This window comes from Oncorhynchus clarkii, chromosome 18, assembly GCF_045791955.1.
Source record: "Oncorhynchus clarkii lewisi isolate Uvic-CL-2024 chromosome 18, UVic_Ocla_1.0, whole genome shotgun sequence".
Classification (NCBI taxonomy): Eukaryota; Metazoa; Chordata; class Actinopteri; order Salmoniformes; family Salmonidae; genus Oncorhynchus; species Oncorhynchus clarkii.
Window position 1 is genome coordinate 46,344,768 of NC_092164.1, and position 144,179 is coordinate 46,488,946.

The 144,179-nt window shown below is 42.9% G+C and overlaps 3 protein-coding genes across 7 annotated transcripts in view; all 3 read right to left on the reverse strand.

The window, feature by feature from the left end:
• Positions 1-34,213: 34,213 nt before the first annotated feature.
• LOC139373574 (phosphatase and actin regulator 4A-like) lies at positions 34,214-88,110 on the reverse strand. 5 transcript variants are annotated; one of them, XM_071114240.1, is made up of 15 exons: positions 87,810-88,110; positions 75,091-75,133; positions 49,651-49,821; positions 49,335-49,415; positions 47,649-49,031; positions 46,813-47,205; positions 44,813-44,956; positions 43,458-44,067; positions 41,421-41,665; positions 40,188-40,341; positions 40,041-40,096; positions 39,196-39,257; positions 38,829-38,966; positions 36,164-36,240; positions 34,214-35,989 (listed from the first exon to the last, which is right to left on the reverse strand). In XM_071114240.1, the coding sequence occupies exons 2-15, from the start codon at positions 75,101-75,103 to the stop codon at positions 35,974-35,976; spliced, it is 3,543 nt and encodes a 1,180-aa protein (XP_070970341.1). In that variant the 5' UTR covers positions 75,104-75,133; positions 87,810-88,110; the 3' UTR covers positions 34,214-35,973. The 5 variants fall into 5 exon arrangements, with proteins under 5 accessions (XP_070970341.1, XP_070970339.1, XP_070970342.1 ...); XM_071114238.1 differs by lacking the exons at positions 75,091-75,133; positions 87,810-88,110 and adding exons at positions 68,330-68,476; positions 74,411-74,461 and having other exon boundaries at positions 34,217-35,989; XM_071114241.1 differs by lacking the exons at positions 75,091-75,133; positions 87,810-88,110 and adding an exon at positions 74,411-74,653 and having other exon boundaries at positions 34,217-35,989.
• A 36,634-nt stretch (positions 88,111-124,744) lies between these two features.
• Positions 124,745-128,555, reverse strand: LOC139372674 (endothelin-2-like). Its single transcript, XM_071112459.1, has 4 exons — positions 128,355-128,555; positions 127,081-127,357; positions 126,319-126,423; positions 124,745-126,182 (listed from the first exon to the last, which is right to left on the reverse strand). The coding sequence occupies exons 1-4, from the start codon at positions 128,410-128,412 to the stop codon at positions 126,089-126,091; spliced, it is 534 nt and encodes a 177-aa protein (XP_070968560.1). The 5' UTR covers positions 128,413-128,555; the 3' UTR covers positions 124,745-126,088.
• Positions 128,556-143,464: 14,909 nt separating this feature from the next.
• Positions 143,465-144,179, reverse strand: part of LOC139372675 (HIVEP zinc finger 3a) — a 15,803-nt gene continuing 15,088 nt past the window's right edge. The window contains exon 6 of the mRNA XM_071112460.1: positions 143,465-144,166. Within this exon, the coding sequence (XP_070968561.1) occupies positions 143,465-144,166 (702 nt within the window). The remainder of the gene's footprint in view (positions 144,167-144,179) is intronic.

Sequence of the window (144,179 nt, forward strand, 5' to 3'; positions counted from 1 at the left end):
TTTGTTTCTTGGGACCTAGAACTAGCATCTCCGGTTAGTCCGAGTTTAAAAGTAAAACATTTGCTGCCAACCACTTCCTTATGTCTGAAATACAGGCTTCCTGGGAGGGCAATTTTGGGGCTTCACCATGTTTCATTGAAATGTACATCTGTGTGTTGTCCGCATAGCAGTGAAAGTTAACATTATGTTTCCGAATGACTTCACCAAGAGGTAAAATAAATAGTGAAAACAATAGTGGTCCTAAAATGGAGCCTTGAGGAAAACCAAAATGACAATTGATTTGTCAGAGGACAAAGCATATACAGAAACACATTGATATCTTTCCGACAGATAAGATCTAAACGAGGGCTGAAATTGTCAGTGTAGACCAATTTGGGTTTCCAATCTCTCCAAAACAATGTGTTGATCGATGATATCAAAAGCAGTACTGAGGTCTAGGAGCACAAGGACAGATGCAGAGCCTCGGTCTGACGCCATTAAAAGGCCATTTACCACCTTCACAAGTGCAGTCTCAGTGCTATTATGGGGTCTAAAACCAGACTGAAGCGTTTCAAATGCACTATTTGTCTTCAGGAAGGCAGTGAGTAGCTGCGCAACAGCTATTTCTACAAATTTTGAGAGGAATGGGAAATTCGATATAGGCCGATAGCTTTTTATATTTTCTTGACTTTTTCAAGAGAGACTTTATTACTGCCACTTTTAGTGAGTTTGGTACACATACTCAAGCACAGGAAGCAGCTCATTCAGTAGTTTAGTTGGAATAGGGTCCAGTATGCAGTTTGAAGGTTTAGAGGCCATGATTATTTTCATCAATGTGTCGAGATAAAGTATTAAAAAACTTGCGTGTCTCCATTGATCCTAGGTCCTGGCAGTGTTGTGCAGACTCAGGACAACTGAGCTTTGGAGGAATATGCAGATTTAAAGAGCAGTCCGTAATTTGCTTTCTAATGTTCTTTTCGGCAAAGGAGTTCATGAATTTATCACTGCTGAAGTGAAAGCCATCCTCTCTTGGGGAATGCTACTTTTTAGTTAACTTTGTGACAGTATCAAAAATACATTTTGGAATGTTTTTATTTTCATCAATTAAGTTGGAAAAATAGGATGATCGAGCAGCAGTGAGGGCTCTTCGATACTGCAGGGTACTGTCTTTCCAAGCTAGTCGGAAGACTTCCAGTTTGGTGTGGCGCCATTTCCGTTCCAATTTTCTGGAAGCTTGTTTCAGAGTATTTTCTGTATACCAGGGAGCTAGTTTCTTATGACAAATGTTTTTTTTTAGGGGTGCGACTGCATCTAGTGTATTACACAAAGTTAAATTGAGTTTCTCAGTGATGTCGTTAACTGATTTTTGTACTCTGACGTCCTTGGGTAGGTGGAGGGAGTCTGGAAGGGCATCGAGGAATCTTTGGGTTGTCCGAGAATTTATAGTACGGATTTTGATGATCCTTGGTTGGGGTCTGAGCAGATTATTTGTTGCGATTGCAAACGTAATAAAATGGTGGTCCGATAGTCCAGGATTATGAGGAAAAACATAAAGATACACAATATTTATTCCATGGGACAAAACTAGGTCCAGAATGACTGTGGCAATGAGTAGGTCCGGAGACATGTTGGACAAAACCCACTGAGTTGATGATGGCTCCGAAAGCCTTTTGGAGTGGGTCTGTGAACTTTCCACCAAAAATTTGAATATTATCTGCCATGACTACAAGGTCTGATAGGAATTCAGGGAACTCAGTGAGGAACGCTGTATATGGCCCAGGAGGCCTGTAAACAGTAGCTATAAAAAGTGATTGAGTAGGCTGCATAGATTTCATGACTAGAAACTCAAAAGACGAAAACGCAGTAGTTTTTTTTTGTAAATGTAAATTTGCTATCGTGAATGTTAGCAACACCTCGCCTTTGCGGGATGTGAGGGGGATATGGTCACTAGTGTAACCAGGAGGTGAGGCCTCATTTAACACAGTAAATTAGTCCGGCTTAAGCCGTGTTTCAGTCAGGCCAATCACATCAAGTTTATGATCAGTTATTAGTTCATTGACTATAACTGCCTTGGAAGTGAGGGATCTAACATTAAGTTGCCTCTTTATGTGCGATATCACAATCTCTTCTAGTGAGATTGCTAAGGCGAAGACCACCATGTTTAGTTTTGCCCAACCTAGATCGCAGATCACGGTCTCAATGGGGATAGCTGAGCTGACTACACTGACTGTGCTAGTGGCAGACTCCACTAATCTGGCAGGCTGGCTAACAGCCTGCTGCCTGGCCTGCACCCTATCTCATTGTGGAGCTAGAGGAGTTAGAGCCCTGTCTGTGTTGGTACATAAGATGAGAGCACCCCTCCAGCTAGGATGGAGTCTTTCATTCCTCAGCAGGCCAGGCTTCGTCCTGTTTGTGGGTGAGTCCCAGAAAGAGGGCCAATTATCTACAAATTCTATCTTTTGGGAGGGACAGAAAACAGTTTTCAACCAGCGATTGAGTTGTGAAAGACTGCTGTAGAGCTCATCACTCCGCCTAACTGTGAGGGGGCCAGGACCAATTACTCGATTCCGACACATCTTTCTAGCTGATTTTCACGCTGAAGCTATGTGCGATGGTGAGCTCTGACTGTTTCTTCCTAACATTGTTGGTGCCAACGTGGATAACAATATCCCTATACTCTCTACATTCGGCAGTTTTAGCCTTAGCCAGCACCATCTTCAGATTAGCCTTAACGTTGGTAGCCCTGCCCCCTGGTAAACAGTGTGTGATCGCTGGATGATTCAATTTTAAGTCTAATACTGCAGGTAATGGAGTCGCCAATGACAAGGGTTTTCAATTTGTCAAAGCTAATGGTGGGAGGCTTCGGCATTTCAGACCCCATAACGGGAGGAGGAGAGACCAGAGAAGGCTCGGCCTCTGACCAGTTGCTGAATAGGGAGAATCGGTTGAACGTTTCTGTCGGCTGAATGAGTGACACCCGTTGAGCATTGCTACAGCATTTCCTTCCAGAAGCCATGAGAAAATTGTCCGGCTGCGGGGACTGTGCGACGGGATTTATACTACTATACTATCTGTACTCATTGGTGGCACAGACGGTGTACAAATATAAATTGATAATTAAAAAGTAATTACCATAAAGTTGGCAGGAAGCATAGTAAGGTTAGCAACAAACTGCACAGCAGCACGTAAACAAGTCTAAAAGTTCTGACCGGAAATGACGTCAGATCAGTCAGAGACTGATATGATGTAATGATTAAGTGACTGTTATCAATATATAAGAACTTATATATATCTTCTAGAGTTTAATTCTGGAGATGGTAACTCGTTATATAACTTCTTCCGTGGTGCCCTAAATTTCTAATGAGTTAATTGTTACATGCTTCATTTAATTAGGTAACAGTTAAACATATTTAGTGGATTAAATAAATAACAGTCATTAGATTAATAAAAGTCACGTCACGACAGTTGTTTATGTGTGGTTTAGGCCCGGACCATCACAGTAGGTGTGAGCAGAGCATGTTGAGTTTTCTGGAATGACATTGACCTCATCCCGTCAGTAGATGATGCCTGGCTATTCTTTAAAAGTGCCTTCCTCACCATCTTAAATAAGCATGCTCCTCTCAAAAAATGTAGATCTAGGAATAGATATAGTCCTTGGTTCACTCCAGACCTGTCTGCCCTTGACCAGCACAAAAACATCCTGTGGCGTTCTGCATTAGCATCAAATAGCCCCCCTGATATGCAACCTTTCAGGGAAGTTGGGAACAAATATACACAGGCAGTTAGAAACACTAAGGCTAGCTTTTTCAAACAGAAATTTGCATCCTGTAGTAATAACTCAAGAAAGTTCTGGGACACTGTAAAGTCCATGGAGATAAGAGCACCTCCTCCCAGCTTCCCACTGCTCTGAGGCTAGGAAACACTGTCACCACTGATAAATCCACTATTATTGAGAATTTCAATAAGCATTTCTCTACGGCTGGCCATGTTTCCCACCTGGATACCCCTACCCCGGTCAACTGCCCGGCACCCTCCACAGCAACCTGCCAAAGCCCCCACCATTTCTCCTTCACCCAAATCCAGATAGCTGAAGGTTCTGAAAGAGCTGCATAATCTGGACCCCTACAAATCAGCCGGGCTAGACAATCTGGACCCTCTCTTTCTAAAATGATCTGCCCAAATTGTTGCAACCCCCTGAGATTCCCAAAAATTGGAAAGCTGCCGCAGTCATCCCCCTCTTCAAAGGGGGTGACACTCTAGACCCAAACTGCTACAGACCTAAATCTATCCTACCCTGTCTTTCTAAGGTCTTCAAAAGCCAAGTTAACAAACAGATCACCGACCATTTCGAATCGCACCGTACCTTCTCCGCTATGCCATCTGGTTTCAGAGCTCGTCATGGGTGCACAACAGCCACGCTCAAGGTCCTAAACGACATCATAACTGCCATCGATAAAATAAATTACTGTGCAGCCGTATTCATCGACCTGGCCAAGGCTTTCAACTCTGACTATCACAACATTCTTATTGGCAGACTCGACTCCCTAGAAAGGCCAAAACCTAGGAAGAAACTTAGAGAGGAATCAGGCTATGTGGGGTGGCCAGTCCTCTTCTGGCTGTGCTGGGTGGAGATTATAACAGAACATGGCCAAGATGTTCAAATGTTCATAAATGACCAGCATGGTCGAATAATAATAAGGCAGAACAGTTGAAACTGGAGCAGCAGCACGGTCAGGTGGACTGGGGACAGCAAGGAGTCATCATGTCATGTAGTCCTGGGGCATGGTCCTAGGGCTCAGGTCAGTTGAAACTGGAGCAGCAGCACGGCCAGGTGGACTGGGGACAGCAAGGAGTCATTATGTCAGGTAGTCCTGGGGCATGGTCCTAGGGCTCAGGTCCTCCGAGAGAGAGAAAGAAAGAGAGAAGGAGAGAATTAGAGAACGCACACTTAGATTCACACAGGACACCGAATAGGACAGGAGAAGTACTCCAGATATAACAAACTGACCCTAGCCCCCCAACACATAAACTACTGCAGCATAAATACTGGAGGCTGAGACAGGAGGGGTTAGGAGACACTGTGGCCCCATCCGAGGACACCCCCGGACAGGGCCAAACAGGAAGGTTATAACCCCACCCACTTTGCCAAAGCACAGCCCCCACACCACTAGAGGGATATCTTCAACCACCAACTTACCATCCTGAGACAAGGCTGAGTATAGCCCACAAAGACCTACGCCACGGCACAACCCAAGGGGGGGGGGGGGGCGCCAAACCAGACAGGATGACGACATCAGTGAATCAACCCACTCAGGTGACGCACCCCCTCCAGGGACGGCATGAGAGAGCCCCCGTAAGCCAGTGACTCAGCCCCTGTAATAGGGTTAGAGGCAGAGAATCCCAGTGGAAAGAGGGGAACCGGCCAGGCAGAGACAGCAAGGGTGGTTCGTTGCTCCAGAGCCTTTCCGTTCACCTTCCCAATCCTGGGCCAGACTACACTCAATCATATGACCCACTGAAGAGATGAGTCTTCAGTAAAGACTTAACCTCTTGGAACTCCCCATACCGGATCCGGTATCAGGAATACAGACTCAAGCTCATTACCATAACGCAACGTTAACTATTCATGAAAATCGCAAATGAAATGAAATAAATATGCCATCTCTCAAGCTTAGCCTTTTGTAAACAACACTGTCATCTCAGATTTTCAAAATATGCTTCTCAACCATAGGAAAACAATAATTTGTGTAAAAGTAGCTAGCTAGCGTAACATTTAGCGTTAGCATTAGCGTTAGCATCCAGCACGCAACATTTCAACAAAAACATAAAAGCCTTCAAATAAAATCATTTACCTTTGAAGAACTTCGGATGTTTTCAATGAGGAGACTCTCAGTTAGATAGCAGATGCTCAGTTTTTCCCAAAAAGAGTCTTTGTGTATTAGAAATAGCTCCGTTTTGCACATCACATTTGGCTACCAAAAAAAAAACGAAAATTCAGTCCTCAAAACGCGAACTTTTTTCCAAATTAACTCCATAATATCGACTGAAAACATGGCAAACGTTGTTTAGAATCAATCCTCAAGGTGTTTTTCACATATCTCTTCATTGATATATCGTTCTTGGACATACGGTTTCTCCCCTGAATCAAATGGAAAAGTACAAGCAGCTGGCAATTGCGCACCGAATTCCACGCAGGACACCAGGCGGACACTTGGAAAATGTAGTCTCTTATGGTCAATCTTCCAATGATATGCCTACAAATACGTCACAATGCTGCTAAGACCTTGGGGGAACGGCAGAGAGTGTAGGCTCATTCCTTGCGCAATCACAGCCATATAAGGAGACAATGGAAAACAGAGCTTCAGAAATTCTTCTAGTTTCCTGGTTGACACATCATCTTGGTTTCGCCTGTAGAATGAGTTCTGGGGCACTTACAGACAATATCTTTGCAGATTCTGAAACTTCAGAGTGTTTTCTTTCAAAAACTGTCAAGAATATGCATAGTCGAGCATCTTTTCGTGAAACGGGAACGTTTTTTATCCAAAAATGAAATAGCGCCCCTAGAGATCCAAGAGGTTAAAGGTTGAGACCGAGTTTGCGTCTCTGACATGGGTAGGCAGACCGTTCCATAAAAATGGAGCTCTATAGGAGAAAGCCCAGCCTCCAGCTGTTTGCTTAGAAATTCTAGGGACAATTAGGAGGCCTGCGTCTTGTGACCGTAGCGTACGTGTAAGTATGTACGGCAAGACCAAATCAGAGAGATAGGTAGGTGCAAGCCCATGTAATGCTTTGTAGGTTAGCAGTAAAACCTTAAAATCAGCCCTTGCTTTGACAGGAAGCCAGTGTAGAGAGGCTAGCACTGGGTTCTAGTCAGGATTCTAGCAGCCGTATTTAGCACTAACTGAAGTTTATTTAGTGCTTTATCCGGGTAGCCGGAAAGTAGAGCATTGCAGTAGTCTAAACTAGAAGTGACAAAAGCATGGATTCATTTTTCTGCATCATTTTTGGACAGAAAGTTTCTGATTTTTGCAATGTTACGTAGATGGAAAAAAGCTGTCCTTGAAATGGTCTTGATATGTTCTTCAAAAGAGAGATCAGGGTCCAGAGTAACGCCGAGGTCCTTCACAGTTTTATTTGAGACGACTGTACAACCATTAAGATTAATTGTCAGATTCAACAGAAGATCTCTTTGTTTCTTGGGACCTAGAACAAGCATCTCTGTTTTGTCCGAGTTTAAAAGTAGAAAGTTTGCAGCCATCCACTTCCTTATGTCTGAAACACATGCTTCTAGCAAGGGCAATTTTGGGGCTTCACCATGTTTCATTGAAATGTACAGCTGTGTGTCATCCGCATAGCAGTGAAAGTTAACATTATGTTTTCGAATAACATCCCCAAGAGGTAAAATATATAGTGAAAACAATAGTGGTCCTAAAACGGAACCTTGAGGAACACCGAAATTTACAGTTGATTTGTCAGAGGACAAACCATTCACAGAGACAAACTGATATCTTTCTGACAGATAAGATCTAAACCAGGCCAGAACCTGTCCGTGTAGACCAATTTGGGTTTCCAATCTCTCCAAAAGAATGTGGTGATCGATGGTATCAAAAGCAGCACTAAGGTCTAGGAGCACAAGGACAGATGCAGAGCCTCGGTCCGATGCCATTAAAATGTCATTTGCCACCTTCACAAGTGCCGTCTCAGTGCTATGATGGGGTCTAAAACCAGACTGAATCATTTCGTATACATTGTTTGTCTTCAGGAAGGCAGTGAGTTGCTGCGCAACAGCCTTTTCTAAAATTTTTGAGAGGAATGGAATATTCGATATAGGCCGATAGTTTTTTATATTTTCTGGGTCAAGGTTTGGCTTTTTCAAGAGAGGCTTTATTACTGCCACTTTTAGTGAGTTTGGTACACATCCGGTGGATAGAGTGCCGTTTATTATGTTCAACATAGGAGGGCCAAGCACAGGAAGCAGCTCTTTCAGTAGTTTAGTTGGAATAGGGTCCAGTATGCAGCTTGAAGGTTTAGAGGCCATGATTATTTTCATCATTGAGTCAAGAGATATAGTACTAAAACACTTGAGCGTCTCTCTTGATCCTAGGTCCTGGCAGAGTTGTGCAGACTCAGGACAACTGAGCTTTGAAGGAATACGCAGATTTAAAGAGGAGTCCGTAATTTACTTTCTAATAATCATAATCTTTTCCTCAAAGAAGTTCATGAATTTATCACTGCTAAAGTGAAAGTCATCCTCTCTTGGGGAATGCTGCTTTTTAGTTAGCTTTGCGACAGTATCAAAAAGGAATTTCGGATTGTTCTTATTTTCCTCAATTAAGTTAGAAAAATAGGATGATCGAGCAGCAGTAAGGCTCAGCTCACAGATCACTGCACCTGTACGTAGCCCATCTGTTAACAGCCCATCTATCTACCTACCTCATCCCCATACTGACACCATTCTGTATACTTCTGGCCCCTCTTTGGACACTGTGTTAACTAACCCCCAGAAGAGCTTCAATGCCATACAACTCTCCTTCCGTGGCCTCCAACTACTCTTAAACGCAAGTAAAACTAAATGCATGCTATTCAATCTATCACTGCCCACACCTGCTCGCCCGTCCAGCATCGCTACTCTGGACGGCTCTGACTTAAAATACGTGGACAACTACAAATACCAGGGTGTCTGGTTAGATTGTAAACTCTCCTTCCAGACTCACATTAAGCATCTCCAATCCAAAATTAAATCTAGAATCGGCTTCCTATATCGCAACTAAGCATCCTTCACTCAAGCTGCCAAACATACCCTCGTAAAACTGACCATCCTACCGATCCTTGACTTCGGTGATGTCATTTACAAAATAGCCTCCAATACCCTACTCAACAAATTGGATGTAGTCTATTACAGTGCCATCCGTTTTGTCACCAAAGCCCCATACACTTCCCACCATTGCGACCTGTACGCTCTCGTTGCTTGGCCCTCGCTTCATACTCGTCGCCAAACCCACTGGCTACAGGTTATCTACAAGTCTCTGCTATGTAAAGCCCCGCCTTATCTCAGCTCACTGGTCACCATAGCAGCACCCACTCGTAGCACGCGCTCCAGCAGGTATATCTCACTGGTCACCACCAAAGCCAATTCCTCCTCTGGTCGTCTTTCCTTCCAGTTCTCTGCTGCCCATGACTAGAACGAACTGCAAAAATCTCTGAAGCTTGAGACTCACATCTCCCTCACTAGCTTTAATCACCAGCTGTCAGAGCAGCTCACAGATCACTGCACCTGTACGTAGCCCATCTGTTAACAACCCATCTATCTACCTACCTCATCCCCATACTGAATGTATTTATTTATCTTCCTCTTTTGCACCCCAGTATCTTTACTTGCACATTCATCTTCTGCCGAACTACCATTCCAGTGTTTAATTGCTATATTGTAATTACTTCGCCACCATGGCCTATTTATTTCCTTAACTTACCACATTTGCACTCACTGTATATAGACTTTTTGTTTTCTTTTGTTCTACTGTATTATTGACTGTATGTTTTGTTTATTCCATGTGTAACTCTGTGTTGTTGTATGTGTCAATAGCAATGCCTTATCTTGGCCAGGTCGCAGTTGCAAATGAGAACTTGTTCTCAACTAGCCTACCTGGTAAATAAAGGTGAAATAAAATAAAATAAAATAAATCTGTACATACCTCTTACGTTGCAGGATGGGGCTTGGCCGGGTGTAATAGTGGGGGTTGGGCCTGTTGCTCTGCTCACGGCCTGGCCATATGTCCTGCTGTCATGTTGACGTCCTTGCCGCAGGTGCAGGGGGCATGGAGTGGGCAGAAGGGGTGTAGGTCTGATATGGGGGGGCCTATATAGAGTGTGGCTAGGGATTGCTTTGGGTGGTCTTAGCTGGTTGGGGTGTGGCTGGTGATGCTGTAGTCTGGGTGTAGGTCCTCTTGGCATGGTTTCTCTCGGTGAAAGTCCTTCAGGAGGGGGTCATGCAGGTCTGGGAGGGTGTCTCGCTGCTCTGGGCGGGGTGTCCGTTGCTCTGTTGCTCCTGTGTGAGGTGCTGGGGCTACGGTTGAGGGTGATGTCCTTCAGGGTCCTGGCAAAAGTTGGGATTGCGGCCTAGGTTGTGAGTCACAATCTCGCGAAATGCTTCCATTCACCTGCTGTATGGTGGCAGGGTGAAAAGTATTTTTGTGGTAGCTGGGTGGAGATAACCACTTGTGTGTTGGGTAAAGTAGAATAAGCTTTTTCAATCACTCCGTTGAGTGCTGTGGCCACTTCTTCCTGCTGGGCTCTCAGGTAATTTGTGCCCGTGTGAATTATGATGTGGCTGGGGGACCCTAGTCTGTCCTTTGACAACAGGTCCAGGGCATGCCTAGTGTTTTGAAACCAAAACTTAGCCACTTTGTGTTTGGGGAAAAGGTGATTCTCTTGAATGTATTTGACATTTGAGTCAATGAGGAGCACAATCTCTGGCTTTTGTGTGTTGTCAAGAGAGCTATCAGGGGAGCTGACAAGGGGGCTGTTTAAGGGGGGTGGGGTCTGTTGGGTTGGTGGAGCCTGTGTTGTCTCCGTTGTGGTGTTGTGGTCTGGGTCTGAAGTGGGCTGTTCTGTTGGTTTCTCTGGGGGAGTGTCCTGCTCTCTGTCACACCTCAGCTTTTTCACCTCTTCATTCAGTGCCATGTGTGCCAATTTAAGTTCTTTCACCTCAGACTGTAGAGCAGCCCGCTCTCTCAGACAGCCGTCCATCTCCCCCTTCTGCCCTCCAGGCTTGTTGGGGGGTGGGGGGATGTTGTTGTGCTGGTCTATTTTGTGAATTTGTTCTGTCTGGATTGTGTGGACTAGCTCTCTGAGCTCCACCATGTCTCTCTCCAGCTCTGTGAATGCATCCCTCTCAATGATGGAGGAGCAGTTGTGGACCTGGGTGTGTTCAATGCTGGAGGGGGGACTATTCTCGTCTGCAGGACAGTTTGAAGAGGTGTGATCAGACTCACTCAGGATGAGGGAGTCATCACAGAGAGAGAGCTTTTCCCTCTATGCTCTCTTTGATCCCGTAAAAGTCCTGCTGGAACTGCTAGAGGAGGCCCTGCACCATTACTGCCCCAGACTTCTAGAGGTTGACAGATGTTGTTTCAATTTCCTCAATGTCTAGTATTCTGAGTTTCCACCCTGGGCCAATACCCTCCCTCTTGACATAGGGGTAGTGTGCTCTTGTAGCACTGTGCCATGCCAGGGGATGGTCCGTATTGAAAAAGGAAGTTACTTACGTTCCCCTCTTTCTAACAGTCAGCAAATAGTGTCTCTGGATTGTTCTTGAGGAGATTTCTGTACTTATTCCTTGCAGTGCTATTTTTTAATGTCTATGGGGTACTGTATTGTAATAACCTCTGCACAGGGATAAGCCATGGGGGCTTCAAAGGCCTCTACATCTGGGTGTGTGTGGGGGGGCTGTGGAACTCTCCTACCATTGTTAGGCTCAAGAGTTCACACCTCTCACTTCACACGTCAGTGCTAATTGATCAGGTCAGTTTCTTTCCTAGCAGCTTGGTAGTTTATTAGCCTTATTTATTAAGCTTTATATTTCCCTTTGATTATTGTCTCTTACTTTTTCTCCTTCAGAAGTAGGTTCAGACTGAACATTACTCACTCAGTTGTGTGTTGGATGGTATTTCCAGGTTCCGCTGTGTTTCCTTTACAGGTGTTGGTTTGTAAGAAGTTTTTTTCTTGATAGTCCTTGGTAGTAATAGTCCATGTAGGTCATTTTGTCCAATAACAAGGTTTTAGGTCTGGAATTGTGATTTGGATTGAAGGTTTTGATGTTGAGGTTAGTGTCCTGTACAAGTCCCTGTGAAAAAAATCAAATGTATCTATATTTATCCAACTATAATTCAATTTTTTTTACAGAAGAACTCAAACCCACGCTCTCTGTCTCTCCTCTCTGACTCCTCTCTTGTTCATTGCCGCAGTGCCAATTAGAAAGCCTTCATTAACATCCACCCCATTAGAGTACAACAGCTTCATCACGCAGCTAGTCTGGAGAGAAAAGGCTGCTTATACTAAATACAAAGTTTATACCAGAGTTTATACCAGAGTTTTTAGCCAGAGGAGGAATTTTTAATAGAGAGCGCAAACACCGTAAACTTTGAGTTTCACCAAGCTTTTAATCAAAAGCTGAGATAATAGATGGCTCTTTTCCCAAGAAATTTGGTGAACATCTAACACGTTTATGCATGTGTGTCATTTCAGCTCACCCAGGGTATGGCCAGAAAGAAAACTGTGTTCACACAGAATACAAAGAAAGTCTTTACTAGAATTTAATTGCTGGTGCAGGGAGATTCAATACTTTCAATCGGAACTCAGAACGTAGAGTGAGCACGGTTGGCTAAACTTTCAATCTAAAGTTAAGATAAACCACGTTTCCATCCAACCATTGCGGATGAATTACCTGACGCATGAAAAAAATCATGACAGGGCTGATGGATACAATTATATAAATGTCAACACACAATTTGTTTGTTTGTCATTGTTGGATCTTTTTGAGTCGGGAAAATGTATTATGCGAGAAATATTGGTGGAAATGCCTTAATGCGCAAATATTGATATAATAACCACCATATTGAAGTAAACTTGGAGTCACGCGATGATATGGTGTGTGGTCCTCCCACTCCTATCCATAATAATCTCATAATGCAGCATTTCCCAATATTGGTCCTCGGGACCACAAAGACTGCAAGTTTTCATCTCTACCTTACACTACACAGCTTATTCAAATGATCAAAGTTTGATGATTATTTTATTATTTGAATAAGCTGTGTAGTGTTAGGGCAAAAACTAAAAGGTGCACCCGAATGTGGGAAACTCTGTCATAATGTATGTAGCCTAACCCACACTGTATCTGCAAGCTGTTGGCAAGTGCGCATGTGCCAAGACCAGAGTGGGCACATCTACTATTTAACAAAACAGTTTTTGTGAGAAAACCATCAGTAGAGTTGAAAATGCGATGGAAACCCATTTAACTTGTATTTTTCATCCGGTACATGGGAATTTAATGGCAAAAGTTAGTACATGTACTATGGAATCCCGCACAGCCTTCTATCCGCAAAAAGTCCGTTTGCTGGAAAAATCTCTGGTGGGGAAAGTGCTCATATTATTTTATGCAGATTTTAGAATATCCTCATGAAAATCTGTCGCAAATTGGATGGAAACCTAGCTACTGATAGCACTTATTCTGAAAAGTTTGGTGAACGTGTATTTATCTCTTCAGAGAGCAGTGTTGTATCCTGACTTCCACTTAAGTTACATTTTCACTTTGGCATATACTGACGTCAATGGGAGACTAAGTGAAAATTTAACTAAATTGAAGTTAGGATTTGTCCCTGAGAGAGTAATTATTGTTCAAGCACTATAGAACTGCATTTGGTTTATGGGCTATTAAGTAATTTAGCATTCTGTTCCTGGAACTTGATATTCCAGTGGGGTGCAGTCTGTTTATATTTTTCCAGTTTAACCTTCTACCCTGATGCATATGTGACTGAATTGACACGGCTGCTTCAACTCATCCTCACTGTTAATGGCTGTTAAAGTGGCTGTCCAAACTGTTGCAACTAACGAACTGAAAACACCAGCCGTCCTGAGAGCGGGCTGGTGTGTGTGTGTGTGTGTGTGTGTGTGTGTGTGTGTGTGTGTGTGTGTGTGTGTGTGGTTAAGATCATACTGAAAGCACTTTGTCCTGGCTTTTGGTGATGCTGTGCCTTATCTTTAGGATCAATTGATGGCTGTTTTAAAGAGTATTATCAGAAACAGCACATGGAGTTTAGTCAATGCCAAAGCTTTAATGGATTGTCTAAAAGAGGTTGTATTGTGGAGGTAGGAGACAAGAAGACAGGGAGCAGTGTTGAACCCACATCAGGTTCAAGGAAAACGTTTTAAAAAATGGGGTAATGGGTTTAAAATGTTAGGCCGTGTTTTTGTGACATTCATGGAAGAATACAAGAGTGAATTCAGAAGAAACCAAGATGGAAAATAATTATTGACTTTCTGACCACACAGACAAAACTGTCCCCAAACCCATTAGGAAAATAGATGCCTGGAAACTGCCAACAGATTAGATGTGGAATAAACATCATGATCCATTAACTATAATGTTCCAATTACTTTATTACATTAAATAGCCCATTCATCAAAAATAGAAGCACAAGGAACATCCATAACGGTCAAAGCAAACCATGTTGCTATCATTGCTATAGCATGTAAACAGGTTCAAGGACTGAGTTATAGTGTGTCTCCAAAAAGTGACAGAATGTATTACAGAAGCCTGAATCTCAGACCTGTTTTGTGCTAACATTCTACTCCTTGTAGTCTGTGTCATATGCCAAACACATCACGTTTGACATGAAAAGAAGTGGAATGTTTGCACAAACGGAATGGTACCCAGGCTATAACAACAGTGGCACATACAGTACCTAACTACATATACAACCTTATTACAGAAATGTAAACTGATAACCACTTAACAGTTTAAGGACTGGGTGGAAGGAGTGTGGTATAAACATACAAATATAATCTAATTCTAGGTATGTGGAAATAACAGGCATTACAATACAGTATGGGACATTGCAGTACATTCGGGCGCTGCTTCTAGAGTGATTTGGTGCAGAAAATACTGTGGTTGCGTCTCAAAATGGCACCCTATTCCCTATATAAAGCACTACTTTGACCAGGGACTATGTTGAGGGATGCAAACTATGCCACGGTCACCTCAAAAGACAGCTTGTACAACAGCTTATCAACATTTTTCTCTCAACTCGTCGGGAGCACATCTTTCTTCTATTCCAGGAACACAGAGTATACAGCATTTGTCCTCTTTCAAATCCCAAAGTCTTCTCTGGCCTCAACAACTCTCTGCAAAGAGTTTTACACAATGACCAAGATGTACCACAACAGTGATCGATGGCTGCTATAATTTACTGAAGGACCGATTGCTTGTTGTTGTCCTATAACTTTGCCGTGACAGAATCTTTTCCATTAACAGATGGGTCAGGTAGGTAAATGAGGCTGTGTGCAAACACACAGATGGAGCTGAAGGTGATCAACTCATCTCATTGACATCCGCTTCCAGACTTTCAAACAGGACTTATAGGGTGCTTCTGAAATGGCACCCTATTCCCAATATAGTGCACTCCCACGGGTCAGGTAAAAAGTAGTGCACTAGGTAAAAGGGTGCCATTTCGGTGCAGCCAAAGACTCTTAAACACAATTTGTAGTCTGGACAAGGCTATGTTATGCAGTGTAGGACACATTTTACAGTCCATTAGATTCACTGACTCAACAATGGTGCCTTCATTTAGAAAGGCAAATATAATTGAGGTACACAGACACACGCACGCACAGTTGCGGCGACTGAGACCTTGATTGCTTCTAGCTAACAGTGTGGGTTCGGTAATTGACAGGTGTGTTGCTTGTGGCAACAGATGCATGTCATTTAATTTCTGCTGAACTCCTGTGAGAAATGTATTGTAGATGGAAGGCAGGAAGGCACAGGGAGGTCCTGCTTCAACCTGCCATCTTGAACACGCACGCATTCTCGCACGCAACTACGCACACACGCACGCACACAAGCACACACACCCTCCAGGGCGACATAAATCCTAATCCGTCTGCTGTTACACAGCCACGACAGTGTACTAGTATACATTATGTTACATACATGTCAGTATTTGTATACATACCTTTATTGAATGTATGTCATTTACATACACAGCCTACATATAATATCATGCTCCACATAAAGTATTTGCCAAATGGCAGTAAATGATGTGCTTGATTTACCTAAACTCCTGTACAGACACACACTGTCTGTTCATGTTGTAATCAAAATGTATGAGACGTTTTGAATAGCATATTTTCTAGGTCAAGCTTCGGCTTGTCAGCTGGTTGGGCTATGATGCACTTACAGCTGATGAGGAATTGAAGCACACAATCTTAAGACTATTGTATTTTAAAGCAATATAGTGCACACTGTAATCCTATTGGACTGAAAAGTAAACTGAGGAACACATTATACAAATACAAGGGGCGGCAGGTAGCCCAGCGGTTAAGAGTATTGGGCCAGTAACCAAAAGGTTGATGGATCGAATCCCCAAGCCGACTAGGTGGAAAATCTGTTGACGTGCCCCTTGAGCAAGACACTTAACCCTAATTACTCTTGTAAGTCGCTCTGGAAAAGAGCGTCTGCGAAAAGACTAAAATGTACAAATACTGTGTTGTCCACAAAGACAAGAGTAAAAGTCAATACTTTAGTGGCACTGCATCTCAGTGCTAGAGGTGTCACTACAGACACCCTGGTTCGAATCCAGGCTGTATCATAACCAGCCGTGATTGGGAGTCTCATAGCGCGGTGCACAATTGGCCCAGCATCCAGGTTTGGCCGGTGTAGGCCGTCATTGTAAATAAGAATTTGTTCTTAACTGACTTGCCTAGTTAAATAAAAACAAATTCTTGCGCTGCCATGACAACCCGGTAATACGAGGTCGGGAGGTCGCTTCCACACTAACGGGTAACGATGAAAAGCAACAAAAAATAGTTGCTAGTCTTGCTCTGTGTAGAGTTCATAATCACAATTATCTTGCTTGTTGTTTCAGCATTAGTTCTTATCTTCTATGATGTATGCTACTAAACCAAAGACTGGTTGTACTTCAAAGCATTCTGCCTGAAAGCCCTTGACATTACATTAGCATTATAACATGGAAGAGTTGTTGATTATTCTGTCCTCGGCATCCACCTCCACTTACCCAGCCTGAGAGCATTGTGTGTGTGTCACCCTGAGAGGAGTGAGTTAATGGGTTCGTTCAAAGAGACACAGAAATCATTTCAGGACACCAAACTGAACACAGACTCCAATAAGTTCTTATTGATGAAATTTGCATATGTAAATGAGGGTTTTTGTTCAGAAACCTCAGAACTGACGTTTTCTGTAATGACACCTTCTCAGTCAGTCAATAATCTTACAGGCCCAGTTCCTTCCTACGAATAAATATCCTAGCTAGGTGGATCATTACTAGTGCCTATCTGCTGGTGCAAATATCTTGCGCCACCTCTCCATCCACCATACAGCAGCGTAATAAAATGTTTTAAAGTATTTCCGAACACATCCTGTAACGCCATCTCATCGCCAGAGTGAAAAAGCGGTGCGAGTACAACAGCAGAGTGGATGGTGACAATCAGGTAAAAATATCTCACTAGGACGGCAAAGAAAATGGACTTGATGGAAGGACGAATGGAAAAGTGACCTGGTCTCCACCTAATCTCTCTCAGATTTACAAGAATCCAAATTGTCAACGTAACAACAATAACCAAGGGTCAAAAATAACCATACAATAACAACAAGCATAGAGGACATGTGCAGGTTGGTTGGTCTGTCAGACACGGTCCCTCATCTCTCTCTCTCTGCAGCAGCAGCTAACACATTGTCATTTAGCCAGAGGAGCTAAGGACAGAAAAATAAGCACGTCTTCCCCTTAGTCCTCATTGTACTGAACAGAGGTTATAGAGGGCTTCTGGGGTCTGGAGCATTGGGACTCACATGGCTGATGGATTCTTGTGAGCCATTTATACATTTGCGATATTCCAACAACAAAGAAGAAACATTTTTCTTTCCTTTTGACGTCGTTGCTGAGACTCTCCTCACCTCCGCTTTGTCCACAAAACAAAAACAATACAACATGTTGGTGAGGTGGACAATGGCGCTGTTTCCCCTAATACGGATTCCATCTTTAAGATTGAACATGTCAGATGCCTGGCGTTGACTGTCCAGCCCCGGAGATGTCTCCTGCCAAAGAGACCGTCGGATAGAAGTGCACAGATCGGGGATGGATTCACAGCCAAGCCAGGCGGGTGTTTGTGACAGCTGACAGGCTGAGTGGCATATTGTGTGGCCGAGCTGAGACATCGATTGATTCACAGCTGCTGTGATGGCCCAGTGTGTGCCAGCGCGCTGCTGTGACCGAGACAAACATGTGAACCATGCCTCTGTCTGTTTATGCCAGTCCGAACCGTCCCCTGCCTCCACAGAGTCTGCCAGGAATGTCATGCTGTGTCACAACAGCCGTTCACAACTCCCACATTGACTCACAGAGAAGTCTACACAACGGCAGATTTTACAAATACGTTCTTTGTAGAATAATATTTTTCAACGTGAGTTATTTAGAGCAAGATTAGCTCAGATGAGTCAACTTCTTTGACTCTCTCATCACTCAACATTCAGAGAGCAAGGCTACTGGAAAAAAAAGAACAAAACTGAAAACACCAAGCTCACACGCAAAAATCACACACATAATTCTTCATGGCCCCCAACCCAGACCCCAACAAACAAGGTCTAGTCATGAGTCACAACTCAAAGTGAACGGCTGCACCGTAAATACACTCTACCATTCAAAGAGCCGAAGGCCCTCTCTGCTTGATAAAGGAAGCAATACAATTTCAACCTCAACATGTCTTAGTAATAGTTTACTGTCTTAAAGGTCTCCATTTACATTTCTTGGGCACTGGGTTGTGTGTGTAAATAAAAAGCAAGTTTGCATCCGTCACGGGTTAGCAAGGCATAAAGCTTTGTCCTTCAAAGTACATTTTTAGAGTGGTAATTTGAAAATCTGCAGGCCTCTTTCTCTCACTGCTTTAGTGCTCCTAAGTGGGGATTTTTCTCCCTGCTACCCTTAAACATCAACCACTCACAGGCTACAATACTTTTTGGCTCACTGTATGTACCAACAGGCACCCTATATAACGCACTAATGTTGACCAGGCCCATTTGGGAAGTATACATTGTTCTCATTCTGGACTGGGGGCTGAAAGGTGAGGGGGAATACATAGAAAATAACATATGCTCAAAATGACACCAATTTGAAATGTTTTTATCATTGAATGTCCACTAGGCCCAAGTCTGCTGCAATTACTTCTGTTAAAGTACTCAGATAAAAAGGGAGCATCTTGAGATTTGGAGTTTTGTCTGCTCTGATAACAATCACTTCAAGGCCATGATTGAGCTAAATTCATGTTCACATGTTTGAATTATTTGTTAACATATTTCATAGACTCCAGACATAAACATAAACAAACCATCTTCAAAGTTTCTGGTTCTCAGAGGTCCTGGCAAAACAATCGGTGGCACTTTGTGCACGACACATACATTTCCTCTTAAAGAATTCACCTCCTATCCCCTTTGAAGAGACTCAGTGTGGTCCTTTCCTAATTTCGTTTTCAGCTCGAGGGGACAAAATAAAGATTGATTCATGTTTTGGGGACGAATAAGATATAGCTTTGCAGATGCACACCATAGATTTGTGTTGTTTCATTATTGATGAAAATGTGTTAATGGATTGATTATTGACGTTGGTCAAAGGTCAGGTATCAGTAGCGTACTGACGTCACCAAAGCAGGGTCATGATGGACAACATGAAGAGGTCATATGATCACCATAAAGCATGGAGCATGAAGTAAAACTATGATATGAGAAAACAAATCTTGCTACAGTATTTCCACAGAATGGGTCTAAATTGTTATTCTATTGTATTAATAATATGATGTTACCACCCACCTAGCCTACTCTCCAGAGTCACCAGCCGCCTCTCTGACAATGACAAAATAACAACTTTAACAAACTTCTTTGTTCCTTTGTGAGTTTTGTTGTTCATTGAGTTTCATGTATTAATTTGTTTCATTATAAACTCCTAGTGGAATGGATAAGGAAGTCAACAAAGCTCCACTAGTTAATTAGTTTTAGAATGCCAAGCATGGCAGCAGCATTTTCTTAATTACAGCTACAGTCACAGTGGAGGCTGCTGGAGCGAGGAGGGGGGGTAGCACTCCTCTGAAGATTCCCTTACGAGCCAGAAGGGGGAGCCGGTGGACCCAGGGACCAGTCCACAATGGGTGTGTCCCAAATGGCACCCTATTCCCTATATAGTGCACTGCTGTTGAACATGGCCCAGAGGGAATAGGGTTACATTTGAGACACACGGTGGCTAAGGGGTGCTAGTTAGCAGTTAAAGGCTAGCAGTTAGCAGGCACAGGGGGGTTCAGGGTTTTATAAGAGGAAAGAGGGGTAATCATAAAAAGCATTTTGCGTGAAGCTAGAGGAGGCTGATTTGAAGTGGAGGATTGAGGTTAATGGAAAACGGTTCATTAGCCCCCTGTAGTGTCTAACCCGGATTTTTGAACAACAGTGTTCACAGTAAAGTCACTAACAGGGAGAGTCTAGATAAATGCCGTGTTTTTCGAGATGGGATACAGCTTGAGGAAACGCGAGGGATTCTCTGTTGTCTGTGTTGAAATTCAAACAGCTAGTCTCTGAACAGAACAGTTGCCCTACTTACTGCATCAATCCACATGGACATTGAATATTTATGATGATGTTAGAACGTTTTCAACGTCCTCCACAGAGGCTAATCAATGTTCATGTAACAGCAGCCGGGGGACTCGAGTCTGAAAGGGTGTGAATACAGTTCCACGAGCCAGATAACTCACAACAAGTATCCAATCACACAACCCTATTGTCCTTATGTTAGTATACAGTAATAACTCTCCTAGCTGCTATTAATCCGATCCACGGAGAGACGAAGTTGTCTCTCCAGTGGTGAGGGATGGTCTGTCTCTCTGGGTTACCACAGAGTAGGAGTTTCAGGTCATTATCTGATTGCATCAAACACTTGTTGTGTCCCAGCAGCATCAAGGCCACTGGCTACTAACACTGCTGTTGATGCAGTTAATGAAGACACTGTAGAGGCATCATGCCTCCCAGAACACCATCCCAGGGGAAGGCTGGAGGACAGTGTTTAGGGGAGGAGAGATTCATTTGGAGGGAGAGGACAGGAGTACATTGTTGAATCATCCCGAGAGGAGTCTGAGACACTAACAGACCCTCCCTCAGGGGAAGCTCTGGGATTGGGACAATGATGCGAGACTGTAATTACAATGTGGACTGTAGGTCTTACAAAGCTTCCTCTCTGTCGCTCCTCCGCTCTCCCTCACACATACACTCCCTCCCTGTCTCTGGCATTACTGTCTAATGGTGATCGCTGCTCTTGGCCTGTGGTGACTATGTTTATACCAGCTACAGCTCAGGAGAATAGACCGTGGCAGGTGAGGTGGTGCCTCAGAGGGACGGAGAGAGAGAGATGATGGAGAAGCTGTGTGGAGGTTTGGCTCAGAGAGAGGAGGACAGATGGACATGGAGAGGCTGTGTGGAGGTATAGCTCAGAGAGAGGAGAACAGATGGACATGGAGAGGCTGTGTGGAGGTATAGCTCAGAGAGAGGAGGACAGATGGACACGGAGAGGCTGTGTGGAGGTATAGCTCAGAGAGAGGAGGACAGATGGACATGGAGAGGCTGTGTAGAGGTATAGCTCAGAGAGAGGAGGACAGATGGACACGGAGAGGCTGTGTGGAGGTATAGCTCAGAGAGAGGAGGACAGATGGACATGGAGAGGCTGTGTAGAGGTATAGCTCAGAGAGAGGAGGACAGATGGACACGGAGAGGCTGTGTGGAGGTATAGCTCAGAGAGAGGAGGACAGATGGACATGGAGAGGCTGTGCAGAGGTATAGCTCAGAGAGAGGAGGACAGATGGACATGGAGAGGCTGTGTAGAGGTATAGCTCAGAGAGAGGAGGACAGATGGACATGGAGAGGCTGTGTGGGGGTATAGCTCAGAGAGAGGAGGACAGATGGACATGGAGAGGCTGTGTGGAGGTATAGCTCAGAGAGAGGAGGACAGATGGACATGGAGAGGCTGTGTAGAGGTATAGCTCAGAGAGAGGAGGACAGATGGACATGGAGAGGCTGTGTGGAGGTATAGCTCAGAGAGAGGAGGACAGATGGACATAGAGAGGCTGTGTGGAGGTATAGCTCAGAGAGAGGAGAGATATACAGTACATATTATGTTTGGCCGGAAGGAAACTCCAGCAAAGTGATTGTCCTACTGTTGCCCCAAAGAGCATTGTAATGCTTCATGCAGGAGCCGAGTGAGGGGAGTATTAGAATGGCTCATCTCCTCCACTCTACACTTCCAGTCATTAAAATCAAATACCAACCCAAGCTTCATCCATGAATCTCTGGCTCAGCCTATAGGCCACTTCCGTTCCTCCTATACATTACTGTACAAAACATTATGAACACCTGCTCTTTCCATGACAGACTTGACCAGGTGAATCCAGGTGAAACCTATGGTGTCACTTGTTAAATCCACTTCAAGACAAACTTTGTCACATGCACCAATACAACAAGTGAAATGCTTCACCGTGAAATGCTTACTTACAAGCCCTTAACCAACAGTTCAGTTCAAGAAGAGTAAAGAAAATATTAGAATAAGTAGAATAAAATAAAAAGTAATGATAAAAAATAACAATAAGAATAACAATAGCGAGACTATATACAGGGGCCACTGGTATCGAGTCTGGGTGCGGGGGTACAAGTTAGTTGAGGTAATTTGTACATATAGGTGTGGGTGAAGTAACTATGCATAGATAATGAACAGCAAGTAGCAGCAGTGTACAAAAAGGGGGGGGGGGGGGGGGGGGTCAATGCAAATTGTTTGTCAGTCTTATGGCTTGGTAGAAGCTGTTGAGGAGCCTTTTGGTCCTAGACTTGGTGCTCCGGTACCGCTTGCCGTGCGGTAGCAGAGAAAACAGTCTATAACTCCTGAGGGCCCCCAGTGTTAGGAATCAACGTGACAGATGTGATATTGCCTACTCGTACCACATGGGGGCAGCCCGTCAGGAATTCCAGGATCCAGTTGCAGAGGGAGGTGTTTAGTCAATCAGTGTCAATGAAGGGGTGGGGACAGGCTAAGGAAGGATTTTTAAGCCTTGAGACAATTGAGATGAATTGTGTACAGTTGAAGTGGGAAGTTTACATACACCTTAGCCAAATACATTTAAACACAGTTTTTCACAATTCCTGACATTTAATACTAGTACAAATTGTCTGTCTTAGGTCAGTTAGGATCACCACTTTATTTCAAGAATGTGAAATGTCAGAATAATAGTAGAGAGAATTATATATTTCAGCTTTAATTTCTTTCATCACATTCCCAGTGGGTCAGAAGTTTACATACACTCAATTAGTATTTGGTAGCGTTGCCTTTAAATTGTTTAAGGTGGGTCAAAGTTTCGGGTAGCCTTTCACAAGCTTCCCACAATATGTTGGGGGACTTTTGGCCCATTCCTCCTGACAGAGCTGGTGTAACTGAGTCAGGTTTGTAGGACTCCTTGCTCGCACACGATTTTTTAGTTCTGGCCACAAATCCTTTATACGGTTGAGGTCAGGGCTTTGTGATGACCACTCCAATACCTTGACGTTGTTGTCCTTAAGCCAATTTGCCACAACTTTGGAAGTATGCTTGGGGTCATTGTCCATGTTTAAGACCCATTTGTGACCAAGCTTTAACTTCCTGACTGATGTCTTGAGATGTTGCTTCAATATATCCACATAATTTTCTTAGCTCATGACGACATCTTTTTGCGAAGTGCACCAGTCCCTCCTGCAGCAAAGCATCCGCACAACATGATGCAGCCACCCCCGTGCTTCACGGTTGGGATGGTGTTCTTCGGCTTGCAAGCTCCCCTTTTTTCCTCCAAACATAATGATGGTCATTATGGCCAAACAGTTCTATTTTTGTTTCATCAGACCAGAGCACATTTCTCCAAAAAGTACAATCTTTGTCCCCAGATGCAGTTGCAAACCTTAGTCTGGCTTTTTTTATGGCGGTTTTGGAGCAGTGGATTCTTCCTTGCTGAGCGGCCTTTCAGGTTTTGTCGATATAGGACTAGTTTAACTTCACAAGGTCCTTTGTTGTTGTTCTGGGATTGATTTACACTTTTCGCACCAAAGTACATTCATCTCTAGGAGACAGAACGCGTCTCCTTCCTGAGCGGTATGATGGCTGCGTGGTCCCAAGGTGTTTATACTTGCATACTATAGATTGTACAGATGAACGTGGTACCTTCAGGTGTTTGGAAATTGCTCCCAAGGATGAATCAGACTTGTGGAGGTCTACAATTTCTTTTCTGAGGTCTTGGCTGATTTATTTTGATTTTCCCATGATGTCAAGCAAAGAGGCACTGAGTTTGAAGGTAGGCCTTGAAATACATCCACATGTACACCACCAATTGATTCAAATTACGTCAATTAGCCTATCAGAAGCTTCTAAAGCCACGACACCATTTTCTGGAATTTTCCAAGCTGTTTAAAGGCACAGTCAACTTAGTGTACGTAAACTTCTGACCCACTGGAATTGTGATACAGTGAATTATAAGTTAAATAATCTGTCTGTAAACAATTAGAGAAATTACTTGTATCATGCACAATGTAGATGTCCTAACTGACCAGCCAAAACTATAGTTTGTTAAATAAGAAATTTGTGGCGTGGTTGAAAAACGAGTTGTAATGACTCCAACCTAAGTGTATGTAAACTTCCGACTTCAACTGTGTGTGTGCCATTCAGAGGGTGAATGGGCAAGACAAAAGATGTAAGTGCCCTTGAACGGGGTATATTAGGATGGTGTTAACTCAGTGTATCTTTTCCACACTGCTGTCAGAGCTCTCGTGGCTTTGTGTGTGTGTTTGAGGGCAAGGCTGACCTGGATACTTGGACGTCACAGTCTTACTCTATGATTGTATTTAATAATATTAAACATTTATTACATGAAGCTAGAATATTTGCCTCCTATATTCAGTGCATTCGGAAAGTATTCAGACTTTTTCCACATTTTGTTACGTTAGCGTTATTCTAAAATTGATTACATAATTTTTTCCCCTCATCAATCATCATACAGTACCCAATAATGGCAAAGCAATTTTTGAAAATGTAAAAAAACTGTAATACTCTATATACATAAGTATTCAGACCCTTTGCTGTGAGCCTTGAAATTGAGCTCAGGTGCATCCTGTTTCCATTGATCATCCTTGAGATGTTTCTAGAACTTGACTGGAGTCCACCTGGGGTAAATTAAATTGATTGGACATGATTTGGAAAGGCACACACCTGTCTATATAAGGTCCCACAGTGCGTCAGCGCAAAAACCAAGCCATGAGGTTGAAGGAATTGTCCGTAGAGCTCCGAGACAGGATTGTGTTGAGGCACAGATCTGGAGAAGGGTACCAAAGCTGCAGCATTGAAGGTCCCCAAGAACACAGTGGCCTCCATCATTCTTAAATAGAAGAATTCTGGAACAATCAAGACTCTTCCTAGAGCTGGCCTCCTGGCCAAGCTGAGCAATCTGGGGAGAAGGGCCTTGGTCATGGAGGTGACCAAGAACCCGATGGTCACTCTGACACAGCTCCAGAGATCCTCTGTGGAGATGGAATAACCTTCCAGAAGGACAACCATCTCTACTATACTCCATAAATCAGGCGCTCAGGACCTCAGACTGGGGCGAAGGTTCACCTTCCAAGAGGACATCGACCCTAAGCACACAGCCAAGAAAAACTAGGAGTGGATTCGGGACAAGTCTCCGAATGTCCTTGAGTAGCCCAGCCAGAGACCAGACATGAACCTGATCGAACATCTCTGGAGAGACATGAAAATAGCTGTGCAGCGATGCTCCCCATCCAATCTGACAGATCTTGAGAGAATCTGCTGAAAATAATGGGATTAACTCCCCAAATACAGGTGTGCCAAGGTTGTAGAGTCATACTCAAGAAGACTTGAGGCTGTAATCCCTGCTTTGTTATTATGGGGTATTGTGTATAGATTTGATGAGGGAAAAAAAACAATTTATTTGGAAAAAGTCAAGGGGTCTGAATACACTGTATTCTTCAGTCTTGGTAGTTGCCTGAGCATCTGCATGAAAATAAATATGATATCTAGAATTGAAACAATACATTTTGTTCAGACACCTATGAATCAACAGAGTCTTGTACACCTGTAACCCAGCTGCAAGAGATGAAGAGATGAAACTTCTCAACCACAAAAGTTTTTTGGGGGGTGCTTCTATAAGCAGACAAACTCAGCAAATAAAGAAACATCCCTTTTTCAGGATCCTGTCTTTCAAAGACAATTGGTAAAAATCCAAACAACTTCACAGATCTCCATTGTAAAGGGTTTAAACATGGTTGCCCATACTTGTTCAATGAACCATAAACAATTAATGAACATGCACCTGTGGAACGGTCGGTAAGACACTAACAGCTTACAGATGGTAGGCAATTAAGGTCAGAGTTATGAAAACTTAGGACACTAAAGAGGCCTTTCTACTGACTCTGAAAAACACGAAGAAAAATGCCCAGGATCCCTGCTCATCTGCATGAACGTGCCTTTAGCATGCTGCATGGAGGCATGAAGACTGCAGATGTGGCCAGGGCAATAAATTGCAATGTCCGTACTGTGAGACGCCTTAGACAGCGCTACCAAGGGAATTCTCTTTGATTATAATCACAGCCGTATATATTCCCCCCCAAGCAGACACATCGTTGGCCCTGAACAAACTTTATTTGACTCTATGCAAACTGGAAACCACATATCCTGAGGCTGCATTCATTGTAGCTGGGGATTTTAACAAGGCTAATCTGAAAACAAGACTCCCTAAATTGTATCAGCATCTTGATTGCGCAACCAGGGCAAGTAAAACCCTGGATCATTGCTATTCTCACTTCCGCGACGCATATAAGGCCCTCCCCCGCCCTCCTTTCGGAAAAGCTGACCAGGACTCCATTTTGTTGCTTCCAGCCGACAGACAGAAACTAAAACAAGAAACTCCCGTGCTCAGGTCTGTTCAACACTGGTCTGACCAATCTGATTCCACGCTTCAAGACTGCTTCGATCACATGGATTGGGATATGTTCCGCATTGCGTCAAACAACAACATTGATGAATACGCTGATTCGGTGAGCGAGTTCATTAGAAAGTGCATTGATGATGTCGTACCCATAGCAACGATTAAAACATTCCCAAACCAGAAACCGTGGATTGATGGCAGCATTCGCGTGAAACTGAAAGCATGAACCAGTGCTTTTAACCAGGGCAAGGTGACCGGAAACATGACCGAATACAAACAGTGTAGCTATTCCCTCCGCAAGGCAATCAAACAAGCTAAGCGTCAGTATAGAGACAAAGTAGAGTCGCATTTCAACGGCTAAGACACTAGAGGTATGTGGCAGGGTCGACAGTCAATCGCAGATTACAAAAAGAATACCAGCACTGTCGCGGACCAGGATGTCTTGCTCTCAGACAGACTAAATAACTTTTTTGCCCGCTTTGAGGACAATACAGTGCCACTGACACGGCCCGCAACCAAAACCTGCGGACTCTCCTTCACTGCAGTCGACGTGTGTAAAACATTTAAACATGTTAACCCTCGCAAGGCTGCAGGCCCAGACGGCATCCCCAGAAAGCGCAGCAGGGCCTCTTCAACCTCAGGAGGCTGAAGAAGTTCAGCTTGTCACCAAAAGCCCTCACAAACTTCTACAGACGCACAATCGAGAGCATCCTGTCGGGCTGTATCACCGCCTGGTATGGCAACTGCTCCGCCCACAACCGTAAGGCTCTCCATAGGGTAGTGAGGTCTGCACAACGCATCAACGGGGGCAAACTACCCACCCTCCAGGACCCCTACACCACCCGATGTCACAGGAAGGCCATAAAGATCATCAAGGACTACAACCACCCGAGCTACTGCCTGTTCACCCCGCTATCATCCAGAAGGCGAGGTCAGTACAGGTGCATCAAAGCAGGGACCGAGAGACTGAAAAACAGCTTCTATCTCAAGGCCATCAGACGTTAAACAGCCACCACTAACATTGAGTGGCTGCTGCCAACATACTGACTCAACTCCAGCCACTTTAATAATGGAAATTGATGGAAATTGATGCAAAATATATCACTAGCCACTTTAAACAATGCTACTTAATATAATGTTTACATACCCTACATTACTCATCTCATATGTATATACTGTACTCGATACCATCTACTGTATCTTGCCTATGCCGCTCTGTACCATCACTCATTCATATATCTTTATGTACATATTCTTTATCCCTTTACACTTGTGGGTATAAGGTAGTAGTTTTGGAATTGTTAGGTTAGATTACTCGTTGGTTATTACTGCATTGTCGGAACTAGTAGCACAAGCATTTCGCTACACTCGAATTAACATCTGCTAACCATGTGTATGTGACAAATACAATTTGATTTGATTTGATTTAGAGGGTGAAAGGATGGACAGCTGAGCATCCTTGCAGTGGCAGACCACGTGTAACAACACCTGCACAGGATTGATACATCCGAACGTCACACCTGCGGGACAGGTACAGGATGGCAACAACAACTGCCCGAGGTACACCACAAACGCACAATCCCTACATCAGTGCTCAGACTGACCGCAATAGGCTGAGAGAGGCTGGACTGAGGGCTCACCAGACATCCTCACCAGACATCACCGGCAACAACGTTGCCTATGGGCACAAACCCACCGTCGCTGGACCAGACAGGACTGGCAAAAAAGTGCTCTTCACTGATGAGTAGCGGTTTTGTCTCAATAGGTGTGACGGTCGGATTCGCATTTATCGTCGAAGGAATGAGCGTTACACCGAGGCCTATACTCTGGAGCGGGATTGATTTGGAGGTGGAGGGTCTGTCATGGTCTGGGGCGATGTGTCACAGCATCATCGGACTAAACTTGTTATTGCAGGCAATCTTAACGCTGTGCGTTACAGGGAAGACATCCTCCTCCTTCATGTGGTACCCTTCCTGCAGGCTCGTTCTGACATGACCCTCCAGCATGACAATGCCACCAGCCATACTTCTCGTTCTGTGAGTTATTTCCTGCAAGACAGGAATGTCAGTGTTCTGCCATGGCCAGCGAAGAGCCTGGATCTCAATCCTATTGAGCACGTCTGGGACCTGTTGAATCGGAGGGTGAGGGCTAGGGCCATTCCCCCCAGAAATGTCCGGGAACTTACAGGTGCCTTGGTGGAAGAGTGGAGTAACATCTCACAGCAAGAGCGGGCAAATCTGGTGCAGCCCATGAGGAGAAGATGCACAGCAGTGCTTAATGCAGCTGGTAGCCACACCAGATACTGACTGTTACTTTTGATTTTGACCCCCCCTTTGTTCAGAAATATATTATTCAATTTCTGTTAGTCACATGTCTGTGGAACTTGTTCAGTTCATGTCTCAGTTGTTGAATCTTATGTTAATACAAATATTTACATGTTAAGTTTGCTGAAAATAAACGTAGTTGACAGTGAGAGGACATTTCTTTCTTTGCTGAGTTCATGAGAGGTGTTTTGAAAAACTATAGCCCTGCTTCAAGGGAAGGAAGCCTGTAGGCATCTCCCATCTCAGAGTCCCACAAGCCCAGATCCATCGCACATGTTAGGCATTCTGCTCCCTGTCTCCATGGTGAGAGAGAGGTCCATTCACCACAGCTTTCATGTGGCTTCTGAAATCTCCCTGGGTACAACCCCTGCAAAGTAAAGTGCATCAGGCAGACACTATCCTCTATCTATACACTTACACGTAAGAGCCATGAGATGGAGAAAATACTACTATACAGGAATGAGAACTGCGCAGGGAGAGGGAGAGAATGAGAAGAGTGATGGGGAAGGAGAGAGATATGGGCAGAAGGAGAAAGAGAGGGGTAGAGAGGGATGAAGGGACAGAGGAGAAGGAGAAACACTGTCACTACAGAGCTGCTATAATACAGTGGGAACATATTGAAGGCCACAATACTATATTCCCTTAAAGGCTTGTTATTGCTTTTCTTAATCAAAACATGGTGGATCTCTAAAGACCTTTCATCAGACACTAAATGAGGGGAGGGAGATTGTGTGGTTTTAATATGATAGGAAAGCAACACGTTCCCATGGCATAATTCCTGGTCGTGTCCAATGATGTACAGTACTAGTCAAAAGTTTGGACAAACCTACTCTTTAAAGGGTTTTTCTTTATTTCATCTATTTTCTACATTGTAGAATAATAGTGAAGACATCGAAAACCTCCCGCCTTTTCCTGGCACCACATTACCAACAATGATGAGAGGTCAGAGACCTTGCAATCAGGCCTACCACTGTTGTGTCGTCAGCAAACTTAATGATGGTGTTGGAGTCGTGTTTGGCCATGCAGTCGTGGGTGAACAGGGAGTACAGGAGGGGACTAAGCGCGCACCCATGAGGGGTCCCTCAGTTGAGGACGTGTTGTTGCCTACCCTTACAACCTGGCCCGTCAGGAAGACCAGGATTTAGCTGCAAAGGGTGGTGTTTAGTCCCAGGGTCCTTAGCTTAGTGATTAGCGTTGTGGGCACTACGGTGTTGAACGCTGAGTTGTATTCAATGAACAGCATTCTCACATGGGTGTTCCTTTTGTCCAGGTGGGAAAGGGCAATGTGGAGTGCGATTGAGATTGCGTCATCTGTGAATCTGGTATGCAAAATTGGAGTGGTTCTAGGGTATCCGGGATGATGCTGTTGATGTGAGTCATGACCAGTCTTTCAAGGAACATGGCTACAGACGTGTGTGCTACGGGGCAGTAATAATTTAGGTAGGTTACCTTCACTTCCTTGGGCACAGGGACTATGGTGGTCTGCTTGAAACATGTATTACAGACTCGGTCAGGGAGAAAAGACACCTACCACGCATGTTTTGAGTACACGTCCTGGTAATCTGTCTGGCCCTGTGGCTTTGTGAATGTTGACCTGTTTAAAGGTATTCCTCAAATCCGATACCGAGAGCGATATCACACAGTTGTCTGGGAACAGCTGGTGCTCTCATGCAAGCTTCAGTGTTGCTTGCCTCGAAGTGAGCATAAAAGGCATTTAGCTCGTCTGGTAGCGTCACTGAGCAGCTCACGGTTGGGTTTCCCTTTGTAGTCCGTAATAGTTTTCAAGCCTTGCCACATCTGACGAGTGTCAGAACCGGTGTAGTATGATTCAATCTTATTCCTGTATTGATGTTTTGATGGTGATGGTTCGGCGTGGTGGGATTTCTTATAAGCGTCCTGATTAGTGTCCCACTCCTTGAAAGTGGCAGCTCTAGCCTTTAGCTCGTTTCGGATGTTGCCTGTAATCCATGGCTTATGGTCGGGATATGTACGTACGGTCACTGTGAAGCTGATGACTGAAGTGGTATACTCCAATGCCATTGGATGAATCCCGGAACATATTCCAGTCTGTGCTAGCAAAACATTCCTGTAGCGTAGCATCCATGTCATCTGACCACTTCCGTATTGAGTGAGTCACTAGTACTTTCAGATTTAATCTTTGCTTGTAAGCAGGAATCAGGAGGATAGAATTATGGTCAGACTTGCCTAATGGAGGGCAAGGGAGAGCTTTGTAAGCGTCTCTGTGTGTGGAGTAAAGGTGGTCTAGAGTTTTTTTCCCCTCTGGTTGCACATGTGACATGCTGGTAGAAATGAGGTGAAACGGATTTCAGGTTTGCCTGCATTAAAGTCCCCGGCCACTAGGAGCACCACTTCTGGATAAGCATTATCTTGTTTTCTTATGGCCTCATACAGCTGGTTGAGTGCGTTATTAGTGCCAGCATCAGTTTGAATATAACCTCTCCTGGTAGATAGTGTGGTCTACAGCTTATCATAATGTACTCTACCTGAGGTGAGCAATACTTAAAGACCTCTTTAATATCAGACATTGTGCACCAGCTGTTGCTGACAAATAGACACACACCCCCACCACTCCCCACTCTTATCAGACGTAGCTCCTCTGTCCTGCCGATGCATAGAAAATCCTGCCAGCTCTATATTTTCCGTGTCGTCGTTCAGCCTAGACTCGGTGAAACATAAGATAGTTTTTAATGTCCCGTTGGAAGGATAGCCTTGATCGTCTATCATCCATTTTATTTCCCAATGATTGCACGTAGGCCAATAGAACGGATGGTAGTGGAGGTTTACTCACTCCCCTAAGAATTCTTAGAAGGCAGCCAGACCTCCGCCCACTTTTCTCTGTCTTTTCTTCACGTAAATGACGAGGATTTGGGCCCGTTCCCCAGAAAGCAGTGTATCCTTCGTAATTGACTAGGCCATAGGATAGATAAGAAAAAAGTACAGATTAGGAGCAGTATATGATGAATGTGAACGTGTGTTGGCAGTATGCGCGCATGTGTGTGTGTGTGTGTGTGTGTGTGTGTGTGGGGGGGGGGGGGGGGGGTTATGAGTGTCGGTGTAGTGTGTGTGTATACAGTGGCTTCAGATACAATTCATACCCTTGGCTTTTTTCCCACATTTTGTTGTTACAGCCTGAATTCAAAATATATAAAGTATATATTTTTTTACATCTACACACAATACCCCATAATGACAAAGTGAAACATTTTTTTAGTTAAAAAAAACAAACATTTTTGCACATTCATTTACTGAAAATGAACTACAGGAATACTTTGAAGCACCACCTTTGCCGGCAATTACAGCTTTGAGTCTTCTTGGGTGTCTTCATCAGCTTTGCACATGTGGATTTGGGGATTTTCTCCCATTCCCCCCTGCAGAGTTTATTACGCTCTGTTAAGTTAGATGGGGAGCAACAGTGAACATTAATCTTCAAGTCTTTCCACAGATTTGAAATGGGATTCCAAGTCTGGGCCACACAAGGACTTTCACATTCTTGTTCTGAAGCCATTCCAGTGTTGCTTTGGCTGTATGCTTGAGGTCATTGTCCTGTCGGAACGTAAATCTTCGCATCAGTCTAAGATTGTTTGCACTCTGAAGCAGGTAGGTTCAAGGATTTCCCTGTATTTGGCTGTATTAATTTGGCTCCATTCAAGGCATCCACATAGCACGATGTTGCCACAACCATGCTTGACAGTAGGGATGGTGTTCGATGGGTGTTGAGCTGTGCCTGGCTCTCCAGACAGGGCTTTTCATTCAGGTCAAAGTAGTAAACTTTTATTGGTTGCAACAAATCCGATTAATGCACAACTATGGGTTTGGCTTAGATTGTTGACATGTAAAATATATTTACTTTCCAAATGTTTATTGAAAACAATTACATTTGCACAATGAGCACTTGTCTCATACTGTACATAGTTACAGCTGTTGGTTAGCTAGTAAATGTTTGTCATATTAGCATAGACATGACAAGAGTCAAGATATGGTACGAGCCAACTACGATTCCCCACATGGCAGCTTCTTACCAATGTTGCCAACTATCTGACCAATCCGAATCACAACACCACAGGCATCAGATGCGCACGCATCATTTGTGACATTGTCAGCCAACCCGTTTAAAGTGGGCATTGAGTCCGTGCAAGACCGTTCACTAAATGTATACCCAGAGTATTTATCAGTCTTATGGCTTGGGGGTAGAACCGATCCAAGAGCAGATGGTCCAGTACTGTTTGCCCGGATGGTAGCAGAGTGAACAGTCTACGGCTTGAGTGGCTGAAGTCTTCGTTCATTTTCAGGGCCCTCCTCTGACACCGGCTGATATAGAGGTTCTGGATGGCAGGGAGCTCGGACCCAGTGTTGTACTGTGCCACCCACACCACCCTCTGTAGCACCATGCGATCGAGGGTGGTGTATTTGCCTTAGCAAGCAGTGATGCAGCCAGTGAAGATGCTCTCGATGGTGCAGCTGTTCTGAATGACGTTGGTATCGGTAAGGAGAGGACCCACTGATGGCTATTGTGGGTGGAACACATTGTCCACAATTGATAGTCCAAGGACTCAATGAAAGAAAAAAAATTAACAATAAAAAACAGAATACATCAGCAAAGATGAAAGGCAATAAAGAAAGAAAGAGTGGAAGAGTATTAGATATTCACTTTGCTAAAAAACTTGCATAACAATATTCTACAGCTAATTGGCTTAGAAGAACTAACATGAGGTCGAGTGGGCACAATGAACACGTCTCTATTACATGGCTTGATAATTAGCATTTCAAAGGCTGTAAAGAGGAGCAAATTTAAGGACCCGATTTAACTTGGGGTTTGATGTGCAGTATGATATAACATGTCTGATCAAGGAAGGCTGTTTATCCCCTGTATCAACAGTTGAAGAAGAATACAAGAACACTATTACCAGAGTTAGGCTACACGTTTCATCTGCATGTATGACGATAGTGAAGGTTCATAATAGTTTGATGGCTATTGTTGACCCAAAACACACAACGTTTCCCTGAGATTTCCACCCAGAAGAGTTTGAAGATGCAGCCAAACAATAGTTTGTGTACTGTATAATACTGCCCTCGCCTGGAGAATATTTCAAAAGGCAAGTGGTTGGGATAATGACAAGTTGACAACATTCTTTAGGATGATAAACCATTTATTTTAATTTGAGTGAGAGCTGACCATTCATTTATACAGTAGGTTTGCAATTCATTTTAAAGATCTCTTTATAAAAAACAAAACATCTGTAAAATAAGGGAACCCTGTTTCGGTACCAATTTCTGTAACATCATTAGAAAATAGCACTGTTGTAACGCTTTAATTACATTTAAAAACAAATTTGTTTTAACATTAGGAAGACATAATATAAAGTCAATTAAATCAATCTACAGGATAAGTCTATACAGCTGAGGCCAACCAATGACCGACATACACAAAGTAACAATGTGAAGTAAAAATATATCCATGTTCCTGCCGCAGTCTTTCAAAACCAACCGTTAAATAATTATAGTGGACTAGTAAGCTTTAGGTTGTGTCTTAAATGATATTACTTCTAACGTTTCAAATTGTACAACTTCCTTATTTTTGATTTTTTTAACTTTAAATGTCCATTTTAACAATATGGTTCCTTATTACTGCGCTGAACAAACGATTAGTCAGCTTATATTATGGGCTGTCACAAAATCACTTAGATAATCAACAGAACACAGTTAAAATGCACATTATTGTGTATGGGGACAATGGAGCGATGCTGAATAAGGTCTATGTAACACAGCTAGATAGCTGACTAGTAGACACGACATTTGAGTTTCAATTGAACTAATGTCTTGTGGTTGGACAACTAAACCCATCACCGACATGTAGGCTAGCTATAGCCATTTCACATTTACTCCGCACAGTTTCCGTACCACTCCATGTATTGTCCCATTAGAGATAAGGGCGGTACCATTGGGTACCCATAAACACACGTTTGAGGGTTTCACCAGCGTCATGTAGTCTAACAAAGTTCTGTATCATATTTAGTTGAACATTAAATCATTAATACTACCGTGTACTAATGTTGACCATCGTCATGATCAACAATCAGTACCGTATACAATTATTTTCTGTTCTCAATTAAAAATAGGGCAAAGTGTTGAAGGAACTCTAAAAACCAGGTACAGTAAAGGCCTCTTGGGAACATTCTTGCTTTAGGGAACGACAAAGAATGGAGGTGATGTGAGGAACAAAACAGGACATCCTTTGTCACAAACGCCGTCTGTCCCTCTTGTCCTTCCTATTCTGATAGTCAGTGTTGGCACAGGGAATCTACAAAATGGCAGCTGAAATAGGCCTAAACCACTAAACCTCGTCCAGCTAGTTCTTCTTCAGCTCTCCCTGTGGGTTGTCTGGTCAGGTAGATCAACGCTGGAGTACAGTAGTACCAGTAGTCCCATGGATTCATATGCAAGGGGTTGGACCGATGGAGGTCACCTCTAGTCCATGGTTTTAACAGTAAGTGGTTTGACCAAGAGGCCAAATCCCTAGTCCATGGTTTTAGATGCAAGTCGTTTATCTATAGGCCACACTTCTAGTCTGTGGTTTTAACACTGACTGGATAGACTGAGGGGCCACATCCATAGTCCATGGTTACAGACAGGCTATACCTCTTGTCCATGGTTAGACAGGCTATACACCTCTAGTCCATGTTTAGACAGGCTATACACCTCTAGTCCATGGTTTCAGATGTAGCCATCAACAGTGTTCCTTACAGGAGAGGAACAGGCTTGTGCCAGGACAGGGGGCTGTGGAAATTGCAGTCACCAGGGGTCTGTGTGCTCCGTATTGCAGTCCTGCAACCCCCCGGCTCAGTATTGCATTTAAGTGCTTGCTCTGCAGCCGGGCCAGGGAGCACAGCTAAGGCCGATGGAATCTGAGGAGTGGGGACAGAGAAAAGTCATAATGTGCACTGGCTAAGAAGATCTAGGGTTTCAACTTGCAAAATCTCAACCACAGTTCGAGTTTTAGAGAAACCTGGGTTCGTTTGGGATCCCGGATCAGGGTATGAGTAAATAAAATAAATATTGGTAATGGATAGAACACTAACCTGGTATAGATCCTGCTCTCTTCGTGAACCTCCATCTCAGAGCTCTTGAACTCGTTCAGTTCCTTTCGGATGGCAGCCTAGATTGAATAGAATAGAGAGCAAAGATTGAGTCAGGTGTTATGTGATGCACTGTACATACAGCAACATCCTGGAGCAGTTCTACTCGTTAGTAATGTACAGTACAGAAACAGATCAGTGCCTATAGTTCAGAATCAGTCTTTTTTGGATATGAATAAAATGAAAATGGAGCCACAGAGTATGTTCTCTCCAGCTGTCAGACATATTTGCGATGGCACACTGCCCCATATCCAAATACTGGCACCTCAAAACTCATAAATATCAACCTCTGAAGATTTTAACTTGTCAATAAAAGTCCTGCAAATTTAAAAAAACAAAACAGCAAATGATTTACGACCTCAGTTTTAATCAAATAAATTATCAAACTATTTTTTTCCTCAGGGATTTTAAACCTCTGAATAGCAGAAAGTATGCAATAATTTGTGTTTCAACCTCTTCTCCTAGCTTAACTGGTATACTCTGGGGACAACTCAGCAAAGCCATTAAGCAGCGGTTGGTTATATTGCATTCCTGGGATTTTAGTTTGACACGGTATACAGTTTAAGTCAGAAGTTTACATAAACTTAAGTTGGAGTCATTAAAACTCGTTTTTCAACCACTCCACAAATTTCTTGTTAACAAACTATAGTTTTGGCAAGTCGGTTAGAACATCTACTTTGTGCATGTCACAAGATATTTTTCCAACAATTGTTTTACAGACAGATTATTTCACTGGGTCAGAAGTTCACATACACTAAGTTGACTGTACCTTTAAACAGCTTGGGAAATTCCAGAAAATTATGTTATGGCTTTAGAAACTTCTGATAGGCTAATTGACATCTTTTGAGTCAATTGGAGGTGTACCTGTGGATGTATTTCAAGGCCTACCTTCAAACTCAGTGCCTCTGACATCATAGGAAAATCAAAATAAATCAGACAAGACATTAGAAATGTTTTTGTAGAACTCCACAAGTCTGGTTCATCCTTGGGAGCAATTTCCAAATGCCTGAAGGTATCACGTTCATCTGTACAAACAATAGTACACCAGCATAAACACCATGGGCCACGCAGCCATCATATCGCTAAGGAAGGAGACGCATTCTGTCTCCTAGAGATGAACGTACTTTGGTAAGAAAAGTGCAAATCAATCCTAGAACAACAGCAAAGGACCTTGTGAAGATGCTGGAGGAAACTGGTACAAAAGTATCCACACAGGTGGATTGTATTTATCATCATTAGTCATTTAGGTCAACATTGGATAATTCAGAGATCCTCACTGAACTTCTGGAGAGAGTTTGCTGCACTGAAAGTAAAGGGGCTGAATAATTTTGCACGCCCAATTTTTCAGTTTTTGATTTGTTAAAAAAGTTTGAAATATCCAATAAATGTCGTTCCACTTCATGATTGTGTCCCACTTGTTGTTGATTCTTCACAAAAAAATACAGTTTTATATCTTTATGTTTGAAGCCTGAAATGTGGCAAAAGGTCGCAAAGTTCAAGGGGGCCGAATACTTTCCCAAGGCACTGTATATTCACAGTAAAACAAGTCTGGTTATATCGACATAAACTGAAAGGCCGCTCAGCAAGGAAGAAGCCACTGCTCCAAAACCGCCATAAAAAAGCCAGACTACGGTTTGCAACAGCACATGGGGACAAAGATCGTAATTTTTGGAGAAATGTCCTCTGGTCTGATGAAACAAAAATATAACTGTTTGGCCATAATGACCGTTTGGAGGAAAAGGGGGAGGCTTGCAAGCCGAAGAACACCATCCCAACCATGAAGCACGGGGGTGGCAGCATCATCTATTCACAAAATAGATGGCATCATGAGGCAAGACAATAATGTGGATATATTGAAGCAACATCTCAATACATCAGTCAGGAATTTAAAGCTTTGTCGCAAATGGGTCTTCCAAATGGACAATGACCCCAAGCATACTTCCAAAGGTGTGGCAAAATGGCTTAAGGACAACAAAGTCAAGGTATTAGAGTGGCCATCACAAAGCCCTGACCTCAATCCTATAGAAAATGTGTGGGCAAAACTGAAAAAGCGTGTGGAGCAAAGAGGCCTACAAACCTGACTCAGTTACACCAGCTCTGTAAGGAGGAATGGGCCACTTATTGTGGGAAGCTTGTGGAATGCGACCCAATACGTTTGACCCACCTTAAACAATTTGAAGGCAATGCTACCAAATACTAATTGAGTGTATGTAAAACTTCAGACCCACTGGGAAAGTGATGAAAAAAATAAAAGCTGAAATAAATCACTCCACTATTATTCTGATATTTCACATTCTTCAAATAAAGTGGTGATCCTAACTGACCAAAGACAGGGAATCTTTACTAGGATTTATTGTCAGGAATTGTGAAAAACTGAGGTTAAATGTATTTGACTAAGGTGTATGTAAACTTCCCACTTCAACTGTATGTCTGGAATACCAAACCCTGCTGAAATGGTTAAGTAAAGAACCTCAGGACTTCCTAGTACTTCCTAGTATAAAGGTACAAAGATGTATCACTATACTATAGTTGAAGAGCACTCTTACCATTTTTTACCAATCTTTTACAATCTACAATGTATTTAGTTAGTCGCTTAACTGCGACTCACCTTGTCGGAGGGAGTGAGCTTAGTCCAAGGTTTGTCTGCACGGCGGTCGTAGTCTTGAGTCGTGGTACACTCTACGTACTCATGGAAACGCAGGATCTTCCTAGCCTGAAGCTCTGCTATGGTGGGCCTCTGGGACAGCTGGGGGGAGGTAGAGAGAAAACACACTGAGTGACTGTCCAACTAAAATTATAAACTCTGGTCAGTTACATTTGAGTGTTTTATTTCTATATCCGTGTACGATTGCTTTGTCACCGGTGTGTGTGTATGCACGTTGGCGTACTGTATCTACATGTGTTTCAATTCTGCAGTGTTTGTGTGTGTGTTAGGTGTGTGTGTGTGTGTGTGAGAGAGAGTGAGTCAGGCTAACCTTTCTGGTGAGTCTGCGTTTGATCTCGCTCCGCTCTGCCCTGATATCAGCTTCGTTCCTGGCTACAATAAGACAAGACATTCCATCCCATCAGAGACAGAACAAAAACATGCCTCTAGTCAGAGAGAGAGAAAATGGTAGACTGGACCAGGGCCCATATTCACTAAGCGTATCAGAATAGGAGTGCTGATCTAGAATCCGTTTTTCCTTTTTAGATCATAATGAATATGATTATATGGTCAGGGGGGGACCTGATCCTAGACCAGCACTCCGGGCCCTGAGCTTCTCCTGGCATCTTCACAGGAGTAACGGGAGTCGTTTTAATCAGTCTTTACCCTCTGGGACAAGGAAGTGCATTGTCTTAGATACACTGCAGTTTGAACATTATGTAGTCCTTTTACAGAGCTGTCTAAGGACAACGCTTTTAAGTAGTGCTTTCAGAGTCTAAAGATAACCAGAAGACAAACGTGAAAAACTTTACCTGTAGGCTACATGAGTGAAAATACCTTTTGGACAATATGATATCACATTCTAAAAAGTGTTGGCACTACCGTTTTGGTGCCAATGCTAAACTCAAGAACAAACAAGAGCAATGGTCAAATTGCACCATGAATCAAGTCGTCGCTTTATTGTATGTAAGTACTCTTACAGACCACAAGGGGGCATCTATAGGGCAGACAGACTGATGTATCGTAATAGATCGTTTTGGGTCACTAGTAAAACCAGAGAGATGTTTGTCTATCTAGAGGTGAAGGACATTAAACCAACTGCGAGGGGAGATGAACCATGAAGTTGATATTGACTGAAAAAATAGAAGTGACAGAGAAAGAGGGAAAGAGAGTTACCTGGAAGGATGTTTCTCTGCTCCAACTCCTCTGCTGTGGGTCTCTGACTCAACCTCCTGATTAGAGAAACACACAACACACACACACACATTTAGGGTAGGGGAACACCCACCTCCCCAACTCACAGCGATCTCTAGATGAAGTTACCTGTTGAGCGTGGTACCGATCTTGTTCTTGAGTGCCTCCCACTGCTCTCTGCTCTGCCAGCCGACTCCGTCTTGTCCCTCTCCTCCCTCCCGCTCCTCTCTCTCCAGCTTCAGGGCCAGGGTGTCCTTCCTCGTCACACGGCTGGCCAAGGCACCTGGGTGGTGCAGACAAACAATTCCAGTAACATGGGACAATACTTTCGCTCTACATCACATTTGAAAATTGTAAACTTCAGATTACACTTCTCATTTGGGTTAACACGGAACCCAAACCGGCAACGCGCGTGCGCCATCGCGCATAAATGTATTTTGCCCCCCCCCCCACACCAAACGCGATCAAGACACACAGGCTAAAATACCCAAACGAACTCTGAACCAATGACATTAATTTGGGGACAGGTTGAAAAGCAATAAACATGTATGGCAATTTAGCTAGTTAGCTTGCACTTGCTTGCTAATTTGTCCTATTTAGCTAGCTTGCTGTTGCTAGTTAATTTGTCCTGTGATATAAACATTGAGTTGTTATTTTACCTGAGATGCACAAGGACCTCTACTCCGACAATTAATCCACACATAAAACTGCCAACGGAATCATTTCTAGTCATCTCTCCTCTTTCCAGGCTTTTTCATCTTTGAACTTATATGGTAATCGCATCTAAACTTTCATAGTATTACCACGACAACCGGCAACAAAGTTCGTCTTTCAATCACCCACGTGGGTATAACCAATTAGGAGATGGCATGTGGGTACCTGCTTCTATAAATCAATGAGGAGATGGGAGAGGCAGGACCTTCAGAGCGATCTGCGTCAGAAATAGGAATGACTTCTATTTTAGTCCTTGGCGTAGCAGACGCTCGTTGGCGCGCGCGAGCAGTGTGGGTGCAATAATTGAATAACATGGATTTCTAAATGTATTTTGCGGCGCTCGGTCACGCGACGTGTCCGGTCTGGTCAGCATGTTAGCTTTACCTGCAAGTAGTAAAATACATACAATGAAGGAAGAAAATAGAAAGACCGATTTGGAATATCCCTTATTGATACTTTTTTACTAATAATGAAAAGGGCCTTCCTTGATAGTACTGTACTTCCTTTGAGTTTGACATTGAAATCTACACCAGACCCATGTGGCATTATCACCAGACTTCACATCTACACCAAACACGTGGCATTATCACCAGACTTCACATCTACACCAGACACGTGGCATTATCACCAGACTTCACATCTACTTACTTGGTGGATCGTTGTCCTCGTCTTCATCGTCATCTCTGTAGAGGATGGGTCCGTCAGAGTCTGTCTCCTCATCCTCCTCACTGCTGTCTCCGGGCCCCCGGCCTTCTGGGATGACACTGACCCTGGGATCAACCACCAGACCCCTCCTGCTCCTGGGCTCCAGCTCAGGCTGCCTGGGGGGCAGCATCCTTCTAGGGTGAAGCTTCTCCAACTCCTCCTCCATGTCAAAGTCATCATCCTCAGGTCTGGAGAGAGAGGGACACATTTTCATTCAATCTGACTGTTGAATAGAGAGTGATCAAGTGGTTATGATGTATGCATATACAGTTGAAGTCAGAAGTTTACATACACTTAGGTTGGAGTCATTAAAACTCATTTTTCAACCACTCCACAAACTTCTTGTTAACAAACTATAGTTTTGGCAAGTCGGTTAGAACATCTACTTTGTGCATGACAAGTCATTTTTCCAACAATTGTTTACAGACAGATTATTTCACTGGGTCAGAAGTTCACATACACTAAGTTGACTGTACCTTTAAACAGCTTGGGAAATTCCAGAAAATTATGTTATGGCTTTAGAAACTTCTAATAGGCTAATTGACATAATTTGAGTCAATTGGAGGTGTACCTGTGGATGTATTTCAAGGCCTACCTTCAAACTCAGAAAAAATCTAAATAAATCAGCCAAGACTTCAGAAAAAAAATTGTAGACCTCCACAAGTCTGGTTCATCCTTGGGAGCAATTTCCAAACGCCTGAAGGTATCACGTTCATCTGTACAAACAATAGTACGCAAGTATAAACACCATGGGACCACGCAGCCGTCATACCGCTCAGGAAGGAGACGTGTTCGGTCTCCTAGAGATGAACGTACTTTGGTAAGAAAAGTGCAAATCAATCCCAGAACAGCAGCAAAGGACCTTGTGAAGATGCTGGAGGAGACAGGTACAAAAGTATCTATATTCACAGTAAAACAAGTCGGGTTATATCGACATAACCTGAAAGGCCGCTCAGCAAGGAAGAAGCCACTGCTCCAAAACCGCGATAAAAAAGCCAGACTACGGTTTGCAACTGCACATGGGGGCGAAGATTGTACTGTTTGGAGAAATGTCCTCTGATCTGATGAAACACAAATAGAACTGTTTGGCCATAATGTACATCATTTTGTTAGGAGGAAAAAGGGGGAGGCTTGCAAGCCGAAGAACACCATCCCAACTGTGAAGCACGGGGGTGGCAGCATCATGTTGTGGGGGTGCTGTGCTGCAGGAGGGACTGGTGCACTTCACAGAATAGATGGCATCATGAGGCAGGACAATTATGTGGATATTTTGAAGCAACATCTCAAGACATCAGTCAGGAAGTTAAATCTTGGTCACAAATGGGTTTTCCAAATGGACAATGACCGCAGGCAAACTTCCAAAGTTGTGGCAAAATAGCTTAAGGACAATAAAGTCAAGGTATTGGAGTGGTCATCACAAAGCCCTGACCTCAATCCCATAGAAAATGTGTGGGCAGAACTGAAAAAGCATGTGCAAGCAAGGAGGCCTACAAACCTGACTCAGTTACACCAGCTCTGTCAGGAGGAATGGGACAAAATTTACACCAACATATTGTGGGAAGCTTGTGGAAGGCTATCCGAAACGGTTGACCCAAGTTAAACATTTTAAAGGCAATGCTACTGAATACTAATTGTGTATGTAAACTTCTGACCCACTGGGAATGTAATGAAAGAAGTAAAAGCTGAAATAAATCACTCTCTACTACTATTCTGACATTTCACATTCTTGAAATAAAGTGGTGATTCTAACTGACCTAAGACAGGGAATTTGTAGGATTAAATGTCAGGAATTGTGAAAAACTGAGTTTAAATATATTTGGCTAAGGTGTATTTACATTTTTGACTTCAACTGTACATGTCTTAATCTATTGCAATGATCAAACTCACATTTTTAGCTCAGCGTAAATATTGTTCCCGTTTGTACTGTGGTTAATAGATATGCTGTGACATTATGGAAGTATGATAGAGTAGTATACTCACAGTCTGAGGGGTTCTATGGTGACGGGTAGGGAGCGTCGGCCTCCAGCCTCAGTGAGGAACTCTGGGGGGGACTCAAACAGCATGGAGTGGGCTCTTTGGGACCCATCTGGTTTAGCCTGAGCCGGGCTGGGGGAGCACAGGGCCCGCTGGATCAGGATGTGAAGGGGGATGGCTGGGACTGAGGCTGGGGGGTGGCTGGGCGGCTCTGTGGTGGGGCTGGGAGGGTCCTTCTGAGGGAAGGGGAGTGGGACCGGGAGGGGTGCGGAGGCAGGGTTGGGGAGCTGTAAGTGGGGGTGGGAGCTGGGAGTGGACGTGGGTATATGGGACAGAGGTCGGGGTGCTGGTGCAGGGACAGAGGTGGGTAGTTGGAACCCTACTGCTCTGAGGGTGTCCCTGGTGTCGCCTCGGTCTGTGCTGGGGGGTACAGAGACAGTAGGTATGGGGACTGGGACAGGGACAGAACCAGAGGGGCCCGAGGTCTCTGGCACAGGGGACGGGTCGCCAGAGTGGTGCTTGGTGACGGGGGTCATCCTCTTGGGCGGAGTGGGAGGAGAGCGCCTGGTGGGGGCAGGAACAACGATGATACCACTGCCAGCCTGAGAGAGCTCCGCTATGGAACAAAACACACAACAGAATGAATACTAGTCATTAAACAAGGACTGACACGCAGTAGACACAGAAAACAGAACTGACAGAGAAAGAGTGTTACTAATCTGAAATATAAAAGGCATCACATTCACACTCAAGCAAACTGGTTAAAAGGATTATCATGACTTGTTTAGTTTCATGAAGGCACAATGCACGACTTACCAGTGGATAGATGGAACATATTTAAAAAGCATGATGATATCAGGCCTGGACATTAGCAGAACGGTACACATCTAACCCTATGGTTTAGATGGAAATCATTCACAGCAGGATTCAAGCCTGATTCATTTGAAAACAACCAGAAAAGCATTTTATTAGTCCGAATCCATTATTTTGAAGTCATTTCACACGTCTCTGCAGTCTCTCTTGACCTCTCATCGAAGTCATCCAACAAGCTGGGGCACACTGCCTGGCAGTTATCTTAACTTCCATGCATTGTTTTTTTCCAGCCAAGTCAAGTTAGTTCAGCAACAACTCAATCCGACATGCAATGAATGAAGTAGTGGGGGACCATTGATCTATGCTGGTGGTGCTTCACACCATGGGTTATGGGCAGAATGGGTAACAGTTATTCAGTTGTTATAGACACCGGTCAGGCATTAGACTTGGTGGTGTGCAACAAAATGTGCTGTGGAGCGGTTATGGTTATTCAGAAGGACAGCGTCACAGCATGGCAGGCTTGGGTTGCGCCCCTCAGGACAGGGTACCTGAGCAGGCTTGTTCAGTCTGTCGGCGGTGGAGGTAGGTGGGCAGGGAAAGGTACAGGCCCAGCTCCCCCTGCCTTCTCCAGCTGGTACAGTAGTGAGGAGAAAGGGCACCTTGGACCCTGGAGGCCCTGTTCAATGTGGACACTGACAGAGATGAGGGAGGTCAGAGGTCAAGGCCTTCAGCAGGCTGCTTGAAGGTGCGGGACACTGAATAACTAACTGGTCACTGTTGCCCAGCTAGGCAGATTGTTACCTCAATTAATATCTAAACTAATATCTTACTAAATGTAATATTTAGCCTGTAAGGATAGAAAGCTGACACATGATTGTCTGGTGAGGATGTAGACCTATTGTATGTACATATTGTGATGATACATAAACCACTGTTCTCCAACAGAGAGAATGGATGTTTGCAATATGACCAATGACAGGGTTATATACACCGAGTGTACAAGACATTAGGAACACCTTCCTAATATTGAGTTGCACCCCCCTTTTCCCTCAGAACAGCCTCAATTCGTAGGGGCTTGGGGTCTGCAAAGTGTCGAAAGCATGCCACAGGGACACTGGCCCATGTTGACTCCAACACTTCCCACAGTTGTGTCAAGTTGGCTGGATGTCCTTTGGGTGGTGGACCATTCCTGATAGACACGGGAAACTGTTGAGTGTGAAAATCCCAGCAGCGTTGCAGTTCTTGACACACTCAAACCAGTGCGCCTGGCACCTACTTCCATAACCTGTTCAAAGGCACTTAAATATTTTGTCTTGTTCATTCACCCTCTAAATGGCACACACACACACACACACACAACCCATGTCTCAGTTGTCCCAAGGCTTAAAAATCATTACTTAACCCGTCTCCTCTCCTTGATTTACACTCATTGAAGTGGATTTAACATGTGACATCAATAAGGGATCATAGCTTTCACCTGGTCAGTCTATGTCATGGAAAGAGCAGGTGACCCTAATGTTTTGCACACTCTGTGTATATGATATAACCACTGACCCCTGGGATTATCCAGGAGACATGGAGGGAAAACAGCAGCAGCTGCAGGACTTAAGACTTGCTGAGTGTGTCACTGTAGCAGCCAATCAGAATTCAGACTCTGAAAGCCTATCAGAGAGGAGATCCAAATGATGAAAACTATAAAGTTGTGTGCAGCAGAAATTATGTTCAGCAGATGTCCGCTGTATGAATGCTGAGTGAGTGTGAAATGGAGTAACGCATCTATGAGGACCACACCTTCAGAATGGCATAGGAATGTTCTAATTGCGTCACAACAACTGTTACTACATTGACTGTTGGGATGGGCTCCGACCTAGGGCAGCTGCAGCATGTTGGGTAAGAAGACACAGAACACTGAGGCAGCCAATCAGAGCACTGGACGCTCCGGAGTCACTCCCAGCCTGTCGGAAGAGTGCCAGTGCGGCAATGTGTGTGTGTATGTTGTGCTTGCATAAACGCGGCAAAGACAAACCCCCTGCCCCTCTCTTTGGAGAGTGTCTTGATGTATACTGAAAATGCAGACTAGGGCCTTTTCAGTGAGCCGGAAACTGAAGTGTGGTTGAGGAGTTTGTCAATTTGCTAATAGGCAAACGGATAGGAAAAATCTGTCACACCCCCTTTGAACCAGCTGTTGTTTTCTTGAAGGAGAAAATTATGCAAACATTTACAAACGATATGCTACTGAAAATGTCTTGCACAACTAACTTAATTTGTTTGATCACTTCACACACATTTTGGGACCCACCCCTGTAAACGTAATTTGACTGATGACAAGCGAGTGGAGAAGGCGAGTCATTTCATACAAGAGCATTTTCATCCACATTCCCTCTCCTCGATTACCTTTGACCTTTTTCAAACGTAGGCGACAAGACGAGAGGAAGGGAGAAAAGGCCAAGTTACTGTATAGAACAACACCCTGCGTTTCAGTATGCATCGAGTCTAACCATGACACTGAAAAAGACACTTGGGTTGAAAAAGGTCAGGGTTAACTCACCAAGCAGAGCAGGGTTGCTGTTGCGGTTGGTGGGTTTGGGTGGGGGGACAGGTGGCTGCTTGGCATGGGGGGGTACGGGGGGAGGAGTGGCCGATTCCCCCGTGGTGGAGGAGGGGGGTACCTGGCTGGAACGTACAGGGGGGACAGGGTTGGAGTGGGTGGGAGGAGGGTCATCACTGATGATCAGGGAGACAGTCCTGGCGGGCTTGGTCACTGCTACAGCAGGGGAGGTAGAGGAGGAGGGTGGGGTGGAGGTCCGGACAGGCTCCGTGGAGGTGGTGATAGTGAGGTGGCTCTTAGGAGGGAGCATGGCCTGTTTGGTAGGAGGCGGCTCTCTACGGGAGGAGTCAGGATCTGGGGTGTGGACAGAGGCGAAGCGGACACCAGTGGACTCTACAGACAGGCACAGGACACACACACACAGAGAGAGAGAGAGAGAGAGAGGGGGAGAGGTCAGGAGGACAATAGGAGTTTCTATTCCCCCTGGTCCCGCGGCTCAAAGTGCAACCACAACAAGCACACGGTTACTGTACAGTGCTGAGCACATAGAACTGAGATAAGCTGCACCACAACATTGGACAATAAGCAGCTTTTTAACAGATTAACTAAAGACGGATTCTGGTCAAGTCCTCACACCTTTCACAGGGCTGAGAACAAGGAGATTCACAGTGTTACCAGATATACAAAACAGAATCTCCTAGACACTCAACTAGCAGACAGTAACAAATTGCACTTGCAAAGTGCACCACAAAGCTTCGTTCCACTAAGAATTGTTCAACTTCAACAACTTCAGAGCAACCTTCAGACATACAAGCGAAAGCATTGAATTTTCTTACCTGCTCGTCCGCGGGTCTCCCCTCCTTTGATCTCCTCAGATGGCATGTACCTGGGCAGGGTGCTCCCGCGGTAAGCCTCAGAGGCAGGACGGACCCTGCTACGGAGGTCCTCTGAGGAGGTCTTCTGGAGACTCTGCCTTAGCTCCATCTCAGAGTGAAGTCTGACCTCAGGACGACTCTCTTCAAAAGGTCTCAAGAGGGTCTCTGGTTTAGCAGGCCTAGGAGGACTCCTCCTCCTATCCCTCTCCTCCCCATCATCTCTCCTTTCGTCTGCCTTTTCACGAACAATTATCTTGTACCGGTCATCTTTTCTTTCTCGGTCATCTCTCCTGTCGTCTCTTTTCTCACGATCATCTCTTCTCTCTTTTCCCTCTCTTCTGTCATCTTTTTCTCCTCCCTTCTCCTTGTCCTCCTTCTCCCCCTCTTCGCTCTTCTCTCGATCATCTCTGTCCCTCCTTTCCCTCTCCTCTCGCCGGTCTCTCTTTTCCCTGTTGTCTCTCTCCTCCCTCTCATCACGAGGACCTCTCCTCTCCTCCTTCCCGTCTCTCCTCTCCTCCTTCCCGTCTCTCCTCTCCTCCTTCCCGTCTCGCCTCTCCTCCTTCCCGTCTCGCCTCTCCTCCTTCCCGTCTCGCCTCTCCTCCTTCCCGTCTCGCCTCTCCTCCTTCCCGTCTCGCCTCTCCTCCTTCCCGTCTCGCCTCTCCTCTCTCTTGTCCTCTTTCCAGTCTCTCCTCTCCTCTCTCATGTCCTCTTTCCCGTTTCGCCTCTCCTCTCTCTTGTCCACTTTCCCGTCTCGCCTCTCCTCTCTCTTGTCCTCTTTCCCGTCTCGCCTCTCCTCTTTCCCGTCTCGCCTCTCCTCTTTCCCGTCTCGCCTCTCCTCTTTCCCGTCTCGCCTCTCCTCTTTCCCGTCTCGCCTCTCCTCTTTCCCGTCTCGCCTCTCCTCTTTCCCGTCTCGCCTCTCCTCTCTCTTGTCCTCTTTCCCATCTCTCCTCTCCTCTCGCTTGTCCTCTTTATCCTCTTTCCGTTGCCTCCCCTCCTCGGGAGCAGGTCCTCTCGGTAGTGACCCTCCTCTCCTCTCTGACACGTCAGACGGCATTCTACTTCGTCTCTCCAGATCTATGACCGATAGCCTGGCGTGTGAGTCTACGTCCAGTGGGGCTCGGTTGGAGCGCGAGGCGTCAGAGGGTACCCGGCTCCTGCTCCGGGGGTCGTCTGAAGGGACGCTGCCCCGCCGTGGGTCCTCTCCCTGGGGTAGCCAGGTGGGGTTGAGCCCTGGGCCTGCCTCCCCCCGGGACACCCTGATCCCTGACTCTGAGACCCGGTCAACAGGTACTGGCTGGCCATTCTTCACCACCGGACCTTTGGAATGGTTCACGTCGTTGCCCTCTGTCACACAGAAATACATTCTGTTAAGGAATTTGAGGTCAGCAAAGATTCTCTACATTCTCTAAAAGTGTTTCCCAACTATTAGTTTTGTTTCCCGTTGATAAATTATAGGCTACTAGTATTTATGTAGGCCTTTGTCTACTCCACTATGATCAGGACCCGTATCCACAAAGCATCTACGAGTAGGGAGTGCTGATCCAGGATCTGTCCATATAATATTTTTTTTATTATAATCAAAAGACCTGATCCTAGACCAGCACTCCTACTGACAGGCTTTGTGGACACGGGCGCTAGTCTGCATACCATTCTCCGGCAGTTCTTTCAGCAATCCTCTGTCAATCAGCTCCTGACGAGGTCTCCTTACTGAGATCTTCCTCTCCAACACTGAAAGTAAACAAATAGGTTTAATTTCCCCGTAACAGAGGTGGCTTGATGAGTAACCTTGTCTGAGACCATGAAGACTTGAGCTCTCTTAAAGGTAACGTCTAGGGTTCAGCTCATCGGGCTAGCACAGTCTTGTTCAGAATCAGTAAGATATAAGACAACGTTCAACTTCAACATGTCCTTACAATGATGTACAATCCATCCATCAATTTGACTACTTCTAAAGGGCAGGTACCTATTGAGGTTTCCAGGAAGGTCTCGCTGCTCTTCTTCTTCCTCCACTTCCAGGGCTTGAACATATTCCCGAAGCTGGAGAACTTGTTCTTGCGTTTGGAGGGAGGGGTTCCACCTGATGAGTCACCCCCCTCACTCCCTGTCGTACTCTGCTGCAAGTCCACCTCATCATCTATAGAGGGAGAGGTGAGTGGCATGACACTTATTACAAGACAGATAATTAAGGCATGGGGGAAAGAAAATGATAAAATAGGGCAGCACTTTTTTACGAACGTGCTGCCCTGTTCGTAAAAAAGGGATACATTTCCTCTATAGACTAGGCCCTAACTAACTCTACAGTATGTCTCCAACAGTAATGTTTAAGAATTTGGTATTTTATTAGGATCGATTAGCTGTTGCGATTAGCGGTTGCGAAAGCATTAGCTACTCTTCCTGGTGTCCACACAAAACATGACATCAATAGACAAGAACAGCTCAAAGACAGAACTACATCAATTTAAAAAAGGAACACGTAGCCTACATATCAATAAATACACAAACTACCATGGCCAAATAGAGGAGAGGCGTTGTGCCGTGAGGGGTTACTTTATATATGTTTTCTTTAAACCAGATTTGCTGTTTATTTGTGCAATATGAGATGGAAGGGAGTTCCATGCGATAACCGCTCTATATAATACTGTATATGCTTTCTTGAAATTATTTCTGGATTTGGGGACTGTGAAAAGACCCCTGGTGGCATGTCTGGTGGGGTAAGTGTGTGTGTCAGAGCTGTGTATAAGTGGACTATGCAAAAAAAAAAAAAAAAAAAAAAAAAAAAAAAAAATGTAACACAATGTTTCTTCTAAAAAGAAGTGATGCAGTCAGTCTCTCCTCAACTCTTAGCCAAGAGAGACTGTCATGCATAGTATTTATATCAGCCCTCTGATTTACAATGAAGAGCAAGACGTGCCACTCTGTTCTGGGCCATCTGCAGCTTAACTCGGTCTCTCCTTGCAGCACTCGACAGGACAATAAACAAGATAGAACAAAACTAGAGCCTGCAGGACTATGAACTAGGCTTGTGCTAGTTGGTGCTACATTCCAGCGCCATCTTAGAGTGTGTCTTACTAGACCACAGTACAGACTGAGCCAGGCTTAAAGCTGAAGGCTGGTCTGAATTCCACTCTTACTGGCTGTTGAGTTGTACCAGCTGGCAGAGATTCTTATGTAGGTAAATTGATAAGAGCAGCAGCCAAATATGTATTAACACGAGAGTTTAACATCGAACTAGAGTGGGATGCTTTCAAAACTGTTTCAATACAAACATAAGTCCATCACAGTCAATGGTAAACACATAATTACCACAGAAACTGCATTTAAAAAGCAAAATAAACAAAACACGTTTGAGAGGACAGGGTTAGGTTACTCTCCCAGAAACAATGACTCATAACTGTTCTCCAGCTGATGACATCACCTGCTGCTGCAAATCATGTAACAGATCCAGGAAGACTGGGTGTGAAATATCCACCCATTCTTAGGTGATGAGTCGACCGTGCACACACTCGTTGCACAAGAGGACGATGTATAGGACACACAGCAATCAAATGCACTTCCTAAGGAACCAGCCAGGAAGCTTTGAATAGCATGAGGTCCCTACACAACCAGTTCACATTGAGCTCTATATAAAAACGCCACACATCTGTTACAGTCGTCTGGCTTATATTGCAGAGGTCACACCAATCCAGTTTATGGGTCACACTTTAGGGCAGAGCCAATTTGCAACTTCATCCTCCGTCCATCTCTCCCTCATCCCCCTCAATTCTGACTCTTACCAGACACCCTGTCATGTGAAAGAGGGATAAAAGTTAAGTGGAAAGCAACAGATCAAATTCACTCAATTGGCAATTTGACAGATTCAAAAAGAGCTAGAGGGAGAGAGAATGCATATCGTGCCCTCAGGTAAAAGAACAACTCTGTCCTCGCTTAGCGGTTTTGACAGACTAAATAGTTAAAATAAAAATAGATTAAAATAAAATAATGCTAAAAATAGGATAGAGGTGCAATTTACTGCAGGCAACACAAACTAATATTATTATAAAAGACTAGAGAGAGATGGCAAAAAGAGAGAGGCAGTCTTCACCTTTTTCTTGATCACCAGCCAGCCTTAGCTCAGACAATACCTGCCAGTCTGCACAGCGAGATAATAAATCCAGAGCATATCAGACTGCTTATCTCTACCACATCACCGGATTCCTGCCGCTCTGGATCATTACACCGGATCATCGCAGCTAGCTAGCTGCAAACGAGTGGCTACTGTTAGCTAACGCATCTGTCTTGAAGTAAGCACCAGTTAGCCTTGAGCTAGGCCCATATACCAGCTAATACTTATTTTGCCAATTGGCCTGGACCCTTTATTGTTGACATGGAGCCCTGCCGATCCGATCGCCCGATGTGGTCTCAACAGGCTATTCTGTTATGATGTCTCCGAAGAACCATCTGCTATCCCCGGCCCGCTAGCTTTCGGGAACGCTGTGTCCCCTGCTCGCCTAGCGTAGTAGTGACTACCGAACGGCACCCTGACTCACCTATTGCTGCTCTTTTGACCCAATGATCACTTGGCTACACAGCTGATGCCCCCTGGACTGTTTCAATAACACGGTACCTCATTTTGTTTACCTGTCGGCCTCAGCCTCGAACTCAGGTCCTGTATGTACCTAACTGACCTGCTGTGCCCATTCATCAGGATTTACACGTCGTCTTAGCTCTCCTGATCAACACCTGTGATTGCTTTATGCCTCTCTCTGTCAATATGCCTTGTCTACTGCCGTCGTGGCTAGTTCTTATTGTTTTATTTCACTGTAGAGCCCTCAGTCCCGCTCAACATGCATTAGATAGCTCTTTTGTCCCACCCCACACACACATGCGGAGACCTCACCTGTCTTAATTGGTGACTCCAGAGACTAAACCTCCCTCATCGTCACTCAACGCCTAGGTATACCTCCATTGTACTCACATCCTACCATACCCTTGTCTGAACATTGTGCCCTGAATCTATTCTACCACGCCCAAAAATCTGCTCCTTTAATTCACTGCTCCCAACGCACTAGACGACCAGTTCTTAAAGCTTTTAGCCGTACCCTTATCCTACTCCTCCTCTGTTCCTCAAGTTGATGTAGAGGTTACCCAGGCACTGTAGCCCCCAGTTCCACTCCTATTCCCCAGGCGCTCTCATTTTTGGACTTCTGTAACAGTAAAAGCCTTGGTTTCATGCATGTCAACATCAGAAGCCTCCTCCCTAAGTTTGTTTTATTCACTGCATTAGCACACGCCGCCAACCCTGATGTCCTAGCCGTGTATGAATCCTGGCTTAGGAAGGCCACCAAAAATTCTAAAATGTCCATCCCAACTACAACATTTTCCACCAAGATAGAACTGCCAAAGGGGGTGGAGTTGCAATCTACTGCAGAGATAGTCTGCAGAGTTCGGTCATGCTATCCAGGTTTGTACCCAAACAGTTCGAGCTTCTACTTTTAAAAATCCACCTTTCCAGAAATAAGTCTCACTGTTGCCGCTTGTTACAGACCCTCCTCAGCCCCCAGCTGTGCCCTGGACACCATATGTGAATTAATTGTCCCCCATTTATCTTCAGAGTTCGTACTGTTAGGTGACCTAAACTGGGATATGCTTAACCCCCCGGCCATCCTACAATCTAAACTAGATCGCCTCAATCTCACACAAATTATCAAGGAACCTACCCTAAATCCGTAAACATGGACACCTTCATAGATATCATCCGGGCCAACCTGCCCTCTAAATACACCACTGCTGTCTCCAACCAGGATCTCAGCGATCACTGCCTCATTGCCTGTACCGATAATGAGTTTGCGGTCAAACGACCCCCCTCCCCCATAACTGTCAAACGCTTCCTAACACACTTCAGCGAGCAGGCCTTTCTAGTCGACCTGGAAGTATATCCTGGAAGGATATTGACCTCATTCCGCCAGAAGAGGGTGCCTGGTTATTCTTTAAAAGTCTCACCAATAAGCATTCCCCATTCAAAAATGTTGAACTAAGAACAGATATAGCCCATGGTTCACTCCAGACTTGACTGCCCTTGACCAGCACAAAACCATAATGTGGTATACTGCATTAGCATTGAATAACCCCAGCAATATGCCACTTTTCAGGGAAGTTTGAAACCAATATACATACACAGGCAGTTAGGAAAGCAAAGGCTAGCTTTTTCAAACAGAAATGTGCATCCTGTAGCACAAACTCCAAAAGGTTCTGGGACTCTAAAGTCCATGGAGAATAAGAGCACCTCCTCTCAGCTGCCCACTGCACTGAGTCAATCACCGCATTCTTATCGGCAGACTCAACAGCCTTGGTTCCTCAAATGACCGTCTCGCCTGGTTCAACAACTACTTCTCAGAAAGAGTTCAGTGTGTCAAATCGGAGGGCCTGTTGTCCGGACCTCTGGCAGTGTCTGGGGGTGCCACAGGGTTCAATTCTCGGGCCGACTCTTTTCTCTGTATATATCAATGATGTTGCTCTTGCTGCTGCTGATTCACCTCTACGCAGATGACACCATTCTGTAAACTTCTGGCACTTCTTTGGACACTGTTAACAAACCTCCAGACGAGCTTCAATGACATACAACACTCCTTCCGTGGGATCCAACTGCTCTTAAATGCAAGTAAAACTAAATTCAACAGATCGCGGCCCGCACCCAACCACCCGACTAGCATCACTACTCTGGACGGTTCTGTCTTAGAATATGTTGACAACTACAAATACCTAGTTGTCTGGTTAGACTGTAAACTCTCCTTCCAGACTCACATTAAGCATCTCCAATCTAGAATGGGCTTCCTATTTCGCAACAAATCCTCCTTCACTTATGCTGCTAAACATACCCTCGTAAAACTGAATATCCTACCAATCCTTGACTTCGGAAATGTAATTTACAAAATAGCCTCCAACACCCTACTCAGCAAATTGGATGTAGTCTATCGCAGTGCCATCCATTTTGTCACCAAAGCCCCACATACTACCCACCACTGCGACCTGTATGCTCTCGTTGGCTGGCCCTCGCTTCATATTCATCGTCAAACCCACTGGCTCCAGGTCATCTATAAGTACTTGCTAGGTAAAGCCCCACCTTATCTCAGCTCACTGGTTACCATAGCAACACCCACCGGTAGAACATGCTCTAGCCGGTATATTTCACTGGTCATCCCCAAAGCCCAAACTTCCTTTGGCCGCCTTTTCTTCCAGTTCTCTGCTGCCAATGACTAGAACGAATTGCAAAAATCACTGAAACTGGAGGCGTATATCTCCCTCTCTAACTTTAAGCATCAGTTGTCAGAGCAGCTTACCGATCACTGTACCTGTACACAGCCCATCTGTAAAATTGCCCACCCAACTACCTCATCCCTGTTTTCTTTTCTTTTTTTGCTCCTTTGCACCCAAGTATCTCTACTTGCAGATCTTCTGCACATCACTCCAGTGTTAATGCTAAATTGTCATTATTTCGCCACTATGGCCTATTTATTGCCTTACCTCCCTAATCTTACTACATTTGCACAACACTTTATATAGATTTTTCTATTGTGTTATTGACTGTACGTTTGCTTATCCCATGTGTAACTCTGTTGTTTGTGCGGCACTACTTTGCTTTATCTTGGCCAGGTCGCAGTTGTAAATGAGAACTTCTCTACTGGCCTGCCTGGTTAAGTAAAGGTGAAAAAAATAAAAAAGTTGTGTGAGACGGGGCCAAGATTCAGGAGGGGAAGATGGGGTGCTGATATCCCTGTGGCAGGCAGGCGCCAGGTTCATCTCAATTCCACAGAACAGGTTGAGAGAGACAGAAAGAGAGAGAGAAGTCAGTCAATGCCAGCAAAAACAAACCAGACCATTGAGTTGTTGTTTTGGTTGCAGCCTCTAACCCAGGGGTTCTAAAACTTTTTTGCCTACGACCCATTTTGTTATCTGAAAATTCTCACAACACCAAACATGGAAAAACAATTAACAGCCAATGTTCACTTTTTGGTTTGGGGCTAAATCTAAAATGTTAAAAGAAAACATTGTAGCAGTATTTCTGATTGTCTTCTCAACTCACCATCACACAGTGGTGTAAAGTACTTTTACTTTTAGTACACCACATTACTAAGGAAATTATACTTTTTACTCCATACATTTCCCCAGACACCCAAAAGTACTTGTTACATTTCAAAAGCTTAGCAGGACAGGAAAAGGGTCCAATTCACACACTTATCAACAGAATATTCCTTGTCATCCCTAATGCCTCCGATCTGGCGGACTCAAACACAAATTATTCCTTGGTAAATGATGTTTGAGTGTTGGAGTGTCCCCCTGGCTAGCCGTCAATTTAAATAAAAAAAACTAGAAAATGGTGGCGTCTGGTTTGCTTAATATAAGGAATGTGACATTGCTAAAATATAAGTGTCAAAAAAGAAAATCACATTCACCTTTGATACTTAAGTATATTTAAAACCAAATACTTTTACACATGTTGTATTTTACTGGGTGACTTCACTTGAGCCATTCTATTAAGGCATCTTTACTTTTACTCAAGTATGACAATTGGGTACTTATTCCACCACTGCCATCACATCATTTTAATATGGAGCTATGACATTTAATTGCAAATGATGTCACCTCACCAGCACTAATAAGATGGGCGTGCTTGATGAATGTCGCGTGGGAGCTTCTCAAAGTCACGGGGCATGGACGACGGTACACACATCTCTGCTGTCACATCCAATCTGGATAGATATTTGGTTTTAATGCTGACGAGAGCACTGAATCCAGCTTCAAACAGATACAGTCTGAGCTGGCGAAGGGTGTCATGAGTTTTACGGTGCTTTCAAGACAACTCGGAACTCTGAAAAATATGAGGCCAAATCATGATGTCAGTGATCTTTACGTTGGAACGTCGGAGCTCTAGATGGAAGGCTGAGTTACTGAGGTGGGTGACTGTTCCAAACAATTTTATTTACAGTCGGAGTTCTGTTTTTTTAGTTCCCAGTTGTCTTGAACTCATTGAAGTCAGCTATTTCCCAGTTTCGAGTTGTTTTGAATGTGGCATTAATGCTCAGGAGGTAGACAGCAGGGTATTTATTCCCTTTGAGTCAGGAACCAAAACTCCTCCGTAGTGACCTGTGAATGCATTCGGTCACATGACAGCCCGGGTAGCTGTCCGATTTCACTTAACGGCATGTCAACTGAGCCAGGCTCACAGTCAAACGGATTGGGAAGTAGGTCCCAAAGTGCTCTTACAAGTGTTGGAGGTGATTAGTCATCACTTGTGTGGGACACTTACTGATGCGGTTTTCTGTTAGAAACATGCAGTCGAGGAAGGGGGCATAGTTGGCTTTTGAAAGACTCTCCAATAATAATAATAATTTCCTCTAAAACCACTGACTCAGTCACTCATCTGTAGAATGTTTTTGTATTTCCCCTGTATGCTTGCGTTTAGTTTTCTAAACATGTCTGTTACATAGGCAAGGAGACATCTTACTTTCATTAGACAGAAAGTCAAAGTCAGTTTTATTTTGTTTATACATCCCATTGTGAATGACAACAGTTCCTCTCTCAATGTGAAAAATCTTTCCAACACTCCCCCTCGATAACTACCAAGCCTAGGTATGAAATAGAACATTTATGCTACTGTAGCTTGTGTCGGGGGGCTAGGGTCAGTCTGTTATATCTGGAGTATTTATCCTGTCTTGTCTTGTGTGAATTTAAAGTTCTCCCTCTCATCGGCTATGAAAAGCCAACTGACATTTACTCCTGAGGTGCTGACCTGTTGCACCCTCTACAACCACTGATTATCATTATTTAACCCTGCTGGTCATCTATGAACATTTGAACATCTTGGCCATGTTCTGTTATAATCTCCACCCGGCACAGCCAGAAGAGGAACTGGCCACCCCTAATAGCCTGGTTCCTCTCTAGGTTTCCTAGGTTCTGGCCTTTCTAGGGAGTTTTTCCTAGCCACCGTGCTGCTACACCTGTATTGCTTGCTGTTTGGGGTTTTAGGCTGGGTTTCTGTACAGCACTTTAACATATCAGCTGATGTAAGAAGGGCTATATAAATACACTGCTCAAAAAGAACACTGAAATAATAACATCCTAGATCTGAATAAATGAAATATTGTTATTAAATACACTTTCTTCTTTACATAGTTGAATGTGCTGACAACAAAATCACACAAAAATTATCAATGGAAATCTAATTTATCAACCCATGGAGGTCTGGATTTGGAGTCACACTCAAAATTAAAGTGGAAAACCACACTACATGCTGATCCAACTTTGATGTAATGTCCTTAAAACAAGTCAAAATGAGGCTTAGTAGTGTGTGTGGCCTCCACGTGCTTGTATGACCTCCCTACAACGCCTGGGCATGCTCCTGATGAGGTGGCGGATGGTCTCCTGAGGGATCTCCTCCCAGACCTGGACTAAAGTATCCGCCAACTCCTGGACAGTCTGTGGTGCAACGTGGCGTTGGTGGATGGAGCGAGACATGATGTCCCAGAAGTGCTCAATTGGATTCAGGTCTGGGGAACGGGCGGGCCAGTCTATAGCATCAATGCCTTCCTCTTGCAGGAACTGCTGACACACTCCAGCCACATGCGGTCTAGCATTGTCTTGCATTAGGAGGAACCCAGGGCCAACCACACCAGCATATGGTCTCACAAGGGGTCTGAGGATCTCATCTCGGTACCTAATGGCAGTCAGGCTTCCTTGGAGAGCAGATGGAGGGCTGTGCGGCCCCCCAAAGAAATGCCACCCCACACCATGACTGACCCACCGCCAAAACGGTCATGCTGGAGGATGTTGCAGGCAGCAGAACGTTCTCCACCCGGAGTCTCCAGACTCTGTCACGTCTGTCACATGTGCTCAGTGTGAACCTGCTTTCATCTGTGAAGAGCACAGGGCGCCAGTGGCGAATTTGCCAATCTTGGTGTTCTCTAGCAAATGCCAAACGTCCTGCACGGTGTTGGGCTGTAAGCACAACTCCCACCTGTGGATGTCGGGCCCTCATACCACCCTCATGGAGTCTGTTTCTGACAGTTTGAGCAGACACATGCACATTTGTGGCCTGCTGGAGGTCATTTTGCAGGGCTCTGGCAGTGCTCCTCCTGCTCCTCCTTGCAAAGGCGGAGGTAGCGGTCCTGCTGCTGGGTTGTTGCCCTCCTACGGCCTCCTCCACGTCTCCTGATGTACTGGCATGTCTACTGGTAACGCCTTCATGCTCTGGACACTACGCTGACAGACACAGCAAACCTTCTTGCCACAGCTCGCATTGATGTGCCACCCTGGATGAGCTGCACTACCTGAGCCACTTGTGTGGGTTGTAGACTCCGTCTCATGCTACCACTAGAGTGAAAGCAATGCCAGCATTCAAAAGTGACCAAAACATCAGCCAGAAAGCATAGGAACTGAGAAGTGGTCTGTGGTCACCACCTGCAGAACCACTCCTTTATTGGGGGGTGTCTTGCTAATTGCCTATTATTTCCACCTGTTGTCTATTCCATTTGCACAACAGCATGTGAAATGTATTGTCAATCAGTGTTGCTTCCTAAGTGGACAGTTTGATTTCACAGAAGTGTGATTGACTTGGAGTTACATTGTGTTGTTTAAGTGTTCCCTTTATTTTTTTTGAGCAGTGTACATTTGGTTTGAACATTGTCATGCGCTGATCCCATATCTCCAGATATACTGAACAAAAATATAAAAACGCAATTTTCAAAGATTTTACTGAAATCAGAAAATCAGTAAACTTAAATACATATATTAGGGCCTAATATATGGATTTCGCATGACTGGGAATACAGATATGCATCTGTTGGTCAGCACGTACCTTAAAAAAAGGGCCTCAATCTCGTCACGTTATTTCTGCGCATTCAAATTGTCATAGATAAAATGCAATTGTGTTCATTGTACGTAGCTTATGCTCATACCATAACCCCACTGCCACCATGGGGCACTGTTCACAACATTGACCTCAGAAAACCGCTCTCACACACACCACCATACAAGCGGTCTGCGGTTGTGAGGCTGGTTGGACGTACTGCCAAATTCTTGTTGGACGGCTTATGGTAGAGAACTGAACATTAAATTCTCTGGCAATAGCACTGGTTCCTCCAGTCAGAATGCCAATTGGTGCACCTGTGTAATGATCATGCTGTTTAATCAGCTTCTTGATATGCCACACCTCTCAGGTGGATGGATTATCTTGGCAAAGGAGAAACGCTCTAACAGGGATGTAAACAAATTGGTGCACAAAATGTGAGAGAAAGAAGGTTTTTGTGCATTTGAAAAATGTATTTTATTTCAGCTCATGAAACATGCGACCAACACTTTACATGTTGCATTTATATTTTTGTTGAGTGTACTTTTGCGAACAAGCTTGAGCACAGTGGATGTAGTTTACAATCAAAGTTACCTGCTGCAGTATATCGGAGGCATGTGCTCAGCTCTTTTGCCACCAGTTGCTCTCAGTGGCAAAGGGAAGCACATTCACGGCCTGCCCACCGTAGATGGAGCCCCATTTGTGCAAAAGCCCACCATTCGATCCCATATGGAATCTGTTCTTCGTCAATATAGCCATGGAGAACACTTAACATCCCCTGTGCAGTTTCATGCTCAGGAATCATGAGACAGAGAATATGTCCTGGTGAATATTATCCCCCAACACGTATAGCGAACAAAATGCAATGCATGGACTAGAGGTCGACCGATTATGATTTTTCAATGCCGATACCGATTGGCGGTCCAAAAAAAGCAGATACCAAATTAATATATGACAATTACAACAATACTGAATGAACACTTATTTGTACTTAATATAATAAATAAATAAAACCAATTAAGCCTTAAATAAATAATGAAAATGTTCAATTTGGTTTAAATAATGCAAATACACAGTGTTGGAGAAGTAAAAATGCAATATGTGCCACGTAAGAAAGCTAACTTTTAAGTTCCTTGCTCAGAACATGAACATACGCAAGCTGGTGGTTCCTTTAGACATGAGTCCGCAATACTCCCAGTTAAGAAGTTTTAGGTTGTAGTTATAGGAATTATAGGACCATTTCTCTCTATACCGTTTGTATTTCATATACCTTTGACTATTGGATGTTCTAATAGGCACTATAGTATTGCCAGCTTAATCTCGGGAGTTGATAGACTTGTAGTCATAAACAGCGCTGTGCTTCAAGCTAAGAGCTGCTGTTTGAATGAATGCATACGAGCCTGCTGCTGCCTACCACCGCTCAGTCAGACTGCTCTATCAAATCATATACTTAATTTTAATAAACACAGTCATTTAGTGGGGCAAAAAAAGTATTTAGTCAGCCACCAATTGTGCAAGTTCTACCACTTAAAAAGATGAGGCCTGTCATTTTCATCATAGGTACACTTCAACTATGACAGACAAAATGAGAAGAAAAAAATCCAGAAAATCACATTCTAGGATTTTTTATGAATTTATTTGCAAATTATGGTGGAAAATAAGTATTTGGTCACCTACAAACAAGCAAGATTTCTGGCTCACACAGACCTGTAACTTCTTCTTTAAGAGGCTCCTCTGTCCTCCACTCGTTACCTGTATTAATGGCACCTGTTTGAACTTGTTATCAGTATAAAAGACCTGTCCACAACCTCAAACAGTCACACTCCAAACTCCACTATGGCCAAGACCAAAGAGCTGTCAAAGGACACCAGAAACAAAATTGTAGACCTGCGCCAGGCTGGGAAGACTGAATCTGCAATAGGTAAGCAGCTTGGTTTGAAGGAATCAACTGTGGGAGCAATTCTTAGGAAATGGAAGACATACAAGACCACTGATAATCTCCCTCGATCTGGGGCTCCACGCAAGAGCTCACCCAGTGGGGTCAAAATGATCACAAGAAAGGTGAGCAAAAATACCAGAACCACACGGGGGGGACCTAGTGAATGACCTGCAGAGAGCTGGGACCAAAGTAACAAAGCCTACCATCAGTAACACACTACGCCGCCAGGGACTCAAATCCTGCAGTGCCAGACGTGTCCCCCTGCTTAAGCCAGTACATGTCCAGGCCCGTCTGAAGTTTGCTAGAGAGCATTTGGATGATCCAGAAGAAGATTGGGAGAATGTCATATGGTCAGATGAAACCAAAATATAACTTTTTGGTAAAAACTCAACTCGTCGTGTTTGGAGGACAAAGAATGCTGAGTTGCATCCAAAGAACACCATACCTACTGTGAAGCATGGGGGTGGAAACATCATGCTTTGGGGCTGTTTTTCTGCAAAGGGACCAGGACGACTGATCCGTGTAAAGGAAAGAATGGGGCCATGTATTGTGAGATTTTGAGTGAAAACCTCCTTCCATCAGCAAGGGCATTGAAGATTAAACGTGGCTGGGTCTTTCAGCATGACAATGATCCCAAACACACCGCCCGGGCAACGAAGGAGTGGCTTCGTAAGAAGCATTTCAAGGTCCTGGAGTGGCCTAGCCAGTCTCCAGATCTCAACCCCATAGAAAATCTTTGGAGGGAGTTGAAAGTCCTTGTTGCCCAGCAACAGCCCCAAAACATCACTGCTCTAGAGGAGATCTGCATGGAGGAATGGGCCAAAATACCAGCAACAGTGTGTGAAAACCTTGTGAAGACTTACAGAAAACGTTTGACCTCTGTCATTGCCAACAAAGGGTATATAACAAAGTATTGAGATAAGTATTTGGTCAATAACAAAAGTTCATTTTTCCACCATAATTTGCAAATAAATTTATAAAAAAATCCTACAATGTGATTTTCTGGATTTTTTTTGTCTTATTTTGTCTGTCATAGTTGAGGTGTACCTATGATGAAAATTACAGGCCTCTCTCATATTTTTAAGTGGGAGAAATTGCACAATAGGTGACTGACAATACTTTTTTGCCCCACTGTATATATGGTCAAATCCGGAAACTATGATTTAGAAAAAACTAAACGTATATTCTTTCAGTGAAATACGGAACCGTTCCATATTTTATCAAATGTGTGTCAACCCATAAGTCTAAATATTACTGTTACATTGCACAACCTTCAATGTTGTCATAATTATGTACAATTCTGGCAAATTAATTACAGTCTTTGTTAGGAATGAATGGCCTTTCAACAGTTGGCAACGAGCCATGCGGGCCAGGCATATACCCTGACTCTGCTTACACTGAATGCAAGAGAAGTGACAATTTCCCTAGTTAATATTGCCTGCTAACATGATTTTTTTTAAATTACATATATGCAGGTTTAAAAAAATATATACTTGTGTATTGATTTTAAGAAAGGCATTGATGTTTATGGTTAGGTATATTATTGCAACGATTGTGCTTTTTTCACGAATGCGCTTGTTCAATCATCACCCAGTTGGCGAAATTGAAGAAGTCTGCGATTCGATGATCAATTAACAGACTTATTGATTATATGCATTGAGGAACAAGCTAGTTAACCTAGTAATATCATCAACCATGTGTAGTTAACTAGTGATTATGTGAAGATTGATTGTTTTTTTTATAAGATAAGTTTAATGCTAGCTAGCAACTTACCTTGACTCCTTGCAGCCACAAGGTCCTTTTGATGCTGCACTCGCATAACAGGTGGTCAGCCTGCCACACAGTCTCCTTGTGGATTGCAATGTAATTGGCTATAACTGGCCGTTACGGATTGTTATGAATCGGCCCTAATTAGATCGGCCATGCCGCCCATTTGAAAAGCAGAAGCTGGGGAGTTTGAGTCGTTCAGGCAGAGTTTCCTCTTGACTGCTAGCAATACCATAAACTCATATTTTAACAGTGATATCTGACAACGGTATTGATGTGTGTTTCTGTGCCTCTGCCTCCCCACATATTGTTTTCACAATATCAATTGCGGCCAGTAATATCAAAGACCGCAAAAGTGTGTGGTTTCATAGTGTAGTGGGCCGAGCCATTCACTGTGGGAATTATTCGTGCGGCTTTTTCCCATGATCTAAGCACTCTCTGGTTGAATTTGATATTTTAATCATTTTCATTTAGATTTAAGGTTGATAATACATATAGAGAACATAAATGCAGAGAAATGCAGTTCCCTGCAGTACGTCTTCTTGAGGTTAGTCTAGGGTAAATGTATCAGCAGCAGAGCTCAGAACATATTTCATTTGGGTACAGACAGTTCCATACTTTATCATGGTCACCAGAACTGGCCGTACCAACTGAACACCAGCAATCACCATGCCAAGTCACCATAACTAATAGCTTAGCTACACTGTATTCTACATGAAATCATTTGGGATTAAGTCTAAGCCTTAGTTTACGTTGCTGAAAATGATACACCTCATTCAAATGAGTGCTCCTTTATATGTCCCTTTAAATTCAGAACAATGTTGTCAGGTGCAGGTATTTCTATGAGAAGTCTTTGTCGGTTCAGTTCGGAGTCTCGTGTGATCGCCGGTTGACCGCAGAGAGGTCTTAACCTGAACTGTTTGGCAGTGCAGCGATGCAGGGGACAGGGAGGGTTGGTGGGTAGTGAATCTTCCCTCCGTCAAACACACTGGCCTCACAGCTGCTCCTCACACTATATCCTAGACAGACAGACTAAACAGGTGCTGGGAGGGGAGGAATAGGGGGTTGTCTGTCTCTTGGTGTGTGTGGCGAGGCGACCATGTTACAATAAAATACGACAACGTGAGAAGAGAACGCAGGTATCCGAGTACAGCAGAGATGGAGAATAAAGGTGAGCCACAGAGTCAGACAACCCTAGACCGACAGGGCCCCCGCTACACAAAGACCGACAGGGCCCCCGCTACACAGAGACCGACAGGGCCCCTGCTACACCAGTCAGCACACACACTTCTTGTTTGAACAGATATGTGACAATATTGTCAAGGTGAATGCACCCATTGTTTCCCGGCTTTAAAATCCACCTGCTGCCATTACTGTGTTAACATGACAAGCCGAGAGAAGCAGTGAGAGCTGCTAGGGTAGCAGTAATACTGAAGGGTCCATACGGTAAATGACCCATACCAATGCCATGACACGAGTCAACAGGTTCTGACACCTACATGGAGTAACATAGCCATAAAGTTGGAATTACATTCTATTCCTATGAGCGTAGCACTGTGGTGGTATACTATGCATGCATGCAGTGGAAGTATGCACAGGAGTACTGTACTTAAGAAATACATACACTACCGTTCAAAAGATTAATTCATTAAATAGTACCCGCAAAACACCAGTCTCAACGTCAACAGTGAAGAGGCGACTCCGGGATGCTCAATGAGTCTCTCCATTCTGATTGTTTTATACTGTTCAATTCAACCAAAACATATTTCAGCACTTTTATCATTTCCGCATTTCCTGCACTCAATTGCAGTGGTGAAAAAAGTACCCAAATTGTCATACTTGAGTAAAAATAAAGCTTTGTTAATAGAAAATGACTCAAGTAAAAGTGAAAGTCACCCAGTAAAATACTACTTGAGTTAAAGTATTTGGTTTTAAATATACTTAAGTATCAAAAGTAAAAGTACAAATTCCTAATATTAAGAAAACCAGGTGGCATCATTTTCTTGTTTTTGTATTTAAAGATAGCCAGGGGCACACTCAGACATAATTTACGAAGGAAGCATGTGTTTTTTGTGTTTTGTGAGTCCCCCAGATCATAGGCAGTAGATGACCAGGGATGTTCTTGACAAGTGCGTGAATTGGACCATTTTCCTGTCTTGCTAAGCATTCAAAATGTAACGAGTACTTTTAGGTGTCAAGGAAAATATGAAGTAAAAAGTACAGTATTTTTTTTGAAGAATGCAGATACCGGACAGATACCAGAAAAAAAAACTTTTGTACTTTTAAGTATTTGTGCACCACTGCTCAATTGAGATAATGTCCACACTGCCATGTAAGGCTGCACGATATGGACAAATAATCAAGGACTTATTTTTAACCAAATGTTGCAATTGTGATTTGACTTGTGAATTAGAGCAAAACTGTTGGAATCATAGAAACAGAATGACTATTGTAATTCTATAGCTAGAACATAATAGTGGACACTTTGAATACAGTGTTGTTTGAAATGACAAATTCAAATGCCCGGGAGGAGATATTGTGACAGGGTAGGAACGAAAGTGTTGATAAGTGTTTCCTAGGGAACCCGATAATCTTTGGCTACATTTAATGTTCTCTCAGCTACTTCATGTAGCGAACATATTCTTGCTTCACATAACCCTCTTTGATTTCCTCTCTGTTGCACAAACAACATGCCAATTTAGGTCTACACCATCACTGGTATTATCAGGCTGTATTAGCTAGCTACGTTTGCTCTTACTCAGTACATTTATTAGTTAGGCGCTAATGTTAATAGCTAGCTAACAATCAGCGACTCAAGATTCAGGGCAACTTGCTAAGAAAAGACCAACTAATAGTGTCATTATAGGTGGCTAGTGGATTTATATTAAGCAGCAAAGTGAAAACAGCATCGTCGTCATCAACATTGTTGCATGTGGGCTCCCGAGTGGCACAGAGGTCTAAGACACTGCATCTCAATGCAAGAGCACGTCTGGGACCTACTGGATCGGAGGGTGAGGGCTAGGGCCATTCCCCCCAGAAATGTCTGGGAACTTGCAGGTGCCTTGGTGGAAGAGTGGGGTAACATCTCACAGCATGAACTGGCAAATCTGGTGCAGTCCATGAGGAGGAGATGCACTGTAGTACTTAATGCAGCTGGTTGCCACAAATACTGACTGTTACTTTTGATTTTGACCCCCAGTTTTGTTCAGGGACACATTATTCAATTTCTGTTAGTCACATGTCTGTGGAACTTGTTCAGTTTTTCTCAGTTGTTGAATCTTATGTTAATACAAATATTTACATGTTAAGTTTGCTGAAAATAAACGCAGTTGACAGTGAGAGGACGTTAAAAAAAATCTGAGTTTATATTGTCATATCGCCCAGCCCTAATGCAGACTGAACACAAGTGTCTCGTGGTTCAGGATCATCAAATGCGCTCAAGTGACAAGGGGCGTGGCTAGGTCTGTGTGGAAAGTGGCACAGAGAGAAAGAGCAGAGAGAGATGACTCAAGTGGCGAAGTAAACAATAAAAATTGACATTACACATGGCGTGTCACATTTAACAAACCAAACATTCAAATACCGGCATAGAAGGTAAAGTAAAAACCCAACCCGGTCCCTGCATCAATACCGGTATATAGTGAAATACAGTATACCGCCCAGCCCCACGTCACACAGCAAACACTGACTGGCCAGGCCATGTAGTGCGGTTCACGCTAAATGAGTTGGATTAGAAACTCACAATACAAACACAAACTTGAGCTCGAGAAGAAGCGGGATAATGAGGAGATTACTTTATTGTCCACAGAAATTAGCATGCTGCTTCATCCCAACGACAATAAGACAATCTCGGATGAGGCACCACCCCACCATAAGTCTGCACGGTAGAGATCCAGATAACTGGGCCTAATTCCAACTGTAATGTGTTCTTCTCACTGACTACAACTCACAATCCAAGCCTAATAAATTAGACTGGAGCTCAACTATACCCCCATCAAGCAGGGACTGGAGATCGCTCTCTACATACAGTTTACAGAGGAACAGTCTAAATCCAACAGTTATGTGTTCTGCCCTTTCAGTCATAGCAGCAAAAACAGGTTTCAGTTTCTGTGTGAATTAGAGAGGAACAATGGTGGCTTTAGGCAAACTGTACAACCCCACAAGAAGAGATGGAATCCTGACACACACACTCGAGATGGCAGCTGGTGCCTTGCACTCCCAGCTCCACTGTTTTTAATAAAAGATCCCATGTTCCATGATAAAAAAAGGGGTGAGGGAGAGATAGAGAGTGAGGGATAAAAGAGGAGTTTAGACAGCAGAGTGGTCGGTGTAGTTTAGACAGCAGAGTGGTCGGTGTAGTTTAGACAGCAGAGTGGTCGGTGTAGTTTAGACAGCAGAGTGGTCGGTGTAGTTTAGACAGCAGAGTGGTCGGTGTAGTTTAGACAGCAGAGTGGTCGGTGTAGTTTAGACAGCAGAGTGGTCGGTGTAGTTTAGACAGCAGAGTGGTCGGTGTAGTTTAGACAGCAGAGTGGTCGGTGAAGTTTAGACAGCAGAGGTCGGTGTAGTTGGTGTAGTTTAGACAGCAGAGAGGTCGGTGTAGTTTAGACAGCAGAGAGGTCGGTGTAGTTTAGACAGCAGAGAGGTCGGTGTAGTTTAGACAGCAGAGAGGTCGGTGTAGTTTAGACAGCAGAGAGGTGTAGTTTAGACAGCAGAGTGGTCGGTGAGGTTTGTGTATTACACAATCACCACATTCCAGCATCCATTCCCTCACACCTGTCTGTGCCTGCACTTCTCTGCCTCCGTTCTTTCTCTGTTTCCAACACAAAAACACCTGCACCACATTTCCTCCATATCCGCCTACCCTCTCGGTTCCATGTTAACACAAACACTTCTGTACAAAACATTCCAAACAAACAAACTCCTCTTCCAAAGACACCAATACAAAAGCAGGTCCTGTTAGGTCCACTGTTCTCCCACGCCAACAAAAACAAATAGCACTATCCTGAGTAGGCTACTAAACAGTCAAACTCCTCTTCCAAAAACAAATGCAAAGTCAAATACAAAAGCTCATGTCCTCAGGTTCTATACATGCACCTGTCCTGTCCTTAGACTCACCGGTGTTGTGTTGAGGTTGCTGCTGTTGGTGTTGCTGGGGCACTGTCTCAGCGTTGCTGGCATTCTGTCCCATGCTACCCCACGCCCCAGTCCCACCAGCCCCTACCTCTCCTGGGGTCCACGGCAGGGAGGAGGGATACAGACACACTGAGGAAAAAATAGATCCCAGCTACGATCCTCGCCAACAAACACAACCGCCTTAACGCTCCTGTAACCCAAGACACTCCTACTTCCTCGGCTCACATCGTTCTCTACCTCTTTTTCTCTTTCTTTCTAGTCCTGCCCTGCCCTTCCGTCTATTGCTCTGTGTGTTTTGGTCTTGCTCTCTCTCACACACTCGCTAACTCACTCTTTGAAGCTAGCCCCTCCTCCCTTCCTTCCTGTCTGTCTAGCTGACTTCATAAATAAAGTATGCCAGTTATAAGGCAGCAGCATACCAGCAGTCTCAGATGCCGGTCATTCCTCACTGCAGATCTTTCAGGGGCAAAGTTTACAGGAGGTGAGAGAGTGAGCTTGGTAGTGGTGGGGGGTAGGAGAGGAGTGGAGGGTAGGCCCAGAGTGTAGTCAAGCCCAGAGAGGTTTGAGTCAGAGTGGGCCCCTCCAGCAGAGCAGAGAGAGCAGCACCCAGGCACAACGGCAATGGGAGGGTTCTCTGCTCGCTGGATAACAGACCCGGGGTCAAATATTATTCAACATTTTTTCAGATACTTTATCTGGGCTTGATTGAGGTTGCCTAGCACAATGGGACCAATGTAATATGTGCAAGAGTGCAAACTCCACCCATCTGGTACTCCAGGCAGACTAGAGCAAAAGCTAACACTATTTGAGAGAATTCAAATAGTATTTGAAACCATGTCTGCTGGGGAGAGAAGAGGTTGGTAACGTGAGAAGTGGTGGAAGGTGAGATGGGTCTAGGTGGAGGGTTGGCCTTCGCACCAGGAAAAGGGGAAGTGATGTCACTGAGGTTTCGTGTTACTCTCCCAGAGTCAACCACATAGCCTATAATGTGAAGTGCACCACACATGAGTGAAGGGAGGACAGAAGCATGTGCCGTTGTGCAGAAGGACAGCTGAATGGTAGAGTTGTTGCTGACAGGTTAATCAAAACACTTTTCTTATTTTATGGATAGTTTGAAAAGGCCCAACTGTTGAGGAAGAGAGAAAACACTAGCATAACAGCTCACCTAAGATGCCCCAACGTTAACACAATGCTAAAATCAACACCGGCACAATATCGCAGGGCACGCTGAATTCTACAGAACACCTGAGCACACATTTCCTCAAGGTGTTTCTGCTTGCTATCAGTCTTTTTTTCACAGTGGGAATATTGGGGGAAGTGAACTGACAAAGGGAGCAGGACATTTCAGTGAGTGTTTAACGTGTCAGTCAGAAATCCCTGTTTAACTGCAATGTTCCTTCAGCCCTGCTTTACTGAACTGCAGTAGCAGTGAGTGGTGTGGTTACATTGAGCCACTCCGTTTAGGCTGAGGGTGTGAGAGGAGAAATAGCTACTGGAAGGAGAGATAAGGTGGGTTAGAGGGAGGGAGGTAAGGAAGGGGTGGGAGAGGAAGGCATGTCTTTCCTCCAGCCAATCAGACCGAGCGGGCTGTGCACTAGACTAAGGATACAACCCTGTCAAGTCTACAAGAAGATACAACCCAGAGTCCACAAAGACATTCCATTTACTGAGAATCTTATCAAGAGAAGATTTGACAATCAGCGTTGCCTGGTTGACCGTGAGGCCAACATGTGAATAGACTGTATAAATGCCTCCACTCAAATTCAGTCTGTGCCAATACCTGTAACAGTACAAATCAGCTTACCTAAAAATGTGAAACTGCTATGAAATACAGGAAGCCCTGCTGGATGAGAGATGTTCTCGCAAATAGCAACGTGCAAAGTCCATCTCAAACTCTGACTGCAGAGCATGAAGGAAATCAACAGTTGGTTCTTCCCCTAGCCTAGCTATAATAGCCTAAGACTAAATGAACTAGTAGCCCAGTGAACCTAAACAGTCACAGAAATGCATTTACTCAACCTTTAGAGACCAGCCTACAATATTGACAGTAGGCTAACAGAAGGCAAACAAACTAAACCAGGAAATGTGGCTCATTAAAAGACAACTAAAAACTCATATAGTTGAAGTCGGAAGTTTACATACACTTAGGTTGGAGTCAATAAAACTCGTTTTTAAATCACTCCACAAATGTATTGTTAACAAACTATAGTTTTGGCAAGTAGGTAATTTTTCCAACAATTGTTTACAGACAGATTATTTCACTGTATCACAATTCCAGTGGGTCAGAAATGTACATAAACTAAGTTGACTGTGCCTGTAAACAGCTTGGGAAATTCCATAAAATTATGTCATGGCTTTAGAAGCTTCTGATAGACTAATTGACATAATTTGAGTCAATTGGAGGTGTACCTGTGAATGTATTTCAAGGCCTACCTTCAAACTAAGTACCCCTTTGCTTGACATCTTGTGAAAATCAAAATAAAATCAGCCAAGACTTCAGAAAAGAAAATTGGAGACCTCCATAAGTCTGGTTCATCCTTGGGAGCAATTTCCAAACACCTGAAGGTACCACGTTCATCTGTACCAACCATGGTACATAAGTATAAACACCATGGGACCACGCAGCAGTCATACCACTCAGGAAGGAGACGCATTCGGTCTCCTAGAGATGAACGTACGTTGGTGCGAAAAGTGCAAATCAATCCTAGAACAGCAGCAAAGAACCTTGTGAAGATGCTGGAGGAAACAGGTACAAAAGTATCTATATCCACAGTAAAACAAGTCCTATATCGACATAACCTGAAAGGCCGATCAGCAAGGAAAAAGCCACTGCTCCAAAACTGCGATAAAAAAAGCCAGACTACGGTTTGCAACTGCACATGGGGACAAAAATCTTACTTTTTGGAGAAATGTCCTCTGGTCTGATGAAACAAAAATAGAACCGTTTGGCCATAATGACCATCGTTATGTTTGGAGGAAAAAGGGAGAGGCTTGCAAGCCGAAGAACACCATCACAACCGTGAAGCATGGGGGTGGCAGCATCATGTTGTGGGGTTCGTTGCTGCAGGAGGGACTGGTGCACTTCACAAAATAGATGGCATCATGAAGATGGAAAATTATGTGGATATATTGAAGCAACATCTCAAGACATCAGTCGGGAAGTTAAAGCTTGGTCGCAAATGGGTCTTCCAAATTGACAATGACCCCAAGCATACTTCCAAAATTGTGGCAAAATGGCTTAAGGACAACAAAGTCAAGGTATTGGAGTGGCCATCACAAAGCCCTGACTTCAATCCTATAGAACATTTGTGGGCAGAACTGAAAAAGTGTGTGCGAGCAAGGAGGCCTACAAACCTGACTCAGTTACACCAGCTCTGTCAGGAGGAGTGGGACAAAATTTACACCAACTTATTGTGGGAAGCTTGTGGAAGGCTACCAGAAACGTTTGACCCAAGTTAAGCAATTTAAAGGCAATGCTACCAAATACTAACTGAGTGTATGTGAACTTCTGACCCACTGGGAATGTGATGAAATAAATACAAGCTGAAATAAATCATTCTCCCTACTAGTGACATTTCACATTCTTAAAATGAAATGGTGATCCTAACTGAACTAAGACATTAAACGTCAGGAATTGTGGAAAAACTGAGTTTAAATGCATTTGGCTAAGGTGCATGTAAACTTCCGACTTCAACTGTAGCCTGAGTGGAACAATGTGAATAAACCTATTGAAGCTCAATATAATATACACTCAATCACTAGTTTATTAGGTACACAACTCTGTTCACGAAAATGATTTACACCTACAGACAGTGAGTCACCACGGTACCGTGGCTTGCTATATAAAGCAGGCAGACAGGCATCCAGTTACTGTTTGATTGAACGTTAGAATGGGCAAAACAAGTGACCTGGGCAACTTGAAGCATGGTATGATCGTCGGTGCCAGACGCGCCAGTTCCAGTATCTCAGAAATGACTGGCCCCCTGGGCTTTTCAAGCACGACAGTGTCTAGGGTTGATCGAGAATGATGTGGCAAACAAAAACATCCAGTCAGTGGCAGTCCTGTGGGCGAAAACAGTTTGTTGATGAGAGGTTGAAAGAGAATGGCAAGAATCGTACAAGCTAACAGACGGGCCACAAACAGGCAAATAAGGGCGCAAGACAACAGTGGTATGCAGAACGGCATCTCGGGAACGCACTACTCATCGATCCTTGTCACGGACGGGCTACTGTAGCAGGTGACCACACCGGGCTCCACTCCTATCAGCTAAAAACAAGAAGCTGCTCCAGTGGACATGCCATCATCAACACTAGACAATTGATGAGAGGAAAAACACCTGAAACTAGATGGGTGAACTTAATAAACTGGCTACTGAGTGTATATGAATAATAATAATGGCCATTGAGCAGATGCTTTTATCCAAAATAACTTAGTCATGCTTGCATCTTTTTTTTTTGTTGTTATGTATGGCCTGGTCTCGGGAATTGAACCCACTACCCTGGCGTTACAAGTGACATGCTCTACCAACTGAGCTACAAAGGTCCACCATAACCAATGAATGATTTACAGACTAGTTGGCTGTGGGAATGTGCAGTTTGTTGACACATTCCTAAACCGTTCAGTTACAGGTGTCACAATTCTTGGAACGATAACTTACTTGACACTTGTTCAAGCCTGTCAATGTTTCAAACAGTGCTATTTTGAATACAGAGTGTAACCTATAAAAGTAGCCAACTGTTTACTGCTCTGAATGTAGTAGTCAGTGTGTGAAGGTCTACAGTGAATGACCTTGACTTAAAAATAAAAAAAGATTGTGTGCGTCTTTTCAAATCTGACACTACTCGATTCAAAAACCTGTTTGCCTCTGTTGAGGCACAGTGCAGAACACAGTAGCTCCCTCTAGTGGTAAATACAAGAAACTGAGCCCTCGCTCAAGAGGAAATGACAGGCAGGAATGTTAGGAATGCGAGGCTATAGGTCAGCTTTTTGATACAACGTCCTAATCTGGCCTACTACACTGGGAACCATAGCTGGCTGTCAGCTGGTCCCTACATGGATCCATACCGGCCTTATTGACTATTATCAAAGGAATATCTGTGATAACAAAAAACGTTTATTTGTTTGAGCTGAATAAAAATAGGCTAGTGCATGACTCAACACAATACAAATTCCATAATACTGATGAATCATCATCAAGTCACACACAATACAGGAGTCATGGGCAAGAGAATATTCCTATTGCTTACATGACCATACAAATAGATTGAATTACTGCCACTGACTATGTCACTCCAGTCACTGCCAAAACCACCACCACTGATATAAAAGGCCCCATCAGAGCCCTGTACAGCTCTGGGCACTATGATGGGGAAGGAATCAGTCTGGTTTAAACACCTCCGTTGAAAACTGTTTAAGAGACAGGGAGGAAATCAAATCAGTCAGGTGTATTTATACTGAGCTGGGCCACTAGGACAGCCAGGGTCAGAAAGCCAGCCAGGGACAGAGTTGAGTAGATCTGGCCTTCTATTCTGTCCTAGCTGGTGACTGTGTGTCTGTTCCTCTAAGCCTAATAGTGGCAGGTAGCCTAGCAACCCAAAAGTCGCTGGTTCGAATACCCGAGCCGACAAGGTGGGTATAAGTAACTTAAGCCCAATTTGCTCCAGGGACGCCGTAGTACTTTGGCTGACCCTGTAAAACAACACATTTCATTGCATTGTGACAATCTATTTATTTGTTTTTGTGTGTTGGTCAACCTGGACACTGCCCTGACCTGTCCAGAACTGCACCAGACCAGCCCCCACGTCTTTCACTGCCTGGCTTAGGAAGACCAGAGGAGGCCACACACAGCGCCTATCAAAATATCTCGGGCAGCTTAAAGTACAAACAATCACACCGCTCCCCAATTCAGTTGTCAAGTTCAGTCTTTTAGACTCTGCTTGATAAAACTGCCTCACAAATAACTTTGACATTGTTCACCAGTTTCAAACAAATACAAATGTAAAAAACAATTGAACACAAGAACAGAACAGAGAAATCACAAACAGAAACAGCATTTTACTCACATTGTACAGCCATTGCTAGGCCTTTCAGAGATCAATAAACAGACAATACATCCAACAATAGAACACAACCGATCGGTCTGCGACAGGGAGACACTAACGAGGCTGTACTTGATACTGTCTCCTCTTCCATGGACTCACATGGAGGTCCTTCCGCAGTTGAAACTAGAGACTACAGCCAAGGCCGCGTGGGGCTGGTAAAAAAAAACACTGAGCTGCTTCCTAACCTTTACAAGTGTGTCCTCTGCTGGGAGAAAGGCCCAACCAGATAGCCCCTGTCAACAGAGCCATGCGTCACGCTGCACCCAACCCCTAACGGATAGGACAGGCTAGTATTGCTTACCCAACACAGGCAACTTCGCACTTTACACTGTTAGTGTTGACTCCCCACTTTCGGCTTTCCTGATACCATTCCTGATGGTAATCTCCAAAGCACACCACAGTAGCATGCAACACTTATAACATCTAGCTAGGTTAGAACACTCTTATGTGTGGGTTTTCAGATGTTTTGACTGAGGGCAAAAGCTAAGATCACCACAAACAAAATACAATTGTCCTAGACAATAAGAGCCATTCAAACAGTAAAAGGCATGCCACACTACTACAGCTAGGCTAAATCCATTTTCATAAATCAGTAGGCTAGGATAGAATTTAGGCCTGAATTGAAATCATACTTTTCTTACCACGATTTTCCATCACAGTCCAAATGCCAGTAGTCAGCAGCTCCTGAGTCAGACAAAAAAGGAAGAAGCAGAGCAAATGAGGAAGTAGAACAACTATACAGACAAAAAAATGACATGGCCTAATTAGACATTTGTTTGACCTAGCCACCCTCATCCTGCATGACTGTGGTCAGAGGTCCTTATACCTCAGATAAGAGCGTGTGTGTAAAAAGAGTAATTCACACCACATCAGATCATCTTTCTAGCAGGCCGAGCATTCAGTCTGTAAGAGGGGGAGAGGAGAGGAGCCAGAGTAGTAAAGTGGTGCTTTCCTCTCATCTCCCCAACAGACACCAGACAGGCCGCAAAGCCAGGAAGGAGCAGTTTAGTTAGTGTAAAATTACTTTATACAAAATGGTTTGAGTCTAATATACAGTACCGGTCAAAATCTTGGACACACCTACTCATTCAAGGGCTTGTGTATTTTTACTATTTTCAACATAGTAAAGTTTCTTCAAGGTAGCCAACCTTTGCCTTGACAGCTAAGCACATTCTTGGCATTCTCTCAACCAGCTTCATGAGGTAGTCACCTAGAACGCATTTAAATTAACAGGTTGGCCTTGTTAAAAGTTCATTTGTGGAATTTCTTTCCTTCTTAATGCGTTTGAGCCAATCAGTTGTGTTGTGACAAGGTAGGGGGGTATACAGAAGATAGCCCTATTTGATAAAAGACAAAGTCCATATTATGGCAAGAACAGCTCAAATAAGCTAAGAGTAACAACAGTCCATCCATACTTTGACTGACATGAAAGGTCAGTCAAGCCAGAACATTTCAACAACTTCGAAAATTTCTTCAAATGCAGTCAAAAACAATCAAGCGCTATGATGAAACTGGCCACAGGAAAGGAAGACCCAGAGTTACCTCTGCTACAGAGGATAAGTTAATTAGAGTTACCAGCCTCAGAAATTGCAGCCCAAATAAAAGCTTCAGAGTTCAAGTAACAGACATCTCAACATCAACTGTTCAGATGAGACTGCGTAATTCAGGCCTTCATGGTCAAATTGCTGCAAAGAAACCACCACTAAAAGCACACCAGTAAGAAGAAGAGACTTGCTTGGGCCAAGAAACACAAGCAATGGACATTAGACCGGTGGAAATCTGTCCTTTGGACTGATCAATACAAATGTGAGATTTTTGGTTCCTACCACTGTCTTTGTGAGAAGCAGAGTAGGTGAACGCATGATCTCCGCATGCGTGGTTACCACCGTGAAGCATGGAGGAGGTGGTGTGATTTGTGGGGGGTGCTTTCCTGGGGACACTGTCAGTGACTTATTTAGAATTCAAGGCACACTTAACCACCATGGCTACCACAACATTCTGTAGCAATACAGCATCCCATCTGGTTTGGGCTTAGTAAGATTATTTATTTTCAACAGGACAATGACCCAACACAACTCCAGGCTGTGTAAGGGCTATTTTACCAAGAAGGAGAGGGATGGAGTGCTGAATCACCTGACCTCAACCCAATTGAGAAGGTTTGGGAAGAGTTGGACCACTGAGTGAAGGAAAAGCAGTCAACATGTGCTCAGCATATGTGGGAACTCCATCAAAACTGTTGGAAAAGCATTCCAGGTGAAGCTGGTTGAGAGAATGCCAAGTGTGAAAAGCTGTCGTCAAGGCAAAGAGTGGCCACTTTGAAGAATCTCAAATATAAAACGTATTTGATTTGTTTAACACTTTTGGTTACTACATGATTCCATGTGTTATTTTGTTTGTCTTCACTATTATTCTACAATTTAGAAAATAGTAAAAATAAATAGAAACCCTTGAATGAGTAGCTTAGAAATCAATCTCTCAACTTCCCCAACTTCCCTTACCCTAAAGAATTCATCTGCTCCATGTCGGCAATTGCATTCACGTATGCATGCGGCTGTTTTTAGTCTTTGCTATAATAAAGGCTTTACAAGAAAAGTATGCTTATAATATATTTATTGTTTACACTGTTCCAAATGGTCAGAAGAAAATATATTGTAACAGCACCTGTTTGGCACACAATATGAACGCAGAGCTTCTTACGTTCCTTTATGATGATCTCCTGCAGTTCAGTCAAACTTCATCCACTCATCTGTCTTTCCCTCCTGAGCAACCAGTAAACATTCCCCTTTTAGAGGTTATTTTTCCTGTCATCCGCATCCATTTTGCTGACATGTATTACAGTGTTCGGAGTTTCTTATAAACAACTTATTGATGCGATTATGATAGGCATAGGTAAGCCCCATTGGTCACGTGCAGGTGATGGATACATGTGTCAGGTGAAGAGAGCAGGGGTTGAATAGGGAATGCTTTTTTTGTTGTTGCTCTAACCAGGTTTCCATCAAACATTTTATGTGAGTGAAGTAAGAAATCATCACCGGCCTGATGGAAAAATATTTTTTTTCGCTCAACTTTCCAAATGTCGACAAAACTAAACACAAGGTGGGTTCTTTTTGTGTCGTGCCAATACCAGTGTGGTTTCTCTTTGCTTAATTGACCGGTTCTTGCCATAATATGGAGTTGGTCTTTTAGCAAAAAGGGCTGTTCTGTATACCAACCCTACCTCGTTACAACACAACTGATTGGCTCAAACGCATTAAGGAAAGAAAGAAATTCCACAAATTAACAAGGCACACTTAGAAATCAATCTCTCAACTTCCCTAGCCGTCCCTAGTTATTAACATGGCCCTTGATCCTCAGTTAGCAGGCAGTGCAACCAACCTGTGGTGCTCACTGTGTTATGGACTCTGGTCACACACACAAGACAGGAGGAAATCGATGTTGAGCTTTCCACTCGACACAGAAACACACCTCAGATTAAAATGTAGGACTCTGGGCATACGGGATAGTAGCAAATCAATGTAGTGTTCCACAAGCTTGTCCAGACTCAGATTGGCTCAGTGTAAATGATCAGAGAGCAGATGGAAGTGGAAGAGGATAACTTCTAAAAAAGTTTAGCTTGAGCCAGCAGCTGTGACATAATTGTGCATTAGTCAGCCTAGCCATGAGTCAGACAGGAGACGCTCGGCCAAGTCAAAACTAATTTCATTACACTGGCAAAATGTAAACACCTGTCGCTATCAAGCAATTACTTTCTGTCTGAGCCAGATCTGAAGTTTGTGGCCATATGAAAGAGACCCAGGTGATGGAGGAACGAACCAGTGTCATGTGAAATGTCTGTCTGGGTTTTAAACTAAAATGTTGCTAACCCAGCCAAAAGCAGTCAGCTGACTTGTTGATGTGCTCCAGGCTTTTAGAGAACAGATCCAAGCAGGGTTGCATCACAGGTCCTCAATGTATGTTAGCCAATTACAACCAGCTGATTTACAACCATAATCAATTACACCCACAGTACCAGCTGCACAGCTTCTGGTTATTAACAACATGTGTGGAGGCAATATCAGGTAGGGTTTCTTTTAGAGTTGACCCCATTTTCTTCCTTTTTCTTGATCTCATTGTTATTATTACAATTATTATGACCATCATCATTATAACAATAAATAATGTCATTATCATTAGCAGGCTTAGTATGGCAGCCTTGTATAACCACCATCGAGCTGCAGGCCTAAGAGCGCATCCTGTTGAGCTGTCTTAATACCGTAACTTACCGAGGCCTATATGTCAATATATAGGTTACTGTACCAATCAATCATTCATTTGTTCAAGTTCACAGCAAAGGAGTCATTCATGATTCGAAATGCAATTTTAGTTTTAAAATGAAATAAAGGGAGCTTCGAGTAATTACCCTAAAGAATTCATCTGCTCCATGTCGGCAATTGCATTCACGTATGCATGCGGCTGTTTTTAGTCTTTGCTATAATAAAGGCTTTACAAGAAAAGTATGCTTATAATATATTTATTGTTTACACTGTTCCAAATGGTCAGAAGAAAATATATTGTAACAGCACCTGTTTGGCACACAATATGAACGCAGAGCTTCTTACGTTCCTTTATGATGATCTCCTGCAGTTCAGTCAAACTTCATCCACTCATCTGTCTTTCCCTCCTGAGCAACCAGTAAACATTCCCCTTTTAGAGGTTATTTTTCCTGTCATCCGCATCCATTTTGCTGACATGTATTACAGTGTTCGGAGTTTCTTATAAACAACTTATTGATGCGATTATGATAGGCATAGGTAAGCCCCATTGGTCACGTGCAGGTGATGGATACATGTGTCAGGTGAAGAGAGCAGGGGTTGAATAGGGAATGCTTTTTTTGTTGTTGCTCTAACCAGGTTTCCATCAAACATTTTATGTGAGTGAAGTAAGAAATCATCACCGGCCTGATGGAAAAATATTTTTTTTCGCTCAACTTTCCAAATGTCGACAAAACTAAATACAAGGTGGGTTCTTTTTGTGTCGTGCCAATACCAGTGTGGTTTCTCTTTGCTTAATTGACCGGTTCTTGCCATAATATGGAGTTGGTCTTTTAGCAAAAAGGGCTGTTCTGTATACCAACCCTACCTCGTTACAACACAACTGATTGGCTCAAACGCATTAAGGAAAGAAATTCCACAAATTAACAAGGCACACCTGTTAATTTAAATGCATTCCAGGTGACTAACTCATAAAGCTGGTTGAGAGAATGCCAAGAGTGTGGAAAGCTGAGTGGCTTCTTTGAGGAATGTCAAATATATTTTGATTTGCTAAAGACTTTTTTGGTTACTACATGACTTCATGTGTGTTATTTCATAGTTTTGATGTCTTCACTAGTATTCTACAATGTTGAAAATAGTAAAAATAAAGAAAAACCCTTGAATGAGTAGGTGTGTCCAAACTTTTGACTGGTACTGTACACGGGTAAAAAAAGTTCCACCAATCGACTGGTCAAAAGAACAGATGACTCAGTCAACAAATATACATGTTTTACTTCGGGAAAGACCTAGTTTCTTTACTACTAAGCTATAACCTACTACATGACACAAACAATATTTTATCAAAACACCCTTTAGTTATTTTATATTCTGGACAATGGGACAAGACAAGCGCAGCCAGTGACTTATTGTATTAAATGGAAGCCTACTGTCTGTATATGTGGCCCGCAGGAACAATCACCTCTTCAAGAGATCAGGTACTTTTCCTGTAATCACAACTAAGGACAGCTTTAGTGGGTATCCAGGGAGGCTCAGAGCTGCTCTTTGAACTGAGAGACAGTCAGTGGGAGTGTTTGTTTGTTGAGGCAGACGCACCCAGACCCAGGGCTGGATCAGGATCTGACAAAGTTGATCACCACAAAGGGCCGATCGCCACTGAGTTGAACGGTCACCACAGCAACAAAGAATGCTGTGGTCGCCTAGCTTGTGATTTGATTGGCCGTGTGGAGTAGGTGTGGCCCTGGCCTATCGTTGCAGAAAATGGGCGGGCGGTTTGTGGTAGGTACAGTATCGGCCCTTTGCTGTACTTTGGAATGTAGTAGTCCCTGACCGAAGTCCACTGACCAAAACAAACATTCCCTCCCTGCTGCTCATGTGACCAACCTGAGCAGAAAAAAGGGCTGCGTTCATCTTGGTGCAATGTTGTGAAACGTCCAGGTAGAAATATGTCACGTAGAACAAACATACCTCACTGAAATGTAGAATAAGGCTCTATTTATGCCATTTCTATTTGCAACTTTCATCAACATTCACCTTGTGAAAATGGCCCAAAGCTCAAACAGGAAGTCAAGTCTTTGACCTACATATCAATCAGAAGGTAACACCCCTGGCAAGGTGCCCAGTGAGCATGACTGGGGCTGACAGCTAGGTAACTTACTCACTTCAGAAGGCCATAGGCCTTGTAACTTCCCCAGTCACTAGTAGTGTCTGGGATTCCTGACCCAGCCAACCAATGCAGCCTATTATATAAATTGACGAGGAAGTTTTAAAAGAGACAGCTGTGACAGGCATGAAGACAAAATTGACAACCATTAGAAAATAACATAGAAATGCATGCACGCAGCCTGTCCATAGCCTAATGATCAGCTGTTGATCAATTTTAGGAAAACAATGGGTGGTTATGTTGACATTACATTTCCATTTGAGTGGCTTATCTAATGTGCAACACACTTTTTTTCAGAAAGCCTATAAGATAATGAATTGACAAGGAAAGTATGAAGGGGAGAGAGACGGCTATGCAACAGTATGACATTGATAATCATTCAAATCGAAACAAATACACACAACATGTCCATAGCCTATTTATCAGCGTTAGTCTATAAATTACAGTTTCGTATCAAATGAAACCATGCCAGGTTGGAGAGGATTGGTGCCTTGTCCATTTGACAACATTAGTGGCCTCATAGCCATAACTACCTTTTCGACTGCTGCTGAATAGTTAATGAACAGTCAGACACATCCAACCGGTTTGAAAATACCAATTTATTCACTAGCAAGCAATGGAAATGTGCATTGTATTAAAAGTTTACACATCCTATATGCTAGCGCTTCTACACCCACGCACAACTAGCAAATTAGCTGAACGAGCATCAGACAGATGGAAAGAAGAGATTAAGTTTCCATAACTGCTTATAAATCATTAGTAAACAATCCCGCTATTAGGTGAAGTTTAACTACAAGAAAATAAAGTTTATACAAAAAACACCTATTTAAACAACTTTGACGGTTATTTGATTTAAATGGTGGTCTCCATCCATAACCGTCAGTTACACTCATTCAATTACAGACACAGCCCTAATCATGAAGAGTGACAACACCAAAAACACACTGCTTGAACTACTGAACCTGAACACTAATTTAGCCTAAATAAATCATTCATAGAACAGTCGGGCTAAGTTGTCCTGTTGCAGTTTCAGCAATCTCACGCCTGGTCAGCTGTGCTCTGTCTAACCGGTTTGGAGACTAGTCCAGTGTTACTGTAGTGTACACAGACGCACACACACGTGATGTCATTCCTCTCAGCAGTAGCAGTGTCCGTCTGTATGCCACTCTGTACACCACTTAAATTACCCCAACTAATCCCCACTGCCAGCCGGATCATCAGGCACTTGGTGGAACTAGACAGAGCCTGCAAAGTGTCTGCCTGGCCCTGGTTACTCTGCTTTTCCTATATTTAATGGGATAATCAGTAGGCTATTTATTTGTAGACCTACACTGAGTTAGCAAAACATTAAGAACACCTGCTCTTTCCATGACATGGACTGACCAGGTGAAAGCTGTGATCCCTTATTGATGTCACTTGTTAAATCCACTTCAAATCAGTGTAGATGAAGGGGAGGAGACAGGTTAAAGAAGGATTTTAAGCCTTGAGACAATTGAGACATGGATTGTGTATGTGTGCCATTCAGAGGGTGAATGGGCAAGAAGAGATTAAAGTGCCTTTGAACAGGTTATGGTAGTAGGTGCCAGGCACACTGGTTTGTTTGAAGAACTACAACACAGCTGGGTTTTTCATGCTCAACAGCTTCCAATGTGTATCAAGAATGGTCCACTACCCAAAGGACATCCAGCCAACTTGACAACTGTGGGAAGCACTGGGGTCAACATGGCCAGCATCCCTGTGGAAGACTTGACACCTTTTTGAGTCCATGCCCGACAGATTGAGGCTGTTCTGAGGGCAAGGACGAGGGATCCATAATACACCACAACAGGTCCACACTTGAACAAGCAACAGATAGTTACACACACACACACCCCTTTGTCTACCGCCATTTTACATTGCGTCAAAGGGTAAGCGAGCAGAGCAGGTGACGACCTGTCTCTCTGTGCTTACTGGTATGTTTAGGTTGTTTGCATACACAAGTGACTGTTTTAGAGTCCTCTCTTGCCTCAGGAAAGCAGAAAATTACACAGAAAGGAATAAAGTAACATAGGAAGCCAGATTTCCAGGTTTGGTAAGGTGATCAGAGTATTGTATGTACTTTCACTGTGTGGGTGCTCCCTTGACTGTGCCAATTACATACATACCTAGCTTGCATGGGTGGCAGGTAGCCTAGCGGTTAGAGCACTGGGCCAGTTAATGAAAGGTTGTTGGTTTGAGTCCCTGAGCAGACAAGGTGATCTGTTGATGTGCCCTTGAGCAAGGCAATTAAACATAATTGCTTCAGGGTCGCCGTTGATAATGCCAGACCCTGGCCATGACCCAACTGTCCGAGGGCGTCTCAGGAGTAGTTGGGATATGCAAAAAACACATTTCCAACTCACACATACGTATAATACACACTTGTGGGAGATGGGACAAATATAAGCACCTACCAAATTATTCATGTATTACTTATTAGGCTATAGATTAGTAATGCATGAACTGTAGGAGGGCAATAACTGCATAAGGCTAAAAATGCCTACATAAAATGCCTTCTGGTGCTAAATCAGCTGCTCTCCACTTTAATTGTGTGATAGCTTTCAGAAATATTGTAGAGAGTGACAACCAGTGCAGCCTGTTCTGTACTCCCTGACATCTTATTAACGGCTTGTTCCTATAGCAGAGTAAAGCATATTGCTGGGTGGGCACAATCACCCATTGTGTCAAGTTAATTCTGCAGCACTGGCCAGCACTGGCCATGTCCACACACAGAGTTGGGGGGGGATTGCATTATAGGTCTGAAACAATAATAAAACACATATCATTAACTTTCCATTTCAAACAATTATTAACTAAATTAAGGCCTATTATAAGGTAGCCTAGATGTGATGACAGGCACTGAATTAGAAGGCGAAGAACTCGGTAATTTTCTGTCCCGAAAAATTACATTCCAATCTCTTCCCTAAAACCATGGACTTGAACCCAGACTAGACTTCCATCACCTTTTGCAGGGCAGTGTTAAATCAGCCTATAGAAACAGAGCCTTACCTTTAAAACGACCCACAATATGATAGAACTGAAGTAAAGCAATCCCTTTCTTTCATCTTCTCTCTAGAAGAACCTGACAAGTCAGACAAAGCTTGAGGTATCCTATGCTACAGAGCTTTTTCCCACCTCCAGTCAGCACTGAAGGCAGTGGACACTTGTTGGAACACGCAGAAAATGAATGCAATGGAATGCCTGAGAAGTATTTGCTCCTCTACTCTAAATTTTTGGAAACTAAACGCCCAGTGACATGATTTACATTGTTACACACTTATTGTTTCAAATCACAAGCATAATGAAACCAGAGAGATGAAACTGAACTAGGCATAGGCTTATTAAACTTGAGAGAGACTAACAATAATGCTGCTGAATGAGACATTGCTCAAGTTGCAAGTACTTATAAAACAGTGCAACTAAATTGTAGTTCATCCAGATGGGGCTTATGAAAAAGAGCCTATATCCAAGGGCTACTGTATGCTTTGTCCCACAACGAGCCATTGTTTACATATGTCTTGTAGCGGAAGGTTCCGTAACCTGGCATCCATGATCAACCTAGCCTATTCTGTTTCACCAAAATAACGTTTCCCGTCAACTTGACTGGACTCTATGTAAACCATATATCCTGAGGCTGCATTTATTGGTGTATTGTAGCTGGGGATTTTAACGAAGCTAATCTGAGAACAAGCCTTCCTAAATTCTATCAGAATATCGAATGCGCGACACGAGCTGGTAACATTCTGGACCATAGCTACTCTAACTTCCGCGATGCATTCAAAGCCCTCCCCCACCCTCCTTTCAGCAAATCTGACCATGACTCCATTTAGTTGCTCCCAGCCCGTAGACAGAAACTAAAACAGGAAACGTCTGTGGTCTAGCCAACGGTGGTCTGACCAATCGGATTCCCCGCGTCAAGATTGCTTTGATCACGTGGACTGGGATATGTTCCGAGTGGCCACAGACAACAACATTGACATATACGCTGACCAGGTGAGCAAGTTTATTAGCATGTGCATCGGTGATGTTGTACCCACTGTGATCATTAAAAACCGTCTCTAACCAGAAACCGCGGTGAGATGGCAGCATTTGCACAAAACTGAAAGCATGAACCACCACGTTTAATCATGGCAAGGCGACTGGAAACATGACCGAATACAAACAGTGTAGCCATTCCCTCCGCAATCAAACAAGCTAAGCGTCAGTATAGAGAAAAAGTAGAGTTGCAATTCAACAGCTCAAACACAAGACGTATGTGGCAGGTCAATCACAGATTACAAAAAGAAAACCAGCCCCGTCGCGGACATCTACGTCTTGCTCTAAGACAAATTAAACAACTTCCTTGCTCGCTTAGAGGACAACACAGTGCTACTAACATGACCCGCTACCAAAGCCTGTGGGCTCTCCACCATGGCCAACGTGAGTAAAACATTTAAACGTGTTAACCCTCGCAAGGCTGCTGGCCCAGAGGGCATCCCTAGCCACATCCTCAGAGCATGCGCAGACCAGACATATTCAATCAATCCCTATCCCAGTCTGCTGGGCCCACATAATTCAAGATAGCCACCATTGTTCCTGTTCCCAAGAAAGCTAAGGTAACGGACTAAGGACTAAATGACTATGGCCCCGTAGCACTCACTTCTGTCATCATGAAGTGCTTTGAGAGACAAGTCAAGGATCATATCACCTCCACCCTACCTGATACCCAAGACCCATTCCAATTTGCTTACATCCCCCACAAAAAGTCCAGATGACACAATCACACTGCCTTATCCCATCTGGTCAAGAGGTATACCGACGTAAGAATGCTGTTCATTGACTACAGCTCAGCATTTAATAGCATAGTACCCTCCAAACTCGTAATTAATCTTGAGACCACGGGTCTCGACCCCACCCTGTGCAACTGGGTCCTGGACTTTCTGACGGGCCTCCCCCAGGTGGTGAGGGTAGGAAAAGACATCTCCACCCCACTGATCCTCAACACTGGGAGCCCACAAGGGTGTGTTCTCAACCCTCTCCTGTACTCCCGGTTCACCCACGACTGCGTGGCCATGCACGCCTCCAACTCAATCATCAAGTTTGCAGACAACACTACAGTGGTAGGCTTGATTACCAACAACGATGAGATGGCCTGCAGGGAGAAGGTGAGGGCCTTCGGGAGTGTGGAGTCAGGAAAATAACCTTTCACTCAACGTCAACAAAACAAGATTTCAGGAAACAGCAGAGGGAGCACCCCACTATCCACATCGACGGGACAGCAGTGGAGAAGGTGGAAAGTTTAAAGTTCCTGGATGTACACATCACAGACAAACTGAAATGGTCCACACACACAGACAGCGTGGTGAAAAAGGCGCAACAGCGCCTCTTCAACCTCAGGAGGCTGAAGAAATTTGGCTTGTCACCTAAAACACTCAAACTTTTGCAGATGCACAGTCGAGAGCATCCTGTCGGGCTGTATCACCACCTGGTACAGCAACTGCTCCGCCCACAACCGCAAGGCTCTCCAGAGGGTAGTGCGGTCTGCACAACGCATCACCGGGGGCGAACTACCTGCCCTCCAGGACACCTACAGCACCCAATGTCACAGGAAAGCCAAAAATATCATCAAGGACAACAACCACCCGGGCCACTGCCCGTTCACCCCGCTATCATCCAGAAGACGATGTCAGTACATGTGCATCAAAGCTGGGACCGAGAGACTGAAAAACAGCTTCTATCTCAAGGCCATCAGACTGTTAAACAGCCACCACTAACACAGAGTGGCTGCTGTCAACATAGACTCAAATCTCTGGCCACTTTAATACATTTAATAAATGTATTTAACAAATGTATCACTATGCACTTTAAATAGCACCACTTTAATAATGTCTACATATTCTATATTACTCATATGTATATACTGTATTCTATACCATCTACTGCATCTTGCCTGCATCAGCCATCGCCATCCATATATTTACATATTCGTATTCATCCCATTACACTTGACCATGTGTATGTGACCAATACAATTTAATTTGATAAGTGGGACAAGGATGCTAAGCTACGGAGTCGCCGCAACGAGCAATCTGTAAACAATGGCTTGTTACTGGACGAAGCAAGGTTACTGTATGGGTCTATCTACGGGTTTTTTTTGTTGACACAATGTCCTGAAAACAATCCAACTGATGGCTGTACTAGACAAAATAGATCTAGCCTATTTAAAAACGCCTTGTTGGTACTTTTGCGTGTGTCTGCTGAACTGCTTTTAGGCCTATTCGATGGCATACAAATGGAAAGTAGTCTGAAATTGTGGTTAAACTCAAAGTCTACTTCAATTACCTTGAATTCTGTCCACAATATTGGCATTGCAGGGGGCCAAACGAGCAGGGCACTGACTGTCTATCACCAAACAGAAATAACTAATGTGCCAACTAAATAACGTACCATCAATTTAACCAACATTTTGCCGACTAAATACTATGTCATGTAACGTTATAGTGGCACAAAAGAATAGCCGAACGTTTTAAGGAATATGGGGGTGTGCACTGCACCTGACCTGCCTGGATAGCTATCTAGTTGCACTAGCTTATCAGCTAGCTAGCTGGTTAACTAAAATAGAAACATTTAGTGAGACGGAATAGATTTACTCGTAACTATAAAGTTAGACAAAACTAGATAGCTTATTGATACCAAACAAGTGATGTGATAGACTAGCTACAGCACAGTACTAGAGTTTACAAGCACAATTGCTAACGTTAGCTTGCTCTAGGTAGCAACAGGTGGCTAGCTTTCAGAGTTCTGGCTAATTCATCACTAGTGTAGTTATATATTCGCTAACCAGTTAACAACTTTCATGAACTAACAATGAACACAATACATGTACATTCTCACCGAGACAGTTGTGTATCTTGAGAAATAAGATATAATAACTAACATTAGCTGCACTTACCTTTGAAAGCTGCTTCCTGTTTCTCTCGACTTTAAATCCCTTGTTAGCTGGCTACGTCGTTCAATCAACACAACTGAAGCCAGACGGAACTAGCTAAACTAACCAGCTAATTTAGCTACCAAAAGTACCAAAACCTAGGCAACAACTATTATCAGGTTAGTATATTCTATACATTTTCATTTGTACATAGCTATACTGCTTAGATAAATATTAGTTACATAGCTAGCCAGCTAACAATTTGAATACAGTGCTCAGAAATCGCTGTCGAAGGTGTACGGAGATTAGTTCGCACAGGCGCACTGAAGGTGCAAGATGAAGCGCTCCACCTTTGCAATTACGTGAAATAACACATATGGAATCATGTAGTTACACAAAAAAAAGTGTTAAACATGATTCCAGGTGTGTTATTTCATAGTGTTGATGTATGTCTTCGCTGTTATTCTACAATATAGAAAATAGTAAAATTAAGAAAAACTCTTGAATAAGTGGGTGTGTCCAAACTTTTGACTGGTACTGAACGTGTATTTCGGAGTGGGCTGGTTAAAAGCGGAAGGCAAATTTCGGTTGAACCTTGTGTGCAATTAACCGATCATGCTATGTTAATCTTATTGTGGTATAATTGCATTGTTGAAGTTACACTAATGCTCGTTGTGCAGCTGCAGGACTATGTCAAAAAATGTGAGTATGCTGATCTCTGCTGGTCATTATGTCAAATTGCAGGGTAAAGGTAAGGCCACACCTTACTTGTGCTGCCACTTACTGGATTATTTAGAAACACCAGTACGATCTGGCAGAGGGAGGGAGGGAGGGAGGGAGGGAGGGAGGGAAAGAAAGAAAGCCCTGCTCAGGAGTAGTGTACTATATAGGGACTAGGGTGCCGTTTGGGACGTAAACATGGAGAGCGTAAAGACCTTTGTGCTATTTCACAAAAAGGCTTGGCTATTTATTATACAGCAACAAATGTATTTATTATACAGCAAAAAAATACTGATGTACAATCTGATATGTCTTACTCTCCAAAAAAATAAGGGGCGTACGTGTGCATGTGTGTGACAGACGACATTGTGCTGCTAACATATTTGCTTCCTTCTCTGCCCCAATCCCCTAGGCTCGAACTAGTGACACACAACAAAGCCACTAACACTATTCCCCCTCAGGAAATTAAAAAGATTTGGCATGGGTCCTCAGACCCTTAAAAGGTTATACAGCTGCAACATGGAGAGCATCCTAACTGGTTGCATCACTGCCTTGTACAGCAACTGCTCAGCCTCTGACCGCAAGGCACTACAGAGGCTAATGTGTGCGGCCCAGTACATCACTGGGACTAAACTGCCTGCCATCCAGGTCCTTTATATCAGACTCCAGCCACCCCAGTCATAGACTGTTCTCTCTGCTACCGCATGGCAAGCAGTACCGGAGCGCCAAGTCTAGGACCAAAAGGCTTCTCAAAAGCTTTTACCCCCAAGTCATAAGACTCCTGAGCAGCTAATCAAATGGCTACCCGGGCTATGCATTGTGTGTGTGTAGATTGTACAGTCAACATGATAATTACAACCAATCAGGGAACAGAACCGAAAGCTGGACAGAACAACCATTTTTGAGGAAAGGAAACAGAACCGGGAACAAAAGCGATCTATAGTGTTCCGGAACAGAACCGTTTTTTCAAATCTTGAGAACTGGTTAATAATGTTATTTTATGTTCCAAAAATTGTATATCAAATCTAGTATATCATTTTGTAATTCAGGGAAATTATGATGCTATGAATAGCCTAACTGACCAATTAAACATGTTCTAGTTGTTGAGGTAAAATAATGAGCTAAATCTAAAAACGATGTTGATTTCAAACGTTTTTTTTTTTATGAATGAAAAGGAACTATACAAACCATTACTTTATAATGTTGGTCTGAACACTGGAACGGAATAAAAAAAATAAGGGGTTCTGTTCGGAACAGAATGATTGGAAAATAACCCTAATTACAAGCAATTAATCTATAAATGGAAACATACTGTACATCCAGGATAATCCGGAATATAATTACAAATCATTTGCAGACTGCAAATTGACAGCAAGAAGGCAAAACATAATCATTTCAAACCTTTCCTACATTTGTATACGAAGTGTCTCTCTATTATGGATGGGAATACTTGGGAACAGATTTCCTAAATTAAAATGAATAGAAAGCTGATTTCTTGTTTTTACATCATCAATCATGGAAATAAAACTGCTGAAAACAAAACCGTTCCCTATTTAAATACATTGGCCTGGGAGGCTATGAATATTGGTATCCATAGTGCTCCACCAATTATACATTTTTCAATTTAAAATATTTATTTTATTCCCCCCCATTTCTTTTTTACATAAACACTCTTTAGTTTAAAGCTTCAAGCCTTATTTGCTACGTTCATTTTTGGTATGGAATACCCTGATATATATATTGATTCTTGAAGAATATAACTTACAAAGGCCTCATGAGCTTAGTTTAACTGTTTTACCCCATCAGAACCCAAAATAAAAGCAAAATAAAAGCTTGTTTTACTCCAATGTTTGTATCCAATGTAAATGTAAACAAACACTGTATAGCCTCAAAACATTGTTAAAACTATAATGTTGATATCATGGATTGTCAGTCCTAGCTCTGGCTATGAATTTGAGAGTGGTTACATTACTCCAGGTCCAACCCCTTTTTACCCAATCAGAGGCGTGTGGAATTGCAGGAAAATAGCTTGAGAATGGCAAAATCTTCTCTCTGATGCCAAGAAATGGTCTTTTAAAATGTTCCTTCCCAGAGCCCGAGACTTGGTTTATTCGACCATGCACTGCTGAAGTCATAGTAAAACTCCTTGTATACAATTTTTTTCTCACTCGAGTTATGAGGCGGCCCCTGATGAATTTTCTGTCACAAAAGGGGTCAAACAGTTTGAGAACCCCTGAGCCGTGAGGGGTTGTTTAATTTGTTTTTTAAAGCTGATTTTGCTCTTTGCCTGTGTCATTTGAGATGGAAGTGCCCTCCTTGTATCTATGGATCTATACCAGTGGTCTCCAATCTTATCTAGCATCAGAGCTACTTAAGAATTTTTTTATTTTTTTGGTGTAGCTTTCAAATAGGCACGGCCTTCTCTTCTCCTCTCCCCTGCAACTCTTTCCCGGGACCTTAGTGTACGAGAGAAAGTTCTGTCAATATACCTGGTCAAATAATGGTTAGTAAACAACTTAAAGCGGGCCCTGTAAAATAAAAAAGTAAAGATCTTGCTTTTTAAAAATATTTTTTTGGGGTGTAATTCTCCTTTAATTGGGCATCTGGCACTTTAATTGCACATCTAGAGCGTGAGGAATGTGCTGTTTTACTGTGCCTGTCTAGAGATGGTTCTATACTGCTGCTGCTCATTTCATGGCAAAGTTAGCAATTAACAAATAATATATACAAATGATATACTTACTCATGATATACTGTACTTCTGCCAGTTAGGCCCACATTGCGGTTAACATTTAACTGAGAAGGTTTTGGGGAAAGTATTTCTGTCAACCCACAAGACAGTTATCACATCAACAGGCTACACATGGACTGATAGAAAAATGCGCACTCCACAGACAGACAGGGGCAATATTACTGGAAATGAATTGGCTGGCTTTTTAAGAAAATAGTGACTATGTCAATGTTGCGTTGATTAGACACAGTTGAAGTCGGAAGCTTACATACACCTTAGCCAAGTATATTTAAACTCAGTTTTTCACAATTCCTGACATTTAATCCTAGTATAAATTCCATCTTATGTCAGTTAGGATCACCACTTTATTTTAAGAATGTGAAATGTCAGAATAATAGCAGAGAGAATGATTTATTTCAGATTTTATTTCTATCATCACATTCCAAGTGGGTCAGAAGTTTACATACACTCAATTAGTATTTGGTTGCATTGTCTTTAAATTGTTTAACTTGGGTCAAACGTTTCAGGTAGCCTTCCACAAGCTTCCCACAATAGGTTGGGTGAATCTGGCCCATTCCTCCTGACAGAGCTGGTGTAAATGAGTCAGGTTTGTAGACCTCCTTGCTCGCACACGCTTTTTGAGTTCTGCCCACAAATTTTCTATAGGATTGATGTCAGGGCTTTGTGATGGCAACTCCAATACCTTGACTTTGTTGTCCTTAAGCCATTTTGCCACAACTTTGGAAGTAAGCTTGGGGTCATTGTCCATTTGGAAGACCCATTTGCGACCAAGCTTTGACTTCCTGACTGATGTCTTGAGATGTTGCTTCAATATATCCACATAATTGTCCGTCCTCATGGTGCCATCTATTTTGTGAAGTGCACCAACAAAGCACCCCCACAACATGATGATACCACCCCCTTGCTTCACGGTTGGGATGGTGTTCTTCGGCTTGCAAGCCTCCCCCTTTTTCCTCCAAACATAATGATGGTCATTACGGCCAAACAGTACTATTTTTGTTTCATCAGACCAGAGGACTTTTCTCCAAAAAGTACAATCTTTGTCCCCATGTGCAGTTGCAAACTGTAGTCTGGCTTTTTTATGGCAGTTTTGGAGCAGTGGCTTCTTCCTTGCTGAGCGGCCTTTCAGGTTATGTTGATATAGGACTCATTTTACTGTGGATATAGATACTTTTGTACCTGTTTCCTCCAGCATCTTCAGAAGGTCATTTGCTGTTGTTCTGGGATTGATTTGTACTTTTCACACCAAAGTACGTTAATCTCTAGGAGACCTTCCTGAGCAGTATGATGGATACTTATGTTCTATGTTTGTACAGATGAACGTGGTACCTTCAGGCCTTTGGAAATTGCTCCCAAGGATGAACCAGATTTGTGGAGGATCAACATTTTCTTTTGATTTTCCCATGATGTCAAGCAAAGAGGCACTGCATTTGAAGGTAGGCCTTGAAATACATCAACAGGAACACCTCCAATTGACTCAGAATAAGTCAATTAGCCTTTGAGAAGCTTCTAAAGCCATGACACCATTTTCTGGAATTTCCCAAGCTGTTTAAAGGCACAGTCAACTTAGTGTATGTAAACTTCTGACCCACTGGAATTGTGATACAGTGAATTATAAGTGAAATAATCTGTCTGTAAACAATTTGAGAAATTACTTGTATCGTGCACAATGTCGATGTCCTAACTGACCAGCCAAAACTATAGTTTGTTAACAAGAAATTTGTGGTATGATTGAAAAACGGGCTTTAATGACTCCAACCTAAGTGTATGTAAACTTCCAACTTCAACTGTAGTAGCTGGGAGCTTGCTGTGTCAGATACTTGTGAGATTTGATTATGACAGTTTGCGGTGAAACACGTGAAAATTGTATGTACTTTCAGAATTGTTTGGCAAGCTACTCATAGCTGGGCGATTGACCTATTGGAGATCCCTGCTCTATGAAATACTTTGCATTGCCTTAAATTTGTTTTGTACTTGGGGACCGTAAAGAGACCCCTGGTGGCATCTCTTGTGGGGCACAATGTATGTCAGAACTGTATGTTATTGATAATACAGACAATTTGACATTTTCATCACATAAAAACACGTGATGCAGTCAATTCTTCTTCTACCTAAGCCAAGAGAGACTGGCATGCATCTTGTTGACATTATCCCTCTGTTTACAGTGAATGGCAAGACATGGGCCAGCTGCAACTTTTTATAGATCATTTATTTTTGTTTACAGCTCCTGACCATATAACCAGGCAATGGTCAAATAAAACTAGAGCCTGCAAGACTTGTTTGGTCAAATGTGGTGTTAAAAAAGCAGAACATATCTTTATCACAGACAGACCTATCCCCATCTGTACAGCAATATATAATCATATGCCTTGACAGTTAACAATCTAATGTAACACCAATAAGTTTAGTCACCTCCACTTGCTCATCACCACATTTTTCATTACCAGATTCAGATGAGGTCTTTAACTTAAGGAATACTTTTTTACCAAATACAATGGTTTTAGTTTTAGATACAGTACCAGTCAAAAGTTTGGACACACCTACTCATTCAATGTTTTTTTTTGTGTTTTTTTTTTAACCATTTTTTACATTGAAGAATATTAGTGAAGACATCAAAACTATGAAATAACACATATGGAATCATGTAGTAACCAACATTTTTTGATACAAATCAAAATATATTTATATTTGAGATTCTTCAGGGTAGCATCCCTTTGCTTTGACGACAGCTTTGCACACTCTTGGCATTCTCTCAACCAGCGTCATGAGGTAGTCACCTGGAATGCATTTCAATTAACAGGTGTTCCTTGTTAAAAGTGAATTTATGGAATTTATTTCCTTCTTAATTAGCCAATCAGTTAGGGGTGCATTTGAGCCAATCAAGGTAGGGTTGGTATACAGATGATAGCCCTATTTGGTAAAAGACCAAGTCCATATCATGGCAAGAACAGCTCAAATAAGCAAAGAGACACAACAGTCCATCATTACTTTATGACATCAAGTTCATTCAATATGGAACATTTCGAGAACTTTGAGTTCTCTAAAGTTTCTTCAAGTGCAATCACAAAAACATTCAAGCGCTATGATGAAACTGGCTCTCATGAGGACCGCCACAGAACGGAAGACCCAGAGTTACCTCTGCTGCAGAGGATAAGTTCATTAGAGTTAACTGCACCTCAGATTGCAGCCCAAATAAATGCTTCACAGAGTTCAAGTAACATACACATCTCAACATCAACTGTTCTGAGGAGATCGCGTGAATTCATGGTCGAATTACTGCAAATAAACTACTACTAAAAGACACCAATAAGAAGAAGAAACTTGATGAGGCTAGAAACAAGAGCAAAGGACGTTAGAACAGAGCCGCGCCGATCCATCACGACTGGTCTACCGACGTAACCGCCTGAGGGGGTTTCAAAAGGCTCTTCTATTGCGACGTCCCCCTGAGGCCCATCTGCGAACCTGCCAACCCGGGCCTGCTAACGAACCTGCCAACCCGGGCCTGCTAACTGTCTGAATCAGCGCGTCTCCAGCTCGCTTAGCTACTCACTGGACCATATGATCACTCAGCTACACATGCCTCTCCCTAATGTCAATATGCCTTCCCTAATGTCAATATGCCTTGCCTATTGCTGCTTTGATTAGTGATTATTGTCTTATTTCACTGTAGAGCCTCCAGCACTGCACAATATGCCTTAACTAGCCCTTTTGTTCCACCCCCGACACATGCGGTGACCACAACTGGCTTAAATGATGCCTCTAGAGACAAAACCTCTTTCATCGTCACTCAACGCCTAGGCTTACCTCCACTGTACTCACATCCTACCATACCATTGTCTTTACATTATGCCTTGAATCTATACTTCTGTGCCCAGAAATCTGCTCCTTTTACTCTCTGTTCCGAAAGCACTAGACGACCAGATCTTATAGCCTTAGCCGTACCCTTATCCTACTCATCTTCTGTTCTTCTGGTGATGTAGAGGTTAATCCAGGCCCTGCAGCCCCCAGAATCACTCCCATTCCCCAGGCGCTCTCATTTGTTGACTTCTGTAACCGTAAAAGCCTTGGTTTCATGCATGTTAACATCAGAAGCCTCCTCCCTAAGTTGGTTTTATTCACTGCTTTAGCACACTCTGCCAACCCGGATGTCCTAGCCGTGTCTGAATCCTGGCTTCGGAAGGCCACCAAAAATCCTGAAATTTCCATCCCTAACTATAAAATTTTCCGACAAGATAGAACTGCCAAAGGGGGCGGAGTTGCAATCTACTTCAGTGAGTTCTGTCATACAATCCAGGTCTGTACCCAAACAACAAGCTTCTACTTATAAAAATCCACCTTTCCAGAAACAAGTCTCTCACTGTTGCCTCTTGTTATAGACTCCCGTCAGCCCCCAGCTGTGCCCTGGACACCATATGTGAATGAATTGCCCACATCTATCTTCAGAGTTTGTACTGTTAGGTGACCTAAACTGGGATATGCTTAACCACCCCGGCTGTCCTACAATCTAAACTAGATCGCCTCAATCTCACACAAATGATCAAGGAACCTACCAGGTACAATTCTAAATCCATAAACAAGGGCACCCTTTTAGATATCATCCTGACCAACTTGCCCTCTAAATTCACCTCTGCTATCTTCAACCAGAATCGCAGCGATCACTGCCTCATTGCCTGCGTGCGTAATGGGTCCGCAGTCAAACCCCCCCCCCCCCCATCACTGTCAAACGCGTAATGCATTTGCATCGAATAGCCCCTGCGATATGCAACTTTTCAGGGAAGTCAGGAACCAATATACTCAGTCAGTTAGGAAAGCTAAGGCTATCTTTTTCAAACAGAAATTTGCTTCCACTAATTCCAAAATGTTTGGGACACTGTAAAAGTCCATGGAAAATAAGAGCACCTCCTCTTAGCTGCCCACTGCACTGAGGATAGGAAACACTGTCACCACCGATAAATCTACGATAATCGAGAATTTCAAGAAGCATTTTTCTACAGCTGGCCATGCATTCCACCTGGCTACCCCTACCCTGGCCAACATCTCAGCACCTCCTGCAGCAACTTGACCAATCCCCCCCACTAATTCTTCACCCAAATCCAGACAGCTCATGTTCTGAAAGAGCTGCAAAATCTGGATCCCTACAAATCAGCTGGGCTAGACAGTCTGGACCCTCTCTTTCTAAAATGACCCGCCGAAATTGTTGCAACCCCTATCACTAGCCTGTTCAACCTCTCGTACGTATAGTCTGAGGTCCCTAAAGATTGGAAAACTGCCGCAGTCATCCCCCTGTTCAAAGGGGGAGACACTCTAGACCCAAACTGTTATAGACCCATATTCCTCCTGCCCTGTGTTTCTGAGGTCTTCGAAAGCCAAGTTAACAAACAGATCACCGACTATTTCGAATCCCACCGTTCCATCTCCACTATGCAATCTGGTTTCCGAGCTGGTCATGGGTGCACCTCAGCCATGCTCAAGGTCCTAAACGATATCATAACCACCATCTATAAAAGAACAGTATTGTGCAGCCGTATTCATCGACCTGGCCAAGGCTTTCGACTCTGTCATGTCATTGTCTTCTTATTGGCAGACTCATTAGCCTTGGTTTCTCAAATTATTGCCTCGCCTGGTTCACCAACTACTTCTCAGATAGAGTTCAGTGTGTCAAATCTGAGGGCTTGTTGTCCGGACCTCTGGCACTCTCTATGGGGGAGCCACACGGTTCAATTCTAGGACTGACTCTTTTCTCTATATATATCAATGATGTCGCTCTTGCTGCTGGTGATTCTCTGATCCACCTCTACGCAGACGACACCATTCTGTATACATCTGGCCCTTCTTTTTACACTGTGCTAACAAACCTCCAAATGAGCTTCAACGCCATACAACACTCATTCCGTAGCTTCCAACTGCTTTTAAATGCAAGTAAAACTAATTGCATGCTCTTCAACCGATTGTTGCCCGCACCCTCCCACCCGACTAGCATCACTACTCTGGACGGTTCTGACTTAGAAGATGTGGACAACGACAAATACTGACTCACATTAAGACTCACATTAAGCATCTCCAATCCAAAATTAAATCTAGAATTGGCTTCTTATTTTGCAACAAAGCCTCCTTCACTCATGTTGCCAAACATACCCTCGTAAAACTGACCATCCTACCGATCCTCGACTTCGGCGATGTCATTTACAAAATAGCCTCCAACACTCTACTCAGCAAACTGGATGTAGTCTATCACAGTGACATCCATTTTGTTAGTTTTGTTAGTTGCCTGGCCCTCACTACATATTCATCACCAAACCCACTGGCTCCAGATCATCTATAAGTCTTTGTTAGGTAAAGCCTCGCCTTATCTCAGCTCACTGGTCACCATAGCAACACCCACCCGTAGCACGCTCTCCAGCAGATATATTTCACTGGTCATCCCCAAAGCCAACACTTCCTTTGGCCGCATTTCCTTCCAGTTCTCTGCTGCCAACGACTGGAACAAATTGAAAAAAATCACTGAAGCTGGACTCTTATATCTCCCTCTCTGACGTTCAGCTGTCAGAGCAGCTTGCCGATCACTGTACCTGTACACAGCCAATCTGTAAATAGCACACTCAACTTAGTGGGAGCCCAAGCACTTAGTGGGACTATCATTTGTTTTTCATCAGGACAATGACCCAACACACCTCCAGGCTATGTAAGGGTTATTTGACCAAGAAGGAGAGTGACGAAGTGCTTGCATCAGATAACTTGGCCTCCACAATCACCCGAGATCAACCCATTTGAGATGGTTTGGGATGAGTTGGCCCGCAGAGTGAAGGGAAAGCAGCCAACAAGTGCTCTACATATGTGGGAACGTTAAGACTGTTGGAAAAGCATTCCAGGTGAAGCTGGTTGAGAGAATGCCAAGAGTGTGCAACGCTGTCATCAAGGCAAAGCATGCTAAAAGTAAATTGTTAAATTATTCACAGTTTGCTAAGAACTGGCAGCAAGCTGATTGGTTGGCTGTTAGAGCCAATAAAGGGTGCTCTGACATTCTTGGGTAGCGCCGTGGTATCACTTTCACTCCAGGTCTGTGGACAAACACTATTCTTCAGGCTCAGATTAAAGATGTGGCAAATAGGATTGCCCATTACTATCCTCAGTAGCTTTCCATATAGTTTGTCAATACCAGATGGATTCTCATTATAAATGGACAACAATACATTTCCACCTCTCCCACTCTCGTTATCAATGGACAACAATCCTTTTTCCACCTCTCCCATACTAACTGTACAAATTTCAAAATTACAATGCGTTTCTTTCGGTATTAAGTATTTTATGCACGAATATGATGGCTCACAGTTTATTGTTGGCATTTCATGGCTAGATTTTCCCACTTTGCCAATGAAATTGTCATTAAAATAATTAGCAACTTCCAAATGTTTTGTGATAAACGAGCCATCTGATTCAATAAAATATTAGGTTGAATTAGTCTTTCTGCCTTTCTGCCTATAACTTCATTTAAAGCTTTTTTTCATCACACTTGATCATTTACAGTGTATTCAGAAAGTATCCATACCCCTTAACTTATTCCACATCTTGTTGTGTTGCAGCTTGAATTCAAAACTGATTCACCCATCTACACACAATACCCCGTAATGACTAAGTGAACATATTTATTGAAAATTAAATACAGAAATATCTAATTTACATACAGTGGCAAGAAAAAGTATGTGAACCCTTTGGAATGACCTGTATTTCTGCATAGATTAGTCATCAAATTTGATCTGATCTTCATCTAAGTCACAACAATAGACAAACATAGTATGCTTAAACTAATAACACACACATTTTTGTATTTTTCTTGTCTATATTGGATACAGAATTTAAACTTTCACAGTGTAGGTTGGGAAAAGTATGTGATCCCCTAGGCTAATGATTTCCCCAAAAGCAAGAAAAAAACGAGATTGGAGATGTTGGTTTGAGCTGCATTGCCCTATAAATAATACTCACAAAATCTGAGTTTCCTATTCACAAGAAGCATTGCCTGATGTGAACCATGCCTTGAACAAAATAGATCTCAGAATACCTCAGATGGAGAATTGTTAAAGCTGCAAAGGGTTACAAAAGTATCTCTAAAATCCTTGATGTTCATCAGTCCACGGCAAGACAAATTTCTTTAATTGGAGAAAGTTCAGCACTGTTGCTACTCTCCTGGGAGTGGCCATCCTGCAAACATGACTGCAAGAGCACCGAGCAGAATGCTCAATGAGGTTAAGAAGAATCCTAGAGTGTCAGCTAAAGACTTAAAGAAATCTCTGGAACATGCTAACATCTCTGTTGACGAGTCTACTATACGTAAACACTAAACAATAATGGTGTTCATTGGAGGACACCACGGAAGAAGCCACTGCTGTCCCAAAAAAACATTGCTGCATGTCTGAAGTTTGTAAAGGTGCACCTGGATGTGTCACAGCGCTACTGGCAAAATATTCTGTGGACAGATTAAACTAGTTGTTTGGAAGGAACACACAACACTATGTATGGAGAAAAAAGTCACAGCACACCAACATCAAAACCTCATCCCAACTGTAAAGTATGGTGGAGGGAGCATTATGGTTTGGGGCTGGTTTGCTGCCTTATGGTCCGGACACCTAGCTATCATCGACAGAAAAATGAATTCTCAAGTTTATCAAGACATTTTGCAGGAGAATATTAGGCTACCTGTCCGCCAATTGAAGCTCAACAGAAGTTGCGTGATGCAACAGGACAACGACCCAAAACACAGAAGTAAATCAACAACAGAATGTCTTCAACAGACTAAAATACGCCTTCTGAAGTGGCCCAGTCAAAGTCCTGACCTCAACCTGATTGAGATGCTGTGGCATGACCTCAAGAGAGCAGTTCACACCTAACATCCCAAGAATATTGCTGAACTGAAACAATTTTGCAAAGAGGAATGGTCCACAATTCCTCCTGACCATAGAGAAAATGTTTGGTTGAGGTTATTGCTGCCAAAGGAGGGTCAACCAGTTGTTACATTCAAGGGTTCACATACTTTCCCCACCCTGCACTGTGACTGTTTACACGGTGTGTTCAATAAATATATGAACATGTATCATTGTTTGTGTGTTATTAGTTTAAGCAAACTGTGTTTGTCTATTGTTGTGACCTAGATGAAGATCAGATCAAATTTAATGACCAATGCAGAAATCCAGGTATTTCCAAAGGGTTCACATGTTTTTTCTTGCCACTGTAAGTATTCACACCCCTGAGTCAATACATGTTAGAATCACCTTTGGCAGCAATCATAGCTATGAGTCGTTCGGTGGTAAGTCTGTAAGAGCTTTACACACCTGGATTGCACAACTTTTGCTCATTATTTGTTTTAGAATTCTAGAAGTTCTGTGAAGATGGTTGTTGATCATTAGACATTTTCAAGTCTTTCCATAGATTTTCAAGCAGATTTAAGTCAAAACTGTAGCTCGCCACTCAGGAACACTCAATATTGTCTTGGTACACAACTCCAGTGTAGATTCTGCCTTGTGTTTTAGGTTATTGCCCTGCAGAACGGTGAATTTGGATCCCAGTGTACTTTAACTTTTGATACTTAACTATATTTTAGCAATTACATTTACTTTTGATACGGAAGTATATTTCAAACCAAATACTTTTAGACTTTTATTCAAGTAGTGTTTTACTGAGTGATTTTCATTTTACTTGAGTCAATTTCTATTAAGCTATCTTTACTTTTACTCAAGTATGACAATTGGGTACGTTTTCCACTACTGAAACATTAGACACGAGGTCCTCTCTAAGCATTACAGGACTATGGCTCTGAACATATACAGCAACACCTCCCCCATAGGCATTCCTGTTTAATATGGGCTATTTTTTGCCCTTTCCTGGGTAGCTTATCAGAACACACAAAGCATGACAAGAACATTGTTTGGCTAATAGGAAGTGAAATTGGAACTCAAGTTTTACTCTATTCTACATCGATGCCAGGGTTTGATAACAGAAGCTGTTTAGCAATAATGTTTGTATTCAATCCAGCCTTGATACAATTAATGTGTCTTTTGTTAGACTGGCATTAGAAAGTAAATACACCAAACTACCCTTGTTTGCTGTGAGAATTTGGGCTGCGGACATTCCCAGTCAGAGGTGTTTTCTCTTTACAGTGCAGGCTCTGCTGACGAGTTTCACTACTTGTTGTGAAATGTAATGTGATTGTTGAGTAACAGGAGGAAAAAGTCACACAAAGAGAAATTGTATTTGTGACCTTCTTTTAGGGCCCAGTTTATCCATGTTTCCCTCTTGTTTCCCGCCCAGAGATCTAATAATAGCAGTCTTTCCCTTCAGTTAGGGTGTTTCTGACCGGGGTTCCTGACCTGGGGGTGGGGGGTGGAGAAGGATTTGGGAATAAGGATTTGCGAGATGGACAGGTTTATCCCTCTGTAATCGGCTAGGCTGCTGTTGATAGACTGGTGGGATTCCATAGGAAGTGGATGTGGTTATCCTAGGTGATTGGTTGATAAACAGGTGGGGGTGGCTATTTGGGTGCACCCTGACCCTGATCCTGCATGCAGATGGGCGTACTGAGCTCGTCCAGATGTGATGAGGTAAGCTGACAGCTGGGTGAGTTATGCTAGACAGCTGTGTCACAAAACTGTACTGTATGGCAGTGTCTCCCTCCATTCACCCCTCCACCCCTCCTCCCTCTGCCCTCTCTCTGCCCTCTGTCAGATTTTTCTCCACAGTATTTTCTTCAGCAACAGTCAACCAGAAATAGTTACAAATGAAATCACAATGATTGGAAATGTTGGCTGTCTCCTTCTAATGTTGAGGCTATTAATAAGACCAAACAGTCAACCACAGGTCAGACTTTTGGTTCTCTGTTGCATCACCTCATTGAACGATTATTCCTCTCTTTTGTGGTATTTTTTCATATAGACCTTGAATCCTTTTACGGGGTGTAGTGCTATACCCTGCACTCGTTTCCTCTAAAAATGTGTATTTCATGAATCAACATTGTGATTTAATACACAACACCCACATCTCATATTTGAAACCATTGAACAAACAGAGGAAATGTTGTACCCACCGAGCCTTAAAACAGACTTACTATAAATGTGCCTGATAATCAGGCCATTTCATGGTGCATAGAATGTACACAATACATGTAATGCCTGGCTCAGTTCTGCCAAATGTCTTAGAATATAAATAGGTCAGGACATTTTATTACAGCTGTTGGCATGTCTCTCCTGAACATACATTTATTTCCTGTGTCTAATTGGGATGATTTGGTGGAGAATGTAGAATGCCACGGTTGAGTTGACGGAAAATAGGTGTCACAAAGGTGGATGGATGGATAGAGGAGGAACTTGGATACTTATTTCTGATCCCGCCCAATCTCACCCCAACTTCATCGTCCCACACAGAACGCTGTCATGAAGAAATAACGCCACCCAAATATGGACTTTTCTGAGGCAGTGCCAGATGTCATGCCATGTCCTCCTATCCCATGGAGTTTGGTCAGCTCAATACTCAACAAAGAATGCCATGGTTTAGGGAAGGATGAAGGATCTTGGTTAATTATTTCTAACAGCTCCCCAAGTAAACCGACGCTGCCTGTAAGAAATAACGTTTACCCAAATATGGACTTGTCTTAAGCGGTGCCAGATGTCATGTCCTGTTCCTCTCCCAATGAGCGGTATAATATGTGCTCAAATCTCTTCGCTACTGGTGTAGTACCACTGTAGGCCAATGCTAATAAGCTCCTACGTTAGTCTCTACCTACAGCGGCATGAGACTAGACACAACCCTTATCTTATTCCTCTAAAGACTCCTTTTCTAATGCCAAGCCTGTTTCGATACACTTCTCAAGCTGTGATTATGCAACAGAAAGCAAACAGAGCCCATATCCCATAATATTATCCAGCAGCACAGTAACTGGTCTGATTCAATACATTCTGTCGGTCTGACTTCCTGTAGTCCTCAGCCCATGGGCCAATCTATACACAGTGCAATCGGAAAGTATTCAGACCCTTACACATTTTCCACATGTTCTTACGTTACAGGCTTATTCTAAAATTGATTCAATAGTTTTTTTTCCCCTCATCAATCTACTCACCCCATAATGAAAGTGAAAACAGGTTTTTAGAAATATCCCATTTACGTAAGTATTCAGACCCTTTACTCAGTACTTTGTCGAAGCACCTTTGGCTGGCATTGATTACAGCCTCAAGTCTTCTTGGGTATGACGCTACAAGCTTGGCACACTAGTATTTGGGGAGTTTCTCCCATTCTTCTCCACAGATTCTCTCAAGCTCTATCAGGATGGAGAGCGTCGCTGCACAGCTATTTTCAGGTCTCCAGAGATGTTCGATCGGGTTCAAGTCCGGGCTCTGGCTGGGCCACTCAGGGACATTCAGAGACTTGTTCTGAAGCCACTCCTGCGTTGTCTTGGCTGTGTGCTTAAGGTCCTTGTCCCCAGTCTGAGGTCATGAGTGCTCTGGAGCAGGTTTCCATCAAGGATCTCTCTGTACTTTGCTCCGTTCATCTTTTTTTGCTCTGAAATTCACTGTCAGTTGTGGGACCTTATATAGACATGTGTGTGCCTTTCCAAATTATGTAAATGGAAACGGGATGAAGGGGTCTAAATACTTTTGAATGCACTGCAGGTAAAGGAATGGTTACCAAAGGACTTTCACCTTGGATTGACATTCAGAGTGTATGTTACTTTGTGTTACAGTATGTAACCTGGTAAGATATTGTTTTGTAGAGGTTGCAGGGGCTCTTGTGTTCAGCTGCCAGATAGGAAGCAGAGGTTGCGATACATTTGCCAAGAGCGTGGAGTGTAACCACTCAACCACAGACTCGCAGCACTCTTCTACTGTATTAATTAACGATTGGCCTACTTAGTACAATATACAGTAAACCTGGTAGTCTATTGACCTCAGGCTTTGGGGTCAAGTGTGCTTACAAGAATGCTGTTTAGCTTCTTCCTATCATTGCATATTATCGTAAAGCACTGTAAATGCCCTCTCATAACTGAGTGTCAAAGTGCTGGACCAGCATACTGGTCTTATCACACAACGCTCTGCAACGTAAACAATGAATTCCACACTGTCACTTTTGAAGAATTCATCTCCACATCGCAAGACTCACTGCAAGACCAAGACCCACTTAGAGACCTACTGCACTGTGCTCATACATTCCTGTACATATTTATCCCTACACATCATGTGCAACATGTGGACTCCGAGGCACGAAGACATTGTCAAACACTCTTACAGACGCCAACCAAGAATGCTATTTTTTTCAGCTGAAAACTAGAGCAAAATGACACAAAAGTTTTGTACAGTATGACAATGCAGCTGGCACGCATAAGCAGAAGTGATATGTATATGATAGGTCACCTATTCTCACAATGCTCAATGTGCACCATGTAGTTATCCTTGGAACTTATTACACACTCACCACACCACAAAGCTAAAAATATATATATATATATTCCAGAGAGGATAAGGACAAGTTCAATTTAGAGAGAAGGGAAAACTAGCTTCTTGATAATAAGCCTTACCTTGGCTTAAGGTAGAAGGAGGAACCGTAAGCTCCCCATTGTGGAAAGTATTTATGATGTCAGTAGAACTATACTAGCCACAACCACCATATCCATGTCAAGTAAAGATTAGTGTTGGATCATGACTCACAGCTCTGTTGATGTCCTTCAGAACAAACACATGACAATGGCCTTCATCAGGACAGATTAAAGTGATATCAGAACACAATATAGCCACTGTCTGTCCACCGCTCTCTTTTCTTTTCTCTCCATTTTTAAACCTTATCTTCAGTGATTCATCGTCACTCGGTCATCGTTGCTTTGGCTGCAGTCAGAAGAAAGAGTAGCTTGATTACCTTCTATAATAGTGCATGCAATTTGAATAGAACTTTTCATTAGTGTTATCTCAAAGCTCTACATAGGCAAACTGTTAATGTAATGATGATGAAATCTAAAATACAATAAAAGCATCATACATTCAGATCACAACAGCATGCTTTGGTATCAACCACAAAAGTCATGATCCCATACAATAATCAGCATAGCTGTAACTGGTATGAGTGTTGTATTGTAGTTTTGAAGTTTAACATTATACACAATTGCATAACAGCAATTGGTATTAACTGGTGTACTTGTAGGAAATGTCAGGGGGTAGGTGGCACCTGGTCTGCATAAGAACATGAGTTATGATCTTGAGCGTCCGCTCAACGGGGATTTTATCTCCCCACACAGACAAGGTATTACAAGGTATTTATTATTGTCTGACTAATCTCCTGCTGAAGTGAACCGCTGCAGATGCACATCCTCCCCTCCCCAGGCCCTCCCTGTGTGGTTAACAATAGACACATGACCTCACCGAAGGACAGTAGTTGTAGTAGCAGACAGAGTGATTCCTGACTGTTTTATCTCCACATGACAATGGAAACCGGAGACAGAGCCTTGTCTATACTTCTGATGACTTCAAAATCAAACACTTGAGGGAGTGGAGTGCTTATCCTATTAAAACATTATTATAATACATGGAAGGCTTTCTCTGGGGAATCAGATGGCACTGGGAGACAGAAGGAGGACATGTTTGTGATGTCAGAGAGGACTGGAGATGTGAGGGCGGTGGCCAGGATTACAGGCAGAGTCCTGTAATGGATGGAGGACACGTACTACACAGGGATTTCATCATTGAAAAAGCACTTAAATATTTCTTCACAAACACAATTGACGCAATGCCATTAGCTGAAAATATAACAGTCCTAAACCAGGCTCTTGATGTTTAATCCGTCTGTTAAAATGTAGCTTTGATTAACAAAACATTTGCACACCTCCACATGTGTGAGTTATTTATAACATATAGTAGGTATTTATGCACTTATTTATGACATATAGTAGGTATTTATGACATAGAGTAAGAAGGTATTTATGACATATAGTAGGTATTTATGACATATAGTAGGTATTTATGCACTTATTTATGACATAGTAGGTATTTATGACATAGAGTAAGAAGGTATTTATGACATATAGTAGGTATTTATGTACTTATTTATGACATATAGTAGGTATTTATGACATATAGTAGGTATTTATGACATAGAGTAAGTAGGTATTTATGACATATAGTAGGTATTTATGACATATAGTAGGTATTTATGACATATAGTAAGTAGGTATTTATGACATATAGTAGGTATTTATGACATATAGTAAGTAGGTATTTATGACATATAGTACGTAGGTACTTCTGACATATAGTAAGCAGGTATTTATGACATATAGTAGGAATTTATGACATATAGTAGGTATTTATGCACTTATTTATGACATAAAGTAGGTATTTATGACATAGAGTAAGAAGGTATTTATGACATATAGTAGGTATTTATGACATATAGTAGGTATTTATGACATATAGTAGGTATTTATGACATATAGTAAGTAGGTATTTATGACATATAGTAGGTATTTATGCACTTATTTATGACATATAGTAGGTATTTATGACATATATTAAGTAGGTATTTATGACATATAGTAGGTATTTTTGCACTTATTTATGACATATAGGAGGTATTTATGACATAGTAAGAATTTATGACATATAGTAGGTATTTATGACATATAGTAGGTATTTATGACATATAGTAGGTATTTATGACATATAGTAAGTAGGTATTTATGACATATAGTAGGTATTTATGCACTTATTTATGACATATAGTAGGTATTTATGACATATAGTAGGTATTTTTGACATATAGTAGGTATTTATGACATATGGTAGGTATTTATGAAATATAGTAAGTAGGTATTTATGACATATAGTAAGTATTTATGCACTTATTTATGACATATAGTAGGTATTTATGACATATGTTAAGTAGGTATTTATGACATATAGCAGGTATTTATGCACTTATTTATGACATATAGTAGGTATTTATGACATATAGTAAGTATTTATGACATATAGTAAGTAGGTATTTATGACATATAGTAGGTATTTATGACATATAGTAAGTATTCATGACATATAGTAGGTATTTATGACATATAGTAGGTATTTATGACATATAGTAGTTATTTACGACATATAGTAAGTATTTATGACATATAGTAGGTATTTATGACATATAGTAGGTATTTATGACATATAGTAAGTAGGTATTTATGACATATAGTAGGTATTTATGCACTTATTTATGACATATAGTAGGTATTTATGACATATATTAAGTAGGTATTTATGACATATAGTAGGTATTTATGCACTTATTTATGACATATAGTAGGTATTTATGACATATAGTAAGTATTTATGACATATAGTAAGTAGGTATTTATGACATATAGTAGGTATTTATGACATATAGTAAGTATTCATGACATATAGTAGGTATTTATGACATATAGTAGGTATTTATGACATATAGTAGTTATTTACGACATATAGTAAGTATTTATGACATATAGTAAGTATTCATGACATATTGTAGGTATTTATGACATATAGTAGGTATTTATGACATATAGTAGTTATTTACGACATATAGTAAGTATTTATGACATATAGTAAGTATTTATGACATATAGTAGGTATTTATGACATATAGTAGGTATTTATGACATATAGTAAGTATTCATGACATATAGTAGGTATTTATGACATATAGTAAGTATTTATGACATATAGTAAGTATTTATGACATATAGTAAGTATTTATGACATATAGTAGGTATTTATGACATATAGTAGGTATTTATGACATATAGTAGGTATTTATGACATATAGTAGGTATTTCTGCACTTATTTATGACATAGTAGGTATTTATGCACTTATTTATGATAAATAGTAGGTATTCATTCACTTATTTATGACATATAGTAGGTATTTATGACATATAGTAGGTATTTATGCACTTATTTATGACATAGTAGGTATTTATGCACTTATTTATGATAAATAGTAGGTATTCATTCACTTATTTATGACATATAGTAGGTATTTATGACATATAGTAGGTATTTATGCACTTATTTATGACATATAGTATAGTAGGTGTTTTTGCAGTTATTTATGACACAGTCGTTGTAGTCTCTCATGGGCGAAATCTGCATGTTTGTCTGAAACACAAAGCTAAATGATTTCACAGTGTTAGTTTCTTATTATCAAGGCCAAAAAGGTGATTTAATATATATATATTTTTTTTAAGTACACATAATAAATAGCTACTAATCCAACACAGCCAAGTTTCTGATCTTGTCAAGAACGGACAGGTAGCCAAAAAACTAGCCCGTCTTACAAGAAACTCAATCGTGGACAATTACTGCTCTATACACTAATCCTAGTCATTGATGACTCACTGCCCTGGCAGTGGGAGATTGGGCAGGGAAATGAGCGCATGTTTTTGCCCTGCGTGCCAGGGCCATGTGTGTCTGCTCTCTGCATGCCAACCTATACCAGACAGGGGAGGGTCTCACTATGGTTTCGCTAAAGGAAGCACTGCCCCTCCCTTCTGTGATCCAACAGGGTCACCTGCGTGCTATACTGTATTAGCCTGCTGAGGTTTATCCTGAAGCTAAAGCTTGAGGAGCTAACACAAACGTCAAGTCTCAGGCAAGGTTGAACAGAGCATGGTTCACCGAACCACCTCCATCACATCACCCGAAATGCACCAGTGCCACAACCAAACTCCTCCTCACTACTAAACACATCAGGGATGAACAAAGGACTCTCGGCCTCATTTTCCCTCCTCTTTTCCCTCCTCTCTTCAGAACCGAGGTTGACAACCTGTATCCTGAGGCCCCTGATGCATCATGGAACCTTGATAACAGAAGTTATTTGAGGCTAGGTTATTGTTTTCAACCAAGGGTTCTAAAGACTAAAATTAGGAGGCTCAAACGTCTGGAAAATGTCAGATAAACTTAGAGTGGAAAGTGAAAACAATGCGTCTGAGGCTGTGGTATTTGGGTGGTATCCACCCAGTAGTGTGGACGATGAATGCCAACCAGAGGACTCAGGCCTGGTGTAGAAGTAGGTCTCTGATAGGCTCTGGCCAGTGGCTTGGTTACTGTAATTTATCTAGTACTGGAGTATGTTGTTAAGAATAATATTTACATTTTTACATTGTAGCCATTTAGCAGACGCTCATCCTATAATTCACATTCTATTTAGGGCACATACACTGTCATACATTTGATTGGGTTTTGTCTAGTGACCTAGTTAACTCATAAAGTGCTAAGTGCCTCAGTGGAATGTGATAAATATGTGGATGAACTAGGTATTACTGTGTACACTCTTAGAAAAAAGGGTTCCAAAAGGGTTCTTCAGATGTCCCCATAGGAGAACCCTTTTTGGTTCAAGGTAAAACCCTTTTTATCTAAATTTGTGTTTGCCTGTGTGTGTGTGTGTGTGTGTGTGTGTGTGTGTGTGTGTGTGTGTGTGTGTGTGTGTGTGTGTGTGTGTGTGTGTGTGTGTGTGTGTGTGTGTGTGTGTGTGTGTGTGTGTGTGTGTGTGTGTGTGTGTGTGTGTGTGTGTAGGTGTGTGTGTGTGTGTGTGTTCATGCATGCGTATGTGCTTGTGTGCATGTCTGTGTGTTTGTGAGTGTATGTTAGTGTGCGTCCAAACACATGCATCCATGTGTGTGTGTGTGTGTCTGTGTGTGTGTCTCCATCCATCCACGTGTTCACCAACCAGGAAGAAGGAAGAAACCCATGGGGAATCCTCCTATCCAGATTAGATGGAGATTAGCTACTAATGTTGTGGACCTTTCAATGCCACAGGTGACTGTACAGGAAGGCCATGAAAATGTCATGTCTCAACACTGATGTTGAGGTTACAAGACTAACAGCATAATTAGGATGTTTCCCTGTATGACTTATTGGAAGGGTGAATAAGGATGCCATTAGGATGCAAATCATCCAGGTGGAACATCCCCATATTGCCAGCTTCAATGGACCAGCCCGGATCAAACTATCATACATCATGGTCGTGAGTGTGTGCTGAGCATAGGGATAGAAATAGAATAGATTTGCTACAGCAAAGAATTATATTCTTATGCTCCCATAGTGTAAGCTGTATCCGTCTTAAAATAGTGTCTTCTAATCTAAACCCATGTGTGTTTGGCATCTTAAATGGTGCAAAATGCTTTCATAGAAAATCAATCAATAGAACTAGAGTAGAATGAAATTGGGTCGGTATTTATGGCACTCTGGAATCCCTAGATCTGGTGAGGTGTTCAACAGAGATGACCAGGAGACAGAGTAGCACTGTGCCCTGTCTGCCAGCCAAGACATAGGTAGTGCATGGTGCCACCTTCTTGCCTGCAGCATTGACATCACCTGTCTAAAGAAAGGCCACCAGCAACCCGCAAGACAGGTAGATGTAGATGGGAGATTTGGCTAGAAGAAAGGCCAATGATGTCACCAGCTAGTACTAGCGGTTAGAGCGTTGGACAGGTAACCAAAAGGTCGCAGGTTTGAATACCTGAGCCGACAAGGGGGAAAATCTGTGGATGAGCCCTTGAGCAAGGCACTTGACCATAATTTGCTCCAGGGGCGTCATACTTCTATGGCTAGCGCTGTAAAAATAAACACATTTCACTGCACCTGTCCAGTATATGTGACAATAAAACCTCTTTAAAGCATATTTTTTAAATATATCAACTCAACAGTATGGCAATGTTATGGATTGTTACTATAAATTATTTCTTATAGTGCAGTTAGAATCCCATTCGTAGACATCATTACCCTATAATTACCATTATTGGATTTCATATGACTAAACTGTTCCAGGGAATTATCGCTATATGACATAAGGAATGTGAACAGAATGTTAAGAAAAATGGTTCTTTGTCATCAAGTCATGAACATTCCAGTGGGCTTATGTGTAAAAGGCCAACAATGATCATGACAGCTAGTGTAGCTAAATGTAACAATGATGACAGCTAAACTCTGACCTTCTTCCTCACCTCATTTCCCCTTGTTAGCTGTGCTCAGAGGCGATGAGTTCCCTTACATGGTAAGAGGCATTCTGTCCGATTGGAAATCATTCACTTTGACAAGGCTGTGGTATTCTTGGGTTTGTGAGATGGTGTTGATTCGTACATATGGCCGTGATCCTACAAAGGACAATGAGCCCTCCTTAGAAATCAGTTTGTAATAGTTACATCACTTTAGACAACTATGAGATTATCTATGGCTGAACAAACAAGGGCAATCAGACAAACAACCACAATAGACTATGACAATCAGACTAGACTTTACGGATACAGGGAGTGTACAAAACATGAACTTCTCACCAATACCAAAAACAGGGGAGATTAGGGGAGGTTAGCAGGGGAGATTAGCAGGGGAGATTAGCAGGGGAGGTTAGCAGGGGAGTTTAGGGGAGGTTCGTTTTGGGGGGGGGGTTGATATTTAAGCCTTTCACACTCATCATTATTCGCGATTCATCACTGATTATCCGTTATCATGGTAGTATCCACATATACTGCAAGTGTTCAGAAACATATTATATTCTTATTTACAATAAACGTGACAATACATGATTTACTATTCATTTCTATTGGGCACAACATAATCTAAAACGCAACCAAAACAAACTGCAAATTCATCCGACAAGTTTGTAGTTTCACAAGCTTGATGTAGTCATTGTGTGCTAGGAATAAGTGACCAAAAACACAACTTTTGACAACTTTAATACACATATCAGTGAATTTGTACAAATACTTACGAGACCTTCAAATTGGGGAACTAGATATATGAAGTGCTTTCATTTCTAAACCGTAAATGATGAGTGAATGTGTAATTCTACAATACTACTCAGTAGTAACTACTTTGTCTTTCTGTCCTTTTTTTGTCCATGGGTCTTCACGTCCATAATAAGTATATTGAATTTAGACATGGTCATCCAGAATGATGTGTGTCGCCACAGGAAAGTGATTATATCAGACATAATGTCACGCTGGTATAAAGGATTTGGAATACACAATAAGGGTTTTTAATACACCCAAAACAAACACATATACAAAACACTGGGCTGTACCCAAACAAAAGAGCTGGGGTAAACCTCGCTGAACGACACGGGACGATACCCGTAATACACAATACATAAAGCACAATAATAACAGCTGCACCAACGCATAGGTACTCACACCACCAATGGACATGGGAACAATTACCGACAAAGACAGAGGGAACAGAGGGCACATATATAGGGGAAATGGGGAAATGGGAACCAGGTGTGTGTAATCAGACAAGACAGTTGATGATAATGAATCTCATTCAGTGAAGCCTAGAAAGCTGGTGAAGTAGACCTCCAGAACTGGTGAACAGAATGAGCAGCAGTACCGGGGGATCCGTGACACATAAACTGCCATTCCTTCACAGATAGCAGTCAGTCAGGCTTCAGTTACTGTACATTTGGTTATGGCAAGAACGAATCCTCCACCTTTATCATTTCCTGTAGATCTTAATGTATTTCACTGAGGAAATGTGACCATTATAGAACCCAGATTTACCTGAAATAGAAGGATTCCCAGAAACGTCTTATTCACATTTAGTGACTCGTTTAAATGTGTTGTAAAATATTGACGATGTGTGAGCGCATCTGAAACCAGCTTTAAGAAAGTTCTTACACATTTGTCAAGATTTGTATAGCCCACTTGAAAAAGACAACCACAGAGAAATATTTCAACTTGATTATTTTTGTACTTTTTTTAGTTAACATTTATTTAACTTTATTTAACACTGTTGCAGATAAGAAATACAAATGTTTGTTTATGAAGTCTGTGAATACTGATCAGGTGAAGATAAATGACACTGATGAAAGGTAGGAGACAGTTCAACTCCATGAAGTGCCTCAGAATGCACCCTGCCCAGCAAATCAAAAACACGTAGCATATTGGTTGACTGTAGAACATTAGATGGTTAATAATGATAGACACATTCTGACAAATCTCTCTCTGGGGCGCATACAGGAGCTAGGTCGCCCTCCCGCAGCTTTGAAAAGGTGATGAAATTCTTAATAAGTAACTGAGTATAGACCTCCAGCAGTCTGGAAGGAGATGGCCTGAGGCCTTGGTGGTGGTGACTGCTGATAGCTACTTTACTCAGGGACTTACTTACTATGCCTGTGATATGTGGTTGTCCCACCTAGCTATCTTAGGATGAGTGCACTAAGACATTCTGGATAAGACCGTCTACTAAATGACTAAAATGTAAATGTTGGCCTTATAGTCCATTCACATCTTCATTGGAAGCACCATTCATACTAAGCATTGTGATCTTGGTATTATTACTGGACAGTAGCTCATTACAGTAACATATCAGGTATTATTACTGGACAGTAGCTCATTACAGAAACATAACAGGTATTATTACTGGACAGTAGCTCATTACAGTAACATAACAGGTATTATTACTGGACAGTAGCTCATTACAGTAACATAACAGGTATTATTACTGGACAGTAGCTCATTACAGTAACATAACAGATATTATTACTGGACAGTAGCTCATTACAGTAACATAACAGGTATTATTACTGGACAGTAGCTCATTACAGTAACATAACATGTATTATTACTGGACAGTAGCTCATTACAGTAACATAACATATATTATTACTGGACAGTAGCTCATTACAGTAACATAACAGGTATTATTACTGGACAGTAGCTCATTACAGTAACATAACAGATATTATTACTGGACAGTAGCTCACTACAGTAACATAACAGATATTATTACTGGACAGTAGCTCATTACAGTAACATAACAGGTATTATTACTGGACAGTAGCTCATTACAGAAACATAACAGGTATTATTACTGGACAGTAGCTCATTACAGTAACATAACATATATTATTACTGGACAGTAGCTCATTACAGTAACATAACAGGTATTATTACTGGACAGTAGCTCATTACAGTAACATAACAGGTAATATTACTGGACAGTAGCTCATTACAGTAACATAACAGGTATTATTACTGGACAGTAGCTCATTACAGTAACATAACAGGTATTATTACTGGACAGTAGCTCATTACAGTAACATAACAGGTATTATTACTGGACAGTAGCTCATTACAGTAACATAACAGGTATTATTACTGGACAGTAGCTCATTACAGTAACATAACATATATTATTACTGGACAGTAGCTCATTACAGTAACATAACAGGTATTATTACTGGACAGTAGCTCATTACAGTAACATAACAGGTATTATTACTGGACAGTAGCTCATTACAGTAACATAACAGGTAATATTACTGGACAGTAGCTCATTACAGTAACATAACATATATTATTACTGGACAGTAGCTCATTACAGAAACATAACAGATATTATTACTGGACAGTAGCTCATTCCAGAAACATAACAGATATTATTACTGGACAGTAGCTCATTACAGTAACATAACAGGTATTATTACTGGACAGTAGCTCATTACAGAAACATAACAGGTATTATTACTGGACAGTAGCTCATTACAGTAACATAACAGATATTATTACTGGACAGTAGCTCATTACAGTAACATAACAGGTATTATTACTGGACAGTAGCTCATTACAGAAACATAACAGGTATTATTACTGGACAGTAGCTCATTACAGAAACATAACAGGTATTATTACTGGACAGTAGCTCATTACAGTAACATAGCAGGGTTCACTGCACTGTAAGCATCCAACAAAGCAGCATGCCTGCCTGCCTGCCTGCCTGCCTGCCTGCCTGCCTGCCTGCCTGCCTGCCTGCCTGCCTGCCTGCCAGGAGCTGTTCCTGGTGCACTTCAGACACAACACAAACACTACCACCTCCTGGCCTCATGTTAAGACAGAGTGTGTGTGGGGGGGGGGAGAGGGGTTGTAGACTGTTGAAGTGTAGTGGGGTGTATCAAAGAGAGATGGAGAGGGCTAGAGTAGTTCCTGGACACTGAGGAAACAGGCATTTCCTGTAATGGAGCCAGTGAATGGGGGATTCTGTCCCTTTGTTCGCACAGACATGTCTGGACTGAGACTACGTCAACACTCCATACTGAAAATATGTATCACCTAACAATGACTACTGTTTGTTTCTTTTTATTTGTCCTTTCGATTTGACTTTAGGATTAGTTTTATCAAGATGTACAGAATGCTGCAACCCTGTTCAGTGCATCCATAATGTGATAATGAAAGTGATAGTGAAAATGAAAAAGCTGTTAATAATTAAGGCAATTTCAGAGTTGCTTTAATCGAAGTTGTGAGGCTAGTTCTCTTCCTCTTCCATGCATCTCTTCTGTTTCTTGGCAGCATCTCTACCTGTCTCTTCCTGCTCTGTAGATGGGAGTTCCGTCCCTCGACTCAGAACATTAAAGTCGTCAGGAAGCCTCTTGTGCCAACCTTGTATTCTGAAGTCAGCCTGTCCTAAACAACACATATTATCATGGCCTTGCTGACCTTGCGTGAATCTGAGCACACATTTTTCTTGGAGGGAGTTTCAATGTTCTCTATCGTTCTCCAAAGAAAGCAAACGCCTGGTTCACTGTTTCACAGCCTTCCTCATTGACTCAATGTGAGTTTTGACAACTCTCCAGCCTCCAGCCTTCCAAAAAATACATAATTGGTCTGATAATGGCCCTAATTGACCTTGGATGGCAGTATCAAATCAAATCAAATTTTATTTGTCACATACACATGGTTAGCAGATGTTAATGCGAGTGTAGCGAAATGCTTGTGCTTCTAGTTCCGACAATGCAGTAATAACAAGTAATCTAACTAACAATTCCAAAACTACTGTCTTGTACACAGTGTAAGGGGATAAAGAATATGTACATAAGGATATATGAATGAGTGATGGTACAGAGCAGCATAGGCAAGATACAGTAGATGGTATCGAGTACAGTATGTACAAATGAGATGAGTATGTAAACAAAGTGGCATAGTTTAAAGTGGCTAGTGATACATGTATTACATAAGGATACAGTCGATGATATAGAGTACAGTATATACGTATGCATATGAGATGAATAATGTAGGGTAAGTAACATTATATAAGGTAGCATTGTTTAAAGTGGCTAGTGATATATTTACATCATTTCCCATCAATTCCCATTATTAAAGTGGCTGGAGTTGAGTCAGTGTCAGTGTGTTGGCAGCAGCCACTCAGTGTTAGTGGTGGCTGTTTAACAGTCTGATGGCCTTGAGATAGAAGCTGTTTTTCAGTCTCTCGGTCCCAGCTTTGATGCACCTGTACTGACCTCGCCTTCTGGATGATAGCGGGGTGAACAGGCAGTGGCTCGGGTGGTTGATGTCCTTGATGATCTTTATGGCCTTCCTGTGGCATCGGGTGGTGTAGGTGTCCTGGAGGGCAGGTAGTTTGCCCCCGGTGATGCGTTGTGCAGACCTCACTACCCTCTGGAGAAGCCTTACGGTTGAGGGCGGTGCAGTTGCCATACCAGGCGGTGATACAGCCCGCCAGGATGCTCTCGATTGTGCATCTGTAGAAGTTTGTGAGTGCTTTTGGTGACAAGCCGAATTTCTTCAGCCTCCTGAGGTTGAAGAGGCGCTGCTGCGCCTTCTTCACAATGCTGTCTGTGTGAGTGGACCAGTAAACACAAGTATGATGATTTCAACATTGTAAGCCACATCCAGGACATTACACAGAGTAGCCTGTCTAGTAGTAGCACACAACATGCAGATACATTACAGCATAAACATACAATATACGTGTGTGGTCCTCATCCCAGGGATGTGTGTATGGTCAACACTGTCTCCATGGTGTGGTATGCAGGTATGGGTACTGGCCAGCCACCATCCCCCCTGCTCCCTGCGTCTGCAGTCTGCTGCTACATCCTCTGGTATGCTGGAGAGGACAGGACACGGCCGTCATTCATACGTGTGAACGGGAAATGAAGATATCCATCTGTAGTCTGTGGTTGTACATCTGTGGTTATAGAGTGGAAGATGGTTGGATGTTTACAGTGTCTGGTTATTAACGTTGTAGCACTGACATCAACACTATAAAATAACACAGATGGAATCATGTGGTTAACAAAAAAGTGTTAAACAAAATCAAAATATATTTGATTTGAGATTCTTCAATGTAGTCACCGTTTGGCTTGATGACATCTTTGCACATTCTTGGCATTTTCTCAACCAGCTTCGAATGGAATGCTTTTCCAACAGTCTTGAAGGAGTTCCCACATACGCTGAGCACTTGTCGGCTGCTTTTCCTTCACTTTGCAGTCCAACTCATCCCAAATCATCTCAATTTGGTTGAGGTCGGGGCATGGTGGAGGCCAGGTCATCTGATGCAGCACTCCATCACTCTCCTTCTTGGTCAAATAGCCCTTACACAGCCTGGAGGTGTGTTGAGTCATTGTCCTGTTGAAAAACAAATGATAGTCCCACTAAGCACAAACCAGATGGAATGGCATATAGCTGCAGAATGCTGCGGTAGCCATTGTCGTGTCTTTACTATCATTAAATTGAAGACTTAGTTTTATCAAAGATTCTCTGTAATTAGTATTACGTGATTAGACTGATTAATCATGTAACCGTAATTAACTAGGAAGTCGGGGCACCAAGGAAAATATTCAGATTACAAGGTTATAAGGTTAAAAGGTTATAATTTCCCAATATAATCTTTCAGATATTTTCATATCTGATCCATAGTCTTCTGATGAATGAATTATTTACTTTACCTCACGTTAGTCTCATTCCAAATGTCGTAAATTGTTGGTTATCTGCACGAACCCAGTCTTCACTATGAGTCATCCATACATCAATTGTCTTAAATCATTAATTTATTACTAACTAGGTAATTCACAGAAATGCATAAACAAAACAACAAAGTAAATATGGTTACAAGAAATTATAGGAGAATGTGTCCTAGTGGGCTAAACCGGCATCGCGGCTTGTTAGACAAAAGGCAAGTGGGGGTCGACTGAGAAGTCACTACAGAGTTAATAATTAGAACAATTGAAATGCTAATCCTTTGCACATGAACACTCACTCATTCAGGAACAATTGCAATCAATATAAATATTTACGCTCAGTGTGTCGTCTTCATCGCTGTTGAAAAGTTGTTTATTTTGTAGAATTGATCGTCTCTCTCCCGCTCTCTCTCTGTTGTGGTTATAGTGGATAGTTCAGAGTGACATTCATTCATTTTGTTGTAGAATGGATGTTTCGGCGGTTGTCGTTCTTCGCGTTCAATGATACCGAATTCCTAGCTGCAGACTAGTAATTAATATCAAAGACTTGTTCGTATTCTGTCGGTATCGAATCAAATTGATTTATATAGCCCTTCGTACATCAGCTGATATTTCAAAGTGCTGTACAGAAACCCAGCCTAAAACCCCAAACAGCAAGCAATGCAGGTGTAGAAGCACGGTGGCTAGGAAAAAATCCCTAGAAAGGCCAAAACCTAGGAAGAAACCTAGAGAGGAACCAGACTCTGAGGGGTGGCCAGTCCTCTTCTGGCTGTAATTTCATAGTTTTGATGTCTTCACTATTATTCTTCAAATGATAAAATAGTAAAATAAAGAAAAACACTTGAATGAGTCGGTGTGTCCAAACTATTGACTGGTAGTGTATGCCGGGACACAGTACAGAAACACAGCTATCTAAACTATCAAACAGGAATGCCATCCAGTACAGACGCTTCATTGACCGACAGTGTTTTATAAAAAGAACACATCGTGTTTATGTCTCGTACGGATTAAGAAATGTTTGTTCTTGGTGGTCTGGGTTACTGTAAACTTGAATTACAATGACCAATTTCGTACTGGCAAGTTACAAAAGACATACGATGGTTAAGAATGCAACAAAAACTTGGACAAGAATAGAAAGCTTGGAATGTTGAGATCGTCGGCTAAGGAGGGCTCATTGTTTGACTGTGTGACTTCGTGAGTATGCGTAGAGGAATGCAATACAGTACTCGTCACAAAAATGTCACCATGTTTGTTCTTTCTACTGTACTGGCTGTTTACCACAAAGAGCTTTTCCGTTCCGCCTGCATGGCACGACAATCAGGCGGCTTTTATCCACTAAGACAACTTGACCTTTAACCTGATCCCCAACCCCTGTTTCCTTGTTGTGTTTCCTTGTTGCTCATCTCAGCTACTCTCAGCCCAGACACATAGCTGAGTAGTATCAGGAGAGATGGGGACTGGCTCAAACAGCCGTGATAGCCCTGTCAGAATGTCCCCTCCGGTGCCTACCAGCCACCTACATTACAGTCCCCTGGCTGAAACAAACCCAGGAAGTAAAGGAATGTTCAGATACCGGTCTGTTCTGGAACCACAGTCTGCAGTCTGGGTACTGCTGGACCTTATGGCTGGAGTTGAATAACAGCAAACATACAAACACTGAGACAAACCAACATGCATATACACACACGCACACACACACACACACACACACACACACACACACACACACACACACACACACACACACACACACACACACACACGCACATGCACATGCACATGCACTGAGTGTACAAAACATAAGGAACACCAGCTCTTTCCATGACATACTGTAGACTGACCAGGTGAATCCCAGATAAAGCTATGATCCCTTATTGATGTCACTGATAAACCCACTTCAATCCGTGTAGATGAAGGGGAGGAGACAGGTTATAAAATTATTTTAAGCCTTGAGACAATTGAGACATGGATTGTGTATGCCGTTCAGAGGGGGAATGGGCAAGACAAAAGATGGATGTGCCTTTCGAACGGGGTATGGTAGTAGGTGCCAGGTGCACCGGTTTGTGTCATGAACTGCAACACTGCTGGGTTTTTCACGCTCAACAAATTGTGTGTATCAAAAATGGACAACCACCCAAAGGACATACAGCCAACTTCACACAACTATGAGAAGCATTGGAGTCAACAATGGCCAGCATCCCAGTGGAACACTTTCAACACCTTGAAGAGTCCATGCTTCTACGAATTAAGGCTGTAGGGGCATGGAGGGCAAAGTCAATATTAGGAAGGTGTTCTTAACGTTTTGTACACTCAGTGTATACACAACGAGAACAGACAAAAGCATGCATTCACACACACAGGTATACTGTGGGTAAAATCCCTCAACACATAACGTTCCCACAAAGATAAACAAATGAGAGGGGAATGAAATAAAAGAAAACAATACAGCAATGTTATGACAACCAAGTGAGTAACTGGGACACAATCAGTCTCCATCCATATCAGCTGTGTATCGGTGACCCTGCCAGCACACATGCTGCGGTTTTTCCACTGTTTTTTCCCTCCTGTTCTCTCCTGCGCTAGAGGAATGTGTCGGGAAATTCTCCGGAATGTAGGAAAAGCATCCTGTTTTGGTTTCTTACGTTAAGTAATCTGTTGAACCACAGTTGGTAAAGCCTCGCTGGGGGACTGTAGTATCGATAATGAAGTCAGTGTGTAAATACGAGAGGAAGAGAGGAAAGGAGGTGACTGGGTGAACTACGAATGCTGATCCAGGTGCAGAGTCAGAGAGTATTGTTTGTCCCAGCGTAACCCTCTTCCCCTCACACACACAGCAATGGAAGCTCTGACTGAACGCTTGTTTCCATCTATCATTTTGTAAGGCAACGAGGGTCTGAATGGTGTTAGGTAATCAGGATGTTTACTATACTGCACGTGCAAAATAACACCAATTGTATTTTAATACACAACAAATTGAAGAGTTGAGTTGCCCAACGATATTGCATAATGCATGCAGTAAGTAGATCAATCGCAATCAGAGAATAATGGACGAGCTTGGCTATAATTCTGTTTGGACCTCCATATGACAATACTGGTCCTCATCCTATTCCTGAACTCAACTGCATGGCTCCTAGAACAGTCAACACAGAGTCTATAATCTAGATCAGGTATTCCCAAACTGGGGTATGCAATCCCGTCGGGGGACGCCAAATTAAAATGTAATTCACATTATATTTTTTTTAATCAAACAGTTTTTTTTCTCGCCTGAGTAGCCTTGTTTCACTGCCAAAAAATACAATGAAACCATTTAGTGTTCAGCAAAATAACAACACAATGTCAAATACAGGTAGCCTAGTCAAATAATTAACATCCAATCACATTAACCGTTACTGTCTCGCAGGAAATCTTCACTCGTGCGCAGACATTTAGAAACAAAACAAGACAATTTGAAAAATAAGCCACGGGAGTTTTTTTAGCGAGAATAAAGACGACTATCGAGTAGTAAGACGTATAAAAGCAACAGATACCATTAATAAGGAGGGGCTAGAAGTGACTTATGTGGTGAGCTACCGAGTGGCTAGGACAGGCAAAACATATACTATTCTGGATTACTTAATTCTTCCTGCTGCCGCGGATTTGGCTGGGACAATGCTTGGGGAAAAGGCCAACAAAAACTATACAGACAATGTCTTCATCAAACACTGTTTCATGATGCATCAGTGACACGGCAGGAGATGTTTTGCAACAATTACTACTTCACATACAAGCCAGTGAATTGTATGTGTTACAGCTGGATGAGTCAACAGACATCCCCCATGCCTGGCACAGCTCCTGGTATATATCCGTTACATTTATGGGGAGTCAAATAAGTAAGACATCCTCTTCTGGAAACCATTTTTAAAGTACTGGGCAGCTTTGTGACATCAAATGGACTTTGGTGGTCAAGATGTGTTGGTATCTGTACTGATGGCGCAAAAGCCATGGCAGGGTGACATAGTGGAGTGGTAACGCGGGTGCAAGCAGTTGCTCCCGACGCCACTTGGGTACACTGCAGCATCCACCAAGAGGCTCTTGCTGCCAAGGGAATGCCTGACAGCTTGAAAGACGCTTTGGACACTACAGTGAAAATGGTTAACTTTGATAAAGCAAGGCCCCTGAACTCTTGTGTATTTTCTGCACTATGCAATGATATGGGCAGCGACCATGTAATGCGTTTACAACATTCAGAAGTGCTGGTTATCAAGAGGCAAAGTATTGACACTTTTTTTTTAATCGAGAGACGAGCTTAAAGTTTTTACTGACCATAATTTTCACTTGTCTGACTGGTTGCATGATGACGAGTCTCTCACATGACTGGCCTGTCTGAGTGATGTTTTATCCTCGCCTGAATGATCTGAATGGAGGATTACAGCAACTCTCAACTCAACTATATTCAATGTGTGGGACAAAATTGAGGCTATTATTAAGAAGTTTGAGCTCTTTTCTGTCTGCATTAACAAGGACAACACAGGTCTTTCCATCATTGTATGATTTTTTTGTGTGCAATTGAACTCAAGCTTACGGACAATGTCAAATGTGATACAGTGTAGCGCCTGAGTGAGTTGGGTGCTCAATTACGCAGGTAATTTCCCGAAATGGACTACACAAACGACTGGATTTGCACACCAGTATCACACTTACACACCATTTTTTTAAAACCTTTATTTAACTAGAGTCAGTTAAGAACAAATTCTTATTTTCAATGAGTGCCTGTTCTGAACTGCCTGTTCAGGGGCAGAACGACAGACCTTGTCAGCACGGGGGTTTGAACTTGCAACCTTCCGGTTATTAGTCCAACGCTCTAACCACTAGGCTACCCTGCCACCATCATCATCTGCTCATCTATCACTCCAGTGTTAATCTGCTAAATTGTAATTACTTTGCTACTATGGCCTATTTATTGCCTTACCTCCTCATGCCATTTGCACACACTGTATATAGACATTATTTTTTTCTATTGTGTTATTGACTGTACACTTGTTTATTCCATGTGTAACTGTTGTTGTTTCTGTCGCACTGCTTTGCTTTATCTTGGCCAGGTCGCAGTTGTAAATTAGAACTTGTTCTCAGCTAGCTTACCTGGTTAAATAAAGGTTAAATAAAAATAAATAAAAAAATCCTTTCATGCCCTGCCTCCAGTCCACTTACCGATATCTGAACAAGAGAGCCTCATCGAAATTGCAACAAGCAGTTCTGTGAAAATGTAATTTAATCAGAAGCCACTGCCAGATTTCTGGATAGGGCTGCGCTCAGAGTTTCTTGCCTTGGCAAATCGTGCTGTTAAGACACTGATGCCCTTTGCAACCACGTACCTATGTGAGAATGGATTCTCGGCCCTCACTAGCATGAAACCTAAATACAGGCACAGACTGTGTGGAAAATTATTTAAGACTGAGAATCTCTCCAATACAACCCAACATTGCAGAGTTACGTGCATCCTTTAAAGCACACCCTCCTCATTAACCTGTGGTGAGTTATTCACCATTTCTGATGAACAAATAAGGTTTTATATGTAAGATGGCTAAGTAAAGAGCAAAAATATTGATTATTATTATATTATTATTTGTGCCCTGGTCTTATAAGAGCTCTCTGTCACTTCCCATGAGCCGGGTTGTGACAAAAATACTCACTCATTGTAACGGTATTTGTCGTCTGAATAAGAGGAAGAGGAATCATCGGACCATAGCGCAGCATCGTAAGTGTTCATGCTTTTTATTGACACTGAACACTATAACAAAAATAACAACGAGAATAACCGAAACAGTCCTGTAAGGTGCAAAACACTAAACAGAAATTAACTACCCACAAAAACCATGTAGGAAAAATCTACCTAAGTATGGTTCCTAATCAGAGACAACGATAGACAGCTGTCCCTGATTCAGAACCATACCCGGCCAAAAGAAAGAAATACAAAAACATAGAAAAAATAACATAGAATGCCCACCCAAATCACACCCTGACCAAACCAAAATAGAGACATAAAAAGCTCTAAGGTCAGGGCGTGACACTCATTCTTATGTTTAATAAATGTATTGTATAGTGTGTCTGTGGCAGGCTTTCAATGATGGCAAAAAACAACATTTGAGAGTGCGCTGACCCTGGTGCTAGAGGGGGTACGCAGCTGGAGGTTGAATATTTGAAGGGGTACAGGACTATAAACTTTTGGGGACCACTGCTATAGATGAGTAGTGTAAACTTTTAATTACATTTGCTGACACCCTACAGTCAGATTTTGGCACCAGTAGAGTAGCTATCTAGCTTTATAAACCACGTCCCTCTGCAAACATGCCTTCTCCGATATTTGTTACAAGGCAGTACTTATTTAAGTTAGGTACAAAAATCTAATGTTACCATTGGTGTTTTAAAATGCGAGTTAGGGTGATGTCACCCTATCCCCTTGATAATCCCACCTCCTGAATCCAAGTCTTTGACATGGGGTAGGGGACCAGTAACTTTAGGATCAAACTTTATGATCAAGCAACAGTCATTTTTCATTCTTTGGTCATCGTACTTTGATCTGGTTTCATCCAAACATCCTCCAAGTTCATGAAAAATATGACGTTGACTGTTCATGACCTTTAAAAAATGTAGATATCTGAGATTTGTGTGAAGAAAGCTTTGAATTTAGCTTTCACTCAGTTATTTGTTACTGTGCTAAACAAGAATCAATTATCATTGTTAGTAAATAATCAAACAAAGCAAGAGCATTCATTTTAGTATTTATTTAATCACACATTAAGAGTGATAAACTCACACAACACAAATATATAAGTATATGCCAAAAAATAAGTTAAATAAATAATTGCTGATAATAGATCATATGAATAGCTTGGAATAGAACAATTCGTAAGTAAACATTTCGTTCAACCTCCCAGAGCGTATTTGACTACTAAATAGACTATTGTGGGTGAATTGTCCTTCTAGGGATAGCAACAGTGCGTCAAACAAAAGCGCAGGCCAGCATTTTGATACACAAATTCCTCAACAAAACACAAACAAATAAATAAATAATCATATCATAAATATACAGCATTGTGACATTGGACTTGAACATCAGTGGAAGACGGTAGCGTTTCCAGTAAATGCCTTGTGGTCAGCCTAACCCATCTAAAGTCTACTGGACATGAAAACACATTCCCTTGAAGGCATTAGAACAGAAGTGCAGTGTCCTAATTTCCCAATGTGTAATAACATGGACATTAATGGATATTTGTTGAAAGCAGAAAAACAGTCACTGCATATTTGGCAAGGAGCAGACCCACTGAAGTCTGCTGCCTTGGCTCTGTCTACAATCAAAACATTTAACAGTGGCTGCGCAATAAATACTTCCGCCATCACAATAGACCTGCTTTTATCTGCTGCTACCGGAAGGTGTGTGTGTGTAGTAATTCCCTGTCCCTTAAAGTAATGTCCTTCGTGTGCCAAAAGTATTTCAAGTAGTTTAAATGCATGCATGGCAATCACTATAAACTGGCAATACATCTCTGATACAGAGGAACAATCCTTTTTTATCTGTTATTCTATGATATAGTAGATGTCGTGTGACAGGTGAAGGATCCAAATCCAAATGAGAATAGTGGTCAATATTTTCAAGGCACTAATGAAGTAAGCCTGTAAAGTAAACATAGACTAACATCACTCCAGAATGCCTTGTCTTGCATCCACCCATTTCAGGTGCTCAGACACAGAAAGTGTATTTATGTTTGGGACATGATGACAACCCATGACCAGCACACAGTCAGCAACCATCCTAGTCCAGACTGTCACAGTTCACAGAGGACACACTTGATCCTCCCTAGTCTTCCGAATCGGACTCTTTGCCAGATTAGTCCAAGACTCATATCCAGATAATGTCCATATCCAGTCTACTAGGTGTTATACAACAGTGGGCAGCCAGTGTTCCATATTTGCCCTCTTCTCAGGGTCTCTCTTAGGACCTCTCTTCTATGTCTTCCCCGGGGAGGACTCCCTAAGTTTCCTCCAGGGGGTCTTTGTTCGGATGCTCTGGAGCTCTTAAAGCTCCTCTTTCAGCTCCTCTTCCTCCCTCCTCCTCATCTACCCGATGTTCAGTCTGTTGGCTCTGGACGCATTCTTCTTCCTAGAGGGAGCAGCCTGCTCTATGGCAGCCATGTTGGATCGGACCGTGTTTCTGTAAAGAACAAAGAGAGAAACATCAGGTTAACATCCTCAATGGGGACAGGAATAAGATGAATGGATACAGGAATAAGATTAATCTAGGCCTGGGAAAATGTCTGGTCCTTAATGATATCTTGTTTTTCTCTTACCTGAGAGAGGTCAGTAGGTCGCTGCTGGTTGTGTCTGGACTGCTAACAGCCTGTTCCAGGGTCTGGTCTGAGGGGCTTACCACTACGAATCTGGGGTTCTCTGAGCTGCAAACCGAAAGAACAACCATGTCAAAATGAGAGCAAACCAAGAACACATTATCTCGACTACTCCTAAAGGGCCATGAGGCTGGATTCTACATTACTACATGATTCTACAATGCTAGCAGTGAGAGACAGTTGACTAGGGATTTCAACCCAGTAATGTCCGTACTGCATGCCCTACAGCCTGTTCTCATTGACTTTTCACAGAGCAGGATAAAACCTTGTTGAGACACACAGACTAATCCTCAACCTTGGTATGTCATAACAGCAATAACTGTATTAATACAGCAGACATTCCCGCTGGTAAAACATTCCAAGAATAGTGTCATGACTAATGGATCTGTCTGTAAGGGGGCTCTAAGCCTCCAGAACATGCAGGCTATTCCCCCATCCATCCATCCTCCCTCCCCCTCCTCTCTCCTCCCCCATCACTAGTTACACATCTAAGCCATAAAAACAATACGCCTCCTCCCTGCATCTCCTCGACAAGCAGCCCTGATACAACCTGATACAGGCTGGTCACAGACGACTGACTGCCACAGATAGTCACTGGCTTGATACAATCTGGTATCTAGCAAGGAGGCAAGGAGGGGAAAGGGTAGGGTTGGATGAGGGAGGCAAGGAGGGTAGAAGTTCCTCGTCTCTTGAAGGTGAGCTCACCTGTTGTGGCAGAATCCGGAGCAGGTCCTGTCGGCTGGGTGGGCACATTCACATCGCCCGGTGGAGCGGCGACGTCGGGACAGGGGGCTGCCAAGCCCGTAGGGGATGACCTTATTGGGAGTGTTGACCCAAATGATGTCCAGGTGACAGAAGTAGATGCATTCGTTGTCCAGCCAGTTACTGCAGGAGCATCGTTTAACCCTGGTGTGGTGTGGGCTGTTCTGGGACGGGGACTGGGCAGGGAGCTCAGGCTGGCTGGATACAGGGAGCCCAAAACCTATAGAGACAGAAAGGATCATTGGTTAAGAGCCTGGTTATAACTCAGCAAAATCACTGGATGACTGTGCAATTTGACATCAGCAACGAGCAAATATACATCACCACATCCTAATCAAAAGTCCTTTTCACTGATACAGAGAAGTACTTGTGGGCTACCTGCCATCCCATTCTCCTGTGTATCAGGTCTTGTTCAACACATTTGAACTTTGATTCATAACTCTGTTGTGAAATGTTATCCAAGTCAAACAAAGACTGTGTTTGTTGCCAACTGCGGTTATTTAAAGTCAAATGCAGTGATAGGAGTTGAACCGTGCCTATATAATCTGCATCTTATCAGAGAGAGTGTGATTGCATGTATGACCTAGCAGGATCTCTCATTGTATTATATCTCTGTAGGGCGAACAGTGGGAGTAGGTCAAAGAGTCTGGCATCAGGCAGCATGTGTCGTGCAGTAACTTCACAACATGGCCATTAGCCGCCCACCCATTAGTAAACCTGCCAGAGCTGTGATTAACCGATCTACCATTCAGAGAGTGAAACTAAGTAACGAGGACACCTAACATGCATGCTGCAGCAGGAGTTTTAGCATCAGGGCGGCAGGTGTCCTAGAGGTTAGAGCGCGGAGCCAGTGGTCCCTGGTTCGAATACTCCGGCTGACATGGCGGGAAAAAATGTCTTATTTTTCAAGGTGTTTCTCCATCTTTCATCATTGTAGGTTCGATCATGTTATTCTGGATCGATCCCCACCACCTCAACCAACCCTGAGCTCCAATTCTACATCTCAACTGAACTATGACCCCTCATATTCAATTTAACAACCTCATGAAAATAAAATGGAGCACTTGCATAATGAAACTTCTACACGCTCACTGTCAGTCATCTTTACGACTAAAGAATACAAATCCGCATTGTCATGTATCACCCATACACCTTAGAATGCGTTCTAAACAAAGTATATGTTGAATGAAAAGTCAGTGTAAAGGATGAGAACTTACCCTCCTGCAGGAGCACACAGAGTGTTATGATGGTGAGAGAGTTCAGTGATAGAGCCATAGTTATTCTCTGGTAGAGTATCTCTGAAGACGTAGTCTGCAATAATATCCAAGAGTCCACAGGACAGTAGAGTACACACACAGTAATAGTAGCTACAGCTTTACAGTCCCGAGTGATGCAGCTAGAGAGAGAGAGAGAGAGAGAGAGAGAGAGAGAGAGGCAACAGGTGCTTGGTGCTGTAGTGTTCTCCAGCGCCATGACTTATACCCCTATTCTGTGATGTCACCTACCTAGCCACACCTACTATCCATGTTCTTACACAATGCTCACCGTTCAGCAGCTGCCTGCCTCCCTCTCACTCTCTACACATTCCAGATCAACAGGAAAAGAGACTGCTATTGGGTAGTTGTTGTGACCCTTATGGTGTATGCAGGTCATTGTCACGGACAGAAACAGGAAATCACCAGTGAAGAGGCTTGGAATCTGGGAATGCTTTGGTGTTTCCCGAGACGTAAGGCAGGCAGGAGAGGGAAACCTGTAGGCGGAGGGAAGACCTGGTGTCATCAGTAAAAGGAAAGGCTGTAAAGATAGTGTCTGATGATGGGGACTGTTGTTTTGCATGCCGCCACTACAGGGCCTCAGGGCTGGTGATGTTCATCCGGGACGACCCCACTGTCACCCACGCTGTCTCAGTATCGTCACTTTGACACACGTGTGACATGACCCCTGATACAGAGATACTGTAGAACACGCCACATGACCCCCAGGACACACACACATTAACAGACACACAGTCACACACACCACACACACATGCACACACACACGTACCCACACACAGACGTACACACACCCTTCTGCCGGTTTGCATGTGCAATCACACAGTCCTTCCACTCTGACAGGAAAGCTGTAAATCTTGATCGGCCTGAGGGACAGAACTGCCCTCCTACAGAGTGGAGTGTCAATCTAGATAAAATACTAGTAAAGACATGCAAATCCTCCTGGGTATTCCTACTCCTATCGGTGGTGATTCAGTGGTAAACTCCAGCAGCAGATGATCAGGCAGTGGAAGTGAAAAGCACTATGTGCATCAGATAAAGGATTACCACCGGATAATGCATGCAAATACATCATTTAAAGGATTACTGCAATGAATACTGTTGATTAGAGTGGAATATAGGTACGTTCATTCATGCACAAAGGACAACATTGTGCTGTGAGGTTCAGAGGGGTAGGCTATGTGATGCCATACTCCAATACCACAGTCTACAGCTAAAATATAAAGATTTTACAAAGTGTTATTGAGTACACCAAATAGCACTGGCTGCAATGCTTCCAATTCACCTGTGGTCATATATATATATATATATATATATATATATATATAGAAACTGTTCCCTACAGAATGTCAACAGCAGTTAAGGCACAGTAATCACTGTGCTTTATATGCCAGTGTTTTTACTTTAAATCCCCCAAATGTTCAATGAGGGAAAAGCCATGGGTGAGGTAGGTTACCGTTTACCCGGACATGATATCGATATACCATCAAAGGCAAGCTAAGGGCACACTGGGAACAACCTCTTCTCAGAAAACAACCTTCTTCAATTAAAGGGGGAAAACACTTTGTAGGAACACGCAGTCTTTTTAGGGGGAGGGGGGCCTTGGAGGAAATGCCAACGTGATGTCACGGTCCACAAAACAATGGCATTTTAGAAATGATTTGTTCCATTTGGGGGGAAAAAAGTTGTCCAAAGCAAATATTTGTCCAACATTGCGCGGGCTGGCGAAGTGGAACCAGTCTGGAGATGACCCCCCCCCCACCCCCACCCCTCTAGCCCTTATCCATTTCCACTTCAGAGAGAGAGAAGGAGAGAGAGGGGGGAGAGATAAGTATGAAGGAAATGTTTTATTTTCAAAAAAATATCTCAATCAATACCTAACTTCTGTACATGTTCTAATGTTCTAATAACATAAAGCTGGGAATTATTCTGGGTGACGGAGAAACTGCAAATATTACTGCCAGATATGTACTGTATGTGATTGCCTTAGCATGAGGGACATCCCATGACCATGAATCCCCTGAAGTGTTTAAGAGTGGAGATACATTTGACCCTAAAAATGACAGAGGCATCTGTGTAAACAGTAGCCTGGGGAAGGTACTTTGTAGTATTATAAATTCTAGACTTCCTTATTGAACATAATGTCCTGACCAAAAGCCAAATTACCGCACGTCTGATCATATTTACACCCTGAACTCCCTTATTGACCCCCATGTGAACCAGAATAAAACCTAAATATACTCCTGCTTTGTTGATTTTGAAAAAGCTTTTGATTCCGTTTTGGCAAGGAGGGTCTTCTGTACAGAAAGTGGTGTTTGCTTATATCAAATCTATGTATACAAACAGTAAATGTGCAATAAAAATGGGAAGCAAACAAACAAACTACTTTACTCAGGGTCGGGAAGTTAGACAGGGTTGTAGCTTAAGCCCCACTCTATTTAACATATAAATGAATTGGCAAAGACTATTAGAAAAGTCCACAACACCTGGTCTCGCCCTGCATGTCACGGAAACTCAATTCCTGCTGTATGCAGGCGATCTAGTTCTGTTGTCACCCACAAAAAAAGAGTCTACAACAGAATCTAAATATCCTACATGAGTTCTGTCAGTCATGGTCCATGACAGTAAACATGACAGTAAACTTCAAGTAGACAAAGTATTTCTGTCAACTTTTACTTCACTACATTTCAAAAGAGAATAATGTACTTTTTACTCCATACATTTTCCCTGACACACATTTTGACAGGAAAATGGTCAGATTCACACACTTATCAAGCGAACATCCCTGATCATCTCGACTGCCTCTGATCTGGTGGACTCACTAAACACAAATGCTTAGTTTGTAAAGGATGTCTGAGTGTTGGAGTGTGACCCTGACGATCCGTCAATAAAAAAAAGAAAGAAAATTGTGCCGTCTGGTTTGCTTAAAATAAGGAATTTGAAATGGTTTATACTTTTACTTTTGATACTTAAGTACATTTTAGCAATTCCATTTACTTTTAATACTTAAGTATATTTCAAACCAAATACTTTTACTCAAGTGGCATTTTACTGGGTGACTTTCACTTTTACTTGAGTCATTTTCTATAAAGGTATCTTTACTTTTACTCAAGTATGACTATTTAGTACTTTTTCCAAAACTGCCAATTGCTCTGTATGGAAGTGAAGTAGGGGGTCCGCAAACCAATAAAGATTGAAAAAATGGAACAAACATCCAATTGAAATCCTGCATGCAGAATTCTGCAAAAGTATTCTTAGAGTACAAAGAAAAGCCCTAAATAACGCATGCAGGGCAGAATTAGGCCAATATCCATTAATAATTAATATCCAAAAACAAGCCATCAATTTTTATAACCACCTAAAAACAAGCGATCCCTACTCCTACCGCTACAAATCCCTGAAATGCCATGAGATGAACATAGAGAAAAGTCCCCTCATCCAGCTAGTCCTGACGCTAAATTCACAAACAACTACCAACCCGACAATGCCTCAAAACAGCACTCAGACAATCTGGCCCAATCAAATTAGAATCAAACAAAAATAAAATGATATTACCTATTGGGAAAACATGTAAACTGACATGCTATTTGGCCCTAAACAGAAAGTACACGGTGGCCGACTATCATTTAACATTAACATAGAAAACTGAGGGAAGAATTTACAATATACAGACTCAGTATCACGACTCCGACCGAAGGTGGCTCCCCTTCCCGTTCGGGTGGGGCTCGGCGCTCGTCGTCGCCGGGCCTACTAGCTGCCACTGATTATTTTCTCCCCCTCCTTATGTGTTTATTGAGTACACCTGTTTTGAGTTGGTTATAATTAGTGAGGCTTTATTAGTCAGCCGGCCCGCCTGGTTCTTTGTGCCGGATTGATTGTTGTAACCCTGGTGTTTGCATTAGATGTACATGTTCGTGTATTTAGTGCTAGACTGTTTTCGTTTCCCTGTGTCTGGGGCATTTGGTTTGAGCACCCGTAATTGGGGGGACCGTAGTTCTCCGTGTGTGCATTAAAGAAGCACTTTATTGAACTCTGCTTCCCTGCGCCTGATTTCACCCTCACGACACCCAGGACCTTACACTCAGTAAGCACAGCCTTGCTATTGAGAAAGGCCGCTGTAGGCAGACCTAGCTTTCAAGAGAAGACAGGCTATGTGCCCACTGCCCACAAAATAAAGTTGAAACTGAGCTGCACTTCCTAACCTCCTTCCAAATGTATGACCATAGAGATTTGACCAAAGTGATTTTGAAACAAATCAAATATTGACAAGTTTCCTTATCTGTTCGGTGAAATGCCGTAGGGTGCAATCATCGCAGCAACATTTTTGAACTGTTGCGATAAGAAAAGAGTAAACAGTGGAGCAGGAACACCAAAGTAAAGAAAACCTATATATTTATCTGTTAATTTATTTTCCCATTTATACTTGGACTTTTTTCACACACAGCACACGCACCAGCTGGCTGAGCGGGCCCTAGTGGAGAGAACAGTTCAATTTGTCTGTGCACTATTTTATCTTCATTTATAGACTATTTAGAGTGTATAGACCAACGGCCTGTACAGGTGCGGACCGATACACTCGTATTTGTGTTTGCTTTATTACATAGATAATAATATAACATTTCAAATGTCTTTCTCTTTTGAAACGTTTATGTGTTTAATGTTAAATGTTAATAGAGGGAGAAAGAGAGAGAGCGAGAGAGAGACACAGAGAGGGAGAAAGAGAGAGAGAGAGAGAGAGAGAGACAGAGAGAGACAAAGACAGAGAGAGACAGAGACAGACAGAGAGAGACAGAGACAGACAGAGAGAGAGACAAAGACAGAGAGAGACAGAGACAGAGAGAGACAGAGAGATTGAGAGACACAGAGAGAGAGAGAGAGAGAGAGACAGAGACAGACAGAGAGAGACAGAGACAGAGACAGACAGAGAGAGAGACAAAGACAGAGAGAGACAGAGACAGAGACAGAGAGATAGAGACAGAGAGAGATAGAGACAGAGAGAGACAGAGACAGAGAGAGACAGAGAGACAGAGAGACAGAGACAGAGACAGAGAGATAGAGAGAGAGACAGAGACAGACAGAGAGAGAGACAGAGACAGAGACAGAGACAGAGACAGAGAGATAGAGACAGAGAGATAGAGACAGAGAGAGACAGAGACAGAGAGACAGAGAGATAGAGACAGAGACAGAGAGAGACAGAGAGACAGAGAGACAGAGACAGAGACAGAGACAGAGAGATAGAGACAGAGACAGAGAGAGACAGAGAGATTGAGAGACACAGAGAGAGAGAGAGAGAGAGAGACAGAGACAGACAGAGAGAGACAGAGACAGAGACAGACAGAGAGAGAGACAAAGACAGAGAGAGACAGAGACAGAGACAGAGAGATAGAGACAGAGAGAGAGACAGAGACAGACAGAGAGAGAGACAGAGAGAGACAGAGACAGAGAGACAGAGAGATAGAGACAGAGAGAGAGACAGAGACAGAGAGAGACAGAGAGACAGAGAGACAGAGACAGAGACAGAGAGATAGAGACAGAGACAGAGACAGAGAGAGACAGAGAGACAGAGAGACAGAGAGAGAGACAGAGAGACAGAGACAGAGACAGAGACAGAGAGAGAGAGAGAGAGAGAGAGAGAGAGAGACAGAGACAGAGACAGAGAGAGACAGAGACAGAGAGATAGAGAGACAGAGAGATAGAGAGACAGAGACAGAGAGAGACAGCGACAGAGACAGAGACAGAGAGAGACAGAGACATACAGTGCAATCTGAAAGTATTCAGACTCCTTCCATTTTCCCACATTTTGTTACGTTACAGCCTTATTCTAAAAATATTTTTTAAACTGCGCAATTGGCGGAGAAGGGCCTTGGTCAGGGAGGTGACCACGAACCCGATCGTCACTCTGACAGAGCTCCAGAGTTCCTGTGTGACGATGGGAGGACCTTCGAGAAGGACAACCATCTCTGCAGCACTTCACCAATCAGGCCTTTATGGTAGAGTGACCAGACGGAAGCTACTCCTCAGTAAAAGGCACATGACAGCCCGATTGGAGTTTTCCAAAAGGTACCTAAAGGACTCTCAGACCATGAGAAACAAGATTCTCTGGTCTGATGAAACCAAGATTGAACTCCTTGGCCTGAATGTCAAGCTTCTGGAGGAAACCTGGCACCATCCCTACAGTGAAGCATGGTGGTGGCAGCATCATGCTGTGGGAATGTTTTTCACCGGCAGGGACTGGGAAACTAGTCAGGATCGAAGGAAAGATGAACGGAGCACTGTACAGAGCGATCCTTGATGAAAACCTGATCCAGAGCGCTCAGGACCTCAGATTGGGGTGAAGGTTTACCTTCCAACAGGACAACAACCCTAACTAAGCACACAGCCAAGACAATGCATGAGTGGCTTCGGGACAAGTCTCTAAATGTCCTTGAGAGGCCCACCCAAAGCCTGGACTTGAACCCGATCTGAAAGAGAGACCTAAAAATAGCTGTGCAGCGACGCTCCCTATCCAACCTTACAGAGCTTGAGAGGATTTTCAGAGAAGAATGGAAGACTCCCCAAATATAGGTGTGCCAAACTTGTAGCCAAGAAGACTCAAGGCTGTAATCGCTGCCAAAGTTGCTTCAACAGAGTACTGAGTAGATGGTCTGAATACTTAAATAAATGTGATATTTCCATGTTAATATATATATATATATATATATATGGAAAGAGAGGTAGACACACAGAGAGAGAGAGAGACAGAGAAAGAGAGAGACACACAGAGAGACAGAGAGAAAGAGAGACACAGAGACAAAGAGAAAGAGAGAGAAAAGAGAGAGACAGAGACACACAGAGAGAGACACAGAGAGAGAGAGAGACATGAAGAGAGATAAACACACAGAGAGAGTGAAACTGAGCGAGAGAGAAACTCAGAGAGAGTGAAACACAGCGAGAGAGAGGGCTGGGCTGGGCTGCGAGGGCTGCAGGGCTGCAGGGCTGCGAGATGACAAACAGAGCAGAGCGCTGGATTCCATGGAATTCCTTCGAGCAGAAAGAATGTGCTAATTGGCTGACCTATGAAATCATGATGATGGCACAATCATCATCACCTCCCTTCATTAAAACATGTCACAGACAGACAGACAGACACAGAGAAAGAGTCAGTGACTAAACAAAGTGGGATAATCCGCCAGACGTGGGTAGACACACACTACATGGCCAAAAGTGGACACCTGCTCGTCGAACATCTCATTCCAAAATCATGGGCATTAATATGGAGTTGGTCCCTCCTTTGCTGCTATAACAGCCTGCACTCTTCTGGGAAAGCTTACCACTAGAAGTTGGAACATTGCTGCAGGGACTTGCTTCCATTCAGCCACAATAGCATTCATGAGGTCGGGCACTGATGTTAGGCAATTAGGCCTGGCTCGCTGTTGGCATTCCAGTTCATCCCAAAGGTCTTTGATGGGGTTGAGGTCAGGGCTCTGTGCAGGCCAGGCAAGTTCTTTCACACAGATCTCGACAAACCATTTCTGTATGAACCTCGCTTTGTGCACGCACGGGGGCATTATCATGCTGAAACAGGATAGGAGCCTTCCCCAAACTGTTGGAAGCACAAAATCCTCTAGAATGTCATTGAATGCTGTAGCGTTAAGTTGGAAGTTGGAACACTTCACTGGAAGTAAGGGGCCTAGCCCGAACCATGAAAAACAGCACCAAATGATTATTCCTCATCCACCAAACTTTACAGTTGGCACTATGCATTCAGGCAGGTAGCGTTCCTCTGGCATCTGCCAAACCCAAATTTGTCCGTAGGACTGCCCGATGGGGAAGCGTGATTTACCACCTCAAATTGGAATCCCCAATTTCATGGTATCCAATTGGTAGTAATTACAGTCTTGTCTCATCGCTGCAACTCCCGTACGGACTCGGGAAAGGCGAAGGTTGAGAGCCATGCGCCCTCCGAAACACAACCCGACCAAGCCGCACTACTTCTTGACATAATGCCCACTTAACCCAGAAGCCATCCGCACCAATGTGTCAGAGGAAACACCGTACACCTGGCGACCGTGTCAGCATACACTGCGCCCGGTCCGCCACAGGAGTCACTAGTGCACGATGGGACAAGGACACCCCTGCCAGCCAAACCCTCCCCTATCCCAGACGTCGCTGGTCCAATTGTGTGCCGCCCCATGGGTTTCCCAGACTGCAATGCAGTGCCTTAGACCACTGCGCCACTCGGGAGGCCCAAAGAACACATTTCCACTGCTCCAGAGTCCAATGGCGGCGAGTTTGACACCACTCCAACTGACGCTTGGCATTGTGCACAGTGATCTTAGGCTTGTGTTTGGCTGCTCGGCCATGGAAACCGATTTCACGAAGCTCTCGACGAACAGTTGTTGTGCTGACGTTGCTTCCAGAGGCAGTTTGGAACTCGGTGATGAGTGTTGCAACCGAGGACAGATGATTTTTACAAGCTTCAGCTCTCGGTGGTCTCATTCTGAGCTTGTGTGGCCTACCACTTCACGACTGAGCCGTTGTTGCTTATAGAGATTTCCACTTTACAATAACAGCACTTACAGTTGACCGGAGCAGCTCCAGCAGGGCAGAAATTTGACAAACTGACTTGTTGGGAAGGTGGCATCCTATGACGGTGCCACGTTGAAAGTCACTGAGCTCTTCAGTATGGGTTATTCTACGGCCAATGGCATGGCTGTTTGCTCGATTTTATACACCTGTCAGCAACAAGTGTGGCTGAAATAGCCGAAGCCACTAGTTTGAAGAGGTGTCCACATACTTTTGGCCATGTAGTGTAGGTGGACAGTCATTATCTTTGACACTTGATATATTTGACTCATAAAATGATATTTGACTCATAAATGAGCATTTGAATGCTCCGTATCAGTCAATACTGTACAGTGTTTGAGTATCTGCAAAATTACTAATCTGCCTGCACCCAATAAAACCCCCTTAATATTATTTGCATACTGAGAGGGAAGATAACAGCGCGTAGGCATGAGTTAAATAATGTCTAAAATGACAGACAGGAAATTCTCCATTGCAGCATTTACTGAGAAATGTCATGGTCAGTTTGGAATGTGTTCAGAATGTGGGGGGGGGGGGTTGTGACCTACTAGATGATATCACAGGACAGGATGTTAGCATTATGTCGTACTCCTCTGAGAGAGATAATGATTTCTAGAAAACAAGAACAACAGACAACATCAGTTGCTATGGGTTGGGGGGGGGGGGGGGGGGACACAATTAAAACACACATTATTACCTGCCTTTAAAGGACAGAGTGCAGACTACCCCCCCCCCCCCCCCCCCTCTCTCTTCCTTTTCCTTTTCCTGTCAATTCCATTGGTGTGAGTAGTGTGGAGATGACACAGGGTAGAGAATGTAAACAGGCCATTTTAAAGTGGGCCCAACACCTCATTATGACTGGGAGTTGAGAGGGTAACCATGAGGGCTGAATCTTGAAACCATAACAAATCCAGTATCAAGCCAGTATTATAAACCAACTCTGACTATAATATCCAACATATCCACCGGCATATCATACCACATACCTATCTGTGAATTACTACACCTTCAAAGAAATCAAACAATAGCAGCTTCTGACTCAAAGTTTTGGATCAACACCCACCCCAAAAATAAAGCAAATGTTTTATGATAGTTTAGGTGTTTCCATGGTGATATTCTGCAATGTGCAATTCAGGGGCACTAACTACGCATCATGTCTGCCCAGGGGCAATCCAATGCTGGTATCACTCCACAGAAACTACAAACATATGTGAAAGTGTAACTAACTTCTAGCTCTAGACAGCCAGATGTATTGGTACAATCTGGTTCACTGCTATGATTACATTCCAATGTCCATACAAGCATATTTAGATAGAATGTGTGCCCAATACATTACTTAGGCGGTATGCTAGTATGAATGTTTGGAACACGGCCCATCTCACTGAACAACCTCAATGACCTAATGAATAGCATGGCCAAGAACGAACACTTGAATCTTCCATGTTATAACTGGTAGATGAGGAATTCATATAATGAGATTCAACACACATTTAAACACATCAGTATGTCCCTTCAACACCTCCCTCGGGTGCAAGGCATTTCCTTAGTAATTGGCGAGGAGAGAATGGATAATAAGCCGTACAAATGATGTGTGGCTCCTGCTCTTTCCATCCATGTAGACGTATACTGAAAATATACTATATACAGTATATATAATACCTTTTCCATGTGATAGCCAGAATGACCTATTCACTACATGTCCCTGTCTCTGAAAATAAATATGATGGTCAAATTAACCAGTCGCATGTTTCCTCTGCAATAATTATTTCATTATTTCATTTCGACGTGTTCTCATTTGCATTACCAAGAATACATTACATTGGGAATATGTAGATTGAAATGCAAGCATGGCTGAAATAATTGGAAATGTATTATTATGTCAATTATGCTTTATGTCCATTTCTGGTGGAAATACAGTAGGGACTGATGACTAATATCTTAACTACATGATGTCATCGTTTTCAGCAAACTGCAGTCCCGAGCATCGGTCTCCAGTGGCTTGATACTAGTGACATCTAGTGGCTGACAGAGACATTGTCCTCATAGTGAGACAAAGAAGCCTGAAACACCCAAGTAACTCCAGGGCATACTGTAGTTGTCCCATACCAAATCAACCCATATAACCCCTATGCCCCCTATACACTAGTGTAGATCTGAGAGAAGTGGATAGGTGTACACAATATAGCAACAATTCCAACTGGCTAGTGGTGCTATTACTATGTTATATCTATTTATAAACTGTGTGGGTCGAGCCCTGAATGCTGATTGGCTGACAGCTGTGGTATAGCTGACTGTATACCACGGGTATGACAAAACATTTTTATTTACTGCTCTAATTACGTTGGTAACCAGTTTATAATAGCAATGAGGGGGTTTGTGATCTACGGCCAATATACCACGGCTAAAGGCTGTGTCCAGGCACTCTGCATAAGAACAGCCCTTGGCCGTGGTATATTGACCATATACCACACCTCCTCCGGACTTATTGCTTAAAGGGGGTAGGGGTTAATAGCAGTTGAGTCATTATTCCAAGTCAAGCCCATAGACCCTGAGAGAAGGAGATAGGGCCGAGCAATATAGCTTGTCATTTAAGGTGGCACTATTACCATATTGGTTACATATTACGTCAAATAGTTCCTCTCTAGGTTTCTTCCTAGGTTCTGGTCCACCGTGCTTCTACACCTTCTACATCTGTTTGGGGTTTTAGGCTGGGTTTCTGTACAGCACGTTGTGACATCGGCTGATGTAGAAAGGGCTTTATAAATACAATTTGATTTGATATAGCTAAAGAAGTAAACTACAGGGGTCAATGTGGGATAGAGCGATAGAATACTCAGTAGACGACAACATTTGGAGGGTTGCAGATAGAAATCAAACTTCTAAAGGATTTGAATTGCTCCATGGCATTGTGTACATGAATAGTATCTGACTAGTGTCTGACTGTGATATGTGGTTGTCCCACCTAACTATCTTGCAGCACTAACTGTAAATTGCTCTGGATGAGAGCGTCCGCTGAACGACTCAACTATACAAATGTAATGACTAGTGAGTGACCCTCGCCCCCCCCCCCCCCCCCCCCCAACCCATAGAAACTGATGTTGGCTGTTGTTCTTGTTTTCTAGAAATCATTATCTCTCTCAGAGGAGTACGACATAATGCTAACATCCTGTCCTGTGATATTATCTAGTAGGTCACAACCCCCCCCCACATTCTGAACACATTCCAAACTGACCATGACATTTCTCAGTAAATGCTGCAATGGAGAATTTCCTGTCTGTCATTTTAGAAATGATTTAACTCAAGCCTACTAACACTAGCAGCCACAAGGTGGCGATATATAATTCAAGATAAACGGTAGTGCTGTTGTGTGATCATCCATTGAATGACAGAACCAAAATATTTAGGTTGAAAGAAAACATACACATGGACACCATTTCATTACAAATCTGTAAAAACGAGTTTTAATGGCAAAATACATGAAAATGACAAATATGGAAACTGCCTCCTTTATAAAAACGACCTGTTACTACTGTGTTTATGACAATAAATATAGACTGCACCATGTACAGCAGATGATCAAAACAAGATAAATGAATGACTATCCAATGAGTGCAGTAAGCTTTTCTACCACGAATGCGTATTATTATTCCAATATTTTGTCTCAACAAGATAGTAGAAAATAAGATATTATTCTGACCCTGATTCTTCAAAACAAACAGATAACATATATTTTTTAAAGAACAATCTTTACAGATGGAATCCGCAGTGGGGAAACGGCGCCACTGTCGTGGCTTTGGTTTTGTTGAGGAAGCAGAGCGGCGAGCGTCGCACCGCGTGGTAAAAGAACATGCGGTACATATATTCCACCGTTCTAGCGCGCGTCCAACGATGTACCGAGTGAAGAGGAAAGAAAGTGTACATTGTTTGCAGTGACTTCTTTATTGTTGTAATATCGCAAACGGACGTGGCTGTTTCACCATTAAGGATTCCAACTTAACATGAAACAAAAAAATATCACAGTCATTAACAATGACATTTCAAGCCACAATCTTTACAGAAATTGCACTTCAAAATACTGGTCAGGGTGAGTAGATGTATAGTACCTTTCTATTTGATCGTACCGGGGTAGGATCTTAATTTGACCACTCTTTTTGTTGATGAGAATTTTCCAGCACCACAGGAAATGCAGATGAGCTTTGTGATTTACATGAATTCACTGAAAACCCACACTAATACACGGTTATATTAATGGAATTGCACTTTTCTCATAGCCTGTTTTTGACCAGCTAATAGCCTAACCACCGATCAAGCAACATTATGGTCTAAGCGTTCAAATCCTGGTGCTGGAGGATTATTTATCTGAGACAATATAGGTCAAATTAAGATCCTACACCTGTAAATCATACAGTATTAACACCGCAAGGGTAGTATAATGTATTAGAGTTATCAAAGGTGTCGATGAGGGAAGAGTTGAACTTAATAAAATCTTTATCATCTACATTTCATTCCAGCTCTCACAGAGGATAGTACAGAATTGCATAAGAGCACATCAATAATAAATGAGCATCAACGACATCAAACAAAAGAAGAGTGTAAAAAAAGATTGCAAAACATATACTGCATATTCAACATACAGTTGAAGTCGGATGTTTACATGCACTTAGGTTGGAGTTTTTCAACCACTCCACAAATGTCTTGTTAACAAACTATAGTTGTGGCAAGTCGGTTAGGACAGCTACTTTGTGCATGACACAAGTCATTTTTCCAACAAATATTTACAGAGATTATTTCACTTATATTTCACTGTATCACAATTCCAGTGGGCCAGAAGTTTACATAAACTAACTTGACTGTGCCTTTAAACAATTTCCAGAAAATTATGTCATGGCTTTAGAAGCTTCTCATAGGCTAATTGACATCATTTGCGTCAATTGGAGGTGTACCTGTGGATTTATTTGAAGGCATACCTTCAAACTCAGTGCCTCTTTGCTTGACATCATGGGAAAATCAAAAGAAATCAGCCAAGACCTCAGCAAAAAAATGTACATCTCCACAAGTCTGGTTCATCCTTGGGAGCAATTTCCAACGCCTAAAGGTACCACATTCATCTGTATAAACAATAGTACACAAGTATAAACACCATCGGACCATGCAGCCGTCCTACTGCTCAGGAAGGAGACGTGTTCTGTCTCCTAGAGATGAACGTACTTTTGTGCGAAAAGTGCAAATCAATCCCAGAACAACAGCAAAAGACCTTGTGAAGATGCTGGAGCAACCAGGTACAAAAGTATCTATATCCACAGTAAAACGAGTCCTATATCGACATAACCTGAAAGGCTACTCAGCAAGGAAGAAGCCACTGCTCCAAAACCGCCATTAAAAAAGACAGACTACGGTTTGCAACTGCACATGGGGACAAAGATTGTACTTTTTGGAGAAATGTCCTCTGGTCTGATGAAAGAAAAATAGAACTGTTTGGCCATAATGACCATTGTTACATTTGGAGGAAAAGGGGGAGGCTTGCAAGACGAACAACACCATCCCAACCGTGAAGCACGGGGGTGGCAGCATCATGTTGTGGGGTGCTTTGCTGCAAGAGGGACTGGTGCACTAAACAAAATAGATGGCATCATGAGGATGGAAATTATGTGGATATATTGAAGCAACATCTGAAGACATCAGTCAGGAAGTTAAAGCTTGGTCGCAAATGGGTCATCCAAATGGACCCCAAACATACTTCCAAAGTTGTGGCAAAATGGCTTAAGGACAACAAAGTCAAGGTATTGGAGTGGCCATCACAAAGCCCTGACCTCAATCCCATAGAAAATTTGTGGGCAGAACTGAAAAAGCGTGTGCGAGCATGAAGGCCTACAAACCTGACTCAGTTACACCAGCTCTGTCAGGAGGAATGGGCCAAATTCACACCAACTTATTGTGGGAAGCTTGTGGAAGGCTACCTGAAACGTTTGACCCAAGTTAAGCAATTTAAAGGCAATGCTACCAAATACTAATTGAATGTATGTAAACTTCTGACCCACTGGGAATGTGATGAAAAAAATAAAAGCTGAAATAAATCATTCTCTCTGCTATTATTCTGACATTTCACATTCTTAAAATAAAATGGTGATCCTAACTGACCTAAGACAGGGAATTTTTACTAGCATTAAATGTCAGGAATTGTGAAAAACTGAGTTTTAATGTATTTGGCTAAAGTGTATGTAGACTTTTGACTTCAACTGTATCTATATATCATTCATATAATTACATAATATAATTAATTACACATTATAGTCAGAAGTCGTACGCTCCTGAGTGCTCTACTTGGATTCTTTCCGTCTTCTTCAGTCTCAAAACCAGAACTGCTTCTAGCTCTGAGACCATGTCTGTGTCTGATATGGCACTGTATCCCCTATGTAGGAAAACCGCTGCCATATCAGATGTACCCAAGACAAGTCTGTTGCACTGTTCCCTAAAGGTGCTCCTTCCTATCAGAGTTTAGTCTGGAAAGAAGATGGCATCTTTTGGCCTTGTTTAGTCACTGGAAAAAGACTTCCTCCTCTAACGTGTGTATCTGTATCTCTTTCTGTGTGTGTGGTTCCCTTGGACAAAGTGCTCGTTTGGGCACCTGGACTGTGTGAGCTGCCTCCTAGCTCTGTCCCAGTGAACAGTAGTTTAGTTTCTTCCCTTTGACTCAAACTCCCATGATTCTCAGGTCTCATTGAGCACACCTGTAAATGGGCCACACCTGCCTTGTCTGGGAGAGGTCCTGAAAGTCTGCCCTCGGCCTCTCCCTCTCCTACCCTGTTGTCCTGGTAGCTGGTGTGCATGCTTGTGCTAGGCCCAGCAGCCTCTTTCAGAGGGTTTTGATGGTGCTTCAGCGATGAAGGCCTACTAAGTGGCCCTTCTTCCAGTCCAGATCCCCTGGTCCTGGAGTGGTCCATCTTTGCCGGGGTAGGGGTGTTCTGTGATGCCACAGGACTATTCACCAGGCTGTAGTGACGACTGGTCCTGGGCTGTACCATGTGGATCCCCCCAATGGGGATCATCAGGTTGGGGGTCCTGGCTAGCTTCTGAGAGTGGAGAGGCAGGTGGCTGAGGACACCACCGTGGCCCCCTCGGGATGGTCTAGTCCTGGGGGACAGGAGAGGGAGACGCACCTCATCGTCCTCCTGAACAGAGTAGCTCTTCAGCTTGGTAGGGGAA

Coding starts and splice junctions, on each gene's coding strand:
- LOC139373574 (XM_071114238.1), bottom strand. Junction 40,097..40,187: donor ATCGGTACCACGCTCAACAG/GTAACTTCATCT, acceptor TTCTCTAATCAG/GAGGTTGAGTCAGAGACCCA. Junction 36,241..38,828: donor AGCTCACTCCCTCCGACAAG/GTGAGTCGCAGT, acceptor TATTCAATCTAG/GCTGCCATCCGAAAGGAACT.
- LOC139372674 (XM_071112459.1), bottom strand. CDS start 128,412: ATGGCTCTATCACTGAACTCTCTCACCATCATAACACTCTGTGTGCTC. Junction 127,358..128,354: donor CTGTGTGCTCCTGCAGGAGG/GTAAGTTCTCAT, acceptor CTGTCTCTATAG/GTTTTGGGCTCCCTGTATCC. Junction 126,424..127,080: donor TCCGGATTCTGCCACAACAG/GTGAGCTCACCT, acceptor TTCGGTTTGCAG/CTCAGAGAACCCCAGATTCG.